The 106,929-nt window shown below is 62.6% G+C and overlaps 4 protein-coding genes across 11 annotated transcripts; 1 reads left to right on the forward strand and 3 right to left on the reverse strand.

Moving 5' to 3' along the window:
- Positions 1-7,727: 7,727 nt before the first annotated feature.
- On the forward strand, positions 7,728-17,406 carry LOC101932811 (uncharacterized). Its single transcript, XM_065576456.1, is given in 22 exon segments — positions 7,728-7,760; positions 8,566-8,592; positions 8,594-8,737; positions 9,053-9,154; positions 9,706-9,756; positions 10,110-10,280; positions 10,430-10,506; positions 11,212-11,319; positions 11,716-11,734; positions 11,791-11,863; positions 11,866-11,894; positions 12,149-12,227; positions 12,364-12,493; positions 12,642-12,802; positions 13,410-14,537; positions 16,378-16,428; positions 16,431-16,496; positions 16,499-16,522; positions 16,525-16,674; positions 16,677-16,821; positions 16,823-16,974; positions 16,977-17,406. Coding segments are annotated over 22 exon segments (3,228 nt in total). The 5' UTR covers positions 7,728-7,742; the 3' UTR covers positions 17,300-17,406.
- Positions 17,407-17,988: 582 nt separating this feature from the next.
- EIF3G (eukaryotic translation initiation factor 3 subunit G) lies at positions 17,989-23,807 on the reverse strand. The gene is given in 13 exon segments (XM_065575627.1): positions 17,989-18,086; positions 18,261-18,367; positions 18,506-18,603; positions 18,606-18,641; positions 18,916-18,969; positions 18,972-19,022; positions 20,782-20,971; positions 21,226-21,330; positions 21,784-21,843; positions 22,306-22,394; positions 22,477-22,626; positions 23,280-23,326; positions 23,648-23,807. Coding segments are annotated over 13 exon segments (1,023 nt in total). The 5' UTR covers positions 23,668-23,807; the 3' UTR covers positions 17,989-18,070.
- Positions 23,808-28,048: 4,241 nt separating this feature from the next.
- DNMT1 (DNA methyltransferase 1) lies at positions 28,049-59,625 on the reverse strand. Of its 4 annotated transcripts, none has more exons than XM_065575630.1 (34): positions 59,508-59,625; positions 54,788-54,830; positions 52,480-52,587; positions 51,828-52,095; positions 50,540-50,612; positions 49,485-49,572; positions 48,886-48,926; positions 47,301-47,352; positions 46,784-46,867; positions 46,592-46,701; positions 46,111-46,229; positions 45,450-45,542; positions 44,747-44,898; positions 43,874-44,061; positions 42,963-43,152; positions 42,290-42,387; positions 41,234-41,381; positions 40,067-40,182; positions 39,414-39,615; positions 38,651-38,784; positions 37,869-38,057; positions 36,430-36,651; positions 35,458-35,650; positions 34,775-34,865; positions 33,845-33,967; positions 32,790-33,072; positions 31,974-32,115; positions 31,565-31,731; positions 31,193-31,370; positions 30,670-30,865; positions 30,133-30,296; positions 29,687-29,803; positions 29,236-29,326; positions 28,049-28,441 (listed from the first exon to the last, which is right to left on the reverse strand). In XM_065575630.1, the coding sequence occupies exons 1-34, from the start codon at positions 59,564-59,566 to the stop codon at positions 28,404-28,406; spliced, it is 4,560 nt and encodes a 1,519-aa protein (XP_065431702.1). In that variant the 5' UTR covers positions 59,567-59,625; the 3' UTR covers positions 28,049-28,403. The 4 variants fall into 4 exon arrangements, with proteins under 4 accessions (XP_065431702.1, XP_065431703.1, XP_065431701.1 ...); XM_065575631.1 differs by having other exon boundaries at positions 33,845-33,973; positions 37,884-38,057; positions 59,508-59,624; XM_065575629.1 differs by having other exon boundaries at positions 33,845-33,973; positions 59,508-59,624.
- Positions 59,626-72,030: 12,405 nt separating this feature from the next.
- On the reverse strand, positions 72,031-93,199 carry S1PR2 (sphingosine-1-phosphate receptor 2). Of its 5 annotated transcripts, none has more exons than XM_005279307.4 (2): positions 92,878-93,199; positions 72,031-75,535 (listed from the first exon to the last, which is right to left on the reverse strand). In XM_005279307.4, the coding sequence occupies exons 1-2, from the start codon at positions 93,088-93,090 to the stop codon at positions 74,414-74,416; spliced, it is 1,335 nt and encodes a 444-aa protein (XP_005279364.3). In that variant the 5' UTR covers positions 93,091-93,199; the 3' UTR covers positions 72,031-74,413. The 5 variants fall into 5 exon arrangements, with proteins under 5 accessions (XP_005279364.3, XP_023968301.2, XP_023968299.2 ...); XM_024112533.3 differs by lacking the exon at positions 92,878-93,199 and adding an exon at positions 83,244-83,399; XM_024112531.3 differs by lacking the exon at positions 92,878-93,199 and adding an exon at positions 83,154-83,286.
- Between the last annotated feature and the right edge of the window lie 13,730 nt (positions 93,200-106,929).

Genomic DNA, 106,929 nt, shown 5'->3' on the forward strand with positions numbered 1-106,929 from the left:
GGGGGGTGGGTTGCAGGGAGTCTCTGAACAAAACGGGGGGGAGGGTGGCTCTGTGACCCCGGGATGTCTAGGTGCCATCTGGCAACAGGCACAGGGGGTGCAGCGGGTTTTACGGGGAGCCCCTGGGCCTGAGGGCGGCATGTGAGGTCTCTCCCGAGAGCCGGGAGCCCCATCATCGTGAGAGGTTTGTGTGGGGACTCGGTTAAGAGCGGTGGCAAACAGCAGATTCCAGCCCTGGGGACGTTTGTGGCCTGCGGGGAGGTGAGCCTCAGGGCTGACTGGGTCCGCGTGGGGAGCGTGGCAGCCCCGGGCAGGCAGCATTATTGTCCGGCCTGCGGCGGGGAGGTGGGGGGAATTGGCAAATACAGGAATCCCCAGGTGGTCTCTGAAGATGGGGGCTCCTGGGACCAAAGCCAGGAAGCGAGAGGAGAGGGGACAAGATTTTACCCGTCCCTGTGGAGACGCTGACAGCAGGGGGCCGTGAGGGGCCTCCCCACCCTGGGTACCCCAGAAAGCATGACAGGCACCCAGGATCTGACTGGAGCAGGGATGCCAGGATCCCTGGCGCGCGCTGTGACGGAGCAGGGCGGATTTGACCTGGGAATGGAGCCTGGGAGTTACATTGAGTTACCTGAGCTGTAACCTGAGCCAGGAAGGGGGGTGGGAGAAGTGACACCTGCCCGGGAGAGGAACAAAGGAGAGGAGGAGCAGAGGGGAGGGGGGAGGGAGCTGCTGGAGGGTTTTGGGACGTCTTCAGTTTTGGGCTGGGAGGTGCAACGCAGGGAACCCCAAGCTGGGGTCTAAGCTCCCTGCGCTCCCCAAGAGGACCTGATTGGCTGCCAGGTTTGAGCCCCTGGGCTGGTGCTCTCGGGGTGTTCAGTGCCTCCTGAGCGAGACAAGGCCAAGCTGGGGGTTAGCACCCGTGGCCGGGCGACAGCAGGGGCTGCTCTGAGTGCGGGCGTGGCCTGGAGCAGCCCGGGGACCTCAGGGGAAGCCGAGTGTGGTGGGGCTAAGCCCTGGGGGAGATTAGCCAATCCCCTGGGACGGACAGGCGGTGGGGGGGGGCTGGGATGCTGATGAAGGTTGTGCAGCATCTCAGGGCAGACGGCTGGAGCGCGGGGCGTGACCCCTCCGCCCTGGGCGGTCTGGCTGGGAGTGGAGCCCACCCATTCAGCAAAGGGTTAAGCGCCCTGCCAGCAGCACCAAGCTCCTGGGAATGAGGGGAACGGGGTCTCTCCCGGCAGCGGGGCCTGGGGAAGGGGAAGCCCCCCACGGTGCTGTGCCAGAGCTCGGGGTGGGGAGAGCGCGGAGCTGAATCCAGGGCCCCAACCACCTCATTCCAAAGCAGGGAAGGACACAATCTGCTTTTAATTTCCTGGCCTTTGTAGCCCGGCCAAGACACACGCCGGAGAGCCAGGAGCTGGCCCAGCAGAGCGCGAGGCCGGCCGGGGGGGCTGGGATCTGTGCAGGGGAGAGCAGAGCGCCCGTGACGGGGGGCTCCGACAGCGACGCTGACGGCCAGGCAGGCTCCCCACGGCGAGGGGACCCGTGCGCTGGGGATCCCTGGCAACGCCAGGCCCGAAGAGGAGACGGCCAGGGCCTGGCCTCGGCCTAGGACTCCGGACACCTGGGTTCTATCCCTGGCCCAGGAAATCAGCCCCCTCTCGGTGCCTTTGTTCCCCTCCAGCCTGGGTGTGGGGCACGTTAGGGTTCCCACCCGAGGCCCTGCCCCTTCCCCCAAGGCCCCGCCCCCCTCGCTCGCTCTTCTCCCCCTTTTCCCCTCACTGGCTGGATTGTCCGCGCCTCCCCTCGCCCTGCAGTGACCGGCCTTTCGGTGCCTGGTCAGTACATCTGGCCGGACATTAGGGTGGCCAACTTCGTAATCGCACAAAACTGAACACCCCTGCCCTGCCCCCACCCTGCCTGTTCCCTAAGGCCCCTGCCCCCACCCCTGCCCATTTTCTAAGGCCCCGCCTCCAGCCCTGCCCATTCCCTAAGGCCCTGCCTCCAGACCACCCATTCTCTAAAGCCCCGCCCCCAGCCCTGCCCATTCCCCAAGGCCCCGCCCCACCCCTGCTGGTTCTCTAAGGCCCCGCCTCCAGCCCACCCATTCTCTAAGGCCCCGCCCCCAGCCCTGCCCATTTCCCTAAGGCCCCGCCCACCCCTGCCGGTTCTCTAAGGCCCCACCCCCACCCCGCCCATTCTCTAAAGCCCTGCCCCAGCCTGCCCCACCCATTATCTAAGGCCCCACCCCCACCCGCTCTCTAAGGCTCCATACCCGCTTGCTCCATCCCGCACCCTAAGTTTCACCGGGCTGGGGCAGGGGGGTTGGATGCGGGGGTCAGGGCTCCGGCTGGGGCTGTGGGCTCTGGGGTGGGGTTGGGGATGAGGGATTTGGGGTGCAGGAGGGGGCTCCAGGCTGGGCCCGAGGGGCTCGGAGTGTGGGAGGGAGTATGGGCTCTGAGTGGGGGTGTGTGCTTTGGGGTGGGTCCAGGAATGAGAAGTTTGGGGTGCAGGAGGGGCTGGGGTATTGGAGGGAGGTGCAGGCTCCGGGAGGGAGTTTGAGTGCATGAGGGGACTCTAGGCTGGGGCAGAGGGTTGGGGTGCAAGAGGTGGTTTGGAGTGTGGGGTCCCGGTAGCACCTCCCAGAGGCAGCCCCCATGTCCCTGCAGCCCCTAGGCACATGGTGGTCCCCAGCGAATGGAGACAGCAGAGGGGCACTTGGGGGATAGTCAGTGGGCAGGTGGGGATACATGGTGTGATGCAACAGGGAGCGGGTGGATTTGACCTGGGAATGTTGCAGGGGGGTTGCATTGGGGATGGGGGACTTCCCTTGCAGGAAGTTACCTGAGCTGTAACCTGAGCCAGGAGGGGGGTTGGGAGAGGTGACACCTGCCCGGGAGACTGAACAAAGGAGAGGAGGAGCTGGGGGGAGGGGGGAGAGAGCTGCTGGAGGGGTTTTTAGTGTCAGTTTGGTGCTGGGTGGTGCAATGCAGGGAACCCCAAGCTGGGGTCTAAGCTCCCTGAACCCCCCAGAAGGACTTGATTGAGGGGTTCTGGTTGTACCTACACGCTCTGTTTTAGCCTGCGTTCCTACTGTCCAATAAACCTCCCGTTTTACCGGCTGGCTGAGAGTCACGCTGAATCCCAGGAAGAGGGATGCAGGGCCCTGACTCCCCCACATTCTGTGACACATGGGATACCTGTGGGTTAGGTGTGTGGGGTGCAGAGTATGTCTGGAGCACAGGGGGGTGTATGGGGTACAGGGGACACAGGGGGTAGGTGTGTGGGACACAGTGTATGTCTGGGGCACAGGGGGGTGTATGGGATACAGGGGGGACAGGAGGTGAGGTGTGTGGGGCACAGGGGGGTGTATGGGATACAGGGAGTACAGGGGTTAGGTGTGTGGGGCGCAGTGTATGTCTGGGGCACAGGGGGATGTATGGGATACAGGGTGTACAGGGGGTAGGTGTGTGGGGTGCAGTGAATGGGGGGCACAGGGGGCACAGGGTTTTAGGTGTGTAGGGTGCAGAGTATTTGTCGAGCATAGAAGGGCACAGGGGGTGTATGGGATACAGGGGGCACAGGGGGTAGGTGTGTGGGGTGCAGTGTATGTATGGGGCACAGGGGGTGTAGGGGATACAGGGGGCACAGGGGGTAGGTGTGTGGGGCGCAGTGTATGTGTGGGGCACAGGGGGCGCAGTGTATGTGTGGGGCACAGGGGGCAGGTGTGTGGGGCGCAGTGTATGTGTGGGGCACAGGGGGGTGTAGGGGATACAGGGGGCACAGGGGGTAGGTGTGTGGGGCGCAGTGTATGTGTGGGGCACAGGGGGTGTAGGGGATACAGGGGGCACAGGGGGTAGGTGTGTAGGGTGCAGTGTATGTGTGGGGCACAGGGGGGTGTAGGGGATACAGGGGACACATGGGGTAGGTGTGTGGGGCGCAGTGTATGTGTGGGGCACAGGGGGGTGTAGGGGATACAGGGGACACATGGGGTAGGTGTGTGAGGCGCAGTGTATGTGTGGGGCACAGGGGGGTGTATGGGATACAAGGGGTACAGGGGGCAGGTGTGTGGGGCGCAGTGTATGTGTGGGGCACAGGGGGGTGTATGGGCTACAAGGGGCACAGGGGGCAGGTGTATGGGGCACGGGGAGTGTAGGGGATACAGGGGGCACAGGGGGCAGGTGTGTGGGGCACGGGGGGTGTAGGGGATACAAGGGACACAGGGGGTAGGTGTGTGAGGTGCAGTGTATGTGTGGGGCACAGGGGGTGTAGAGGATACAGGGGGCAGGTGTGTGGGGCACGGGGGGTGTAGGGGATACAGGGGGCACAGGGGGTAGGTGTGTGGGGCGCAGTGTATGTGTGGGGCACAGGGGGGTGTAGGGGATACAGGGGGCACAGGGGACAGATGTGTGGGGCGCAGTGTATGTATGGGGCACAGGGGGTGTAGGGGATACAGGGGACACAGGGGGTAGGTGTGTGGGGCGCAGTGTATGTGTGGGGCACAGGGGGTAGGTGTATGGGGTGCAGTGTATGTGTGGGGCACAGGGGGGTGTAGGGGATACAGTGGGCACAGGGGGTAGGTGTGTGGGGCGCAGTGTATGTGTGGGGCACAGGGGGTAGATGTGTGGGGCGCAGTGTATGTGTGGGGCACAGGGGGTGTAGGGGATACAGGGGGTAGGTGTGTGGGGCACAGGGGGGTGTAGGGGATACAGGGGGCACAGGGGACAGGTGTGTGGGGCGCAGTGTATGTGTGGGGCACAGGGGGTGTAGGGGATACAGGGGGCACAGGGGGTAGGTGTGTGGGGCGCAGTGTATGTGTGGGGCACAGGGGGTGTAGGGGATACAGGGGGCACAGGGGGTAGGTGTGTGGGGCGCAGTGTATGTGTGGGGCACAGGGGGTGTAGGGGATACAGGGGGCACAGGGGGTAGGTGTGTGGGGCGCAGTGTATGTGTGGGGCACAGGGGGTGTAGGGGATACAGGGGGCACAGGGGGTAGGTGTGTGGGGCGCAGTGTATGTGTGGGGCACAGGGGGTGTAGGGGATACAGGGGGCACAGGGGGTAAGTGTGTGGGGCGCAGTGTATGTGTGGGGCACAGGGGGTGTAGGGGATACAAGGGGCACAGGGGGTAGGTGTGTGGGGCGCAGTGTATGTGTGGGGCACAGGGGGTGTAGGGGATACAGGGGATAGGTGTGTGGGGCGCAGTGTATGTGTGGGGCACAGGGGGTGTAGGGGATACAGGGGGCACAGGGGACAGGTGTGTGGGGCGCAGTGTATGTGTGGGGCACAGGGGGTGTAGGGGATACAGGGGGCACAGGGGACAGGTGTGTGGGGCGCAGTGTATGTGTGGGGCACAGGGGGTGTAGGGGATACAGGGGGCACAGGGGGTAGGTGTGTGGGGCGCAGTGTATGTGTGGGGCACAGGGGGTGTAGGGGATACAGGGGGCACAGGGGGTAGGTGTGTAGGGTGCAGTGTATGTGTGGGGCACAGGGGGTGTAGGGGATACAGGGGGCACAGGGGGTAGATGTGTGGGGCGCAGTGTATGTGTGGGGCACAGGGGGTGTAGGGGATACAGGGGGTAGGTGTGTGGGGCACAGGGGGGTGTAGGGGATACAGGGGGCACAGGGGACAGGTGTGTGGGGCGCAGTGTATGTGTGGGGCACAGGGGGTGTAGGGGATACAAGGGGCACAGGGGGTAGGTGTGTGGGGCGCAGTGTATGTGTGGGGCACAGGGGGTGTAGGGGATACAGGGGGCACAGGGGGTAGGTGTGTGGGGCGCAGTGTATGTGTGGGGGATACAGGGGGCACAGGGGGTAGGTGTGTGGGGTGCAGTGTATGTGTGGGGCACAGGGGGTGTAGGGGATACAGGGGGCACAGGGGGTAAGTGTGTGGGGCGCAGTGTATGTGTGGGGCACAGGGGGTGTAGGGGATACAAGGGGCACAGGGGGTAGGTGTGTGGGGCGCAGTGTATGTGTGGGGCACAGGGGGTGTAGGGGATACAGGGGATAGGTGTGTGGGGCGCAGTGTATGTGTGGGGCACAGGGGGTGTAGGGGATACAGGGGGCACAGGGGACAGGTGTGTGGGGCGCAGTGTATGTGTGGGGCACAGGGGGTGTAGGGGATACAGGGGGCACAGGGGACAGGTGTGTGGGGCGCAGTGTATGTGTGGGGCACAGGGGGTGTAGGGGATACAGGGGGCAGGTGTGTGGGGCGCAGTGTATGTGTGGGGCACAGGGGGTGTAGGGGATACAGGGGGCACAGGGGACAGGTGTGTGGGGCGCAGTGTATGTGTGGGGCACAGGGGGTGTAGGGGATACAAGGGGCACAGGGGGTAGGTGTGTGGGGCGCAGTGTATGTGTGGGGCACAGGGGGTGTAGGGGATACAGGGGGCACAGGGGGTAGGTGTGTGGGGCGCAGTGTATGTGTGGGGCACAGGGGGTGTAGGGGATACAGGGGGCACAGGGGGTAGGTGTGTGGGGCGCAGTGTATGTGTGGGGCACAGGGGGTGTAGGGGATACAGGGGGCACAGGGGACAGGTGTGTGGGGCGCAGTGTATGTGTGGGGCACAGGGGGTGTAGGGGATACAGGGGGCACAGGGGGTAGGTGTGTGGGGCGCAGTGTATGTGTGGGGCACAGGGGGTGTAGGGGATACAGGGGGCACAGGGGACAGGTGTGTGGGGCGCAGTGTATGTGTGGGGCACAGGGGGTGTAGGGGATACAAGGGGCACAGGGGGTAGGTGTGTGGGGCGCAGTGTATGTGTGGGGCACAGGGGGTGTAGGGGATACAGGGGGCACAGGGGGTAGGTGTGTGGGGCGCAGTGTATGTGTGGGGCACAGGGGGTGTAGGGGATACAGGGGGCACAGGGGACAGGTGTGTGGGGCGCAGTGTATGTGTGGGGCACAGGGGGTGTAGGGGATACAAGGGGCACAGGGGGTAGGTGTGTGGGGCGCAGTGTATGTGTGGGGCACAGGGGGTGTAGGGGATACAGGGGGCACAGGGGACAGGTGTGTGGGGCGCAGTGTATGTGTGGGGCACAGGGGGTGTAGGGGATACAGGGGGCACAGGGGGTAGGTGTGTGGGGCGCAGTGTATGTGTGGGGCACAGGGGGTGTAGGGGATACAGGGGGCACAGGGGACAGGTGTGTGGGGCGCAGTGTATGTGTGGGGCACAGGGGGTGTAGGGGATACAAGGGGCACAGGGGGTAGGTGTGTGGGGCGCAGTGTATGTGTGGGGCACAGGGGGTGTAGGGGATACAGGGGGCACAGGGGGTAGGTGTGTGGGCGCAGTGTATGTGTGGGGCACAGGGGGTGTAGGGGATACAGGGGGCACAGGGGGTAGGTGTGTGGGGCGCAGTGTATGTGTGGGGCACAGGGGGTGTAGGGGATACAGGGGGCACAGGGGACAGGTGTGTGGGGCGCAGTGTATGTGTGGGGCACAGGGGGTGTAGGGGATACAGGGGGCACAGGGGACAGGTGTGTGGGGCGCAGTGTATGTGTGGGGCACAGGGGGTGTAGGGGATACAGGGGGCACGGGGGAGGCGGTGTGTGAGGGTCACGGGGGGTACATGGGGGGTGGGGCACAGGCCGGTCAGCCCCGCCCCCTTCAGCTACCGGAAGTGCCCGGACCCTTTAGAGGGCGGGACCGGCCGGAAGTGTCCGGCGCGCTGGGGCTGCTGCACGGGCTGGGCCGGAAGTGCCGTGTCCACGTGGGGAGGCGGCGGCGGCGGCGGCGGCGGCAGCATGGGGCGCGAGGGCAAGGTGCGGGGGGGTCTGGGCCCGTGGGGGGGAGGGGGTCCCAGGCCGGTGTGATGGTGGGGGAACATGGGGGTGCTGGAGGTGGGGGGGGGCAGGGTGTGGGAGATGGGGGTCCCAGGGGATGTGATGGTGGGGGGAACAGGGGGGTGCTGGAGGTGGGGGGGGCAGGGTGTGGGGGGAGGGGAGATGGGGGTCCCAGGCCGGTGTGATGGTGGGGGAACATGGGGGTGCTGGGGGGGGGGGGGCAGGGTGTGGGGGGAGGGGAGATGGGGGTCCCGGGGGGGTGTGATGGTGGGGGGAACAGGTGGGTGCTGGAGGTGGGGGGGGCAGGGTGTCGGGGGAGGGGAGATGGGGGTCCCAGGGGGGGTGTGATGGTGGGGGAACAGGGGGGTGCTGGAGGTGGGGGGGGCAGGGTGTGGGGGGAGGGGAGATGGGGGTCCCAGGGGGGGGTGTGATGGTGGGGGGAACAGGGGGTGCTGGAGGTGGGGGGGGCAGGGTGTGGGGGGAGGGGAGATGCAGGGGGGGTGTGATGGTGGGGGGAACAGGGGGGTGCTGGAGGTGGGGGGGGCAGGGTGTGGGGGGAGGGGAGATGGGGGTCCCAGGGGGGGTGTGATGGTGGGGGGAACAGGGGGGTGCTGGAGGTGGGGGGGGCAGGGTGTCGGGGAGGGGAGATGGGGTTCCGGGGGGGGTGTGATGGTGGGGGAACAGGGGGTGCTGGACGTGGGGGGGCAGGGTGTGGGGGGAGGGGAGATGGGGGTCCCAGCTGGACGTGGGGGGCGCTGCTGACCCCCTGCCTCCTCCCCCGCAGACCAAGAACCAGAAGCGGGCGCGGGCGGGCCGCCCAGCAGCGGGCCCAGGAGCAGTTCGCCTCCGTCCCTCACTCCTTCGTCTTCCACCGCGGGCGCGTGGGCCGGAGCCTGCAGCAGCTCATCCTGGACGTGCGGCGGGTGATGGAGCCGTTTACAGCCAGCACCCTGCAGGTGAGCCCCCGCGGCCGGCCGGCCGCCCTCCCCACGCCCAGGGGTCCCAGCCCCTGCTGCTGGGTGCCGCAAAGCCGGCGGGTCCACAGAGGCCGGGCTTTGAATTCAATGTCGCGCGGGCAGGACTCCTGGGTTCTGTCCCGGCACCAGGAGGGCCGCGGGGTCTAGTGAGTTAGAGAGGGGTGGGGTGGGAGCCAGGACGCCGGGGTTCTCTCCTGGCTCTGGGCGGGGAGCACAGTCTCTGGGAACACCCCTTTTCAGGCCACAGGCCCCGGGTGAGTGTGGCGGGGTAGCGTGACACTTGCCGTCTTCCAGGTACGGAAGAAGAACTCGCTGAAGGATTTTGTGGCGGTGGCGGGGCCCCTGGGCGTGACGCACTTCCTGGTCTTCACCAAATCCCCCACCAACGTCAACTTTGTAAGTGGTACGATGGGGGCTGGGGGGATTTGGGAGAGCCTGTGGGGCTGGGGGGAATACTCAGTCCCCTGGCTCGTGCCTGGTCAGGCTAGAACAGCTCCCTGGGTTCAGGAAGGGGCAGGCCTCTCCCCATGGCTGGGAGGAGTCTTGCTGGGGCCTTTGCTTGATTGCTTGAGCCTTTTTTCCTGCCACCATCTTCCCCTACAGCCTGGTCCGGAGCACAGGGCCGGCGCTGTCCGGCATTGCCCTGAGCTGGGGTGCAGGGAGGCGTGTGCCTAGCTGGGTGCCTGCCTTTCTAGTCCCAGTGACGTTCCTTCCCCTGGGGTCTCCTAGGGGCTCTGCCTCGATGCAGCTGATGAAGCAAATGTTACTGAGCTCGCTCTGTGATTTCAGTTCCAAAGTAAACGCACTGATGTATCCGCCCCGCTTGGCAGAGCGAGAGGTGCAGACCTGGGCAGCCTGCTCGGCACTGCGCCTGGCACCGCCCTGGTGGGTGGGTGCTGTGGTGCTGACCTTACCCTGACTCCTGTGTGTGTCTGTCTCTCCCGCAGAAACTCGTCCGTCTCCCGGGAGGCCCAACACTGACCTTCAAAGTCACACAGGTGGGCTGGGCTGGGGGTCCGGAGCTGCCCCCACCCCTGTTAGTTTGGGATTAGCACGGGCCAGTTATTCCTGCGTCCTTAACTCCCAGGCCAACTAAACGTGTGTGGGTTGTGGGTGTCCAGGTCTGTCCCTGGCACGGAGGTCTGAGCTGGGCCTGTGTAACTCTGCGGGGGAGAGTAAGGGGGTGCTACCCGCACAGCGATCACGCTGCTGCCCTGGCTCCACCGTGCGCTGCTGAGCACAAGCCGGGGCTGCCAAGGGTGACGCCCCCTCCCCGGCCCAGCTATGCAGCACAGAGCCCCCCCTTGCCTCTCACCAGCGCCCCGACCCCCTGCTCTGCTCCACTCTCCAGTACTCGCTCATCAAGGACGTGGTGTCCTCCCTGAAGCGCCACCGCATGCACGAGCAGCAGTTCACACACCACCCGCTGCTGGTGCTCAACAACTTTGGCCTGCAGCAGATGCACATCAAGCTGATGGCCACCATGTTCCAGAACATGTTCCCCTCCATCAACGTGCACAAGGTGGGTGCGGGGGGGGGGGGGCGCGCGGGGGCCCCCAGCCTGTGCTGCAGGAAGCATGGGGTTCCTTGGGGGCTGGCAGGGGTGGGGGGAAGCCCCGCTGTGGCTGGTGCTCGTCTCTGGTGCTCACGGCCGTGCGGCTCTGCCCCCAGGTCAACCTCAACGCCATCAAGCGGTGCCTGCTGATCAGCTACAACTCGGACTCCCAGCTTCTGGACTTCCGGCACTAGTAAGGGTCTGCGCTGGGGACGGGCGGCGGTCGGGGCTGTGCACCGAGGGAGATGGACTGGGCTGTGTGAGAGGGGAAGGGGGGCTCCGCCTCGGCAGGTGACCCCTACGGCTCTGCCTGGCTGGATGCTGGTGATGAGGGTATAGTCTGCTGATGGCTCGGTGATTTCATCCTCTAGTAAACGCTCTGAGGCATCCAGAGGGAGGGAACCGGGGGGGATCGTAGCCAGACAGACAGACACACGCTAGCAGCTTGCTGTCTTTGAGCAGCTCCTTCTTCCGGCTGTCACCTGAATCCCTGGCGTCTCAGAGCACCAGGCGCAGAACCTGACCCCGACCGGCTCCCTTTGGCACGTCCACACGGGGCTCGGCCCCTTCCCAGGACAAACCCCGTAGGACAAACCCCGTCCCAGCAGCGGGGGAGAGCAGGGTGTGCGGGGGTGGGCTGTGCTTCTTGCTCCGCTGGCTGCACGGCCTGACCGGGAGCAGCTGTGGAGCGCTGGGTTCGAATCACGTCGCAGTTCCCCCGGCGCGGTTTCCACCGTCCGTTCCCTGCCATTGCCAGGCTCGCCCTCGCTGCTAAGCTGGTCAGTCCCGTCTCCCCTCCCTGAGCTGGGTCCTTCTCGGCCCCTCCTGCTCCCAGAGTCCCCCTGCCCACTGAGCTGGGTGACCTGGTGCGTGACCCCTCCCGTCTCCTCTCCCCCAGCAGCCTGAAGGTGGTGCCTGTGGGGGCGAGCAAAGGCCTCAAGAAGCTGCTGCAGGAGAAATTCCCCAACATGAGCCGGCTGGAGGACATCAGTGAGCTGCTGGCCAAGTGAGCGCTGGGCCCGGGGGCTGGGCTGGGCTGGGGAGGTGGCAGTGGAGGGCCAGGATCTGAGACACTGCAGCGCCTGGCGGGTCAGTCCAGCCCTGCCCACCCACTCCCACGGGCAGGTCGCCCTGCGTCGCCCGTTGTCTGTGCCCCTGAGCTTGGGAACCAGGAGCTCGGTGCCTGGGCGCTTGGGAGTTGCCCACGGGGCATGGGCTGGGGAGGGGCCTCTGAGGCTGCACTTGTACAGTGAGCAGAGATTGGCTTAGAGCGGGGGTGGGGGGCTGGGAGCCCGGACTCCTGGGGTCTCTCCCTGGCTCTGGGAGGGGGTGGGGGCTGGTGGTTGGAGCAGGGGTGGGGCTGGGAGCCAGGACTCCTGGGGTCTCTCCCTGGCTCTGGGAGGGGGTGGGGGCTCTGCCAGGTTGTGTCCTGTGACGGGCTGGGGTTTTCCCCGTAGGGACATTAATCCTGTCGGAGAGCGAGGCCGAGCAGGACGGGACCCACAATATCCTGGAGCTGCCCCAGGCATACGCGGGCCGGGGGAACATGAAGGCCAGCAGAGCGCTGTGCGTCTCACCGAGGTGTGTGCAGCCCCCAGGGGCAGGGGGTGGGGCCAGGGGTGGGGGGGGCGGGGCCAGTTGGCACGGTGTGATGACAACAGAGACCTTGATAGCACCATGATCTTCAAAGTAAACGTTCTGATCCGGCCACGGGCTGCGTGGGAGGCCGGGGGGGCTCCACACCCCCCTGCCTGCTCCGCCGGGGCTCCCAGCTGTGACCAGGCAGGGGCCTGGGGCCTGCCCTTGTCTGATGGATTCTGTCGCCTCCCTCGCAGATCGGGCCCCGAATGACCCTGCAGCTCATCAAGGTGGAGGAAGGGTTGAACCAGGGCAACGTACTCTACCACAGCTTCAGTAAGTGCCCGGCCGGCGCCCATCGTCCCCCTCCGGGTCTACCAGGCCCCACGTCACTCCCGTTCTCTGCCCGTGAGTGGCGAGTTCGAATCCACGGGCTCTGTCCCCACTGAGCCCCTCCCCCTTCCCCCCCCAGTTCTCAAGACGGAGGAGGAGCTCCGGGCGGCCCTGGCCAGGAAGGAGGAGCGGCTGCGGCTGAAGGCAGAGCGGCGCCGCAGGCAGGAGGCCGACGTGCAGCGCAAGAAAGGAGCAGCGGAGGCCCACAGGTGAGCAGGAGCCCCCCCCCCCATCCCTGTCCTGTCTGGGGGCAGCAGCAGCTGGCCGGGTTGGTGGTGGGCTTGAGGGAGAGGAGCCTGGTGCATGCTGGGAGTTGTAGTCCCCTCGGGGGCTGACGCTGGTGCTTTGGGGTGGCAGGAAGCAGAGCCTGGCCGGGATCAGGAGGAAGCAGCAGCAAGGGGAGGATGGTGACAGTGGAGCCGAGGATCCTGGGATGCCGGCGGACCAGGACCTGGCCAACCAATCAGACGACGACGCAGAATATTACCGGCAGGAAGTGGGCGAGGAGCCCGACGCAGGTGAGTCGTGACCCCAGACGAGCTGGCCTGGGCCTGCTCCCAGCCCAGGGACGGGGGGGGAGCCGGGGTCCCCGAGTCTCCACGCCGGGTGCCAGCTGATGATGTGAATCTTCCTGAGCGTGTTCTGTGAGTTCAGTTCAAAGTAAACGCACTGATGCACCTGGCAGAGCCCTGTCACGCTGGGTCTAGCCCCCCACCCCGGCTCCGGCGCAGCCCCCGGCAGAGCCTTGTCACGCGGCCTGAGCTGGGTCTAGCTCCCTCCACCCCCCGCGCTGGGTCTAGCCCCCCGCCTGCGCAGTGCCTTGCCCCCCCGCCTGCGCAGTGCCTTGCGGCTGGTGTAGCTGGAATTGAAGCCTAGTTTTGGGGATGGGGGGGGTCCCATCTTCAGCCAGCTCTGCCTTCTGAGCCCCTGGTGCTCGGGGGGGGGGGGGGAATCCCTTGGTGGGTGGTTCTGGTAACGCACCCTGGGGCCATCTCGCAGCCCCGGTGCCCAGTGGGTGGGTGATGGCCCGGTGCCTCATCTCCCTGTCCTATGGGACCCTATTCCCCTACCCACGGGGACCTGCCTGTCCTGGATCGTGACTCTCGGTTCTCCCCCCATCTCTAGATCTGTTCCCCAAAAGCACCAAGAGGAAACACGGGCCCCTGCGCTCCCCCCAGCCCAGCAAGAGACTCAGAACAGCCAGCCGGGGGAGCAGCCTGCCAGCCGCAAGGCGAAGCACAGGAGACCCCCTGGCCAGATGCAGCGGGGCGGGCGCAGCCCCAGGCAGCAGAGGGAGCTTGGGAACTCTCAGAGGCCTGGCCAGCAGAAGGACCCACGGAGCCCTAAGGGCCGCGGGCAGCAGCGAGGAGCACGGAGTCCAAAGCCGAAAGGACCCAGGCATCCGGCGCAGCAGGGAACCAAGCGAGGCCCTAGGCTCAAAGGGCCGGGGAAGCCAGGGCTGCGGAGGAAGCAGGCAGCCCGGGGGGCAGGGGGGCGCCAGAGGCCCCGGGCCCCCAAGAAGGGGCAGCACTAGCCCCCCCCAGGACATCTGCCTTATCATAGACTGGGGGAACGGGGGTGGGGGCTGGCTGTTCAATAGATCACTCTGCATTGCTCTCTGGTCTGTGTGCTGGTGCTGTGTGTGTGGGGGAGGGGGTGCCCTGCCCTGCCCTCCCCTCCCAGCCAGGTCCCGTGCGGCCCCTGCTCAGGCACGGCCAGCGCTGCTGGCTGGGTGCTGCCAGCCTCTGAGCTGCGCTGGGGGGCAGGATGGGATCTCTGGGCGGTTGCCGCCCTTCCCCGATGTGGCGGAAGGCTGGAGGCTGAGGCGCGGGCTGCCAGGGCAGGGTGCTAGGCCCTCCCACCACCCTCGGGCTGGGGGGGAAGGGGTGGAGCAGCGTCTTCAGGCTGCAGCCAGCTGCCAGCAGGAAGGAACACCCTGCTACTGCTTCCCTCTCCAGCCTGCGGCGGGTCCTGCTGCCCCCGGGCGCAGCGCAGTGCCAGGTGAGGGCGGCTGGGGGGCATTTCTGGGCGTTCTCAGGCCAGGGGGCCATGCTGCACTGAATGCTGGGGGGTTGGGTGGGCGACGCCACGGCTTGCCGCTCTCCCGGAGGGGTTGCAGCTGCTGCGGGCCCCTGGAGCAGCATCGCCAGTCCATGGGGTGGGGGGGGATTGTTCTGGCCCTAGAGCTGCCAAGGGCAGAGCGGGTCTGGGGGCGGGGGAGAGCTGAGCCCCCTGTGCTGCGGGGGGGACAGGGTGAGTGACCAGCTGTGGGGAGGTGGGGGGAGCTTGAGCTGGGGGCGGCTGGCAGGGGGAGGAGACACCTCACAGGCTCAGCATCGTGGGGGGCAGCTGTCCCCAGAGCTGTCCTTGCAGCAGGCAGGGGTTGGGGACACCGGCTCCCAGGGGTGGGGGGAGCAGTTGTGGCTCTGGGGCAGGGAGCAGGCCCAGGGAAGCACATGGTGGGGAGAAGGTTCTACCATAAGAGTGGCTCTGCCCTGGGGGGGTGGGGGGCAGTGGTGACTGAGCTGGGCCAGCCCCTCACAGCCAGGCATGGGCAGACCCCCCCGGCTTAAACCCCTGTTGGAAAGGGGCAGTGAAGACCATGGGGCCGGGGCAGCGCTGTTCCCAGTACAGTAACTCCTCACTTACAGTCCTCCCGGTTAACGTTGCTGAGCCGTTAGGGAACGTGCTCGTTTGGCAGCCGCCTGCTTTGTCCACTGCCCGGTGGAGTGAGCTGGTGGGGCTTGGAACCAGGGGGGGCCGGCTCCCCTAAGTCCCCTGGGCAATAGCCAACCAGCAGGCTACCAATTGCCGGCAGTTCCTCCCCCCACTACCCTGTGCTGCTCCTGGGAGCCTCCTGCTTGCTCTAGCCCCTCACTTCCCCCTTTCCCCCTGTAATTTCAGGGTGTCCCTCTCCCTCTTCTGCACCCCGCTTACCCCATTTCCATAGGGGGGGGGACAGAGGGAGCTTCCAGGCAGCAGCAGCAGTCTCCGCAAGCTGCTCTAATTAACAAGGCAGTGGGGTCAGCTACTTAAAGGGGAAATGTGCATCTCCCGCTCTCAGGCCTGGCTACGCTCAAACCTTCAAAGTGCTGCCGCGGGAGCCCTTTGAAGTGCATGTGGTCGCGTTCTCACAGCGCAGCAGGTACTCCACCTCCCCCGGGGGATTAGCTCCCCGCGTACACTGGCGCTGGACAGCGCTGAAACTTGCGGCGCTCGGGGGTGTTTTTCAACACCCCCTGAGCAAGTAGGTTGCAGCGCTGTAAAGCGCCAGTGTAGCCATAGCCTCAGACACGCCCGGTGTCTCGGCGATGCTGCCCTGTAGAGCGAGGCCTACATTAACAACGTGTTAACCTTGAGGGCTCAGCCGAGTGCTAGTTCATCATTTAGCAGCAAGGCATTCCCTGGGAAATATCCCACCCTCTGACTCCACCACCTCAACCAGCTTCACAATCATCGCCGCTCTGTCCCACTATTAAATTGTTTGTTAAAACGTATACTGCATGTGTGTGTGTGTGTATATAAATATATAGTCTTTTGTCTGGTGAAAAAAATTTGCCTAGAACCCAACCCCCCATTTGCATTAATTCTTATGTGGAAATTGGATTTGCTTAACATCGTTTTGCTTAAAGTCGCGTTTTTCAGGAACAGAACTAGGAAGTGAGGAGTTACTGTAGCCAGCTGCAGCCTGGGGGGGTTCCTCGGGAACGTTCACCTGCAGTGGGGGGGGGGGGGGGAAGAACATGATATATGGGGCTGGCCGTGGCCGCTCACTGGGTGCACCATGTGGTCAGTCCCAGCCCCTCTTCAACCTGCACTAGCTGCCCAGAGGTCCTGGCTGGGCCCCTCCAGCAACACCGCGCAGGGAACAGACCTGCCAGCACAGCCTGTTCTCACCAACCAGCGTGTGAAAGTTCCACCCCTCCCTGCCTAGGCGGAGACCCTGCAGCCACCTCAGCATCCGGCCTGCAGGGGTGAGCTCAGCCCCCAGGCGCAGGCAGGGAACCTCTAACCCAGCCCCCCCTTCCTTTGCCCCAGGATGAGTGCTACAGGTGCGGAGGGGCCGGGGGCCTGCAATGTTTCCTTCAGTAAGTTCAGGAGCACATGTGGCCAGCGGTGACGGTGGAGTTCTTCCTGGCCTTCGCCGCAACGCCTTCGCCATCTACCGCTTCGTGGCGCGTGAGCGCACCTGGCACACGGGCATCGTGTATTCCTTCAACTGGCCGTCAGCGACCTGCTCTACGCCTCTCCCTGCCCTTCCTGGCCGCCTACTACTACCCGCCCAAGCACTGGCGCTACGGCCTGGCCCTCTGCAAGCTCGAGCGCTTCCTCTTCAGCTGCAACCTGTACGGCAGCATCTTCTTCCTCACCTGCATCAGCCTGAACCGCTACCTGGCATCGTGCACCCGCTGCTGGTGCACGGCCGGCTGGAGCCGCGCCACGCCAAGCTGCTGAGCGGCGCCGGCTGGCTGCTGGTGGCCGGCCTCTCCGCCCCCACCCTGCACTTCTCGGAGCTGCAGCCCAGGGGGAACTGCAACCGAGTGCCTGGGCAGCGCCACGGACGAGCAACTGCCCCACTACCTGCCCTACAGCCTCTTCCTGGCGGCCTTCGGCTGCGGGCTGCCCTTCCTGCTCACGCTCTTCTCCTACGCGGCCATCCTCCACACCGTCTGCCGCAACCCCCACATCACGTGGCTGGAGAGCGCAAGGTGGGGAGGCTGGTGAGCGTGGGGGTGGCCCTCTACGCTGTCTCCTACCTGCCCTACCACACCCTGCGCAACCTCAACCTGCACCTGCGGCAGCAGTGTCTGCTGGGCAAGGCGCCGCACTACCAGCACGCGCTGTTCGTCCACTCCGCCTACCAGCTCAGCAAAATCCTGGTCACCCTCAACATCTGCGCCCACCCGCTGCTCTACGGCGCCCTGGCCGACAGCATGCGGGGCTGGTGCAGGGCCCCCCGCGGGCAGGACAGGGGCCAGCCCTCAGAGAACACGGAGCTCAAGGCCTGTGGCTGACACCGGGGATGGAACCAGCCTCTTCCACCCCCCCCGCCCCCACTTTGTGCTGCCAGCACACAGGACTGGCTCTCCCCCCCGCAGCCCAGGCCAGACCACGCAGGGGGTACAGCAACTGCTCCGGCTGCCTGCCCCAAACTCTGGGGGGCAGCTCCTCCCTCCTCAGCTAGACGCCAACCCCCCTCTGAGCCCCTCAGCGAGTGGGGCTTGTGACACCCCCGTTACCGCAGCGGGGGCTGGGCTCCTGCGAGATCGGCCATTAAAGCAGAGTCAGCCGGCTGCGGTGTCCTGTCGCTCTCTTACAGCGCCTGGGCCGGCTGCATCCGCAACCCCTGCGCAGGCTGCAAGCGGGAGCAGAGCTCAGAGCCGCCTGGTTCCTGTGCCTGTCACCACGGCCCCCGCAGCGCAGCAGGGCCATGAGCCCCCCATGCGCCGCCGACTCGGCCCCCGCAGCGCAGCAGGGCCGTGAGACCCCCCATGCGCCGCGACTCTGCGCCCGTCACATGGCCCCACGGCGCTGGGACGCTGGAGGCTGAGTCAGCCCCCGCTCCCGCCAGCCGCATTGCGTAACATGGAGCTCGCTGCCGCCAGCCCCCACAACCCCAACTTCCTGCCCGCCTGAGAGATGTGCAGGGGGGCCGGCCCGGCCCGGCGCAGGCGGGGGAGGAAGTGAGACCGCCACACGCCCGGGCTGGGATGAACTTTATTAACAACCAAGTCTCCCAACAGCGTCAGCCATTCCTTGGTGCAGCAGCAGGCAAGGTGCCGGCCTCAGTTGGTGGAGGGTCTGTGTGGGGAAGAGGGGGGTTAGAATGGGAATGAAGCCGGGAATCAGCTCTACCCTCCCCCTCCCCACGCTCCAACCCACCCCCCGCCCCACCATGGGACAGCAGCCAGAGAGCAGCCAAGGGGGGCAGCCACAGGGGACCCCCCCCACATCTGCCCCAGGCCTGGCACTCACTTGGCCCATTCCACGTTGAGGATGAGGTGGTCATAGCCAAAGCCGGAGACACCGGCGATGGCGCGGGCGGCATCCTCGCGCCGGTGGAAGCTGATGAAGGCAAAGCCCTGGGGGAGGAAGCAGGTGGTGAGAGCAGGGTGGGGGCTCACTCCAGTCCCTGGGACCCCCAGAAAGAAGGGGGGGTTGTGGGACAGTGCCTGGCATGGCCTGGTTCTCTCCCCGCCCCCTCCCCCCCAAGGCCTCACCTTGGACTGCCCCGTGGTCTTGTCCTTGGCCAGGTAGATCCTGGAGATGGAGCCGAAGGGGCGGAACAGCTCCTGCAGGTCGGTCTCCCGCGTGTCTCCGACAGGTTGGTGACCCGGATGGTGGCGTTGTCATCGGCTGGCGAGAGAGGGGCGGGTCAGGGCAGCCAGCAGCATAGCGCTGCCAGAGCCCTGGGGATCCCAAGCTGGGTGAGCGGGGAAGAGTCCAGCGCGAGTCACACGCACCCTGCAGGAGGTGCCGTCAGCCCACTGCACGTGGGGAAACCGAGGCACGGAACTGGGGAAGCACCGTGAGTCCAGGCTGCCCTCCAGTCTAGTGGCGATAAGTGGAAAGGGCCGCTGGTCTGCAGCTCAGCCCTGCCCCGTGGTGGGCGCCAGGCCCCGGCACTTACCCCGGCGGTTGGGCTGCATGGACTCCCCGCGGCGGCTGGCTCCGTCACGCAGCTGGGCGGGACGTACTTCCCCGTCTTGCTCTGCTGGGCCTGCACCGGCTCCGGTTCTGGGAGAGCAGGAACACAGGGCTTTGAGCAGTGCCCGGATCCCACCCATCCCCCACCTCCAGGGACCTGCCCTCCCCTCAGCCCCACTGGGGAGTCCCCGCTGCACCCCCTCCCTATAGCCATCACTGGGAGTCCCCGCTGCGCCTGCTCCCCGGGGACCTGCTGCCCCTCAGCCCCCACTGGGGAGCCCCTGCTGCAGCCCCTCCCCATAGCCATCACTGGGGAGCCCCCGCTGCACCCCCTCCCCATAGCCATCACTGGGGAGCCCCCGCTGCGCCCGCTCCCCGGGGACCTGCCTGCACCTCAGCCCCCACTGGGAAGCCCCCGCTGCACCCCTCCCCCCCGGGACCTGCCTTCCCCTCAGCCCCCACTGGGTGGCCCTGCTCTGCGCACACACACACACCCCGTGACCCTAAGAGCCTTTAAGCCAGTTGGCAGAGGAGCAGCCAAACGGTATCTGTAAGCTCTACAATCCCCAGCGACCCGCCGCTGGCTGGTCGGGCTGCATGTGACCAATTGTGCGCACTGAAAAGACGTTCTTAAAATCTCCCACAGAGGCAGCGGCTCGACCTGCCTGCCCGAGGCCAAGGGACGGGCACTGCCCTGTCTGCAGGGACCAGGCTAACCAGCGGAGGAGGAAGTGCCATAGCTCGCTGACAAGCAAAGGACAAAGGACAACAGAAAGACATTTGCATCTAAGGCAACCGAAGTGATCACGCCAGCGGAGAGGGCAAAGGGACCTGAGCTTGGCGCCTGCCCCCAAAGGGGCTTTGCCTGGGTTCACTTTGCAGAGGTTTTCGGGATGATGGAAGGGGACAAGGGGGGCCGCTCAGTATTCACCCTCTGGCTCCGCAGCCCCTGGGTGGCAGGGAACGTTTCCTGGCAGGCACTGGCAGAGCAGGGAGTTTGCTGGAGGCAGGCGGGCCAGGGCAGAGCCTACGCTCCAGCAGACGGGTAACACGGGGCTTCTGGGTCTGGGCTCCCCGAGGAGAGCGGCACGGCGCCGCAGCAGGATTTACGCACCGGGGGCTGGCCGGGGCTCACACGTCAAGCACTGGCAGACGAGATTTGTAAGTGACTCAGAGCGAGACGCCCGGGAAGAGGCAGAGCTGGCCTCAGCTTGGGGGTTTCTGTTGATTTTGGGTGAGGCAGTAGAATGAAAAAGGATAGAAACGAGCAGCAGCAAAACGGCCACGAAGTTGGAGCTGGCCAGAAGGGGCTGCACAGAGGAGGCGGGGCACTGAAAGGAGCGCGGAGAGGGGGAGGCAGGAAACAGCGGCCCACCAGCGACTCATGGCCTGAAAGCAGCAGCAGCCCGGGGGGAAGGAAAGGCAGCCAGGCTAAACGAGGGGGCACAGCTCTCAGGTTTTCCCTATCCCCACAGTGGGCCCTGCACACCCAGGCGGGGGGGGGGTTCGAAGAATCCCTCACCCCTTCGGAGACTGTGAATCGAGCACAGCGAGTCCCCACGCTGGGCGACCCGTTGGGCGCGGACAGGCTTTGAAATACGCGCCTGAGCAGAACCCACCAACGCGCCAGCTGAGTCAGAGCGTGTGTAGGGCGGGCGATTTAACCAAGAGACGGGCAAAGGGGCACAGTCATGCCCCCGCTGCACCCCCCTCCCCCACTGCATCCCCCTCAGCCTCCATTGGGGATCCCTGCTGCTCCCCCCGCCCATCCCCCACTGTACTCCCGGGCTCCCACCTGCCCTGTTCACCCCCCGTGCAGTGACCGTGCCCTGCCCAGGGCCGCCCGCACCTCCTGGAAGCTTCTCCTTCTCGCCCGTGGACAGGCCCAGCTGCTCAGCCAGTTCCTTCTGCATGGGGCCCAGCGTGTCCTTGTAGGGGCAGCGCGTCGTCCAGTGGTCGCCCTTGCAGATCCGGCACGACACGATCTTCTGCCCCTTCAGCTTGTTCATGGGGTCCTCCTCCTCCTGGCAGTTCAGGTCCTGCAGCAGATGGGGCCGCGCCGTCAGCCCCCGGGAGACCTCCCCACTGGGAGTGGGAGCCCCAACCCTCCACTGGGGCTCCCCCATCCCCACTACCCCAAAGCCGGCGAGCCAAGGCTCCCCTCCCCATCCCAGAGTAGCCCAGTTCCACACGCTGGGCAGACAGACCCTGCCTGGTCCCCTTGAGATCCCATTAGCCACCCAGAGACCTACTTTACCCCCGCAGCCCCCCGGTTAGCCCAGCCCCCACTCACCTCCTTGCTGGTGATGAAGGTCATGAAGACGTCATCGCTCACCGTGGTCGTGGCCACATTGGGGCCCGGAGCATCAAACTCAGAGTTGCCGAATTTCTTCCAGTTCTGGGGGAGAGCCAATGATCACAGCAGGTGTTGGGGAGCTGAGGGGATAATGGGGACATGCTCTCCCCCCCCCCCCCACGTTCCTGGGCCTTGCCCCCTCTAGCAGGACATGACACCAAGTGCCCCGCAGGTGTGGGAGCCCCAGCGTGGCCAGCCCCTAGTAGCCCCAGGAAAGCCCCACTGGCTCTGACCCCTTGCCCGGGCTCAGCAGCCCCCGTTGCCCAGCAGAGGGCTAACCCAGCGTGAGGGCAAGGGGCTCCCAGGAGAGCCGTGGGGATGGGAGGAGGGACTGGCAGCGAGATGAGGGAGGAAGCAGAGCCCTGGGGTGAGCTGGCAGGGCTGGGAAGCATTTCCCAGCTCCCTGCACAGACATCTGCTAAGCCACCCCCAAGGCAAACGGCCCGTGCGGATTAACCCCTCGTGGTCCTGCTATCCCAGCGCGAGCCCACTCACCTTCCGCCGTGCCACAGCCTTGGAGGCCTTCCTGGTCTCAATTCGGAAGGTGCGGATGATCTGCAGAGGAACGACAGTGCCAGTTGCTGAGCGCCATGGGGGCAGGCGGGGTCACGGCGTGCCAAGGGGAGCGGTGCTGACGCTGGGCCCGCAACCAGATGCTCCAGTTGGAGACAAGCTTGGCTGCTTCGCTCCGGCTTCCGGCCGCCATCTGCCCCGCCTGCATTCCAATGGGGCTGGGAACACCGCACATGGGGGATTCCTAGTGGGGCCGGTCCTTGCAATTAGGAGAAAGTGGAGGGAAGGGAAAAGCAAACAAAGCCACCCAGTCAGGAGAGCTCCACTGCTCAGGATGTACGGTCCTGCCCCGGGAAGGGGCTATGGGGAGCGATCCAGCCCCAGGACGGGAACAGGCTGGCTTGGACACAGTGGATTTCGCAGCGGGAGCTGGGGAGGATTCCAGCCTGGAGCACGGTGCACCGTGGGGCCCGCTGGCGCCCGCTCCCCAGCCCCACCACTCACCTTCACCTTGCGCCCATCCTCCTCCTCCCGGTACTCGGTGATGGTTTTGATGTTCCCGTTGATGAGCTCTTTTGGGGATGGGAGGGGACCTGCAGAGGGAAGGGGGGAGGCTGGTGAGACAGCTGCGTGACCAGGTGTTCATGGTGTGGGGTTCTGCGCCCCGGCTCTTACCTGCTTTCAGCAGCTCAACGTCTGCGCTAAGGTCCCCGCTCAGGGGGGTGTCCTTCAGCCCCCCGCTCGAGGGAGTGTCCTTCAGCCCCCCGCTCAGGGGAAGGTCTTTCAGGGGGAGGTCCTTCAGCAGCTCGCTGGTGATGCATTTGTCTGGAGAGGGGAAGCAGCTGTTATGCCTCTGCGAGGTCTCAGAGCTGAGCTAACGACGGGGGTGGAGGGCCAGGAATGAAGCCCCCCGGGCTGGGGATCGGAGAGGCTGCACTGCCATCCCGCAGCAGAGCCCCTGGTGCCCCCGAGGGGCTGCACGGGCGGGAATCTCACGTCCCAACAGGCCGTGGGGGCCCCATGGGGAATCGCCGGGTCCCCCCACGAGGGCGGCCCAAGGAGCAGAGCTGCCCTGGGGGGCAGGGGGAAGCCCCCTGCGCAGGCTCTGACCCGGCACTCGTCCCCACAGCATCTCCATGTAACCAGCAACGCGTCTAACCCCCACCACCACACACACACACACACACACACACACACACACACACACACACACACACACACACGGGTTAAACCAATGTTCCCTCTAACTTTTTTACATCCATGTGCAGAATTAATTTTGTTACGTGCACCAGCATGGCGGTGATGTGCGGCAGGGGTGGGGCTGAGGGGTTCAATGTGGGGCGAGGGCTCTGGGGATGAGGGGTTTGGGGTGGGGGCTTCCTGGGGGCTTTGGCAGGGAGACCGGCCTCCCCCCAGCTCTCGCGGCAGCGGGGGGCGGGGGGGGGGGCTGGGCCCCGGGGGGGGCGGGGGCTTCTCACCGTCATCTCCCTCCTCCTCCACCTGGTCGGCCCAGCTGGGCTTCGAGCTGCGGAGACAGAGAGTCAGAGGCCGCCGGCCCCGGGCCCCCCAAATCCCGCCCCCCGCCCCCCCCCATTCCCCCCGCCCCCAAATCCCGCCCCCCCCATTCCCCCCGCCCCCAAATCCCGCCTCCCCGGACCCCCCCATTCCCCCCGCCCCCCGGGGTCCCCCCATTCCCCCCCGCCCCCGGGGCCCCCCCATTCCCCCCGCCCCCAAATCCCGCCCCCCCCGGAGCCCCCCATTCCCCCCGCCCCCAAATCCCGCCCCCCCCATTCCCCCCGCCCCCAAGTCCCGCCCCCCGGGGCCCCCCGAGCCCCGCCCCCCTCACTCGTAGTCCCCCGTCGGCATCGCGGCGACGGTGGCGCCTCACGCAGCAGGACTCGGCCTCGCTGGCTCGCGCAGACCGGAAGCGGAAGGGCGCGCGGAGCAGCGAGTCCCGGGCTAGAGCGTCCCCGGAAGCCGGGCCCAGCGAGCCGCCGGGAGGCCGGAAGGGGAATCGCAGCGCGGCCGCGAGGCGTCACGGGAGTGGCGGGCCCAATGGCGCGCGGTGCATGCTGGGAGCGCTGTGGCCGCGATGCACGGCGGGAGCCGCGGCACCTGCTGGGACATGGAGTCCCATGGCCCCCTAGCTCGGTACCAGGGCGCGCTGCATGCTGGGAGCCGCACCTGGCCCGGGGGGGGGGGGGGGGCGCGCTGCATGCTGGGAGTCGCACTTGGCCGGGGGGGAGGGGGAGCCGCACTGCATGCTGGGAGCACAGCTGGGGGGGGGGCGCACTGCATGCTGGGAGTCGCACCTGGCCGGGGGGGAGGGGGGGGCCGCACTGCATGCTGGGAGCACAGCTGGGGGGGGGGGGGGGGCGCACTGCATGCTGGGAGTCGCACCTGTAGCGTTACCGTATTTCAACACTGAAAAAAGAGGCCACTCCACGGTGGCCCCTCCCCCGCCCCCCTTCCAACCCCTTCCCCAAAGTCCCTGCCCCCCCCTCTGAGCACCCCACATTCCCCCTCCTCCCTCCCGCTCTGATCTTGGTTGGGGGTTTCTAAGTGCTTCCCTGCTCCCCACTCGCCCCGCAGCCTCTGTGCCCCCCGCCTGCCCTGCCCCTGCTCCCCCCTCCCCCGCAGCCCCTGCGCCCCCTACCTGCCCCTGCGCCCCCTTCACCCTGCAGCCTCTGCACCTCCCACCCCCCCGCTCCCGCAGCCTCTGTGCCCCCCGCCTGCCCTGCCCCTGCGCCCCCCTCGCCCTGCAGCCTCTGCACCTCCCACCCCCCCGCTCCCACAGCCTCTGTGCCCCCCGCCTGCCCTGCCCCTGCGCCCCCCTCGCCCTGCAGCCTCTGCACCTCCCACCCCCCCGCTCCCACAGCCTCTGTGCCCCCCGCCTGCCCTGCTCCCCTGCTCCCGCCACAGCCTCTGCACCCCCCGCCTGCCCTGCCCCTGCGCCCCCTTCACCCTGCAGCCTCTGCACCTCCCACCCCCCCCCGCTCCCGCAGCCTCTGCGTCCCCCCCCCCGCTCCCACAGCCTCTGCGACCCCTGCCTGCTCTGCTCCCCTGTCACCCTGCAGCCTCTGCCTGGCGGGGGCTTCGGACGCTCAGTGGCAACCGGGGCAGCGGGGGTCCCTGCAGCCCCGGCACACGCCACACTCCCCGCCCTGCGCCACAGCCTCCTTCCTGCCACCGCCGAGCACGTTCCCCGCTGGAAACAGCTCCCGTGGTGCTGGGTTCCGAGCCACGCAGGGCGCCGGGGCCACAGGAAGGGTCCCCCAGTGGCCGGGGGGTCCCCACCTGCAAGGGAAGCCCGAGCCACTGGCTGGGCCCGGCCTCCCCATGGTCCTGCGGGCTCGGCTGGGGCGCGCGCTCCGGCCGGCTGCAGGGGCAGCAGCGGCCCCTCCACTGCCTTCCCCCCGTCCGAGCTCGCTACAATGTAGCCGGGGCGAATGGGCTGTGCTGCGGACCCGGCAGGTCGTGCTGGGGCCGGGCGGACCCTGGCTTATGCCTCCCTATTTCCCCGGACATGTCCGGCTTTTTGAAAATTCCCCCCGGCCGGGGATTGAGCACCAAAAAGCCGGCCATGTCTGGGGAAATCTAGATGTATGGTAACCCTATGCACCTGGCTGGGGGGGAGGGGGAGCCACACTGCATGCTCTGGGCGGGATCCTGCTGGGGTTGCCAGCTGCATCTGGACTATTCCTGGAGGTTCCATCCCCTGATACTCGTTAATTCCTGGAGAGTCCAGGACAATCCTGGAGGGTTGGCAGCCCTGGATCCAGCCTCAACCATGGGGCGCGTGGCTCTGGTGCCCCCTCGCCAGGGCCATAGGGGCACAGGCTGGGGGTGCTGGAGCCGAGCCCAGGCCCGAGGCAGAGCCTGCGCAACGGGCGTCATTGCACCAGGCCCCGTCGCCCACGAGTTCCCCCAGCGTGGGCAGAAACGTAATCCGAGAACCGCTGGGAACCCGGGGGCAGGGAAATGAGTCAAAGTGAGCAGCTGAGAAACAACTTGGCTTAGAGCCCTGGGGAGCTGCCTCGCTGCAGCCTGGTGCTGCACGTCCACCCCCCCAGGGTACTCGTCTGGTGCAGGGACAGCTCTGCCCAGGCTGAGAACCGGGCTTAGGGGAGCTTCGATCGCTGAGGCAGCGGAGAACCCAGCCAACGCCACACGAGCGGGAGCGCTACATTCTGTCCATTCACTGCAGGAAGCTGGATGAGCATCTCCAACTGTCACTAAGCGTTGAGACACCCCCCCGCCCCTCCCATCTCCTGGGACTCAGGAAGCAAATGGAGTTGCGACCAGCCTCTCCTGGGCCAGGCTAACTTTTCTCTTTACAGCAGAACTGCACCAGGGCCTGGCGTAAGTCATCGTGCTGCAGTCACCGGCCGGTGGGCCCGGCTTTCTGGCACTAGCGAACGTGGCGTGGAAAAGGGCGGGCAGCACCTTTCATTCTGCACAGACGGGGAGTTTGAAAGGGAACTGAAGAGGGATACACCCACTTCCCACTGGATTTGAATCCTTCACGCCCCATAGAGCCCCTGAGAATCCCAGCCTGCGTGGCCTATAGAATTGCCCACACCACACCCATAAGCTACCCAACACCCAGCAGAGTCTGCCCCTCTCTCCCGACCCCATTGGGATCAAGACGTGCATAGAAGCACCCTGCGAGTTCTGGATGAAGCGCTTGCAAGGCCAGAATGGAGTACTGGGATCATCGAGTGAGCCGGAGCCGCCCTGCGCAGGGCATTTCCTCCCGCAGAGCTTTTAGAAAACCAGCCGGTCTTGAGCGAAAAGTGGTCAGTGACAGAGTCCACCCCCACCCTTGGGAAATTGGTCCCGGGGTTAATTACTCACTGTGAAAAATGTACATCTTATTTCCAGTCTGGATTTGCCATGTCCCTTGGAAATAAAAGGAAGCTACATTTCCCTCTGTAGCTAACCAGGCTCTGTAACCCTAGATCCCACTGGGCAGGTTTATTGAAGAGACTCAGACAGACGAGTCTTGTTTGAACGCTCCAGGGATGTTTCTAAATGAGGACGATCCAGGGAGCCCAGCTCCCATGTTCTGAAGCAGTTTAGTGTCCTGTTTCCTTACGGCAGCTATTAAGAAATGCAACACAACCCTATGGATCGTGTGATGTAGCTAGGATACAAGGATTCAATCATCCCAGGACATGGTGGGGTCGGGGCCAGATTCTCAGCAGGTGTAAAGTGGATCGAGTGTAAAGGGAAGCTTTTCAGACTGCTCTGACAGCCGCCTTTGTGGCCAACACAGCAGGGGCGCTCGAGAGCAAAAAGCAGGCGCTGCACAAGCGTCCGGCCGGAACAGACTCAGGCCAGCACGAGGGGGTCGTGCTCCACACGCTCCCCGGTGTCTCTCAGCGCATTGTGCAGGTGAGACGTGGTTTAAGGATGCACAATGCCACGGCAACAGCCGGCTTCAGTTAGCCAAACCCTGTCAGGTTTTCGTTCCTCCCTTTGCGGACGCCGCAGAGCCTCCGGGCGGCAAGTACCAGGTGACTGCTATGTGAGCATGGGACCAACCCCCAAGAGGAGCTAGTCAGACATCAGTCCTGAGAATCCGCCAGACCCGTGGCAAACAGTGCTGGACTTTGCACCTGTTAAACCACATATCCCCTTGACCCCGGGGCCCTTCTCTGTGTCCATGTGGGAGGCCTAACGAGCGCCCAGCTAAGGGCCGACTGTCTCCCTCTCTCGCCCACGTAGACAGCTACACGAGCAAACAGTCCCGCTGGAGTCCCATGGAGCCTTAGAGACATGAACTGGAGACCTACAGCGCCTGGTCTCCCATCTCGCTGCCGAGAGGCTTCCCTCCCTAGTACTCTATGGGGCGTCCTACATAGTCAGTCCCCTTCTCCCAGGAGCAGCACATACTCCCGCGCCGCACAAGTGCAGCAGTGACCTCATCCCCGGGAACGCCGCCCGTCGTGAACCTCAGCGCTGCATGGGGCAGAGGCAGGGTCGCACACAAGCGTGTCGGGAGGAGAGGTGGCAGGTTCCTCGGCCATGCACACTCCAGCCAAGCAGCGGCTTCCAGTCACTACCTAGGCTCTTCTGTGCCTTAACACCCACAGAGCCAAGGTTTCTGTATCCGCAAAAAGAACAGGAGTACTTGTGGCACCTAAGAGACTAACTAATTTGTTAGTCTCTAAAGAGCCAAGGTCGCCTCTCTCTGCACAGCCTCCAATGCCAGGAAGGGGAAGCAGGGGAGACGCCCAGGGTATAATTTATAGGAGAGATTTATTTGAAGAAATATTACAACATATAAAAACTACATAAAGTATTAATTTCCACTTTATACAAGTGGTTGATTATTTTCAATACAATGCATAATAAAAACATCATCCTTAAAATCCAGAATGCACGGTGGGGGCACTGCACAGCCGATCACTAAAATGATTAGTAGTTGATAATTTGACCATCACATACAGCTTCCAAGGTCAGCCAAGGAGACGAACACTGGTCATGAGAACAGCTGAACGGAGACAGACCTCATCATGTCATCAAACAAAACAAACAAAAATCAGTGCATGTTTGGGAGTCCAGGGGCCAGAACGAGGAGATGGGAGATTTACACGCTAGTCCAGAACGTCCATCTTTTCTGGTTTGCTGTGATCTGTGAAGGAACAAGACACACCATTGGCATAGAAGGCAGGCTGCTTGCTGACACTGCATGACAGCAGAGTCCCCGCAACGACCCTGACTCCTTTGTACGATCAGCACAGGCGGGACCAGGAAATGCCCCCCCCCCCCCAAGCTCAGCTCCACATGTGAAGCCAGGCTGAGATTTTCAAGAGTGACTAGCGATTCTGGGGGCCAAACCTGAGACCTCTGAAGGGGTCTGAGCATCAAGACGTGCTTTCCCTCTGGAAAGAAGATGTCTTAACGTGAGCAGCCAAAAATCACCTGAGTTTTGAGAACACGGTTCGGAAGTCTTGTCCAGACAGGTTCGTTCCACGGGGTTTTAGCAGCACGGCAAGGCAGGCGAACCCTGGCTCGCTAGCGGCCCCTCCTCGTTACATGCAGCCAGTTGCTCATCCCCTGACCCTCCCCACTTAGAGCTGCTCTGACGGACGCGAGGGGAGAACAAGCAAGACTTGATCCCGGGAATGAAACGGTCCCCAGAAGGGCAGATTACTAAAGCGCAATTCCAGCTTGGTACCGCGTCAAAGCCCAGCGTGCACTGCACACAAAGGGGGGCAGGAGTTACCAAGTGCCCCGCTGAGATCAGTAGCTGTCCGTTACCGAACTGAAGCTACCATCGATAACAGAGATGCGCCAGCAGAGCGGCTCGTGCGCTGGCTGGTTTGGGCCCGCGGGAGGGCAGCTGCACTGGAGCGTCCAGTAACCATTTCCCGCTTCCCTCAGCGTGAGCGCAGACCAGCTAGGAGTCCACGCGCCCCGAGATACCTGTGGCCTCCTCTTTCACTTTCGCCAACACACATGACTTGATCTCCAGCCCGATGGATTTCGCCAGAGGCGGAGGCACTGCGTTACCGACCTGTGAAGAGAGGCAGGGGAGCCGTGAGCTCTGTGCAGATCCAGGCCACATTATATCGGGTAAGGGCAGCACGGCTTTCACGGCCTCCCCTGCGATCACCCGCCCAATGACCCCATTCTGAGCCAGCCTCTCTCCTTCCTTATCTGGCCATCCTGCTTCCAAACAGGAGCCCAGAGTAGCCTCCGATTCCCCGGCGAAAGGTCTGGCCCTGACCCCATGCGGTCATTCACACTGGCCCCATGCCGACGTGAACAGAGGAGCGGGGATGGAGGACTGGCCCTGCGGCACCACACCCACTGGGTGCAGGGAGAACCGGCTCACCCAGCACCTCGCCCCGCTCCCCAGGGAGCGGCCACCCACCTGTCTATGTTTGTCCAGGACGTTGCCGAAGAGCCGGTAGGTGTCTGGGAAGCCCTGGGATCGCGCACACTCCCGCACGCTCACCACCCGGTGCTGCTCCGGATGCAGCACTCGGCCCTGGGAAAGGGAACAGCTGTGAATTCCCAGCCCCCTAAGGCCAAAGGTTGGTCGGTCGGACGGCAGCAAGAAGGGGTGCTGGAGTAGGTGCTGCGCCGGACCCTGCTGCACCCTCCCCCCCCCCCCCCCCCCCCGAGAAAGAGCCGCTGAGGTTAGCCCCAGCACAAGAGTGGATCTCGCTCACAGGTGATTTAACCCAGAGCGACTGGCTGTGCAGACATCTCCCTGCCCCCCAATAACGCAACCCCCACAGTCATGCCCCTCCCCAAATGGCTGAGCCCCGGCCCACCACAGGGCTTACCCCGCTCGCCGGGGCCGCGCTCACACACCTGTTTGCCCATGGGCTCCGGGTTGGTGACGGTGGTGCTGAAGAAGCCGTCCCACTCTAGCCTGCCATACAGCCCGGCCCAGTGGTTGTGCCGATTGCCGGTGTGGGGCAGGCACCAGGGGATGAGGGTGTTGAACTGTCGGTCTGCCGGGTCACACGGTTTACCTGCGGGAGGGAACAGAGCACAGGGATTTCCTCTGAGCTGGGGGCCAAGGAGCGGACTAGAGGGGAGGATGGCTAGGAAGCTGGGCAGACAGCCTGGTTCCCGTACGTCCCATCCCAGTACCCAGCACAACGGGGCCTAGGAATGAAGCATCACGGAATTGACAGTGTTTAACCTGTGGAACTCATTGCCACAAGATGGATACTGAGAACGAGGACAAGCCGAGCGGATGCAATCTATGCTCATTAGAATGAGGAGGGCTCTCAGACTTCAAGGGAGGAACTAATTAGCAGTCCCCCTCCCCCACTGGACAGTTCCAGTCCCCTCCCCTCGGCGCCCCCCACTGGGTGACGGACCCGCAGCAGCTCCCTGTACCTTCCGCGCAGGAGCAAACCCCCCGCAACGCTCCGGTGCTGCTGCGCCCGTTCTTCTTCTCGTGGTGAGTGTACCGCAGCTTCCGGGTGGTGATGCCGTCCGACAGCCGCACCTCGATGTTGGGCAGGTCGCGCCAGTCTGAGCCCGGGGCCAGGGGGATGTGTCTCATCCGAGCAGCTACCAGCGCGCTCATATCCTGCAAGGCCAAGCCCCAGATCCAGCATTAGCCTTCCCCCGCAGCCCGCCCGATACCGCCCCACAGCCGGATCTCAGCACGCAGGGTACTGCCGGGGACTCAGGGGCAGGACACAGGGCCCTGGGTTCCATGCTCGCCTCTGCCTCAGGTCCCCCATCTGTAAGAAGGGGAAATAACCCCACCCTTGGCTATGGGGCAGGGCTGGTCCCTCGCTCTGTCTGCGCAGGGCCAGGCCCAACAGGGGCTAGATCCCAGTCGGGGCGTAAGGGGGCCCCTGCAGCAGCCCCCGCAAGGCTCAGGTGCTGCTCTCCACAGCGAACCCCTCACCTTGCAGATGTGATCCCTGAGGATGGGCTGATACTGTGAGCCCCTGATCTGCCTCTGGAACCAGGACTGGGGCTCCCCGTTGTAAGAGATCTCGAGTGCCGAGGCGCCGTTCCTGATCTCCGGCAGGTCGGACATGGTGTCCCGGACCGTGATGGTTCGGAAGGGCCCCGAGTACGTTCTAGGAGGAATAAAGGAAGCGGTCACCCAGCTAGTGTCAGCCCCCGTCCCTGTCACTGACCGATCCCCTTCAGACAGGGGAACATCCGGCACGTCTCAGAGCAGCTTGTTCCTCTCCCAGGCGTTTAGAGCCGTCGCCCCAGGACCCCCGTCCACACCCCAGGCCTGGGCGCAGCCTGCCAAAGACGCGCTCACCTGGTGATATTGCTGACAAACTTCTTGTCGTCCACCACGACGCTCAGCTGGCAGGCCCGGGGCGCAAACACGTGCAGGGGCTCAGGGAACATGGGCAGCTTCTCTCCAGGGGCCGCAGCGAGGACGATGGCCCTTCGGCGTGTCTGGGCCACGCCGTACTGACCCGCCTGGACCGAGGGAGAGCGTCCTGAGCAAACGCGAACGTGGGCTTGTGTCCCCAGCACAGACCACGGCGTCCTGAGCCGGAGCGCGGCCGCAGGGGCAAAGGGCTCAGCGGCGTAGCGTTCCAGCCGTGGCGTCCCTGCTGCAATTCTGGCCCCGAGGGGAATGAGTTTGGCAGAGGCGGGCTTGGCCCAGCCGTGGGCACCCTCCCCACACCCCCAGATCCCGGCCGGCGCCTGGCACATACCTGCAGCACCCCGAAGGTGCACTGGTAGCCCATTCGCACAAGGCACCGCAGGGTGAGCTTCAGCACCATGGAGCGCTTGAAGGAGACGAAGTTCCTCACGTTCTCCAGGAGGAAGAACCTGGGTCTGTAGTAGTCACAGTAACTGCACGGGGGGAGAACGAGCGAGATTAGAGACCGGCTCCTGCCGGGCTGGCAGACGGACCCTGGAGCCAGTGCCACAAACTAACCCTCCGCACTGGAGGTTTGGCACAATTCTGGGGACTCTCTCGCCCCAAGCCTCTCTCGGAGGCAGGGCAGCGCAAGTCTCCTGCGGTTTGGGGTGGAGGGGAGTCGAACCGCCTGCCTGGGTCTGCTGAACCCCAGTGCAGTGATCCTCCCTTCCTACCCCGCCAACGGTTCCGTGGCCGTCGGGAGAGTTCTCAGCAGCCCCTTCCCCCCTCCCCCCATCCCGGTGGACAGTTCGGTCGTTAGAGCAGAGGGCTCGGGTTCCTGGGCTCTTTGACCTTGGGGCAAGACACATCCCCCACTCTGTTGTGCCTCAGTTTCCCATGTATGTCTGGCCGTTACCCTAAGGTCAGAGCTCGCCAAGCACAGGTCACGTGAGGCCCTGAGAAGCCTCTGTGGGAGGAGAGGTGGGGCCCAGAGCCCCGCAGCACCTGCAGACCCAGTTTGGATTTCCCTAGCAGGGCATGCCCAGGAGAGCCCACCTGCTCCGACACACGTCCGCAGGGGGCTTCTCAGGTCCGCCAGCGGCACCCAGAGACCAGGGGAGCCAATCAGGGGACAGGCAGCTGGCGGCAAGGCCTGGCCCCTCACCTGAGAAAGGAGACCACCAGGGAGTTCTTGAACTTGGAGTAGGTGCGAGAGTTGAAGCGGTTCATGCCGCTGAAGCCCTGGCAGGGCGGGCCGCCGCACAGCATCTCCACGTCCCCCTTCTGCGGGAGCTTCTGGCCCAGCGAGTTGGTCTTCTCGCCGGACATGACCAGTTTCAGCAGCACGTTGCAGTCCTCGGTGAACACCGTGGTGCCGGGGTTATTCAGGCGGAAGGCCTGGGCGGCCGGCTCCCACATCTCGATGGCCCACAGCGTCTCCGAGATCCCTGGGGACGGAGGGGGAGCCGAGGACGTTAGACCCAGCAGAAGCCCACGGCAGGCACCTCACACCGGTCCCACCCAACGCGGCTCTGTCATTTTCAGGGAGCATGTGTGTGAGTGGGTGGCTGCGAGGTGGTGCCGTCTAGTGAGCGGAGCATTGGACAGGGACTCAGGACACCTGAGTTCTATTCCCGCCTCTGCCACTGACCTTGGGCAAGTCCCTTTCCCTCCCTTGTGCCTCAGTTTCCCCTCCAGCCCCTGGGTCTATCTAGGCTGCGAGCTCTTTGGCCAGGGACTGATTCATACGAGCATCTGTGCAGCACCCAGCAGGAGAGCATGGAGGTTCTGTCTGGAGGCAGGGAAGCAGCCGTGGAACGCCAGGGCCTGCTCGCACCAGAGCAGCCGAGACCGGTGGGTTGCGACCCCCTGGTGGTCGTGGGCGGGTGGGCTGCTGCAATCTACTATAAAGCAAAGCGAATCTTGTGCCCCCCTCCACCCCATCCCTGGTTCACGCTCCAGGATTCTCCGCCAGCCTCTGGCAACACAGGTACATGCCATGGGTGAATTGCTGCGGTTATGGTAAACCTAAGGGGGTGACACACATTTGGCTTTCAAATAAGGGGCTGCCAACCTGCGAAAGCCAAGGAACGGGGGCCCCTCTGGGACTCACCCGTGCCGGGACCTCCAGGCACCACAGTACTAGAAATAATTCACACCAACGAGACGCAAGGACGAAGGGCCCCCCCCAGTGCCCTGGCTCGACACCCCCCTCCTTGCCTGCTTGGTGGAATCCCTCAGACAGGCCCCCGCAGCCCGAGAACACATCCAGAGTGCGCAGTTTGGGCAGCTTCACCTCGGCAGCCTCCTGTTTGCTTTGCTCCAAGGCAGACACCGATTTGCCTTTGCCTGTATGGGGAAAGGAGAGACCGTTTGTGCCGGCACCAGGCTGCCTCTCCAGTCACGGTCAGGAGCAGGCAAGAACTCCGGGTGGGTAAGGGGCTGCTTTCCCAAGGGCAGGCTGGCACCCAAGCAGCATTAGCCCCCCCCAGTCTATTTCCTTGCTAGTGTTTGAAATGCAGATCCTTCCACCATCTGTACAGCACTTAAAACATCAACTCTAAGCCCCCACTGGCTGGACGGGTTTAACCCACTCGAGCGAGAACCTACCCCTAAGTCCACTGCAACAGACGTCTCCACCTTCCCACCATCCCGCCGCCTTTCATCCCCACCCCCAGCCAGGAAGGTACGTTGGCCCTTCCCCCGTTTGCGTGGGTCTTTCACACAGCAACAGGGGAGAGAAGAAACACGAAACCAGCACAACAGCTTGGGCAGATGCCAGGCTGAGCACCTTGGGACAGACAGCGCCCAGCACCATGGGGGTCTGGGCCATAGACGCTACCGTCATACACCTAATAAACAATGTACAGCTCCCAGCACCATGGGGGCCTGGGCCACGACTCTGATACAGGAAACTACTCTAAGCTTTTGGAAGTGGGTTAAGGTTTCACATTGCTGTCCCTTTACAATCCTGCATAAATGTTAGTTCAAACTGGCATTTCCGGAGTCTGGTTCATGTACAATGCGGCTTTCACAACAGGCTAATACCCTGTTTTCCCTGCAAAGTTCTGGGCAAGCTGTGGGATAATATGGAGCAGAAGCAGCTACAAACAAGTTACAAGAGACAAAAGCACCGGGATTTTGCCTTACCTTTGCCTTTGCCTTTCCCCTTGCCTTTATTGCCAGCTCTACGGGCATGGTTCGGAGGGTCTTCAAAGCTCTTGGTTTTTGCATTGTAAGCCTGCAAAGAGAACAGACACAAGGCTCACATGCGCCCTATATGCCGCTGGTGTTTGGGGGACGCTGTCTTCGTGAGGACTACGTTGCTTCATTTAATGTAGGGCAGCGCCAGAATCCACCCACCCCTTTGTCAAACCTGGTGGTCGCGAGCCCCCGTGTGATCCTGTAAGCAGATCGGGCCCTCATCCCCACAGCGAAGCAATCCTCTTTGGGAATGCGACACGCTTCTGGTGGCTCTTGGAGAGAGGGCTCTCTTACGCTTCTCTCTGGACTCCCCTGTGAATAAGCTCCCGCCCTTGCTGGCCGGCTCAGGACAGACGGGGCCGTCCCTTTCAAAAATGCTTGGCAGAATCAAGCAGCGCAGTGTTTGGAAAGCGTCTTTCACCATGGCCAGGGACGCTCATTGTACCCAGCGCCACACTCCCCTAGCAGGTAGAAAGAGTCCCTGAGACTTGTGACGAAGAATGGTTTGGAGCTCGTGCCCCAGAACTCGGATGCCGACGTTTACGATGTGCACGTCAGTTCTAGCAACCCCTCATGTCACCTGCTCGGTTAGCTCCCCCCGCCCCAGTGCATCTCCAAGCAGAGGTTACCTCTAGGAAGTAGAAGCGGTCGGACCCGCTGGCAGAATAGTCCTGAATACATTCCGTCAGGTCCTCTCCGTACTCCACCGTACAGCGGCCCTGCACAGCCTTGAAGTCCAGCGTCACTTCCTCATCGCTCCAGTACAGCAGGTTGATGTCCGAGTGGTAACTTGCTTTCATGGACTTGTGGGTGTTCTCAGGCCTGCAGCAGAAAGGTCACTTTCACTAGGGAGTGTGCTTTGGGGGGGACTGGGAAAGGGACTGCGCTTCCAACCCGGGGGCACACTGCCTGAGTTCCAACATCCACCGTGTTAAGTCTGTCCCCTTGGAGAAGACAGACAGGAACGTTCACCCAAATCTCTCCTACCCCGTTAGCTCGTGCGCATCCTGCTGGAGAACGTTAGATTCGTTCTGATAAACAAAGCAGCTGGTTTGTTATCCCGGCAGGACACACAAGGAGGTGGGAGTAGCTCTTGAAGGATGACCTAGAGTGTGGGCTGAGCAGGGCTGAGAGGAAACCTAGGAACAGTGCAGAGCCTGGCTAGGCCTGAATGGAGCATTGGGTTAGGGTATGTCTACACCGCAGCTGGGAGTGTGCTGCCCACCTCAGACAGACAGACGTGCACCAGCTTTGCTCAGACTAGCATGCTAAAAACAGCAGCATAGCTGGGCGTAGCACAGGCGGCGGCTCGGGCTAGCCACTGGAGTACGTGCCCTGGGAGGTTCGGACTCAGGCAGCCGCCCGCCCAGGCTATCCCTGGCTGCAGGGCTAGCACGTCTGTCTGGCCGAGCTAGGAAGCGCCCTCCTAGCTGAGCGGAGACGGACCCTGTGCGGATACAGCCAGGCCCCAGGGAGAGTTCAGGTTTGTCTACGCAGCACGCTGGCTTTGCTTTGGGGACAGGGCGGAGAAGGCCCCTACTCGTGCCGCTCCTCCCCAAACGGACCTTCCGGAGGCTCTGCCCGAGCCCGGCCCCGCTCACCTGTAGAACTTGTAGAGCCGCAGCTTGATGTCGGCTTCGTTGGGCTTGCCGTTGCTGCGTATGCTGCAGAAGATCTCCTTGATGCGGCCCACGCGGTACGGCTCCGGGGCGTCCTGGTTGCTGCCCTTGATGTACTCGGAGGACTTGCGGTAGTGCTCTGGGTACAGCTCCTCATCCACGGCCTCCTTCTTGGGGCGCTTGGCTGGGCTGGCCAGTTTCATGCTGGGGTTGGGGAGAGCGGAGCAGGGGGTAAGAGGCGCTAACCCTGACGCACGGGACCCACCCTTCAGAGGACAATCCAGCGCAGCCCCCCCGAAGCGATTCTGCTTTCGGAACCAGGGGGCTGTTCCCCCATTAAGGAGCCCCTCTGACGAAGCAGAACGCCTGCCTGCAGCAGGGAGGGACGAGACCTTGTGGGGTCCCCTCTCCCGCGTGTGCAGCCCAGGCATTTGCAGAGGCACGTCAAAGCCCCGATGCTGGCCACAGCGGCTCAGACGCAGCGAGCTCTCTAGCCCCGTGTCCCATCTCTGAGGAGGGTGCAAGACAGAGTCACTTGGGCAGGAAGCTCTTCGGGGCAGGAACTGTGGGGTGTTCGTGCAGGGTCCTGCTCCGTGCTGGGCTCCTAGGCACGACCCAAAGACAACACCCTCCTGTAGGCAGCTGCATGATAGGTCATGGCCTTTATCACGGCTAGTGATTCGGTGCAGCCACTCCCCAGACCGAGGCGGATGCGCATCCGTGAGACTTCTCCTCTGCTGCTGACGAGCTGCGTACCCGTCAGTTTATAGAACCAGTTACCCGAGTTTCAGCCAAACCAGCGACGTGTCTGGCTAGCTAGATTTCCCCCCGCCCCCCAGAGACATTTTATTCCAACTCACCCAGCAGCTGTAGTGGGCTTATATGTCCATACACCAACTAAAGAGCCTCAATCTATGGAGTTTACCCAAGAAAAGATTAAGAGAGGACCTGATCCCAGCCTACAAGTGGGGAAGAGATTAGGACAGCAGAGGGCTCCTTAGCCTAGTAGAAAAAGGCAGAATGAGACCCAGCAGCCAGAAGTTGAATCCAGACAAACGTCAGACTAGAAATCAGGGGCAGAGTTTTTAACAGGGAGGGCCATTAACCAGGGGAACAGCTTGCCTAAGGACAGGGTGGATACTCCATCACATATGCTCTTTAAATCAAGACCACGTGTCTTTCTGTAGAAACTGCTCTAGCCCAAACGGGGGGGAGGATCTCTGTGGTAGATCAGACAGGATGATCATCACAGTCCCTTCTAGACTTAAACATCTAGGAATCCATTTACAACTGGCTTGTTTGGTGCTTAATTTACAGCTGAAGCGCAGACTGGTGTGTTCTCCGTTATGGGAGATACTGAAGACGACTCTGCCATGGGGGCTGTGAATAAACCCTGCCGAGAAGAGACACCCCGTGCCCACCTGGCAAGAACCAACCTAAAGGAGAAAGCCTCCGGCAGCAGGAAGACGCCGTCTCCTATCCTGTACTGCACGCCGTTCTTTGTCGCCAGGCCGTAAAACATCTTCCCATCCACCTCTTCTTGGGGCTCCATGACTTTGAGTATCTCCTTCTGCCTCACCTCGTCCAAGCGAGCGCAGCTCATACAGAACCTGTGGGGAAAGCAGAGGGCTCGGAGCTGGACCATCTGCGGAGATATTGATGGGTGCAGGAACCTCCGCTCTCGGGGCCAGCGACTGCCTCTGTTGTATGCACAGCACCTAACACAATGGGGGCCTGATCCCTGCACAACAAACATCACACCTGCTGGTTTTCACACGTATCCCACACTGGCTTAAACTGCTGTGTATGTGTGTGTGTGTGGGGGGGGGGGGGGGTTGTTTGGGGATTTGGGGAGGGCATGGGGGGGGGGATTTAATCAGCACTCCCATTTGAGCCAAGATAGAAGTTGAAAATACTACTAGATAAAATCATCTCAGTGTGAATTAGCCGACAATATTCTTCCAATAAGCCCCAAGTTACTGTTAGCACAGTGCCCCAGACGGCTGAGCTGAGAAAACGAGAACCAGCCAGTCTGCCCCGATTGGTTTGAAGCTACTCTCCATGCGCCAGCTCTGCCTGCCTTGACCTGGGCAATAACCCGAGTACAAATAAACCTGAGCTAATGCGAGTTACGACTAAACCCATCTTCGGAGAGAAGATGGAGCCTTTCGCTCCCGCCAGCCAGCCAGCCTCACGCACTCACTTGTACTTGTTGTCTTCCGAGGGCTGGAGCTTTGGGGGCGACTCGAACCTGGCGTACTCTTGATCGTACCACATTTGGTAGAAATAGGTTCTGCCGTCGTCTTCCACCATCTTTATCTCCATGTCCAGCCCCCCCTGTGGGGAAAGACAAATCGTAGGGGTCCCACAGCCAGGGGGCGAGCAGCTGGCTGGATCCCGCCGCCGGACAGAACGTTGTTACGTACCCAGAGCGTCACACGTGGGGGAAGGGGGGGAACCTCTGTTCCCCTCGCAAACGTCTCTCAAGGAAGTTACACAAACAGAGCCTGCGTATCATTCCGAGGATGAGAGGCGCCAGGACGCCTGGGTTCTGTTCCCAGCTCTGCCACTGACCTGCTGCGTGACGGCCGGCAAGGCGCTTCCTCTCTCTGTTTCTCTGTTTCCCCTCCCACCATTCATCCGTTTACACAGCAAGCTCCTCAGAAGAGGGAGCATCTCTCACTAGCTGTGCATACAGCACCTCGTGCAATGGGGCCCTGACCTCATCTGGGGCCGCTAGGTGCTACGAGGACACAAGCAATCGAGTCAATTTCGTCGGACGGCTGTTTTCTCCAAGCCCCCACTAGCTCAACGACCAGCCGCACTTAAAGCATTTGCCATTTGCTGCTGCCCCAAGTTAAGCAGACCAGGCCCTGCCCGCCTACGCTGGGCCCCGAACCACACAGAGCTCTCCCGTGGGGCTAGCTTTCCCACCGAGGCCTGCCAAGGAGACTGCAGCCACCCACCTCCAAGGCCCAGTTCTCCGAGGGCGCCTTGTAGACGACGTTCACTTTGCCGTGGATGTAGGACAGCTGCATGTCTTCGCACTCGTCCACCAGGAAGAGCTCCAGCGAGTCCGAGGTCTTCCCCAGGACAGTGTCGATGCCCTGGCAGAACCAGTGGGCATGGAACATTTGCCCACTGCTGTCTTCCCACAGCGCAGTGACTCTGCAAGGGAAGGGCTTGTGTTTGAACACCACCCCCAGGCTGCCGAGGGAAAGACGCTTTCCGCATCGCTGGACAGGCTGAGCGGTGCTGGGGCTAACGAGACCCCAGGCAGAGAGGGTCCAGGGGAGAGCTCTGGACTGGGACTCCGGAGACCCGGGTTCTCTTCTAACTCTGCCACTGCCCTGCTGGATGACGGTGGGCAAGTCACCTCCCTTCTCAGAGCCGGGGTCCCCCCCCCATCTATCATGCTTAGACCGCGCTCCTCCGTACGTACATGCAGGTTCCAGGCTGGGGCCTCCACGACCCACTAACAGCAGAGAGACAGCCCCACGCAGACAGGGATCTCCCAACATCTCTGCAGGACACGTCCCTGTGATCCCTGCACCGGCCCCTTCCCAGAACCCCTCCGGCACACAGACACGTGCACGTTCACCGCTGGACCGCCACAAACCTGGCTAGGTACAGAGGCTTGGAGGGCTCGTCGGGGCTGACGGAAACGCAGTCCCCCACCTCCAGGGTCTCGGAATCGATGCACACCTTCTGGTAATAGTCCTTCTTCCCATCGCGCTGCGGACAAAGGCTGGTTATTAGAACCGGCAGAAACCCCATTACCCAGTGTCTTCTCATTTCTCCCGTGGCTCGTAGCTAGAGCCCCTCCCCTCCCTGCTAGACAGCGCCTGGAACCCATGGGTGAGCTGGTCCCTCTCCGCGCCCTTCCGCAGAGCCTATGAGTTGACAGCCCCGGCTAAGGAGCCGTCGCGCTCTGGCTCCAGCTGCCGCAGCTCCTGTTTTTAGCGATTGGGGTCCCTGGCTCAGTCCTGGTGTGCTGGCCACGAGGGCAGCCGGCACATGCCCGTTCGAGGGAGGTGGAGGGCTTTCATTAGCCCTCGCTCTAGGCAGCCTCACTGCGCATCCCCACTGTGCCTGCAGCAGAGCTCCTCACTGGTGGGGCCGGAGAAGCCGTGAACGCTGACCCGCATCTATTCCCAGAGACGGGGTCCTGGCCCCCGCATTGTAACCACTCCTCGGCTACAGCCCAGCCGTCAGGCAAGCCACCACCCCAGCCTGCAAACAACGGGAGCTCGCCAGGTTCTAGCGAGGCCTTGAGCCCCGCAGAGACAAGGAAAGGTTCAGATTGAGGGTTAACCTTTGACAGGCCCACAAACTCCCACTCAAATCTGCTCCCAATACAGCGCGCTGGCATAACAAACAGGCTAGAGCGCACAAGAGAGGCGCGGCTGAAAAGCCACAATTCCCCCAGGCGGCCCGTACATCTCAAATGCTCCCGCGCTTGTCACAGAGACACGCCACTAGACCTGCGCGGCAGATCGCTGCACGTTCCCTAAGCAGCGTGCAAGTGGCACCTGCCCTTTAGCTGTGCACACCGTTCAGCAGATCCATGTCCACCCAGGAAAGCAGGGGCTGTTCGTGAGCGCTGCGTTAAAAGGCCCAGCAATGGGGCAGCAGCGAGAACCCTGCGGCTTCCCCGCTGGCAGGTTACACAAGCCTAGAGTTACATCCGCTGGGGAGATTTGCTCATGACGTCGATGCCAGACAATGAGCCCTTTTACTTGGGTGGGAATGCGCGTTGCCAGCGAGACGTCTCCTCCGGCCCTACCTTGATTGGTTCCCCCACCCAGGAAATCCTGCTTTTATTCTGTTTCTTCTTCCTTCCCTGTAGCATTTTTTTAGGTGACGGCATTTCGGGGATGTTATCGTCCACCTCCTCGTCTTCATCTGCTTCTCTAACGGCCAGATTGGGGCACCTAGGGTGGGAGCGACAGTCAGTGCATCTGGTGACTGACGGGGCCTTCTCAGGCCACGCGCTCAGTCCTCACCACCCGCCAGGGCAGGTCGGCTCCTTCCACAGGCTCCCAAGTGCTTTGTTCAGCTCATCCCAACACTGGGAGACGCTGCTGCAGCCCCAGATTCCACCCCCGCTCCCCGACCATTATTCCCAGCTACAGCCCATCCCCAACTCTGACATGCTACTGCCTAAGCCATTCTGCAGAATCCTCCGTGCTCAGCCCCTGTGGAGACGGCCAGGTGATCCCATCCCTGCCCCACTCAATCTCTGAAGTGGAAGAGGAGGGAATTTCATTCACTTCTGTTCACGTTTTATGATCACATCACTATCTGGGTCTGGTCTGGCTGGATACAGAAAGGACGTGTCACCGAGATTAGCGTGTGCGTCACGTCCCTCCGCCCCGTCAACAGAGCAGCGGGTTCAACGTTTGAGTGGCCAACGAGTCTCCAGACTTACATTGGGAAAGCTCTCAAACTACCAAGCATTTTGGAAGGGCCATAAACCCTCATGCTTCAGGGCATGAGCTGAGCTCTAGTGACTGGGGGTCAGGAGGGAATTTCCCCCAGGGGCAGGTTACCCCATCGCCGTCTGCTGCAGGGGATCTTGACTATCGTGTGACATGGCCAGTGCTGGCCCTGCTGGAGACAGAGACCAGACTAGATGGGCCCCTCCTCTGATCCTGTCTGGTCATTCCAATCCCGGGTAGTACCGGCTCTTGATTCTTTCCTGCCAGGAGACTGACTCCCCCCTGTACGGTAACGTCCATTGCCCCCAGGAGTAGAGGAACCCCCTGCTCGGCCCCAAGCAGCCACCCCCCAGGCTCTGCCCTGCTCCCAGGTGCTCAGAACCACCTTTCGGGACACTGACCTCCTCTGCAGGCAGGCTTGTTTGCTCCGGCCGCTCCCGCCAAACTTGATCATGTTCTGGCAGGCTTTGCACTTTCCACACTCAGGCTGCTGACAAACCTGCAGGGAAGGGGAGAAAGGCGAAGGCTGAGCGGCTGCGAATGGTGGAGGAGCCGGAGGAGCAAGTCGTCCCCGAGGACGTGGCGCTCGGCTCCCGACCACGGGCGGGAGCAGAGCCTGTGCCAAGACTCACGTTGACTAGACGAGGCTTTGGAGCAGAGAGAGAGCGAGCATCCTCCCGCCGTGGAGCAGCCCTGGCTGGCTTTGGAGGTGCCAACGGGGACCCGGGAGAACCGGGCCAGGAGGGAAATTGCTTGGCCACCCTGAAAACGCAGCAGAGCCGCCCTGGCACAGCACAGCTTCCTTCCTTTCCCCGCACTGCTCTCGCCCTTAGCGTGCTGCCCTTCTTCAGGCTGCAGGGAAATGGACGCATTGTCCCCAGAAAGGAGAACGTCACCCCACGGAGCCTTTCCCCTCTGGGGCACCACGTCCAGCCAGCCACACAGCCCAAGGGGCAGCGGGAAGCCAGCTAGCCTTGCCCATGCCCCAGAGCTGGGCAAGACTGGATCCCAGCATCCAGAGCCCCCAAGCTGGGGGTCAGACGCAGCTCAGCTCCGGCCTAGCCTGCTGGTTACCTCACACACGCCGCAGCGCCGGCGCTTCATGGCGTTCTCCTTGTCTTCCTCTCTCTCGTTCTTCTCGATCTGCTCCGAGAAGAAGGTGTCGAAGATCAGGTACACCAGCTTGGTGGTGGTGGCCTTGGTGGGCCCTTTGTCCTTGTCTATCTTGGTGGGATGCCGAATGGCCTGTCTCCTCGCAGCTCGCCTGGAAGGAACAGCAGCTCAGACACTGCCCGCTGCAGCATGGTCCTGCACTGGTGGCATTACCCCTTCCCACCAGAGACCGGGACGGAAAATTCTGGCTACGTGCAACGCTACTGACCGCTCTCCTCACACACACCCCCGCCCTGCACGCCTCTGCCAGGCACAGCGAGCTGGCACAATACATCCTACAGAACCTCGTGATAAACCGTGTTATAACCGTTGGCTTGGCAGGAAAAGCCCTGTAACAGGCACTGAAACGCACTCATAAGAGAGTCCCCACAATCCAGACTGATGAAGGAAGGATCACGTGGGGAACCAAGGCCCAGAGATGCAGGGACTCACGCTGTGGCCGGGCTGGGAATGGACACCAGGTCTCCTGGATCCCGGCCCAGTGTTCTAACCACCAGACCGCCCTGGCTCCCTGAACAGCAACGCAGAGGGGATTTCTTTGCGCCCGACTAGACTGATTAGGAAGCCAAGTTCAGGAGCATTTCTCATTTCTAATCAAACCCCTTATGGCAACTCACCCCACGCTGGCATATAGATCCCCGAGGGTCTGTCTAGAGCCAGGGAAGTTACCCCGGAATAAGGAAGGGTGTGAATTCAACGTGGCATAGCGCCAGGCAGAGGCAAGGCCCGAGATGCAGTGCCAGTGCCCGTATAACCCCCAGCAGAGCACTGCTGTTTGCAGAACGGGCCAGGGGCAGCTCCCACCAGCCTACCTCTTCCCCAGGGTGACGCCCGCGAGTTTGATCAGGTCTCTCATGCACGGCGTGATGAGGACGGGCGGCTCGTCGCTGTCTCCAGCCTCGTCGTAGCTCTCCACCTGCTCCACCACGAACTGGGCGTGCCGCAGCAGAGAGTCCTCTGTGAAGCGGTTGAAGTTCAGCCCGGCGGGCGGCACCGTTGTCTGGAGAGACGCAGCAGAGGGTCATGGGACATCCCCGCATATAGCACGCCTCACACCACCCGAGGGCACGGACATTTTCACAGGGAGCCAGAGTCTCGGGGGCCCTGGTTCTCAGACGCAGGGGCGCAGGCCACCCAAACTCACCAATAGCGACTGAAAAGGTATGCCTGTCACTCCCTTGGCGAGGCTGAGATTCACCCTCGTGCAGCAACACCGCACGCCCCATCAGCCCTCAGACTAGGCCTCAGCCAGCCTGGTGGGAGAGCTCTGCGGACGAGTGACATTCACCCTCGCCGTATGGCGGAGGAGAGGGTAAGAACCGGAGGCAGAGCTCCACCCTCCGGAGGGGTTAGAAAAGAGGAACAACCTACGATGTGGCTTGAGACAAACCACAAGTAGAATAAAAGTCCATCTCCTCGCCCCTCACCCACACACCGTTCAAGGGGGAGGAGCGGATGGACACATCCTCGTACAGACAGTGTCAAAGACCCAAGAGTTCAGAGTCAGCTAGCCCAGCGGTGCCCATAGCGGGACACGTCCTGGAATCCTTCTCTCATCTCGCCACGCACCCCCTGCCATTTAGCAGCCTGGCCGTGACCCCTCGGCTCCTGTCCACAATTGCCCTGGGGGCTGGGAACCCAGCAGTGAGACCTGTGAGTCAGAGGACGGACACGCCGTGTCTCACCTCAATCTTGTTCAGCAAGTCCTCATAGCTGACGTCGGGATTGTTCTGGAGGAATTCCACCACGATTTTACTCATGTAAATCTTCTCCTGCATTAAGGCGAAGGTGGGCGCGTACTCCTCGCTGGGATCCATGAGGATGTAATCCGCAAAGGCTGAAGCAGAGAGAGATTGCCAGAGACGGTGACTGCAGGGGCTTTACGGAACACGTCGCAGAACAGCCGAGAGGCCCAAGCAAGCTAAGGAACGTGTGACGGGAAAAGCGTAAAGGACTCTCAGGAGCAGAGTCCTGTCGGTCCCCCAAGCGTCTACACACACTTCAATTCAAGACCGGCTTAGTTCTGTTTAGCATCATCCTGTTCCTAACTGGTATCATCCAAAATAAGGGAGCATCCACATGCCCTTTGGCAAGAGTTTAAAAACCCCTCCCCGAGTTACACTGGGGCAGCTGCGTATGGACGAGTCCAGAGAAAAATCAGCATTTTGCGGCTTGTGTAACAGGAGCGACCCCCCAGCATCAGCAATCGATTTGCAGCAACCCGCTCTGGCCGTTATCGAGTGCCTTGGCCCCCCACTCCCCACCCCACTGCAGCTTGCTGCTTCGTAGCCTTCGGGGTACCCGAATCTTTAACCCTCAGAACACAGGGATCCCGCCAGCCCCCCCCGAGGGAGAAGCCCCCTGAAACGCCCCAGTTTGCAGACGTACCCGTAGTGAAGCCGATCAAGGCTCTTTCTCCTCCGTCGAACCCAGTGATCCACCAAGCGTTTATGGGACCCAGTTTCTTGGCTCGGACACCACCTGAGCGGGGAACAGCAAGGATGTTATATATATATACACACACATATATATACACACACATATATATACACACACACACACCCGCAAGGGTTCGGATTCTGTTGCCGAGGGGCCAGATTCTCTGTTGCCGCCCTTGGCACCTGAGCAGGGCGGGTGAGAAACGCCACCAGCTCACAACGGGAGTGTACTGCACACGCTGCAGACCCCCGGAGAACCAGGCCCTCACACGGATTTACTGGCCCAGATCAGAGCACAGCTGCTTTTAAAACACTTGCCATTAACAGGCTGTTGAACTTCAGTTCAGAATCAGCACTGCCATGGGGCCCCCAGCCCCAGCATAACCGAGCTCCTGCAGAATTACCGAACAACGTACTCGGCGGCAGTAACCTAGTGCTAGCGACGTCACCTGAGAGGAGAGGTCGTTCCTCGCACTGCCAAGATCCCACTGAAGGCACAAAGTCTGGGTTTCCCAGGCCTTTGGAGTGATCCTCAGGACACAGCCTGAGAGAGTCCCAGGGTACCAGGCAGGCCAGTGTCTGCCCCCAGCTCTGCGCCGAAAGACACTTACCATCTAGACAAGGGTTGTCGTCGTAGATTGGTTTCACAGCACCGCTGAAGTACAGTTCTATGTTCCTCTCTATGAGACCAGTGTCAAACGGACACAAGTGACCCTTTTTGTCGTAGACGCTGTGCGAGAGAGGAGAAAGGACGTTTCCCGATCGCACGTTGTTCAACACCTCACGGATGTTGCATTTAATACTCAGCTTAAACCAGCATCCAGGGCTCGCTGCAAACAGCTCTGCATTTACACATCCTGTGTCGGACACGCTTCCCTTGACCAGGGCAGGAAGGCTTGCACGCCCGGGAACCGAGCTCCAGGCTACCTGCCTGGGGAAGCAGTCTCACCGCCTAGAGCAGTGCTCAGGGCAGAACCAAGCCTCTCCATGTTGTGCAGAAGAGAGCGACCCCCCTGGACTCTGATTTGCCCCAGGGGTTACAAATGCAGCACTGCCAAATTATTGTTGGTGCAACAGTGCAAGAAACCTCACCTGAAGGAGGTCACTTTGTGCTGGGGCAAATCCTCGTAACTTTCAAACCCATCTTCGTTGGCATCGAAAATGGACAAGCGCTCGTCCGTCAGCATCTCCGGCTCCTCCAGCTGAGAGAGAGAGAGGGGCACGTTGGACCTTCACTCCCAGCAGCACGGCCACGTTTCTAAACCCCAGCAATGAGCCGCTTACCGCATTGTCGGGATCCCCCTGGAAGAACTTGAGATCGGGATCGTCCAGGTACTGTCTGCAGTCGACACACTTGGGAGGCGTGGTCTGCAAGGGAAACATCACGAGACATCAGGAGCTTTCCCCGTTAACAGTTCTGCCATTTACCAGCCTCAGCCCTCCGTAAGTATCACTACGTGTTCCCGTGCTGACGGCCAGTCCTGAATCTACCAGGAATCTGGAGCAGTAAAACAATCACCAGCACCTCACACATTGTCTAGGACCAGGTGTTTAGCAACTTCTCTGACCTGGCCAGGCGTGGCAGGAGGAAGGACTCACTGCACCGACCCAACACACCCATGCCCTCGTTACGTTTTGTTCGTGCTGTAAATGCGGCATTTAAAGATCACGTGGAGGTGTGAGTGACGTGTGCACTGGAGAGTACTTTTTCTTGACTCGCTGCCACTCCGAGCGGTTGAAAAGCTGTCAGCAGTGCTCGGACAGGGCCCAAGCGCTGACGAGAACAGGAGAAACCACTTACTTTAGCAGGCGGTGCGGTTTTAACCTGCGTAGCTTCCTCTTTTATCTCAGACCTGGGCACAAAATACATCAAAACAAGGAATGAAGGCTCAGGACAAAAAAGCCTAGCGAGGCTATTCCACCACCTGCATACCCAGTGCTCTCAGCTGTTCGAGAGACCCGAATACACGCAAACATTTCACTGCCGATGCCCCACAAAACAAATGCGCTCTTCTAGCTGAGGTGGTTTCGTGCTACAGGAAGGCACCGAACTCCTCACACACTATCTGCTCACAGATTCCAGCATCCAGCCCTCGGCCCAAGAAGAAGAAGAGATCAGCTGAAAATACTAAGAGCCCCCTCCCCCACGCCCGCACTCACTGTCACCAGTTTGAAGGGGGCGTCAGACACGCTACCAGACTCTGCTAGGGGGTTTCGGATGGGGGTGAATTGCTTTCCCTCTTTTTGATTAACTCTGCATTTCACCGAGCCTTCCTGCTGGGCTTTCCCGAGCAGGCAAAGGGAGGCACATGCCCAGCTCTGGGCGCGTAAAACTTCCAAAAGGACCTAAGTGTCTCAGGAGCCAGGGGCCTTCTCGACACACTTGTGTCATGCTGCTACAACTACTACTTTGGCTGGGGGTACGTGTGTTGTTTGTTTGTTTGTTTTTAAAATAAAAACAGACCTTAGAGTGGCTGCAGTTACACCAGGAAGTTAATCCAGTACTAGGTCGGGTGTGAATTCAACGAGAAATAGCTCTCCATGTGCATGCTCTTGTTCCAGAATAAGATCACCTTTTTCTGGTTCAGCTTAGTCCACTTGAAAGCAGATTAAACCGGAAAAAGGCACTCTTCTTCTGGAATAAAAGCGTCCACACAGAGAGATGTTCCGGTTAGTTTCCAAGCGCAGGCAAGGCCTTACACAGCGTGAGCGATCCCCGTGCGAGAAAAGCTAGACCAGAATACCGCATTCACGCTGGGGGCGCGCTGTACTGCTTTAACTATAATCCCTCGCTCTTCTTGAGTGTTTTTCATCCACAGATCTCAAAGCGCTTTAGCAAACAGCTCAATCTCATTATCCTCAATATGTAGATAGGGAAATGGAGGCACGGAGAAATACAACTTTTGCGTACAGACAAGCCCGAAGTTCCACTGACTTAACAGGACACCTGGGCACTGCAGAAAACAGTCCCCATGAGGCCCTTTCGGAAAGCCCAGACTTCACATCAACAGCACAGCTGGAAGCACAAAAAAGGAATTCACTGAGCCAGACCCAATCACTCATCTATATTTTCAGACGCTTAATAAATTAGTAAACTACCAGAGGAACATTTTTCTTTCAGACACTAAATTGCTTCCATTTCTTTAACATTGTCTCTGCTTCCCCAGGTTTAGGGTGATGAAGTCGGACACGGACAGGAAAACTCAGCTAGAAATCTTTTTGATTTTTGTTTTGTCTTTTGCCACAACAGAGCCCGTGACAAATTTCTGCAAAGAGTAATACACAAACACACGCGACCGGAAGGGACCTCGAGAGGTCATCTAGTCCACACACACACAAGCCAGAACATTCAAACACCTGATTAAAGAAATTTTAGCTGCTCTTACCCTTCTTTGGTTTCAATTTTAATTCTTTTTTCATCTTGCTCCTTGAAGTAGAGGTGAAAGAAAGAAATGCATGTAAGAGCCCAACAGCTTTACAAACTAAGCAAATTGGAATCGCAATAGAAATACACGAGACAGCTCATGGTGTCCGACCCCGTCAGGTGGTCCAGAGACATCGACACAGAACACGTCACAGGACACCGCCAGTACCACGTCGAATAACTGAGACCACCGACCAGGGAAATAACCCACTTCCTCCCTTCCCTGACAAACCGAGAGACGCACCCCACCCATGTACTCCTTGTCTCCACCAATACTGACTTGGACTCTTAATACATTCCATGGGCGGCCCATTTATCCACTGACGCTTTAAAAACTCCCACACCCCAATCATGTATCTTGTGAACCTTGTAACCGATACTTGCAATCCCCCATAACCCAAGCCCGACCACAGACATACAGTCCCTTCCTTCTTAACTTGTGTACATTTGATTTGAAACATTAACTTTAATAACATTTTTAAATCTGCCTGACTATTCTTCCTGAATAGCCTAACGAGATGTCTGTCAAAGAATTTGTTTTCAAACATGCGCCAGACGTACCTTCTCTTCTAGTTCTTCTTCCTCCTTCTCTGGATTAGTTTCTTGCTTCACTTCTCCGTTCACCTCGTCCGATTTGCGTTTGTTGGATCTGTTGGGTTAAAGGTGAAAACCAACAGAACGATCAAGTCTTTGAAAGGAGCAAATTGCTTTTCAGAGACGGCGATGGAAAAATAGACCCAAACAGCATAGTCTACCTAAAGCAGGTTGAATGGGCTGTCTAAGCAGACCAACAGCAGCGGCTGCTGTTACAACACTGATCGCAGAACCGGCTAAGCCGTTCTGATCCACTCCACCTTGGGTTTATGAACTGTTTGCGTTTTAATAGCATCCAAAATTGGGCCCCCATTGGCCCAAGCTCTACACAAATATAGGAGACAGTCCCGGCCCAAACATACTCACGATCTACACAGACAAGGGGTAGGAGGGGAGAGAGGCAGAGCGGGGAAGTGACTTGGCCAAAGTCACAAGGCAGGCAGTGGAAGAGCCAGGACAGAAGCTCTGCCAAGTCCCAGCTCAGAGACCTACCCACTAGCCCACACCACACCTCGGACCTTCATAGAGAGAACATCAGCTTCCTTCTCACCCTCATAAACGTAACTTAGTCAATCAAAATAAGACATTTATCAGCTAATATTCCCACCACCCAGCCGTGAGCCAGGACCCCAGGGTGTCAGGCACTGCACATTGGGTGGATTAGAGACGTGCCTACGGAGGACTGGGACCCCGCTGTGCTACGATACCCAACAGATTCTCAAGCTGAGGTGTCCCTTTCTGAACTTCAGGTCATTCCCCTGCTGGTTACAGGATGTGCAAGTTAGAGGCTGTTAGACAGTCATGGACCTGCAAATCTTAGGATCCACCCTGTTAGCCCATTGGGAATCTTTCACAAGAACCCGTACCAACTATTCAATGAGCAACCGTGCAAAGAGAACAACCAAGAAGAGGGATGACGCTAATGAACCACTAGCAAAAAAAAACTGTTAGGAGATTTAAAAAATGCGTATCCATCTCAAAACCGACACGAATCACAACCAGGAGCTGCAGGACGTACTGACCCTTTGGAAAACAGAGCTAGGATGGTCGGCTGCCTGCCAGAGCTCCGGGTAACCCTGGAACTGGCTGGGGATTCTGTCAGAAGAAAAAGAGCAATCATTACTTTGCAGGGAGAACCCCCGTTGTCATTCATCGCTAGAGAAGCACATGGTCCACATCACTCAGCACATTCACACACCACCCTGAGGGCCTGATTTCCCTTTAATCCAGTCCAGCCTGTGGGGCAGCAGCAGAGTTGATCCTGACCCACCTTTGCATTCCCCACCTGCTCCACTCCCGGTGTAGATTAGAGCAGCCTCGAGGCTGTTCTAGCTCACGCTTTGCTTCCCATGGCCCCCGGGATGGACAGAAGAGCCACAGGGCTGTGCACTCCAGCCATGCCCCCAACCAGCCCCCTACTCTGGGAACCGGGCAGATACCAGCTCCACACCAACCAGGGAGGACCCTGTGTGCAAGGGGGATACCAGAGGTCTGCTTCCACCCGCTCTGAAGCCAGAGCGGCACAGAAGAGCTCAGCCCAGCTGAGAATTTGGCCATCAACGTCTGACACCTGCCATTCCTGCGCCATGTGCCCGAGCATTCCCCTGTGCCCAGGTGGAGAAAGGAGGCGATGCCACATTCCTTCCGACACATCAAACCTGAGCACAGCTCCTGCCCTCCCCCCATTCTGTAAGTGGCAGGGATCATCGGCTCCGGGGTGCTCCGGCAATACACCACCAGCATTTACATCGGAGCAGTTTGCTGCCCAAGCTCCTGCGCAACTGATTTCTGCTCATTTTGTATTTGCTTTAAGAGTGAACAGAGCAAGACCTGGAGGTTATGAAACCAAACCTTACAGGGCAGTGTGCCTCTTGCCCCAGGAATCTGACTCTCCGCATTGTATCAGGGTACAGCAAATGGGTGAGGTTGCTATCGGATGCCAAGGAGACATTCGTACCCACTTCTGCGCTGCGAGGTGCCTACAACCAAGCAGGCATTTCCACGAGCCCGAGGAAGAGCTCCCAAGGGGCACGGCGAGCATGCAAACCAGCTGGCCACCCTGCCCCGGCAATCACAAAGGGGAGTTCGCTAGCCAAGCCTCCCCAAGGGAAGTGGTGAGCCGGCCGTGCTCAGGTGAAGCACCGAGGAGCGTTGGGTGGGGGGCAGCCCCATCTCAGCTGAGGGTCTAGAAAGGGGTCAGTAAGGCTGCCCAGAAGCAGCAAGGGAACTCCACTGCAAAGCAAGACTCGAGGGGGCAGAACCCCCAGACCCGGCCTCGCTTGCCAGGGCAGCACAAGGCCAGATCATTACTTTTGTTCTCGCCGTTGGATTTGCTCCTCCTGGCTTTGCGGGTTTTTGACATGGTGGCCGATGACGAGGAGGAGGATGCCACGGCTTCCTCCGTCTCCATAGCGCTGTCCTCCTCCCCCTCGTGGCCGGCTCTCTCCGAGTCCTCGTCACTGCCGTAAGCGCCATTCTCGGAGCACCCGTTGGATTTCTGGCTGAGCGCCGCGGCGTCCCCATTCTCCACGGACAGTTCTTTGCTGAGCAAGGCCTTCACCCTGGCCAGGTACCCCTCCTAGGGGAGCAAGGCGCAGTTATAACACCGGACCCCCACAAAGCCCTCCAAGGGCTGAGTCCAACACACCCCTCACCCTGGGTCCCCATAGCTACCCTGGCCACAGGCAGCCCTGCACCTGCTCGGGTGGCAGCAGGCTTCCAAGGTAAGATGAATGCTCCTTGTAGCTATCGGGTGTTTCAGGCTGGCTGCAGGCGCAGACAGACATCGGTTATACTCGGGTCATGTTTTCAGGCTTAGCTACCTTTTCTTAAAAAATGAAATCTGAGATTCTGAGCCATCACTTCACTGCAGAAGCCAGGGCCCCCAGGCGGGACCCTTGAGCGCCTACACCTGGTCCCCCCATTCCCATGTATGCAGGCAGGCGTGTTCACACACACACACCTCCGACAGCTCCTCTCGGTGCAGCCTGGTCTCGAGGTCGCTCAGCTGATTCTGTGCATCTGCTTGTAGGAAGCCATGGACCAGATTCAGCTTCTCCTTCACGCACTCCTGAGGGGACAAGGAGGAGAAGCAGGTGTTACAGGCAACGAGCTTGCGACCAGTCCCCCCAGCCGCACGAGCACCGGGTGCTCCCATGGGCTTTCCTTCTGGGCACACACAGTTTCTGCAAGCCGACGTTCGTGGTGGAGGAGAAAGAACCGGCTTGTTACCGGGGCCTGGGCTGCCTTACTGCCATACGCAGGGAGACGCTCCTTCATTGCAGTAGCAGAGCGCGGCTTTGCTATTTCACAGCAAGATGGCCAGAGGAGATGCTAGGCTGGGCCGGAGCAGGGGCCCAGCTACCCCACTCCAACAGAGGCCAGCACCAGCCGGGTCAGAAGACGGTGCGTGAAGCCTTGGGAGAGACAGTAAGGGGAGGTGGGGGGGGGAAGTTCCCTCCTGACCCCAATAGTTAAGAGGTCCAAGCCTACGCCCTGAAGCAGCAGCATTTATGGCCCTTCCAGAACCCGGGGTTATCATTACTCTTGCTCAGGGGTTATGGCTGCAATATCCCGAATGCAGGGATCGTTACCAATGAGCAGCACAGTCTCTGCTAGGTCACGCCTTTGCTAAATCCACCCAGCCCTGGGGCATGTCGACCCACATCCGAGCCTCCCGGGAACCCTCCTGCGCCCTCCAAGCTTCTCGCCACGCTGGTGGGTTAATGGTGCAGGTTGAGTTTCCAGCCTCCTCTTGCCCAACTCTGGAGTGAAGTCACGAAGCCCAGTTTGTGACATGACAGCGGTTTCTATGGAAACGGACTGATAGAATAAATACAGGATTATGACCTCACTGCAGGAGCATGTGTCTGAGGAGCCGGGGAACAGATGAGCGAGAGGCTCTTACTGACAAGTCTGCAGCGTTCACCTCTCTGGTCCGGCGGTGCAATCTGCCCTTTCCCTTCTCACCAAGTTTTCCTAGCTCCTTATTAAGTCAGATTCCAGAGCCCCCCCCGCCAACGGGGCATGTATTATGCTGATTTTCAGAACAAGGGCAGGGTGAGCAGCACGTCCCAGCAGGGAGGGCACTGGCCTGGGACTCAGGACACCTGGATTCTTTTCCTGGTCCTGCCACCGACCTGCTGGGTGGCCTTGGCCAAGTCTCCCCTTCCCAGCCCTTGTCTATTTAGACTGAGCTCTGCAGGGATGGGACTGGAACCCAGGTCTGCGGGATGCAGGAAGGCCAGCGCCTCCAGGTCACCACCTGGCAGCCACCGTCTGCTTGCGGACAGTACCGCCCAGACCTTGTGGAGATGAAGACTACAGGAAGTACTGCCTCGGAAAGCCAGACTGACAGCTTCCCTTGCAGTACCGATTGGTCCAAGGGGAGTTCCAGGAAGCATCCGTGCAACGAGAGGGACCCTCCCCCCAGCAGCTGTAGGGACAGAGCTGCATCTTGGCTCGCTCTTGGACCCTCGGCTTCCGCCACTGAACTTGGACTCCGGGCCCGGGCCCGACCCCTAGCTTTGGTACTTGGACTCGAACGTCGGCTTTGCCCCCAGGTTTCAGTGCTTGAGCTCTGACCCTGGCTTTTCTCCACAAACGCTGGCTTCCTTCCCACCCCCTGGCATCAGTACTAGGACCCTGACCCTGGGCCCAAACTCCGGCTACCACTCTTAGGCTCCAGCCCCAGTTCTGACCCCTGGTCTCTGGGACCAGCCCTGACCACTAGGCCTGACCAGCCAAGCCCTAGTTCTGACCCAGGGCAGGGACCTTCTCTCACTATGTCTGTGCAGCACCAGGCACAAAGGATCCAACTTCAGATGGGCCTCTGGGACCTTCTGTAATAGTTGCATTGTCTGTCTGTGAGGTTCCGGAAGCTGCCATGCCAGGCCAATGAATCACACTTTTAAGCCAGACTTCAGAACGGACGTGACTCTTGGGCCAAGTATGCAGGATACAGCTGAGAAATCAGCTAAATTCCACTGAAGTCACTTCTGCAAATTAACGCTGCTTGGCAGGCCTGACTAAGAGACATAGGCAAATTCAGGAGGACAGAAACACCTCATGAAATACCCCCTGCGTGGCTGCAGAGCAGGAGTGCTGTTGTATAGAAGGGCACCGGGGAACAGCACCAGAATAAACGGTACCAAAAGCCCCTTTCATGAGAGTCACAACTCAAGACCGTCCATGAAAGCCTGGGTGTCTCTTTGGAAACGCGTCGATCAGCAGAAATGGGTAACGCACCAACAACGGGAAGAGAACCTTACCTTCTCACTCAGCCCATCTTCCTCCTTCTCCAAGTCTTGGAGCCTGCAAGAGAATGGTGACTTGTTATAGTTTCTTTCCCCACATGCGATGCGACGAGGTAACCACGGGGACGTTTCCTTTGAGACCCCAACTAGAAAGGGGGGAAGGGGTGGAGTTTCTATGGCCTCCCAGTGCGGGAAAGGGATGGGAAAGGTCTCTGGCGGAGTGGATGGTGGCACTGAAAGTGCCAGCTCAATGGATACCAGCTTGGGGACAGTTTTCAAAAGCCACTAAGTGACTTCACAGCCCAAGTCCCTTTTTCAAAAGTGACTTGGGAGCCAACGTCTCTTGGAAAGCTGTTAGGGCTCAAAGAGTCTAAGTCGCTTTTGAAACTTTTCCCCTGCCAAACAAAGAGCATCAAATTCTAGGGCTGGGACTGCGATGTCCAACTTCCCTCGGCTTCTGTGAAAATCCCAGCTCAAATGGAAAGGTCCCTTCAGCTACCCATGGAAAAGCAAGTGACTTGCCCCCCAGGACGCTCGCTAATCTCCAATGCAAGGGCTGTCTCATCATCCTCTCTCGCCTTTCTCAGATGTGGCAGACCTGGTTCCAAGCCGCAAGGGCTGCCACAAGCCTCCCATCCAGCGAGTGAGGCCCCCCGACGGACAAGGCGCATGCATCTCAGTCACCGAGATACTCTTCATGTCCCGAACGCTCTGGGAACGCTGCAGCGGAGGGCCATGCACGGATCTCTCACTATTTGTATAGCTGTCCCAATGCTCTGACAACATCGCTGCGCCCCTGACCACAGAGTGACTCGCTGCCAAGGCCTCACCGTATCGCAGCTCTTGCCAAGGACGCCGCAAAACCCAACAGCGAGGGGCAAAGGATCAAAAATCCCTGGCCCATGCTCTAGAAGAGAGCACACCCCGGAGCCCCCGTCCTGGCAGTGCGGATGGCGATGAGACTCGGATAAGGGCCTGGATAGATCAGAACAGATGCAGGATAGCGTCTGGCCCTTGGGGAAAGCTCTCGGTCTGAGCCAGAGCCAAGCTGGGGGATAGAAGAAATCCAGAGCAGAGTGGGGTCCCTCTCGATACGCTGCCCGGAGCCCAGTGACAAGACACGGATTCCCGGAACAACGGTGACTTTCTAGAGGAAGGAGAGCAGCAGTGACTTTGGCCATACTGACCCTACAGGGCATTCCTTCGCACCAGAGACGCCAGAAACAGCCTCCGGTCCCCGGCCCAGCCAGTTCGTCCCAATCTTTAACTGGAGGGCTCAGCACAATGTGTATTTCAGCCCCTACGCTCCTGTTCCATCTCTAGCTGCTGCCAAACAATGCCATTGGCTGTCCGTTCATCAATTAAGAGTTAATTACTTAAGTTAATGACTCATTACAGGCACACACAGAGTTCAAATGAAATGCAATGGAGACACCAGGTCCCTGCCCGGACATGGGAGAGGCTTATCAGGAGCCATTAGCAAAAACAAAGGAAAGACCATTTCCAGGAGAGGTGCCCCAGCATTCCCTCCGCATGCACCAACAGGCCCCGCAGAAGGACACGCAAACAAACCTCTCCGAACTTGGGATGGCTTCGGTCACATACACATGCAAGAACACGACTGGAGGGGGCAGCTATACCAGGGAATGGCATAATTCCCCAACCCCGTTTGGGAACAATCTCGCCTCTTGGAAGCTTCCCAGAGCACCGCCGCCAAGAGCCACTCCCTGGTTACCTGGGGCTGGCACGCGTCCTACAGAATGCCAGCGTTCAGCTACGCAGACGCGGACTTGCAGCGTTTATTCCCAGTTCCGGGCACGTCATGTGGCTGGGTCCCACCGCCACAAGCCAATCCTGTATTTACTGACACTGCAGCCAGCCTGTCTCCCTAACTTCGCCTCCTTTGCACCTACAGCAAAGCTTGGCTGACTCGCAATCCAGGGCCCTCAGGATACTGTTTCAGCTTCAGCACCCCACCCACAGCGTATCCTATGGCCCGGTTTTCTTTCAACTACAGGGACTGTTACTAGACCATGAGTAACTGAGCGCCTGGCAGCTCCTCTCAGTGTCCGCTCTACGGTTTGAGTTGCTAAGAAATGCCACAAAGCCACCTGGCTGTTGCTCCCACTAATGCAGCCTGCACCCCCCCAGCAGAAGGCTTCCACACAGGGGCTTTGAAATCGCCCCGCTAAGCAGCGGTACCAGGAATCAAAGCCATTCATTTCCTCCCCCCAAGCCTCAATAGGCAACGATCCTATTCTTCCTGCAGCTTCTCTTAACTGTAGGGAACCGAGCGACTAGTCCTGATCCCCTTTGCTTCGTTAATCAGTATTTTAAGGAGGGGGGAGTACAGACCATTTGCGCTGTAGGTAAACAGAGGAAAGCATTCAGGCTGTCTACCCTCCATCTTTTCAGTTACGGGGTTGACACCAACATTTCCACTCCCTTCCCGCAGACACTTTGGGAAATTGCTCCCACTAGTGATAGGAAAGGTGGTTTTCAGAGTTGCAGAGCGATGCTCAGTGGCTAAATGAAGCTCTGGCAGCAAACGTGTAACCAGAAGAGTCACAACTGGGCTGGAGCAGCCCCCAAACAATGCACCGAGTGCACCTGGATCGCTCTGTGGTCTGCTGGCGAAGCCATGAGAGCAGCAAACGCAGTCCTCTTAACCGTCTCCTCTTCTACTGAGCACGAGGCACCACAAGAACAACATGCTAAGGGGGAGGCAGAAGCCGAGCGGAACGGACAATAGCAGTGTGGGAGCTGGGTTAAATTCTCACAGGAAGTGCACACACGCCATGTGCCATACACAATCACCACCACGGGCCCTGCTACCGCTCACTGCAGAGGAAAACAGGAGAGTTATGTTCTTCCAGACAGGAGGTCGGGCCGCAAGCAGCTCGACGGAAACAGATTCCCTCTTTTTGCAGCCACCGTTGATGTTAACTGCACATCCCCGGCCTGGTTTGCTAACCAGAACATTGTCCCCCCTCCCACGCCCTCCATTCTGCAACCAGATCCGCACACGAGCAGGGGTGGATTGGACTGCAGGATTGGGGCCCCAGAGAGTGACAAGAGGAAGCAGACTTAAGCGGCCTAGGAGAATTGCAGCAGATCTGACCAGCGTCAAGGGAAGTTATTTATTTATTTTAAAAACGAGCCTCCAATCTGACCCCAGACCCAGAGCAGAACACACCCGCCTGGGTAGCAAATATCCTGCACGCAGGCGGACGCTCCCAAAGGGGAAAACAGACTCTCTGATCTCAGGAAGTAACAACCTGCAATTCCAAACCACTCAGCCCCATGCCTGCTTGTTTTGTGGGGGTGCGGAGAGAGAGCGGGAACATTTTCTGGACTTTCTTTGGTTCCCGTTCCCTTTCCTCTCCCCTAATGGCCTGGGGAAAATAAAAAGGGCTTTATAGGGCCTTGAATATACCAGAGCCAGCAGACTTCTACCCCGTCAGGCTGAACAGCTAACAGGAAACTGTTTCCTGGCGCCAAGGGGCTGCCCCATAGATCAGATCCGCCCCCTGCTGAATCAGGGTCGTGCCAAGACAAAGGCAGTTGCCCAGCGGGTGAGGGGGGTGGTAACGAGGAGGGTTAATTGCAGACGGGCAGGAGGGTACATTTCCTTAGGGAGCAGGGCCGGCAGATTGGCCTGCGCAAAGCAGGAAGCCCCAGTCAGCCCGGAGGCGGAAGGACGGGTGCTGACGGGCAGCTGGGGGGTCACCTCGTCTGGCCCCCTGCACAGCACAGGCAGCTGCCAGCGGCCCCCCAACCACGTGCCCCCCACGTTCTGACCGGATGCGGGGCTCGCCTTCACTTCCTGTCCTAAACAGCTGTGTGCGCGGGGAGGGAGAAAGACAAAGCAGGCTGGTGCCATACAGGGATGGGGTCTAACCCCCCCTTCCTGGACCCACCCTTACAGGCTCTGGGGCTCCCGGCAGGACGGGGCCAGAGCACAGGACGAGGGGGGAGGACCAGATAAAATAACTCCTGAGACCCCCTGAAGTAGCCCAGGGGGACGTGCCACCCCTCGGCCCGATGGTGGGGCCCCATTCGGGGGCGGCACATGCTCCCCCCGTCTCCACCCCCAGGCCAGGGCTCAGCCCTGGGGGCACACACACCTGCCCCCAAACCGGGGTCTGGGCCGCAGGGGGCAAAGCTCAGCAGGGCTCCCCCATGCACTAGCCCAAGGGGGGCCCGAGTTAGGGGGTGCGCCCGCCCCCCCCCAGGCCAGAGCCGGGCTACGGGGGGCACCGCCCCGTTCAGGGGGAGCGGACGTTAATGTGGCTCGGACCGGACGGGGTCTCGGACCGGGGGGAGACCGGAGCGGGGGTCGCACAGGGGGACCGGACGCGGGGGGCTCGGACCGGACGAGGGGCTCGGACCGGGGTCGCACAGGGGGCTCGGCCCGGACAAGACCGGACAAGGGGGCTCGGACCGGACGGGGGGCTCGGACCGGACAAGGGGGCTCGGACCGGACGGGGGGCTCGGACCGGACGGGGGGCTCGGACCGGGGGACCGGACAAGGGGGCTCGGACCGGACAAGGGGCTCGGACCGGACCGGACGGGGGGCTCGGACCGGACGGGACCGGACAAGGGGGCTCGGACCGGACGGGACCGGACGGGGGGCTCGGACCGGACGGGACCGGACGGGGGGCTCGGACCGGACGGGGGGCTCGGACCGGACGGGGGGCTCGGACCGGGGGACCGGACGCGGGCCGGTACTCACCGCCTGCGCAGCTCGGCGGGGAGCGGGGCGGGGGGCAGCGGGGCGGCCCGGGCCGGCATCGGGGGCGGCGGGCGGGAGCCAGGGGCCGGGAGACGATTTCGCGCGGAAACCAGGCACGGGGGGGAGGGGGGAGAGGGCGGGACAAACCATCCGGGAGGGGGGCGGCCGGTACCATTTACGGGGGGTGGGGACATACCATAGGGACTGGGAGGTACCACTTGCAAGGGGCGGTACCATGTATGGGGGGGTGGGACAAACCATGAGGGAGGGGAGCCGAGGTTTGGAAGGCGGGCACCAGAGAGGGCGTACCATGTTCACCCAGGGCCGGGGGTGCAAGTGACTGGTGGGATGTACCATCCTCGGGGTGGGCTGGGACACGTGCTCCCAAGGGAGGGGGGCAAACAGATGGGACGCCCTCGTTTCCTTTCTGGGCGGGGGATGGGAAGTACCATGTGCAGAAGGGAGGTGTGTGACACGGGATGTACTATAGTGAGGGGATATGGAACGTACCATATGGCCCTAGGCCAGTTGGGATGTATCGCTCTTAAATTTGAGATAGTGGGAGGTACCAAGTGCACTTAGGGCAGAGGGTTGACAGTTGGGATGTACCATCCTTTACGGGGGGGGTTGGAATGTGCCATGTGAACTAAGGCAAAGGGGGAGCTGGGATGTACCATCCTAAGGGAGAATGGGGTGGGATGTACCAAGTGAGCAATAGAGGAAGACCTTTGGGACGTACCACGCTGACGGGGGGTGGTGGTCCAGGGTCCCATGTGGTTGCTCGGCAACGGGATGAGGGGGGTTAATGACACCCTGACAGGCGGCCTGGCGGCGCAGGTGGACACGGCATCCGCGGGATCCTGGCTTGCGACACCTCGAGGGGCCTGCCCCCCCCCAAGGGCCTCAGCTGGGGCCAGGGCGGGTGCAAGCTCTGGAACCAGGCTCCTGCTCCATGCACCCAGAATTGGAGACTTCGCCCTTCGCCCGGTCCTGTGCCCACACCATGGCCCTGCCACTGGGCATCAGCACCCGCCTGCGCACACACCGTGACACGAGTGAACTCACACACTGACACACACGGACACACACGCACCATCAAACACACACACACGCACCCCGTAACACAGAGTGAAACTCACACACGGACGCGCACACACACCGTCAAACATGTGCACACACGCACCATCAAACATGCATGCACACACACGCACACAGTGACATAGAGTGAAACTCACACACGAACACACACACACCGTCAAACACTCACGCACACACACGTACACAGTGACACAAAGTGAAACACGCGCACACTCGTGCACATACTGTGACAGAGTGAAACTCACACATGGATGCACACACGCACCGTCAAACACACGCACACAGTGACACAGAGTGAAACTCACACACATGGATGCACACGTGCACACATACAAGTCCTTTAGAGAGACTCATGGTCACACACCCTCACGCGCGCAAGCCTGCGAACCTGTGGCAGGTTTCTGGGGCCAGGGTGGAATTCCCTGAACCCCGTGGCTGGGGCTGAGGCTTCGGCGTCCCCGAACACTAGCTCCATCACAGGACGTACGAACCACAGGTACCAAATCCCAAGCACACCCCTAGGAGGGCGAAGCCAGCAGCCAGGCTGCTTTCACCGGCAGCAGACCCAGCAGGGGCTAATTTTATCCCGCCTATACCCCACGCCCAGCAGCTGCCAGCCAAGGGCAGGAACCACAAACCCCCAGCCCTGGCCCGCCCTCGGAGCTAGCGCAGAGACTGGCTCTGGCTGCAGGGCAGAGGCATTCCTGGGATGCTGGCTGTGTTTGGAGTAGGGAGAATCTGCGCAGCGGGGAGGCGAGTGTCACAACCTGGGCCGGCTCAGTCCACTTTGTTCTGAGGCCTAATCCGGGCCGGACGTGATGCCGAGGCCTCGTGCCCTCATGAGGGGTATGGGGGCCCTGCCCAGGACGGACATTGCCCTGAGGCACAAGAACCACGTTACAGGGGCACAACCCCCCCAGGGTTACCCAGCACGGGCCCCACTCGCAGTGACACTCAGGCCCCTTCAGGCCCCTCCAGCAGCATAACAGGGGCCTCAGCATGGCCAAACCCCCCTTAAGGGTCCCCCTGCACGGCCGGTGTGGAGCTGGCAGAAAGCACCTGCTCCCAGCCCCTGGTGTAGGAGCTGAATGAGGGGCATGGCCCAAGCCCACTGTTCTGTTGCCAATCTCTGCTTCCCAAGGGCCATGGGGACTGAGGCAAGGCCTCAGAGCCCCGCAGCCCTGCCCGAAGCCCGGGAACGGGGTAGCTGAGGGTCAGGCCGGATGTATTTGAACATTTTTCTTTTCCTGTCCTGCTCCAATGCAGCTCGGACGCAGCCACATTTCATAGTCATGGTTACACGTGGCTCTCTCTGGACAAAGCACTAGACGCCAGTCCCAGGGGCGCAGACCCACGGCCCTGCGCAGTCCTTTCCGGAGAGGGTCTGATGTCCCAGGAGGGACTGATGGGCGGTGTCACCCCAGCACAGCTGACTAAGAGGGGACCCATGAGCCTGCTGCGTATTTGTGAACCGGGCGCTGAGTTGCTCCGCGGCCACAGCCGCACCCCGGAGAGTCTCTGATGTTCTAGCGCTGCAGCAAGTGTCCACCTCTGGCAGGGCTCGGGCGGCTGCGGCAGAGGGCAGAGCTCCGTGGGAGGTGGCAGCCGGGGACCCTCTGCCTGAGGCCTTTCACGAGGGGTTGGTTTGCGACGTCTTGTGAACTCCACTCGGCTTTCCCGCCGTCAGCTGGGTTGAACTCGCTGCTGAAGGTGAAACGCCTGGGACCGAAAAGGCTCCCGCGGCTCCCGGCGGTGGTGATGGTCCCGGTGGAGGGGGAGACATTCGTTGTCCACGATTCTCAGGAATTCCCGAAGGGTGGGGGCATCGTGGCGAACAGATGGGGGGGGCGACGTGCGATGTAACGTCTCCCCCCAGACAAACCTGCCCCGTGGCGGGCATGGGCCTGTGGGTGCATGAGCGGGTGGGCGCATCCGTGTGCCAATGGGAGGTTTGCACGTGTGAGGGGCCCTGGTGCCGTGCTCTCTGGCAGGCAGCAGGTGGCGCTCTGCCACCTCTGCATTCACTAGCTGTGGCTATGGGCTCGCCCCCCATCCCCGTCCTTCGAGCCCCAGTGTCGAGCACCCGGCAGGGACCGTGCCGGGGCCGCCCTGGAGCTGTGGCTCTACATTGCCATCAGGGGCTGCTACCGGGGTCTCTCGGTCTCAAGTTTTTATCCTCGAGCGGAGAGCCATGCGCGTTCCTCCGCTGGGCGCTCCAAATCCAGACTGTCTGGGCCTGGCTAGCCCAGTGTCCCATCGCTGACACGGGCCGCGCCGGCTGCTTCCAAGGCAAGTGCATGAAGCCCTGCAGGAGGCAGCCATGGGATAAACTCCCCCTGGAAGAGGTTCCCTCCTGACCCCCGATAGCTAGAGGCTGGGTCACGCCCTGGAGCATGTCTGGGCCTCTGGGAGATGCCTTCGAACCAAGCTCCTGCTGGCCTCTGTGTGGAGGCATTTTTTTGCTCGAGAGTCAAGATTTTGCCCAAGCATCTCAAGGCAAAATGTCACCACCTCCCGCACTGTGGCACTGTGCACTCGTCAGTGGCTCTGCTCCACCCCAGAAGTGGCCGGGTCTCAGTGGTGCCGTGCCTATGCAGGGCACCTCTTCTGCCAGCCGCCCTCCCCTGCCCCGCAAACAGCCCCGTTGACTTCAGGGGGTTATTACTGACCGGCGCACAGACTGGCCGCAGACATGGCCTGGAGCAGCTCTTCTCCCTCATTCTAGTGCTTCTTCTGCCACGGCAGTCCGGGGAGCGAGTGATCTTAGCCCAGCGAGCACAAAGGGTCACGCTCCGCTCTCTGAAGGGTTAAAGAAGAGGCCCAGGGGACTCCCCCAGGGTGACATGGCTGAAGATGGAGGGGAGTGGGGGGGAGGGTCCTGGCCTAGCAGACAGCGGGGAGCAGTAGACGGGATCGATCTGGATTTGTCAGGTTTGACACTGACCCACGGGAGGGTCTCAAGGAGTCGTTCTCACCAGGGCGCTGTCAAACGGGGGCTGTATCCAGCGGGGGCTCAGGCCTGCACCTGGTACTAGCCCATACGTTCATTAACGACGTGGGTAACGGAGTGGAGAGTGGGCTTATCAAATGTGCTGATGACACCCGGGTGGGAGGGGCTGGGAGCACTTGGGAGGCAGGTTTAGGATTCAAAACGAGCGTGACCAATTGGAGAATTGATCTGAAATCAACAAGCTGAAATTCAGTAAAGACCAGTGCAGAGTGCTGCTCTTGGGAAGGGAAACCCAAAGGCACAAGCCCCGCGTGGGGACTGCCAGGCTGGGCGCAGGCCGTGCTGCAAAGGGGCAGAGGGTCACCGGGGGTCACAAGCTGAATGTGAGCCCACCGTGTGCTGACGCTGCCAAGGGGGCTCGGATCAGCCCGGGGCGCAGTAACAGGCCGGGAGTGGCGGATGTGAGACGCGGGAGGTGACTCTCCCGCTCGGGACGGCCCCAGCAGGAGCCCGGTGTCCCGTTCAGGCAAGCTGGGGAGAGCCCGGAGGAGAGCGGCCGGACTGAGCGAAGGTTCAGCCAACCTGCGCTGCGAGGAACGTTACAAACCCGGGGCCTGTTTGCGCCGGAGAGAAGCCTGAGGGGCCCTGAGAACCGGCCTCCCACGCGCAGGGCTGGGGGAGGGGTTGTTCTCCACGCCCACCGGGGCAGGACAAGGGGCAGGGGCTGTATCCGCAGCAGCGGGGTTTCGTTAGAGATCAGGGGAAACCGTCTAACTCTCAGGGCGGTGACGCTCTGGACTGGGCTCCCCACGGCGGTTGTGGGATCCCCGGCACCGGAGGGTTTTAAGAGCAGGTTGGCCAAACGCCTGGGCTAGGTGTAACTTGGCCCTGCCTCAGTGCTGGGAGCTGGACTAGCTGCCCTCCCAAGGGCCCTGCCCGCCCGACTTTCCACAGCCGGCCCCGTGACCCTGGCGACACACACACCACTCGTGTCTGCAGCTTGCTCCCAAGGCCCATGACTAATTTCCAGTCAGAACCTGCGTGTGGGTGTGAGGGATGGAATGACTGGGGGCGGGAGGAGGATCTGAAAAGGCCCCGGTGGGGTCGGCTGGAAGGCAGTAAGTCAATGGGGGTGTCAGATCAGCAGGATTTCAGAAAGATCCCACAGGCCAGCGTCGACACAAGGAACAACGGTGCTTCTCCCGCGCTGGTCAGGGCGCAGCCGGCGTTACTTCCTCCCCGGGGTGTGACTACACGTGCTGTAAACCCACCTCGGCTTGCACAAAGGGGCTATAAAGTGCGTGCGTGTGTGTGTGTGTGGGGGGGCTGGCTATTGTCTGTGCCCCGGGGCAGAGTGTGCTGCTCTGACACCGGGCCCCTGCGTGGCGTCAGGACTCAGGGAGCACAAAGGCGGTTCAGAGCCACCTCCTCCCAGGGTGACTCAGCCCCAGGCCTGTCCCACCTTGGAGCTGCATCTGGGATGAATGTGACCCTGTGGGCTCAGATTTGGGGCGGGAAATCTCACTAGAGCAGCCTTTCCCACAGGAGTCCCAGAACTTCCTGCTTCCCTGGGGCGCAGCCCCAAAAATAGCCTTTCTCAGGCTATTCTGGGAGCTCTGTGCCTTGTCCTGGCCGGATCCGAGAACCCAGAGGAAGAGAGTGAGAAGCCAGAACCCAGCGTCTGCAAACCTCCTGCTCCATGCCCTGGTTCTCTTTCCCTGCCCATGGTCCCATCTGCACTTCCAACAGCTGGCCCCTTCCCCAGTCCTCCCCCGGCCCCCATCACAGCTTGGCCTTCCATTCAGCCGCTTCTCTCTCACTAGCTGCAGCTCTTGGTGTCCAGGCAGCAAACAACCGGGCTCAAGTCAGGAAAGCAGCCAGGCCCATCTGTGCGGTGGTCTCCTGGGGAGTCTGGCCTGCAGATTCGAGGTCTGTGTTTCCAAGTTCATGGGGCTTTGGGGTGACTCCAATGAGCTTCGCCCTTACAGGGCCTGATTTCCACCCCCCTTCTGAGACCAGCTGCGCACCCCAACCCCGCCCTGTGTCCGGGGGGGCTAGCCAGGGATCCTGGGAGCAGGTTCAGGGAACTACGTCCGTTAAACGTCGACCGGGCTCCGGAGCTGAGTGGCGAGAACTGGAATGTGGAGTGGTTTTTAATTTCCTGGAGCTGTGTGCTGACTGCAGCAGGGCGGGGGGGGGGGGGGGGGGTTGCTGTTTAAATTAAGACACTGGGGGGGGGAGGGGTGCATTGCAAAGGCCTCACACTATTAAGCGAGTCCAGACTCCATCCAGCTGCTCTCTGACAGAGCAAGAGGCCCCGACCACTTCCCTCTCCAGCCCCGGAGGAGCTGGCGGGTGGGGGCGGGTGAGGAATTGCTCTGCACTCCTTCTGCTGACGCTCTCGGATGTGGTCGAGGGGTGCGGGGCCGAAGGCTGTTCTGCTAGGCCCATTTCGAGGGCCGGGAGAGAGCCCTGCCCCACGGGCTGGGGGGGGATAACGACGCCTGCCTGGCTCTTTCTGCCTGTACCAGGGACGGGCTCTGGAAGGAGCCGGAGGGCCAGGTGTGCAAAGGGGACCAGGTGCCTGAAGATGCACCTAGGCGCCTGGTGGGGTTTACAATGTACCTAGGTGAGTTAGGCACCTGCACTGAGGCTCTGGGACTAGGGGGGGTCTCTACAGTGCGAGGTGGCGAAAAACCTGTGTAAATGTGGCCCCAAGGGAACTAGAGACCGAAATTCGAGGAACCCCTCAGTTCCTCTGCTAACCCCAGCCTGAACGTGTCCTCGTCTCTTCTCTGTTTCAGAACCGAGCAGCAGCGGGGGGGGGGGGGGGGTGATGGAAGTTAAATGTATGCCCTGCCCCCCAGTCAAAGCTGGAATGCAGCCCTCACAGCCATGACGTGAGCCCCTGGTCTGCGGGGCTGGACAGACAGGACAGCGAAGGAGATGCTCCACGTCCTGGGCAGACACCAGGCTGGTCCCTGTTCTGGTCGCATGAGCCCAGTTTGTGTTTGACTCGGGGTTGAAAAAAAAAAACTACATAGAATATCAAGGTTGAAAGGCACCTCAGGAGGTCATCTAGTCCAACCCCCTGCTCAAAGCAGGGCCAATCCCCAGACAGACTTTTTACCCAAGATCCCTAAACGGCCCCCTCAAGGATTGAACTCACAACCCTGGGTTTAGTAGGCCAATGCTCAAACCACTGAGCTATCCCTCTCCCCTTTGAAGAAAACAAAACTCCAAATCACCAGCAGCCCGGGGCCTGGACAGTGAAGGGCTGAGCGCCTGCTCGGCTCGGCGGAGGGGCTCCAGGGCTGGTGTGAATGGGCTGAGGATAGTTCACACCAGCTAAGCCTCTGGCCTGCACCTTAAAAGCTTTATTAACCGTTCATAGCAGGCGTGAAACAGAGAATTCTTTACCTGCGGAAGTCAGATGTAAACCCCACGCACCAGACTGCCCCGGGCCCCCGCGTCGACTCATAGCGCGAGCGCCGGCGAGTTTCGCTGTCTGTCTCGCCAGGCACTGGCTCCCCGGGCGGCCCAGCTGTGAGACGTGAGGCACTGCACAGCCCCAGAAAAGAGGGACACGATCAGCCAGCCAGGCAGAAAACAGGAAACGTACCGTGCGGCTGCAGAGATCCTGCCGCAGCGGTGGGACCGCGCTGTCACCTCCTCTTCGGGCCGAGCCCTGTGCTGTCCCCAGGGCGAGTGAGCGGGGACCCAGGGGAATGGGGCGAGTTTAGAACAGCTCCTGCCATGACATGGCCCCCAGGCTTTCGCCGCCCCTGGGCCGTGGCGCTTTGCCGAACCCTTGTGAGCTCAGGGAAGCGTTTTGAGTGTTATTAATGCCCCGGCCCCTGGTGATCAGTGTCGCCGCAGCATCGCCTGCACAGATAGGAAGGATACTGGTTCATCAGCAGTGACTGTGTGACCAAAGCGCTCAGCTTCCCTCTCGCTGCAGGGGACGCCCCCCCTCCGAAGGGGTGTCCGCGTCCTGCCACCCCCGGAGAGAAACGCTGGCGAGGCCAGGCCCTCCGCTGCTGAGTCAGCACCGGGCTGCGCTGGTGGGGGGGAACAGCCCTTCCCCGAATGGGCAGGGGCTAGTGGGGAGGGCCCTGGGTTCGGAGTCAGGACACCTGGGTTCTCTAGGCCGAGTTCTACCACGGCCCTGCCCCTCTCTGGGCTTCGTTCCCCTCCCCCCTTGATTCATTGACACTGGGAGGTCTAGGAACAGGGAGCGTCTCACGCTGTGTGTTTGGTCCTGGCCACGGTCTGGGTCTGGACAGTGCCCGGCACAACGTGGCCCCGATCTCACCCTCTGGCTGCTTTCACACAACTCCAGGAACCCTCCGCCCTTTCGCTGACCTCGGGCGCTTGACGCTTGGCTCTGAACTAGAAGGAGGAAACAGCCTTTTGCCAGCGGAGCTCAGCTGCCGACTAGACTGAGGAGGGTGGCCGGGGCTGAATCTCCCAGCAGAGAAAGCGTCGGGTGCTGGGCACGGTGGGAACGCCGACCCAGCCGGCCGAACGCCCGGGCACAGGGGCCGGGCTGCTGCAGTTCCCAGGCTGGAGCAGGCAGGGCCCAGACAGGTCTGGAGCCAGACCCGCCCGGGCCGCCCCTGCAGGCCGGCAGCCGCCCTGGGGACCCTGCCAGCGGATGCGGGGCCCGGCGGCTGTTTATTTAATGTTCAGCGTCAGGAGGCTGAGAGCAGCCGAGACCCAAACCCCAAAGAAAAACATTCCCAGGGCCACAGGCGGGACCAGCGGCTCCTCGCCAGGCTCCCGGGCAGCGGCTGGCCCTCAGGACAGCCTGCCATGGGCAACCGGCCCCCGGGCCCAGCTGGCCACGGGAACCCGGCGCACGGAGCAAGGACGCACGTCCGCTGCTTCTCTGAACGCTGCACTCCCTGGCGCTGCTCCTGGCCCTGCACCACCCCCACGGGCCATCGCCCAGCCCCGCCTCCCTGCCCCCCACCCCTCCTGCTACCTGGCAAGGTCCGACTGGCGTGCTGCCTGGGGTGGGGCCTCCAATGCTCACCCAGAACAGGGAGCCGGGCTCTGGGGGGGACACTTGTTTCTGTCACTCAGCACAGGGGGCCCTGCCTGGGCCACGCCAAGCCTGGGGAGCGAGTCTGGGAGGAAGCGAAAGCAGCAGCTGAAGTCGCAGCTCCAGCCCCAGAGCCCCCCCAGGCTCCAGCCCCAGCAGACAGCAAAGTCCCTCTGCCCTGGGGGGGGGGGGGGGGCCGGCCCCTGCTGCCCGGCCCCATCTGGCACTCAGCGCCCGTGGAAATGCCCCACCCCCGCCAGCACCTGTCGCACCCCTGGCCAAGGGCTCCAGGTGCAGCCGCTAACCCTCGTGCGAAGCAGGTGTGACCGTGTGAATCACAGCCAGCTGGCCTGGCAGGGACAAGCTGCACCTGGCTGTGAACTGCCGGCTCCAGGCCCCTGATGGGGACACCCCTCCCCCCCATGGAAGGCAGGGTCCTGGGGGCAAAGGGGTGCAGCCTGGCTGTGAGCAGAGGTATCGCCAGCCCCCCTTGCCAGGGAGAGACCCCCTGAGCGGGTAATGCCACTGGCCCTGCAGGTGCCGCCCCTCGGTCCCGGGGCCCGGCCCCATCACCCACCCAGCGCCCGTGGAAACGCCCCCTCCCCCAGACAGGGGGCCAGCACCTCGCGCACCCCTAAATCCAGCACGAACCCCTGGGCCAAATCCATCCCTGGGCTGCCAGCAACAGGCCGGAGACCCCCGCCCCTCAGAGACGTCTGCAAGCGAGGCCTGGAGGGGCTGATTGTTTGTGCCATGCTGGGGGCATCTGGGGATCTGAGCCGCTGGCTTCCCCCACCCAGTGCCACGAGCCCCCGGTCCTGGCCAGCAGCTTCCGGGGTCCCTCCCTCCAGGTCACAACCCCAGCCCCTGTCCTGGGTAAATCAGGCGTTGATGGACTGGGAGGGGTGGGGGGCATGAGACCCCAGGGGTTTGACTCCTGCTTCACCCCAGTGGGAGCGAGGGTGGAGCCAGCCCCGCAGATCCTGCCCCGGCTGCTCCACGGAGCTTTCCTGGGGCGTGGAAAACACCGAGCGCCGCACGATTCCTGGCTGGAGCCACCACGGGCCCAGGGACGGGGGGGCTGAGCCTGGCTGGCCTCGTTAACACCCCAGTCCTGAAAGGCCCCCCCGAGACCCCCCAGCCCCTCCCACGCCCCCTTTCCTCTAGCGCCCCAGGGCGGGCGGGGGCGTTTCCCAGGGCAGAGGGCGCGACTGGGCAGCCCGTGCTGCAGCGTTCGGGAGCAGAGGGGGCCTGGGGTCACGCCGAGCCCCGGGCGCTGGGGCCGTCGGCCCAGCTGCGCTTCCCCCGCCTCGCTCCTCGCCCAGCGGGTCCCCGAGGCATCGACAGGAAGCGACGCTCTGTCTGAAACGTCCTGTTCTGAGAAAGCACAGGATGGACTCGGAGCCAGCAGCCCCAGCCGGCCCGGTCACGGCCCCAGCAGCGCAGCCTCCCCTCCCCCCCGTCGGCTGGAGCCAGGAGAGCTCCCAGCTGCGCCGCCGGACGGGACAGGCCAGACCACGCCAGCTGCTCTGCCAGCCCCAGGCCTGGAAAACCTGCCCTGCCCGGAGCCACGGAAACCCAGAGCCACTCACTGCGGCCAAAGGGGCAACTTAACACGGGCTCCCCACCTCGGTGCCCCTCACTCCCGACCTGCAGCCTCTGCTAGCCCAGCCCTGCCCCCCCCCCCCAGCTCTGCCGGTGCCCCTCACTCCCGACCCGCAGCCCCTGCCAGCCCAGCCCTGCCCCCCCAGCTCTGCCGGTGCCCCTCACTCCCGACCTGCAGCCTCTGCTAGCCCAGCCCTGCCCCCCCAGCTCTGCCGGTGCCCCTCACTCCCGACCCGCAGCCCCTGCCAGCCCAGCCCTGCCCCCCCCAGCTCTGCCGGTGCCCCTCACTCCTGACCCACAGCCCCTGCCCCCCCAGCTCTGCTGGTGCCCCTCACTCCCGACCCGCAGCCCCTGCCAGCCCAGCCCTGCCGGTGCCCCTCACTCCCGACCCGCAGCCCCTGCCCCCCCAGCCCTGGCTCCTGCTGTGAGGGGATTTGGGGCCCAGCCTGTCCCCCCAGCTCGCTGCAGCAGCACCTGTTCCCTGGTTCTTACACTGGAAACAGCCTGGGGGATTGGGAGCTATGGGGGGGGCTGGGAGCTCGGCCGGGGGGGGGGGCTGGGAGCTCGGGGGGGCTGGGAGCTATGGGTGGGGTGGGGGGGGGAGCTGGGTTTCAATGACAACCAGAACAACATCTGTCAGCACTGAATCAAAGTGGGAGGGGAAGTGGCCTGACCACAGGTTCCCCATTCCCCCCGCGCCATGGGCAGCCCCTCCAACCAACCTCCCACTCACCCGTGGGACCTGCCCCATCCCCCCTTGGGACATACCCCCACCCACCAATATCATGTGTGACGAAGTGGGACTGTTCTTAATGTTTCCTCTGAGTACTGTGTGGGTGCCTCAGTTTCCCCTATGCATTTCTTAAGTCTCTAGGTGGTGGGATAACGGCCATTACTGGCCGACACTGTGTCTCCTGGCAACTAATGGCCGGGCCCCTCCTCTACAAAGGTGATAGCTAAAGGTGTTGGAGAACAAAGAGATCAGGTGACCTCCTGGCCCGGAAAGGGACAAAGCCCAGAGGAGGAGGGGCTGGAGGGGAAGTCAGTTTGGAGCTAACTGGGGACAAGGAGTGAAGTGCAGACGTGGGTGTCCGGCTCACTGCCCCCCAAAATGGACCCGGCGGAGGGGTCCCGTTCGCTGGACCTACAAGCTCTGTTTTAGACCGTGTTCCTGTCATCTAATAAAGCTCTGTTTTACTGGCTGGCTGAGAGTCACGTCTGACTGCGAAGTGGGGGTGCAGGACCCTCTGGCTTCCCCAGGACCCCGCCTGGGCGGACTCACTGTGGGAAGCGCACGGAGGGGCATATGCTGAATGCTCCAAGGTCAGACCCAGGAAGGTGAAGCCGTGTGAGCTTCTTGCCCTGAAGACAGTCTGCTCCGAGGGAGAGGAGGCTCCCCAAAGTCCTGCCTGGCTTTGTGGGGAGCAGTTCCAGAGCATCGCCCGGGGACTCCGTGACACTCTGGACTCTCCCCAACACCCTGCTGCCCCCAGAACCAATCCCTCCCCCGACCCTCTGCCCCAGGACTCCTCCCCCCGCCCCGGGACTGTCCCCTCCCTTGGGTCCCGGTTCTACGATGCGACATCTCTCCTTGATCCCCGTGAACACGCCCCTCACCCTGAGGTGCTGCTCTCACTGATGGGGTCAGGTTCAGAGCACGGATCCCACAGTGCGTGTGGGCTGGGCTGGCAGCAGGGGGGCAGTGGAAGCAAAGGGGGCAGCGGGCGCGGAGGGGAAGGGGGCAGCGAGTGCGGGAGCCAAGGGGGCAGTGGGGGCCAAGGGGGCTGTGACGCGGGAGGAGGAATCACACGACAAGTGGCCTCTACAGAAGCAACGTTTTAATCCAATCGGCACCAAAGGCCATTTGTACAGAGGTGGCACTTGCGCCCAGACCTGGGGGCTCCTGTAGTGTTTCGCAGGGATGGGGTGTTCCTCCCCGCCCCACACACCCACTGTGCTGCACGTGCACTAAAGAACCAGGTCTTGGCCCCGTGCCGGCCGGTCGGCCCCAGCTCCTGCCAGCGCGCTCACGTGGCACTTGATCCCCCACGGCTGGAGCCCCCCGAGGCCGGAGAAGTGGACAGACAGGGGTGAAAGGGGAAGGCAGAGGTGCTGGAATGGGGGGAGGCGGCCGCAGCCCCTGGCTTGCAGTGGTTTTGATCACCTCACTGGCTCTCAGCCCCGCACTGCACAAACGGTTCCAGCAGCCCTGGGGGACGGGCCTAGGCTGACCAGACAGCAAGTGTGAAACCTCGGGACGGGGGTGGGGGGTAATAGGAGCCTATATAAGAAAAAGCCCCAAATATCGGGACCGTCCCTATAAAACTGGGACATCAGGTCACCCTAGATGGGCCCCAGCAGCCCAGGGCCTGGGGGACCTGCTCAGCGTCCCAGTGGGCACACGCCGGGACACGGGGACGCACAACAGAGACACACTGGCCAGTCCCTGCTGGCACCACGTCCGGAGGGGGCTGGGGCGCAGGCTGTGTCAGGGACAGGGCAGGGGCAGCGGGTTATTTTCAAACAAAACCTTAACACCCCCCTCTCGTTCCCCCCCGCCACGTGCCGGGGGTAGGGCCGCCGTTCCCACGCCCGCCTTCCATTCCCATTCACAAAACCACCCCCCCGTGCTGCACAGACACGTTGCTGCACATCAGGCTGTGACTCATTCTCCCAGGCAGGCAGGGGACACGCCCGCCCAGTGCCCCCCCCCAGCCCCGCCCCGCCCCGCCCCGCCAAGGCACCCAGCAGAGCCCCTGACCGGCAAAGGTCTGTGCCCCTAGGGCCAGGCCTAGCGGGGGGCACGTGAGAGCAACACACCCAGACTGCACCGCACAGCCAGACACACACACTCTGCACACATACAGTGCACCGCACAGACACACTCTGCCTACACACCCTACACACCCAAACTGCACCGCCCAGCCAGACACACACACTCTGCACACATATAGTGCACCGCACAGACACACACTGCCTACATACACACACGCAGTGCACCGCACAGACACACACTGCCTACACACCCTACACACCCAAACTGCACCGCACAGCCAGACACACACACTCTGCACACATACAGTGCACCGCATAGACACACTCTGCCTACACACCCTACACACCCAAACTGCACCGCACAGCCAGACACACACACTCTGCACACATACAGTGCACCGCACAGACACACTCTGCCTACACACCCTACACACCCAAACTGCACCGCACAGCCAGACACACACTGCCTACATACACACACGCAGTGCACCGCACAGACACACTCGCTCTAAGCAGGCGTGGGCCCCTGGAGGGTTCTTGCCCCGTTCCCTGCTCAGCCTGTTCCGATCCCAGCCGGCGGCCGTGCGGCGAGCAGGGCCCGAGGGGACCCCAGACAGACAGGCAGGCGGTACCATAGGGATGAACAGATGGACTGACAGCGACACAGACCTGCTTGCTGAGTGACCGCTCAAGCCCCTGTTGCTCGACAGGGGGACGGAAAGGCACTGATTGCAGGGGGGGAGGGGCCAACAGACAGCCCAGCCGTGCCCCCGGCCCCTGCAGGAACCCATCCCCCCCCAAGTCAGCTGGCAGGGCCGCCCCGGTGGGTTTAAATTGCACGTCCCCTGGGGGAGAGGAGCATCTGGGGGCGGCGCTGGAGCAGGACCCCAGTTCACCCTGCCCACGACAGCGACTGCTCGCCGCACTGAGCCGGGGCCGGGCGCCATGCGGGGGGCACCTGGTGCCTTGATGCTACCAGCTGGTGAGGGGAAATACGTGCAGTGGGGGCTTGGTCCTGACTGTGCCCAGATCCCCTCCGTGCCCCCTGGCCGGCCTTGGTGCAGCAAGCCCCTCGCTGCCGCCCCCTCCTCCTGTACCAGCAGGGCAGGTGGCAGTTCACCCGCACGCAGACCAGGGCGGAGCATCCGCCGGAAAGGCCCCTGGACCCGTGTGCATGGAGCCAGGCAGCCACCGCCCAGCCCCTGGGCGCGCGCCAGGCGGGCGTGGGCGTGTGGGTTGGGCGAGGCCGTGCTGGGAGCAGGCAGGATCCCGGCAGGAGTGGGTGGCGCTCGGGAAGACGGGATCACGCAAACCAGATTGTCAGTACCTGGCAAGTCCCCGCCCGCCTTGCCCCGGCAGACTGCCCACAGGAGAGCCGGCTCCGGGCCGGATCCCTTCGTACCGATCAGCGCCCACTGTCCCTGCAGCGCCTCACACCGAGGTGGTGCATTCCCGCAGGATGGGCGAGGTGGGCAGGTCTTGCTTCTGGGTGCAGCGCTCCAGGGAGCTGGAGCTGCGGAGGGGCACCATGCAGCGCTCGGCCGGCTTGCCGCGCCCCGCCACGCCCCAGCAGCACAGCACCCGCAGGAACTCCTTCCGCATGTCCTTGCTGCGCAGCGTGTAGATCACGGGGTTCATGGCCGAGTTGAGGGCGGCGAAGCCGAAGAAATAGCTCGCCTCGCAGAGCACGGGGCACGCCTTGACGGCGCACGAGGTGTCCAGCAGGAGGATGATGAAGGCCGGCAGCCAGCAGACGATGAAGGCCCCCAGCACGATGGTGACCGTCTTGAGCAGGGCCAGGGTCTGCACGCTGGCGATCTCAGCGTGGCTGGAGCGGACGATGCAGTAGATGCGGCCGTAGAGCACCACGATGGAGAGCAGGATGGCGGTGAAGACGGTGACGACGAAGAGGATGTAGCGCTTGGAGTAGAGCGGCAGGACGGTGGAGCAGTCCTCCAGGCGGCCCATGCAGTTCCAGCCCATGATGGGCAGGCCCCCGATGGCCACCGAGATCACCCAGCAGGCCCCGATCAGCAGCACCATGCGGCAGTTCTTGTCGCTGCTGTACAGCTTCACCTTGGTGATGGCCACGTGCCGCTCGATGGCGATGGCCAGCAGGCTGAAGACCGAGGCCGCCAGCGTGGCAAAGGCCGTGCCCTCCCGCACGAACCACTGCACCGGCGTCAGGCTGAAGGTGCGCTTGCCCGAGAGCAGGACGTTGGCCATGAAGGCCAAGCCGGCCAGCAGGTCGGAGAAGGCCAAGTTGCCGATGAAGATGAACATGGCTGAGTGGAACTTCTTGTTACGGTAGACGGAGACCAACACCAGCAGGTTCTCCAGCACGATGAGGCAGCACAGGATGACAATGGCGATGGAGAAGGCGTCACGCCCCGGGGTCTGCCTCTCTGTCAACCCCTTGGTGTAGTTGTAGTGGTCCCGGATCTTGTCCGGGTTGAAGTAATCCTTGTAAATGCTCCCCATGGCTGCCTGCGCCACCCGGAGCTCAGCGTCACGGGGCGCAGGCCATGGCATCGTCACTGGGGGCGGGTGCACCTGGGGGCAAAGGCAGAGAAGGGGTCAGAGCTGACTGGGGGTGGGGGGCAAAGCGGTTCTGAGACAATGGACCAAGCAGCGAGAGCAAGAACGGCCCTCCTGTATGCCTCCTCCTCCCCATCCACCTCCCATGTCCGTCCATCCGTCCTGCACTGCCGGCAGAGCCATGCCCCAGCTGGGCGCCAGCCGGGGAAAGGTGGCGGTGGACACAGAAACACCTCACCTGTCCAAACTCACGGAGTCCCTCGCCCAAGGAACCTCACCCTGCGGAGGCGAGTCCCACAGCTTAACAGCCCACTGGGTAGCATGAGTTTCCTTCCCCCACGTACAGGGCAGTCCCCCTTCGTCTCACCCCCACAGCTCCTGGTTCTCTCGTGGCTGGCTCACGAGGGACCAGGCACCGTTCTCCTGCTCAGCCACGGCGCGTCTTCTCGCAGCGGCCCTCAGCTGGGACCAGAACGGCAGTCCCGTCACCCCCACGGGACGCCTGTTTGCCTTTGCTACCGGAACTTCCTGTCCCAGCGCGGGTCCCGTCCCCCCCAGCAGGGGCTCCCTATCCAGTTCACATCTGGCAGCCAGCTCTGCGTGGTACCCCGGCCCCGCCTCCCGCAAGCCCCATGCCACTGCAGCAGCCATGCGTGAGTGGGGAGGGGGGCGATGGCGGAGCTGTGCACCCCCCCGTGTCAGTGACGCTCAGCTGGTCGCACGCCCTGCTGCTCCCTTCCCGTAAGGGGCCAGGTTCTCAGCTGGGATCAACGAGAGCTGGGCTGGTGACTGTGACGAAGTGGGGGGTTTTCTTGTTTGGGCACGATCTGGGAGTCCGTGACAGTGACCCGTGACGGGAGGAGACTTTCCGTCCGGGAGGGTCCCTCGTCCAGAGCGCATCAGGCAGGGGAGGGGGGATGGGCTGGGAGTCAGGACACCTGGGTTCTAGTCCCAGCTCCACCATTGACCTTGGGCGGGTCCCTGCCCCTCTCTGAACCTCTTCCCCTCCCCCATCTACTTAGAGTGTGAGCTCTTCAGTGCTCCCCGTGGGTCTGTGCACACCCGGCCCAATGGGGCCCAGATCTCGGCTGGGGTCTGGGCAGAGCCCGAACGGCCAGATTGGGTCAGAGCAAGGGTCCATCCAGCCCAGTGTCCTGTCTCTGAGCAGAGCTGGTGCCAAGTGCCCCAGAGAGAGTGAACAGAACAGGGCAATTATCAAGTGATCCATCCCCTGTCACCCAGTCCCGGCTTCTGGCAAAGAGAGGCCGGGGACACCATCCCTGCTCATCCCGGCTAACAGCCATGGATGGACCTGCCCTCCAGGAACGTAGTTAATACTTTTTTTGAACCCAGTCGTACTTTTGGCCTTCACAACATCCTCTGGCGAGGAGTTCCACAGGCTGACTGCACGTTGTGTGAAGAAATACTTCCTTTGGCTTGTTTTAAACCTGCTGATTATTAATGTCATTGGGCCCCCTGGTTCCTGTGTTATGAGAAGGAGTAAACAACACTTCCTTCTTCACTTTCTCCACCCCAGCCATGATTTTATAGACCTCAATCAGATCCCCTCTCTGTTCCAAGCTGAACAGCCCCCGTCAACAGAGGGAACATTATTTCTTGTAGTGCAATTTCAATTCCATGATTGAATTGGCCTTGTTAGCACTACAAAAAGTAATTTCCCTCTGTTGATATTCAGCCCTTCTTGTCAACTGCTGGAAATGGGTCACATCCACCTTAACTGAATTGGCCTCGTAAGCACTGACCCCCGACTTGGTAAGGCAACTCCCATCTTTTCATGTGCTGTGTATTTATACCTCCCTACTGTATTTTCCACTCCATGCATCCGATGAAGTGGGTTTTAGCCCACGAAAGCTTATGCCCAAATAAATGTGTTAGTCTCTAAGGTGCCACAAGAACTCCTCCTTGTTTTTATCAGGACTGAATCTCATCTACCAGTCACCCAGTTTGGTGAGATCCCTTCTGTAGCTCGTCGCAGTCTGCTTTGGACTTAACTATCTTGAATAATTTTGTATCCTCTGCAAACTTTGCCAACTCACTGTTCACACATTTTTTTCAAATCATTTATGGATATGTTGAACAGCCCTGGTCCCCATACAGACCCCTGGGGGACACCACTATTTACCTCTCCCCACCGTAAAAACTGACCAGTTATTCCTACCCTGTTTCCTATCTTATAACTAGTTACTGATCCAGGAGAGAACCTTCCCTCTTATCTCATGACTGCTCCCTTTGCTTAAGAGCCTTTGCACGAGTGATCCAGTGGATCTAGTGTACCTAGATCAAAGGTTTCTGAAAGTCCAGGTACACTAGATCCACCGGATCCCCCTTGTCCCCATTTATTGACCCCCTCAAAGAATTCTAATAGATTGGCGAGGCGTGACTTCCCACCCAAACTCTTCCCCAACACACTGAGTTACTCATCACTTGGTTCTTTGCTGTAGTTTCAACCAATTGGCCTGGGACTGAAGTCGGACTTACCAGCCTGGAATTGCCAGGATCCCCCCTGGAGCCAAAGTAGCTCTCCTCCAGGCATCTGGTCCAGAGGCTGATTTAAGCCAGAGGTTACACACCACAGCTAGCAGTTCTGCAGTTTCATATTGGAGTTCCTTCAGAACTCTTGGGTGATAACTTGGGCCAAGACTATCACAGGGTTCAAAAAAGAACTAGATCAGTTCATGGAGGGTAGGTCCATCAATGGCTATTAGCCAGGATGGGCAGGGATGATCACTGGATGATTCCCTGTTCTGTTCACTCCCTCTGGCCCAGGGGCACCTGGCATTGGCCACTGGCGGCAGACAGGACACTGGGCTAGATGGACTTTGGTCTGATCCAGTCTGGCCGTTCTTATGTACCTTCTGGTCCTGGTGACTTATTACTATTTCATGTATCAAGTTATTTTAAAACTTCCTCTACTGACACCTCAGTCTGGGGCAGTTCCTCAGATCCGTCACCTAAACCGAATGGCTCAGATGTGAGAGTTTCCCTCACATCCATCTTCTGCAGTGAAGATTGAGGCAAAGAATTCATCTCGCTTCTCTGCAACGGCCCTGGCTTCCTCAAGGGCTCTTTAGCACCTTGATCACCCAGGGGCCGCACTGCCTGTTTGGCAGCTTCCTGCTGCTGATGTACGTTAAAAAATTGCTGTCAGTTTCTGTGTCTTTTGCTAGTTGCTCTTCAAATTCTTTCTTGGCCTGTCTGATTATACTTGGACCACTTGCCTGAGTTCATGCTCTTTGCTATTTTCCTCTGTAGGATTTGACTTCCAATTGTTAAAGGATGCCTCTTTGCCTCTAACTGCCTCTTGTACTCCGTTGTTTCGCCGTGGTGGCATTTATTTGGGCCCCTGACTATTTTTTTATTTGGGCTGTCTCTCTCTCTCTCTCTCTCGTTTGAGTCTCTATTATGGTGTTTTTAAGACGTGTCCATGCAGCTTGCAGGCATTTCACTCTTGTGACTGTTCCTGTTAATTTCCCTTTAACTGGCGCCTTCATGTTTGTGTCGTTCCCCTTTCTGAAGTCAAATGCACCTGCGGTGGGTTTTTGGCATTTCCCCCCCGCAAGGATGTTAAATTTAATTACATCATGGTCGCTATTGCTGAGCAGTTCAGCTACGTTCACCTCTTGGACCAGATCCTGTGCCCCACTTAGGACTAAATCCAGAATTGCCTCTCCCCCCTGCGGGGTCCAGGACGGGCGGCTCCAAGAAGCCGTCATTAATGGGGTCTAGAAATTTTATCTCTGCATCCCGTCCTGAGGCGACGTTCCCTGTCCATACGGGGATAGTTGAAATCCCTTATTATTATTGAGTTTTCTATTTCTGTAGCCCTCTACTCTCCCTGGCATTTCACAATCACCGTCACCCTGCGGGTCAGCTGTACATCCCTACTGCTAGACCCTTATTATTCAAGCAGGGAATTTCTATCCAGAGAGGTTCTATGGTACCGTTAGAGGCAGTTAAGATTTTTACTATATTTGACTCTACGCTTTCACTCACATATAGAGCCACACATAGAATCATAGAATCTCAGGGCTGGAAGGGACCTCAGGAGGTATCTAGTCCAACCCTCTGCTCAAAGCAGGACCAATCCCAACTAAATCATCCCAGCCAGGGCTTTGTCAAGCCTTAAAAACCTCTAAGGAAGGAGATTTCACCACCTCCCTAGGTAACGCATTCCAGTGCTTCATCACCCTCCTAGTGAAAAAGTTTTTCCTAATATCCAACCTAGACCTCCCCCACTGCAACTTGAGACCATTGCTCCTTGTTCTGTCATCTGCCACCACTGAGAACAGCCGAGCTCCATCCTCTTTGGAACCCCCCTTCAGGTAGTTGAAGGCTGCTATCAAATCCCCCCTCATTCTTCTCTTCTGCAGACTAAAATAATCCCAGTTCCCTCAGCCTCTTCTCGTAAGTCATGTGCCCCAGCCCCCTGATCATTTTCGTTGCCCTCTGCTGGACTTTCTCCGATGTGTCCACATCCTTTCTGGAGTGGGAGGACCAAAACTGGGCGTAATACTCCAGACGTGGCCTCACCAGTGTTGAACAGACGGGAATAATCACTTCCCTCGATCTGCTGGCAATGCTCCTACTAATGCAGCCCAATATGCTGTTGGCCTTCTTGGCAACAAGGGCACACTGTTGACTCATATCCAGCTTCTCGTCCACTGTAATCCCCAAGTCCTTTTCTGCAGAACTGCCGCTTAGCCGGTCGGTCCCCAGCCTGTAGCGGTGCATGGATTCTTCGTCCAAGTGCAGGACTCTGCACTTGTCCTTGTTGAACCTCATCAGATTTCTTTTGGCCCAATCCTCCAATTTGTCTAGGTCACTCTGGACCTTATCCCTACCCTCCAGCATATCTACCTCTCCCCCCATCTTATTGTCATCCGTGAACTTGCTGTGGGTGCAATCCATCCCATCATCCAGATCATTAGTGAAGTTGTTGAACAAAACCGTCCCCAGGACCGACCCCTGGGGCACTCCGCTTGATACCGGCTGCCAACTAGACTTGGAGCCCGCTCTGTCATTCCTATTTGTACCTGGTGTTCCCATGTCCCCTGATTATCAGTGTTCCACCGAGAGCCTGTATTTAGAGTTTTAGCACTTGTACACAAGCATCTATCAAATGTGTCAATGTTTCGGTGTCTGCCTTCACCGCTGTAACTGAATGGGACTGGTTTTCGTTTGACTGTTTCTCTTCTCCTACCTGCACTTCATCAACTTCTATCTGCTCCTCGTCACTAGGAAATAGAGAATCCCCTTCAATAAATCCGCCCCTAAGGGATGGCTCTGTCCGAACCATGTGCTGCTCTGCGTCTGTCGGCTTCCCCCAGCTTCGTTTAAAAACTCCTCCACGACCTTTTTAATTTTCCAGGCCACCAATCTGGTTCTGTTTGGTTGAGGTGGAGCCCATCCTACCTCTTTAGGCTCCTCCTTTCCCCAAAGGGCCTACGGGACCTCTCTCCTGTCCTTCTCTCTGTCACTGACACCTACGTGTACCACGACCACCGGCTCCTCCCCAGCACTGCACGGAAGCCTGTCTCCATATCTTGCCGGAGGGGTGTCCTCGGTGCGAGAGGGCACTACCACATCCCTCCTTGGATCATGTCCCGCCGCTCCACCTAGATGTTCTCCTTCCCCAAGACTTTCATCCTCTTCATCAGCCCAGCGGCTCTCAGCTGGCGGGTGGGGACCCAGAAAGTCTCGCCTGTTTACCCCCATCCCCTTTAGCTCCTCCAGTTCAGCCACATCTGGCACAATGGGGGCCCCAGAAACAACGCGTTTCCCAGGGTTTATATGCCCTGAACCCCACTGCACAGAACCGGAACCTTTACCCGGCTATCACAGTTACCATCAATCTCAGTCTGGGCTGCAGCGGATGCTGTGAAGCACTTCTCCCCCACGCTGCAGGATACAGCTCCTGGCGCTTGCGGGGGGGTGGGGGGGTTGCATGGCCTGGTCTACCACAGCACAGAGATGAGTCAGAATGAAATTCTGACCAGGTAATAATAGCTGCACTTTTCAATGCCCTGTACTAAAGCAGAACCACAAAGGAAGGAGGCCGGGGGGGGGGGGGAAAGCCAGGACTCCTGGGTTCTTTTCCTGTCTTTGCCACAGACTCACTGTCACCATGGTCCCCTCTCCCCTGAGCCAGTCAAGGTCTTGCATTCCTCTCTGCCAGTCCCCCGCAATCAGGCCCCAGCCCAGCCATTCCCCCCCGCACGAGAGGCCCACATGGAGAGACCCCAGTGCCCTGCGGGGCAGCCCAGGGACTCCGGCGGGGAGAGGGCTCTGCTGGGGGGCGGGGGGGGGGGGGGCAGAGTCCAGGAGGGGGCACTGGGTGGAGGGGGGAGCCTACATGCAGGACCAGAAGAGTCTCATCTGTGTTCTCAGCCTCCCCACAGCCCTGCCCCACGGAGGGGCTGTCATGACACGGGGAAGGGGGGTGGTTCCTGCCATGCGGTGATGGGGGAGGTTGGCAACCCCCTGACTAAACCGGGGGTGGGGGGGGGAATTTGCCCCAGGAGGTTACAGGTGACCCAGGTGGGGGCCGTTGTCCCCCAGGGATGCACGGGCAGCGCACATGGTCACAGACAGGATGCAGCAGGTCATTTGGCAATGGGGAGGGGGAGCTCTGTCTGCAGGCCCCAGAACTGGTACGGTGCCACCCCCAGCCCCAACCTGGGGGGAGGCTGTTCAGTCTCCTGCCTCCCCGCTGCAGGAATGGCCGGGGGAGCGGGGGGGGTTGTGGGCACCTGTCCCGGGGGAACCGCGGGTTGAGACCCAGCAAACTCGCTTCGCCCAGCGAATGGCCAGATGAGTATGGCTTTGGGCTACGATTCTCCAGATCCTGCTGGGGGGAAAGGCCCCCGCCCCACAGAGCCAGCCAGCCAGCCCCCCAGCTTGGGGGGTCCTTGCCCCATTCCCTGCCCCACAGAGCCAGCCAACCAGCCCCCCAGCCTGGGGCATCCCTGCCCCATTCCCCACCCCACTGAGCCAGCCAGCCCCCTGGCCTGCCCCATTCCCTGCCCCACAGAGCCAGCCAGCCACCCGGCTTAGGGGGTTCCTGCCCCACTGAGCCAGCCAGTCCCCTGGCCTGGGGGGTCCTTGCCCCATTCCCTGCCCCACTGAGTCAGCCAGCCCCCCAGCCTGGGGCGTCCCTGCCCCATTCCCCACCCCACTGAGCCAGCCAGCCCCCTGGTCTGGGGGGTTCCTGCCCCACAGAGCCAGCCAGCCCCCCGGCCTGGGGCGTCCCTGCCCCATTGAGCCAGCCAGCCCCCCGGCCTGGGAGGTCCCTGCCCCACGGAGCCAGCCAGCCCCCCAGCCTGGGGCGTCCCTGCCCCATTCCCTGCCCCACAGAGCCAGCCAGCCCCCCGGCCTGGGGCGTCCCTGCCCCACGGAGCCAGCCAGCCCCCCGGCCTGGGAGGTCCCTGCCCCACGGAGCCAGCCAGCCCCCCGGCTCTCCGACAGGGGTTCCCTGGAGGGGGCAGGCGGAGTCCGGGGCGGCTGCTGCGGGTCCAGCCCCACAGACCCCCGGCAGCGCGCCCCACCGCGGACCCCCGGCCCCGGAGCGCGCCTGGCTCCGGCCGCTGCCCGCCGCGCTCTCCCGGCTACTCACGCTGGGGCGCCGCGCCCCGGCCCCGGGTCTCGGTCCCTCCCGGCCGCGCGGCGGAGACGTGGCCAGGGCGCAGCCGGAGCGATTCGTCACCTCGGTTCCCTCGGGCTGTGGCTGCGCCCCCGGCGGGAGGAGCCACCCGGCCCCGGCCCCGGCCCCCCAGCCTCGGGGGACCCGGCTCTGCGCCCCGCTCCGGCCCGGCCCGGCCCCGTGTGCGCGGCGGGGCGAACCCAGCCCTGCGCGGGGCGCGGCCGCTCGGCGGGCGGGGCGGGGCAGCTAAAACCGGGGGGGGAGATCGGCCCAGGATCCCCCCCAGCCCTGCAGCCAGCTACGCTAGGCTGCCCCCAAGGACCCCAGCACCCCCCGACCCCCCCAGAGACCCCAATACCCCCATCCAGCATCCCCGACCCCCCGAGACCCCAGCACCCCCCTTCCAGCACCCCCCGACCCCCCCCGAGACCCCAGCACCCCCCTTCCAGCACCCCCGACCCCCCCGAGACCCCAGTACCCCCCATCCAGCATCCCCGACCCCCAGAGACCCCAGTACCCCCCCTTCCAGCACCCCTGACCCCCCCAGAGACCCCAGCACCTCTGACCCCCCTGACTCCTCCTGCACCCACCAACCCCCTTCCAGCACCCACCAACCCGCCAGACACCTCCTGCACCCCCGACCTCCTTCCAGCATCCCCCAACACCCCCCAGAGACCCCAGCACCTATTGACCCCCGCCCCAGAGACCCCAGCACCTCCGACCCCCCCAACACCCCAAACCCCCTTCCAGCACCCCCCTCCTGGGACCCCATACTCTCCAGCTCCAAACAACCCCCCAGACACACTCTGGCCCCCCAGAAATATCTGCACCACCTAACCTGCTACCCAGGTTCCCCTGCCACACTAGGGTCCCCAGCACCCAATCCCCAGTAGCCTGCACCCAACATTCCTGGTCTGCCCCCCTCCCCACACCACCAACATGCTCCAGTGCCCCCTCCCCGGGGTCTGGAATGCCACCAGCTTCAATTAGCCAAATCTGTACAAACGGCCTCATTCCATGATTTGCATAGCCGGGTGAGTATGCAAAACCCTGGCGGCTCTGCACCCCCCAGGACCACCCCACCTCCCAGGACACCAGCATCCCCCTTTCTCCAGTGACCCTGCCCTTCCCCCTCCCAGGGCCCCCTCTCCCCCAGGGGCCAACCTGCCCCCGGCCAGGAGGTGTGGGGGAGCACACGCACCCCCCCCTCCCGTTGCCCAGCTGTCAGATGGGGGGTGGGGAGAGGAAATACAGAAGCAAATTCTCCCTTGGAGGTGATGACAGACTAGCCAGGTGCCCAGCGGGGGGAGCGGGTGTTGTCAGGGATGCAGCGACACCGGGGGACCCCTGGGGCAGGAGAGAAGGGGAACCCCCCAATGGGAGAGGCTCGGGCTGTGGGGTGATTTCCTGCTGCACTGGTGCGAAAGGTGCTGGCACCGGCGTGCTGTTAGCAGCTGTACCTGTGTGCACTGGCAGGATCTAGACGCCCCGTGCCAGTATCCTGCTTTCACAGCCAATTGCAGGTTCTCCAGGGCAGGGACCTAGGGTGCCCCCCGGACCGTGCTGCAATTGCCCACTATCGCTTTTGTGGGGGGGAGGGAGGCAGGGTTGCTGGCCCTCCTTGCAGGCTATGGGGCTGCGGAACACAATCAGCCTGGGAAGAACTCGCCTACAGCTCGGTGGGGGCGTGGGGCCGATCTCCCTAGGGAGCAGCCTGTTTTCTCTCTCTCTGGCCTGGATTCTCGCGTGTCCTTGTTCTGAATTCAAAGCAATAAAGTCGTGTTACGCTGCAACCTCCCAGCCCGAGCACAGAGATTTCCCTCTCCTTTCTCTGTGTGCTGTGAACATATCAGGACCATCTCCTCATCACTGATATATGTGCAGCGCCTTGCGCCAGGGGCCTGGCTGTAATAACCCAGAACTGCCCTTTCCAATCCATCCTCCCTTTACTGAGGCTGGGAGCCCTGTGCGGAAGGCCGCACTGGGCAGCTGGGAGACCCGGCGAGGCTGGGACCGGCCCCCGGTCACACAGGGAGCTCACTCGGGTCCCAGGCAAGGGCGCTGTCACCCTGCCTCTGGCTAGACAGGAGGGAAGGGCAGTGCCCAGGACAGTGACGCTGCGCATTGACCCTGCACCCCTTGGCGAGCTCCCTAGCCAGGGAGGTCTCCACAAAAACAACGACAAAGCCGACACCGTCTTTAAGGTGCCACCGAACAGATTTACTTGTGAGGGGTTTTATCCACAGAAGCTTCTGCCCAAATCAATCTGTTCGTCTTTAAGGTGCCACCGGAGTCCTCGTTGTTTTGGGGGATACAGACTATCGCGGCTCCCCCCCGACACTTGGGAGTCTCCTGCCCCCCAAGCGCCCGGCGCAGCAGGTAGAGGCCTTGGCCAGGGCGGACACAGGACAGCCCTGCCGCCCAGACACACGGGACGGGCTGGAGGGGCAGTCAGGGCAGGGCTCAGTGGGAGGTGAGTTGGCCCAGGTGCCAGCCCCTCAGGTGGTTGCTGGATGTGGGGGCTGGAGTATTTCCCAGACATGGGGGCTCCCCCGACTCAGCCCTGTGCAGCCCACGCCCAGGGAGCATGCGAGGAGCCGGCTGGTGTCTCGGTGCAGCCCCCCCGTGTGCCCGGCCCACGCGGCTTTCGGGGCTATCTTTGGTCTGCTTTAGCCTTAATCCCGAGTGCTCGGGGAAGGGGTCGGGCCGCCGGGCCCTGCCCACAGCGTGTGGCTCTCACGCACAGGGGGGCCTTGTTCCCGGGCCAGGCCCTGCAGGCAGCAACTCAGCCGCCGCGCAAATTGGATCAGCTGCTGACGAGTGGCTCGCTTAACGAACTTAGCGCAAGGTTTCACTAGACGGGGGGAGGGCAGCACTGAGCCAGCTGGGCCCGGGGGCAGGGGCGGGGGCAGGCCCCGGCTTCCGGCGCAGTCTGTGCAAAGGGGGGATTTGCGTAATGTCTTGGCTCTGTGGGTGCCGAGCAGGGGGCTGGGGTGGGCGGCCCCCGGTCAGACACCCCCAGGCCCTGGTGTTTCACGGAGCACAGCTCAGCCAATAGCCAGGGACCCCTGGCAGCGGGCATGAGCGGGGCAAGCCGGCGGGTCCAGGGCGTGTGTGGGTCTCTCCGTGTCTGGGAAGCCAGCAGCAGCCGGGAGCCAAGACACTGCGGCGCTGGGGGGATGAAACCGTCCCTCTCTGGGCTTTGCCGGCGTAACCGGGGGAAGGCCAAGGCGGTAACGTGGGTCAGAGGGCAGGGGCAGCACGTCGTGGTCTGCCTGAAAAATGCTCCCCTCCACCCCCCAGCCACAGTTCAGGAAAATGCTGCTCGGCTCCCAGCCAGCCCTGCGAGAGCAGCCTCGTGTCACACGTGTGTGTGAGTGTGTGACACGTGTGTGAGCCCGTGAGTGCGAGTGAGCCCAGTGGCAAGAATACCTGTACATGTGTGTGTGCGTGTCTGAGGGTATGCATGGTGTGCACACGTGGGTGTGACTCCACAAGTGTGCAAGTGACCCAGCGTCCCCTCCCCCCCGCAATGGGGTACATGCAGAGCCCAGGTGTCTGGTTTATCCACCAGCGCCCTGTTCCCAGAGATAAGCACAACCCGGGGGGGGGGGGGGGGGGAATTACCTGCCCCCCCCAGCTGCAAGAGCCCTCCCCATGGCACCTGGGGGCATCCTAGCCCACCACCGGGGTCTCTGGGGTCCCAGCATCGCCAGCAGCAGCGGGACTCAGGGACGGGCAGGCAAGAAGGGACGGGCCTGGCCTACCTGGCTGGGCCCAGCCCAGCTCGGGCCGTCATCTGGAGCCGGGGCCCCACAGAACCTCAGCGAGGCCCCTCTGCCGCTGCAGGCCAGGCCAGAGCCGGGAGCCGGCACTGCCAGGCAGGGCCCTGCCCTCGCTCGGGGTTTCCATGGCAGGGAAGGAAACATCTCGGCCCAGACAAGAGCCTCCCCCCAGGTCTCTCGGGGCGACCGGCTGGCTCCGCAGAACGCGCCGAACGGGTCCAGGGCCCTTCCCTGGGGCCTCGGCTTCTCCAGAGCCGGACGGGGCAGGAAGGGCCTTGGGAGCAACTTAGCAGCGAAGTCACAGCCAGCGGCCTCCTCGCTCATGGGGATCACGGGGCTTGGGACGGCGAAGGTTTCGCAGTGACAGGCAGGTGCCCCTCACTCCCGACCTGCAGCCCCCCGCTAGCCCAGCCTTGACCCCCCAGCTCTGCCGGTGCCCCTCACTCCCGACCTGCAGCCCCCCGCTAGCCCAGCCTTGGCCCCCCCAGCTCTGCCGGTGCCCCTCACTCCCGACCTGCAGCCCCCCGCTAGCCCAGCCTTGGCCCCCCCAGCTCTGCCGGTGCCCCTCACTCCCGACCTGCAGCCCCCCGCTACCCCAGCCTTGGCCCCCCCAGCTCTGCCGGTGCCCCTCACTCCCGACCTGCAGCCCCCCGCTAGCCCAGCCTTGACCACCACCAGCTCTGCCGGTGCCCCTCACTCCTGACCTGCAGCCCCCCGCTACCCCAGCCTTGGCCCCCCCAGCTCTGCCGGTGCCCCTCACTCCCGACCTGCAGCCCCCCGCTAGCCCAGCCTTGACCACCACCAGCTCTGCCGGTGCCCCTCACTCCTGACACGCAGCCCCCGCTACCCTAGCCTTGGCCCCCACAGCTCTGCCGGTGCCCCTCACTCCTGACACGCAGCCCCCGCTACCCTAGCCTTGGCCCCCCAGCTCTGCCGGTGCCCCTCACTCCTGACCCGCAGCCCCCGCTACCCCAGCCTTGGCCCCCCCAGCTCTGCCGGTGCCCCTCACTCCCGACCCGCAGCCCCTGCTACCCCAGCCTTGGCCCCCCAGCTCTGCCGGTGCCCCTCACTCCCGACCCGCAGCCCCTGCTACCCCAGCCTTGGCCCCCCCTACACTCACACTCTGGTAGCTCTTCAGTTACAAATCCAAGCTGTAGGACTAGAATCAACATGACCTAACCCGGAATCTGCCCCACCACCGGGAGACGCCCACTGCCCGGGGGAACGCCCGGCCGCTGCGCCCCTGGAGCGACTCCCAAGGGGCCGTGGGGCTGGAGCTGCCGGACGGCTGGGGAGCTGGTGCCCAGATGTGTGCAGGCAATCGCACGCACACACACGCAAGCACACACACTGAGTCACGCACGCACAGAGCCGGGCGTCTGCAGCGACTCGTGGCGCGGGAGGCTTTGTGAGCCCCCGTCTGCGCTGGGGGCATCTGGCTGGGAATCGTCTCCCAACCGGGCGCCCGGGGGAACCGGAGTCTGATCCAGGCACGTCCCAGCCCCGGGCTTTGGGGCTGGTGAGTCACCGAGGCGGGGGGTGAGCGGGACGAGGAACAGGGGGAAGGGGGCGAGGGAATGCAAGTGTGTCAAGGAGCACACAAGTGTGTCAGCCTGTGAGTGTGAGCATGGCGGGAGGGAGGGCCGTGCCAGCCGGATTGTCTGTGAGAGAGGAGTGTGCGGGAGCACACGAGTGTGCGACAGCCAGGGAGTGTGACCTGGGGAGCCCCGACTGGCCGGGCGTTGCTCTAACTGTCGTGGTGGCCGTTATTCTCTTGCACAACTCGTGTGCTGAGGGGATGGGACAGGATGGGTGAGGAAACTGCCCTGGCAGAGCGGGCCCTGCAGCCTGGCCTGGGGAGCCGGGTGAATGTGAGCACACGCCTCCCGTTGGGTGATGGGCCAACGCACCCACGTGTAACGGCAGCCCCCGTGGGCACACACAGCGCCCGGCCTGCACACGCTGCCAGGCAGCACACCCAGGCACTAACATGCACACCCAGAGAGGCACCCCCCCACCCACATGTGCAGACACACGTCCATAAAATACAGACATGGTGTGTGCGCACCGAGCTGTGCACTCACACACTGACACACCCCATGCACGCAGAGCCATGCATGTGCACAGCCCACACACACACACACACACACACACACACAGATTCCTTGGGCGATTATTTTCCTATTTCCATCTAGTTCCCTTGACGCTCCCAGACAGAGGGGCCGGGAGACGAGCCGATGCCCAGCGCGCTCTCCTGGAAAGCGAAGGCCCCGACGGGGGGCAGATCGAGGGCCTCTCGGACGGGGAACCCCGGGAGCACGGGGAGATCTGGCAGCGGATGCTCCTCCCTCCCCCGCATCCCCCCAGGCAGGAGAATTAGACCATTAACCCCAAGCAACAAAGACAGCCTGTGTGCTGGGCCTGTAATTACAGAGAGAGCATCCGGCTGCCCCAGGACGGACGGGTGCTGGTGCCCAGCCTCCCACTGCCCTTCCCTGCCTGCCCCGGGGCATCGGCCGCTCCCACTCGCAGCCTCTTTCGCCTGCTGGGCGCTGGGGCCCGGCACAGCAAATCTTCCCTGGTGGGCAAAGACGCTGGGGACAGAGCTGTGAAGGGCACCGCTGCTGGGGCCTTGTGCTATGCTGCCCGGGGCCAGCCTGGCTCTGCCCGTGGCCTGGCTGGCGACTGGGGCACTGCGCCATCTCTCCCATCAGCTGCCCATCGCACGACTCCCAGCCCGGCCGTGTCCTGTCCAGAGCTGGCTCCCGGGGGGAGCTGGGCGCTCGGTGCCCCAGCAGCGGCTCATCCTCTGTCCTCACTGGTGCCCTTCCGCCAGCCCTGGCTTGGGTCGGGGCCCCGTGGGGACGCAGCGGGTCAGGCAGCCCCTGTGAGTGGCCGTGCGAGCCCAGCTCTGGCTGCCGTGAGCGAACGGACGGGCAGCAGCACACGGGTGTGCCCACAGCCATCGCCTGGACAAGGCTCAGCTCTAGGGGCCAGCCTGGAGCTGTGGCCCCCAAGAGGGCGTGTGGGAGACCAAGCGGGTGATGTGAAAGAAGAGGGCCGAGGGAGGGCAGCGGGGAAGGACCGTGCCCAGTTCACCAGCCCAGAGACCCGTGCAAGCAGCCCCCAAACGCTGCCCTACGCCAGCCCCTACCCAGCTCTGTGCCAGCCCCTGCGCTAACGCCGGGAGTGGGCAGCTGGAAGCAGAGAGCCGAGGCCCAGCCCCACACCAGCCAGGCGGGTCCCTGCAAGCCTGGGTGGGGGGCGTCCAAGCCGGGGAACAGGCCCAACCCCCACCCCAAGCAGCCCAATCTCTGTGGCCGTCGCGTCCCCAGGCTCTCTGCCCAGGGGGCCGGATCAAGGGCATTTTATCCCCTTTCGTCTCTAGGCCCCGGTCTGAGGCCCCTCAACTCGTCACACAAATGGGCTGGATCGGGGCCAGCCCCCTGAGTGAACAGGCCCGTGGCCGAGCCGGACGGGCTGCAGCATCGATTCCCACGTTAACCGGCTTCGCCCTGCCCCCGAGTCCCATTCACCCCACGGCGCTAACGGCCGGCCCCCCTCCGTCCTCGGCCGCCCCCGCGCGCACTGAAGGGCAGCGTTGTTACCGAGCCGATTGGCGTGAAGGGGCTTCCTGTGCAGCTGGGGGCGGCGCTGCGGGAGGGTGACTTCACCCTGCTGGAAAGCCTCAGCGGCGCGGGGCTGGGGGGAGCCCTGGGGGGGGGGGGGGGGGTTCTGCTCAGACCATCCATCAGGCCTGGCTGAGAACACGGGGCCCGTCACTGGGGGGGGGGGGGCGGGCGGAGCCGACGCAGAGCCAACAGAGCCCCCCCCCAGCCCCCCAGGGGCCAGGATCCTCGCCCCGATCCCGTGTGCTGAGCGTCCCAAGCTGGGTGTGGCCTGACAGAGGCCCCAATACGGAGCTTCGATTTGCTCGGCCCCAAAGGCCCAGCCCCAGCAACACACGTGGCAACCCCCCAAGCCTATAACCCTAGCCCCCGCCCCAGCCTATAGCCCTAGCCCCCCCCCCGCCCCCCGCGGCCACCCCTTCCGCACCCCCAGCCTATAGCCCTAGCCCCCCGCGCGGCCACCCCTTCCGCGTCCCCAGCCTATAACCCTAGCCCCCCCCCCCCCCCCGCGGCCACCCCTTCCGCGCCCCCAGCCTCTAGCCCTAGCCCCTCCCCCCCGCAGCCACCCCTTCCGCGCCCCCAGCCTATGGCCCTGGCCCCCCGCGGCCACCCCTTCCGCGCCCCCCAGCCTATAGCCCTAGCCCCCCCCGCGGCAACCCCTTCCGCACCCCCCAGCCTATAGCCCTAGCCCCCCCGGCAACCCCTTCTGCGCCCCCAGCCTATAGCCCTGGCCCCCCCGGCAACGCCCCCCTGCTTTATTCCCAGTAGCACCAGCTGTTCCAGGTTCCGTCCTGCGCTGACGCCCCCGTGCAGAGACACCCCCCCCGAGCAGCATTCCCAGCTCGGCTGGACCGTCTGGGTCTCTACGTGGGGGCTGGGCCACGTTGGACGCCCATGGCAGGAACCTGGCTGGGCCGGGCACTCGGCGCCCCAGAAAGTCACAGCCAGGCTGGGGCTCGGCTGGGGCAGCCCCCCCAGGCCAAGAGGGGCCCCGACTCGCTGCGTTCGACCCCGGGCGGTTTTCTTGCCCTGTTGCAGCCGACGGGGGCTGGAATTGGCCCACTTGCGGCTTTCCCAATGGACCAGCCCCAGAGCCCATGGCAGCGACTGGAAACCCCCGGATCCGGCCCTTAGCCCCCCGCAGCCAGAGGGGCCAGGAGAGAGAGCTCAGAGCCACGCTCTGGGTCCAGCAGAGCCTGGGGAGGGACCGGGGGGCAGGACGGAGTCTGGGGGATGGGGGGGCAGGACGGCGCCTGGGGAGGGACGGGGGGCAGGACGGAGCCTGGGGAGGATAAGGTGGGCAGGACGGCACCAGGGGAGGGCAGGGGGGCAGGATGGAGCCTGGGGGGGGACTAGGGGGGCAGGACGGAGCCCGGGGAGGGGTCCGTAGGAGAGGACCCGCTGCCGGGCTGTTAATGCAGGGGACAGACTACGCGGCCCCAGGGACCTGGCGAGGCGTCCGGGCAGCGCACCTCCCAGGGGGCCACCCCACGGGTGTGATTCAGGGTCCCCACTGAACAGGAACGTCCCAGACAGCAGAGCCCCTCGGCCCCTGACTGGGGAAACTGAGGCCACGTCTTGTGCCCGGTTCCTGACTGAGGGACCACACGCTAACGGGGCCCAGTGGCAGAGGCGACGTGTGTGTGTGTGTGTGTGTGTGTGTGTCACGCAAGATCACGCCCCCCAATCTCTGCCAGGGTTTATACGCCCTGCCCTGAACCCCGCTGTGTACCCCCCAGAACCCTGACAACGTGCCCGCCACTACTGACAGTGAGGGGATCTGACACGCAGGGCCGGCTGAGCGTGGAACACGTGTGTGCATGTTAACACAGGCACACACACAGTCCCGGGAGGGGGGGTCACTCACATTGTCCCTCACACACATCCCCCCCCGGCTTTGCCACCCCAGCAACCGCCTCACTGAGCCCCACACCCTGACACGGGACTCCCCTCCTCTGCCCCCCCCAAAGTCAGCCACCTCTGGGGAGGGTCCTGCAGCTTCGCAGCGGGGCAGGGCGACGCCCCAGAGCGGGGCCAGGGCCAGGGCAGAGGCGGGACAGCCTGGCCTGGACTTGGGCCAAGTTCACACCCAGGATCTGGGAACAGGCCCCGGCCCCGTTTGTCTCCCGGGAGCCCCAGCCAGGGAGCAGGGTGCTCGGGGCTGTACATCCCGCCCGTGGGCCCCCAGCCCCCCGCAGAGGGGACAGTAACCGGCAGAGCGGCGGGGGGCGGGGAGGGGGCGCCCGCCCAGCGCCGAGCCGCCCGGGGCAGCGGGTCCCTTACCGGCTGCGGGTCCTGCCCCGACCCCGGGCTCCGCTCGGCTCCGGCTCCGGCTCCGGCTCCTCCGCCGCTTGTGACACGTGCGGCGGGGGCGGGCGGCGGGGGCGGAGCCGTATCGCATCGCCCCGCTCCCCGGCGGCGGGGGCCCGGGCAGGGACCGCCCCGGGCCGGGACCCCCGCGATCAGCCCGCCTCGCCGCCCCACGCAGGGGCTCATTGGTTGTCTGAGCGGGGCCGAGGGAGCCCGGACACCTGGGTTCCGCCCCGCCGGTGGGGGCGGGGGGAGGGAGAGAAGGGAAATCCCCGAGTCCCTCCCGGCTGCATCGCTCCGGCGGCTGAAGGGGATGGTGATGGGTCCCTCCCCCAGTGTTCAGGCTGTGAGCTACCCCGACGGGGCCGCCTCCGCTGGGTCTGGGCAGCACCCGAGGCCCTGATCCCGGCCGGGGTCTGGGCAGCGCCTGGCGCGAGGGGGCCCTGATCTCGGCTGGGGTCTGGGCAGCGCCCGGCGGGACGGGGCCCTGATCTCGGCTGGGGTCTGGGCAGCGCCCGGCCCAACGGGGGCCTGATCTCAGTCGAGGTCTGGGTAGCGCCCGGAGTGACGGGGGCCTGATCTCGGCTGGGGTCTGGGCAGCGCCCGGCGCGACGGGGCCCTGATCTCGGCTGGGGTCTGGGTAGCGCCCGGAGTGATGGGGCCTGATCTCGGCCAGGGTCTGGACAGCGCCTGGCCCAACGGGGGCCTGATCTCGGTTGGGGTCTGGGCAGCGCCTGGCATGACGGGGCCCTGATCTCGGTTGGGGTCTGGGCAGCGCCCGGCCTGACGGGGCCCTGATCTCAGTCAAGACATCTTGCTGCTACATGTACAAATAAGAATAATGCTGCCTGGGGGTGGCTAAATCAGTGGAAATAAATATTCCCTGGCCAGGATACTGAAGCTTTGGCGCCAGGGAGCAGAGCGTTTGGAGGGGGTGGGAGTGGGGGAGCTTTATGGGAGATTTAAAACCGACCGTACTGCTGAGGACAGCCAGCGTCCGGGGGCAACGTGGGTTTCATGGCCGTGTGGCGTTGGTGTGGAGGGAGAAAAGGGACGAGGGGAAAGGCTTGGCCATAGGTGGCTGCTCAAGCCATTCCCCGGCGCTCGGCGTCTCTGGCTTTGAACCCAGAAAGGGGATGTGGGTTCCAGGGGCTTGGTCGCGGGGGAAGCAGAACGTCACTGAAACGCTGCGTCCTCCGTGACGCGTTCGCCCACATCTGCCCGGCTGGAAAATCACAGCAGGATTTTCTGTGAACTCTACCAGGGCTCCGGAGGGAGCAGCGGGTACAGAGCCGACTTGGCAGCCCGTGGCGTGGCCCTAGCTCTGATAACTGGGGCGGGGGACCCATCGAAGGAGCTGGGTGGGAGGAAATTAACAGCATTGTTCTTGGCCAATGTAAGCGCCGAAACCTGCCCCAGCGCGCGGGTGACTGGCGTGTGCCCGGGGCTGGGGGGAGGGTAACCTGCCGGGAAGGGACCTGCCTCTCACCCTGTGGCTCTGTCCCCAGCAGCTGGGAAAGGTGGCTCCACCCAGGGGACTCAGGGCCTGGGATCTGACTCTGCCCTGGCAGCCCAGCTCCCGGGGGCTGAGAGCCGGGCAGGGTGAGCTCCCGGGCAATGCCCAGCTCCCGGGGGCTGAGAGCCGGGCAGGGTGAGCTCCCGGGCAATGCCCAGCTCCCGGGGGCTGAGAGCCGGGCAGGGTGAGCTCCCGGGCAATGCCCAGCTCCCGGGGGCTGAGAGAGCCGGGCAGGGTGAGCTCCCCGGGCAATGCCCAGCTCCCGGGGGTTGAGAGAGCCGGGCAGGGTGAGCTCCCGGGCAATGCCCAGCTCCCGGGGGCTGAGAGAGCCGGGCAGGGTGAGCTCCCGGGCACATGTCCAGGTCCTGGGGGCTGAGAGAGCCGGGCAGGGTGAGCTCCCGGGCAATGCCCAGCTCCCGGGGGCTGAGAGCCGGGCAGGGTGAGCTCCCCGGGCACATGCCCAGCTCCCGGGGGCGGGGGACCAATGGGAGCTACAGAGGTACGAGTCGGGCCTCTTCCCATCCCCCCAGTCACTGGGGCGCAGGCGTCTCCCTTGGGCCTGTCAGAGCCGTTCCTCTGGGCGTTGGGATCCGTCCTCCCAAAGCGCCGGTCTGGGGTCTCCTGAGGCTGGGTCCCTCCCGCCGGGCCCCATCCCAGAGTTCATGGGGACCCCAGATTGGCCTAGCTCAGGAGCCGCCCCTGCCCCCCCCCCCGGGACTCTCCTGGGGGTGTCAGCTGTTCCTGTTCGCCTGCCCGCCGGGGAGGGGGAGGGGGCTGAGTCTGCCATGGCTGGTGTTATCCAGGCCCCTGTTTTGCTGTGGGGTCTGTGCTCGCTCCCCTCCCCCACACCGCCTCCCTTCGCATCAGCCGCTGACCTCGGCTCTGTTTGGCGTCTTGGCCCCCAGCCTGGCTGGGACGGGAACTACCCCCCGTAACTGGCAGGTTTATCCTTCTGGGCTCGCAGCAGAGCGGGGCTTCGGCTGTGACCTGTCACTGTCCCCCCACTCCCATCGCAGACACCCCAGTGAGCGTCCGTGGGGTGCGCAGAGCCCCCGGGTGCCAGCCCAGAGCCCCCCAGGGGCAGGGGGCCTAAGGTGGCCTGTGCAGCCATAGGGAGTCCGTCTCCCTCCTGGTTTGTCTGTCCATCCGTCTGCTGCGGCAGGGAAGGGTTAACCCCGCACCCACACACCCACTCTCACTGCCTTGGCAGCCCTGGCCTGGAGGTGGGGGGTGGGCGTGGAAACGAAGGGGCTTCCCAGGCGTCTGGCAGAGGGATTGGGGGGGGAGGGGAGCTGCCGCGGCTGCTGGGTCAGCACATGTGCCTTCAATCAGCCAAAGGGGGACAGAAAGTCCCTGGCGCGGCTGGGTCCTGATGACTCTCCGGCTGGGCTGCTCCACACCCTCGCCGGGCCGGAGCCCCCCACAGCCAGCAGGAGACGTCTGTGCGCCCCAGGGCCCCAAACATGGGCCAGACGGAGCCCCAGCCCTTTCCCTGGGGGGCAGGAGCCCATCGCCACCCACGCTGGGGGACGGAGCCTGGCATCAGGGTCGGCGCCTCACCAAGGGGGCTGCAGAAACCTGCCCTTACACTTCCCCAGGGGTGGGAGGCAAGGCCAGCCCCCCCCTCCCCCCGCATGGCAGGGGGGCAGGGCCAGGCCCCCCCTCCCCCCGCATGGCAGGGGGGCAGGGCCAGGCCTCCCCTCCCCCCGCATGGCAGGGGAAATGCCCAGGCAGAGGATTCCTGCCAGGAGCCAGCGACAGACATCTGGGTCCATGCCCTGGCTGCTTTCCCGCTCGCTAGGCGCCTCTGTGTGCCCATGTCCTGTAGAGTCTGGGTTGCTGTGGGATGGGTAGGTACGAGGGAGTGCAGAGAGCAGGGAGAGGGCTGGGCTGGGCCTTTGGAGACCAGGACTCAATACCCAGCTCTGCCCCCACTCCCTGTGTCTCTCTGCACAACGGTGTTAATAACGCCTCGTCTAGTCACACCACTCCTCACTCCTGGTCTGGGCGGCACCTGGAGCAGTGGGGCCCGGATCTCAATGGGAATCTGGGCAGCGCCCGGCGCGACGGGGCCCCAATCTCAGTCCGGGTCTGGGCAGCGCCTGGTGCGACGGGGCCCCAATCTCGGACCGGGTCTGGGCAGCGCCCGGCATGACAGGGCACCAATCTCGGACCGGGTCTGGTCAGGGCCCAGCATGACGGGGCCCCGGTCTCAGTCCGGGTCTGAGCAGTGCCCGGCATGACGGGGCCTGGTCTCGGTCTGGGTCTGGGCAGCGCCCAGCGCGACAGGGCCTGGTCTCGGTCTGGGTCTGGGCAGGGCCCAGCATGACGGGGCCTGGTCTCGGTCTGGGTCTGGGCAGCGCCCGGCATGACAGGGCCTGGTCTCGGTCTGGGTCTGGGCAGGGCCCAGCATGACGGGGCCTGGTCTCGGTGTGGGTCTGGGCAGCGCCCAGCGCGACAGGGCCTGGTCTCGGTCTGGGTCTGGGCAGCGCCCAGCGCGACAGGGCCTGGTCTCGGTCTGGGTCTGGGCAGGGCCCAGCATGACGGGGCCCCAGTCTCAGTCCGGGTCTGGGCAGCACCCGGCATGATGGGGCCCCGGTCTCGGTCTGGGTCTGGGCAGGGCCCAGCATGACGGGGCCTGGTCTCGGTCTGGGTCTGGGCAGCGCCCAGCGCGACAGGGCCTGGTCTCGGTCGGGACCTCAAGGTGCTCCCCTGACAGACAAAGATAAAGCAGCTCTCGGCCGGATGGGGTTTGACAGCCTGTGAACACAGCAGCAAGGTTGAGCGCTCTACCTCCCCCCCAACCCACAGATCTGTGTGTGGAGCCTCTGACCCAGCGGGCGCTGCAGTTTGGGGTTTTCTGTTTAGATGGGGAACGTGACAATCTCGGGCTGTTTTCTAGGTGGGAGCCGTTTCATTGCACCATGTTCATGAGTTCCTCTTTCCCTGAACGGCACTAGACAGGTGGCTTCCGTTCCCAGCCACCCCCCTTAGGAGCTGCCTCTGCTACCTTCACTCGACAGCTGCTCCGGCCCCCCCAGCGCCGCGGCCCTGAGTGACACCCAGGGGAGCCGGAGCCTTAGCCCCACAACCTCCCGTGGGTAGGGCCCTACTCGCGTCCAACCGGCGGGGGGATAGAGCCTGTGCCTGTGGGCTCTCGTCTGGCCGACCGGCTTGGCAGCCTGAGCGAACATCACCCCTGGGGGGCGCGCACACACATACACACTGGCTCCGCGGCGCCCGACGGGGCCCGGCCACGCTGGCTAACACCCGCAGAGGCCTGGGCGCCCTGGACTGGGCCCGTGGCCAGTGCGCAGAGCACAGACGCCTTCCCACGCACGTGTATCTGCAACGGACCCAGCGGGTCCAGCACCAAAGTCCAGCATGCGGCGTCAGACTCTGGCCAGGGTCCGAGCTGGGCCCCGGGCCTGCAGCAGGAGCCCCGTACTTTTGCTGCTGAACTTTACGCACCGAAGTCTGGATGTTGCGGTTTATTTACCTGCGTGTTTGCCTTTGCCGTTAACCCCTCGCGCGCTGCACGGCACCCGTCCTCCGGGAAGCGCAAGGAGCTGGGTGCAGCGCCAAGGGGCCGCCGGGCGCCGTCAGTGCTGGGGCCGTTTGGGGATCTGTAGCTTGGTAAAGAGAGAGAGTGTGCACTCCTGTGAGCACACGGGGCTGTGGGTTTGTGTATGTGCAGCGCACGGGTACGTGTGCGCAGGTGGTTTGCTCACACGTGTGCGTATGCACGTGGGTGCGCAGCTGCCGCTGTATGTGTGTCGACAGCCGTTACACACGCAGGTGTGCACTAGACTGGACGTGCGCTGCCCCCTGCCTGAACTCGGCCTGACCTCCCGGAGTCAGGGGAAGACACCTCCCTCGGGAGGACATGCCCCCTGCGGGGGGGGAGGGGAATCGGCTCCGGCAGCAGCTGCTCGCCTCTTTCCAGGAAGCGGGGGCTGCTGTGCGGGCGGTTTCCGGCCGGGGGTGGGGGGCTTTGATCCTGCCCCGGCTCTGTGGGCGTCAGGTGTTTGTCTGGCACCAGAGCTCCCGGGCGGGAAAGGCTGAGTCAGCTACCAAGCAACGCCGTCATGGGGAGTTTGACGAGGTCGCGGGCTCCGTAATACCCCCCCCCCCCCGTGGACAGGTGGGCGCTGCCAAGGGCTTTCCGGGCCTGCGTTCGTTAGGCCGCGGGCCCCAGGCAGTAACTAGCGTTCCCCTTGTTATGGGGGGTGTCACGGAGTTTTGGGGAACTCAGGGCCCTGCACCCCCGGCTTCCTGCGATTCACCATGACTCTCAGCCAGCCAGTAAAGCAGAAGGTTTATTTGGATGACAGGAATACAGTCCAAGACAGGTCTTGCAGGCACAGACAACAGGGCCCCCCTCAGTTAGGTCCAGCTTGGGGTCCCAGGGCATGCCAGCCCACCCCCCTTGGGGGGTCAGAGCCATCTCTGCCTCCCAGCCATCTCTCCAGCCTGCTTCCAGCCTGCTTCCAGCACTCTGCCCTCAGCGACCCCTCCCACAGCCTTTGTTCAGTTTCCCGGGCCCCGGAGTCATCTGACCTCCAACCCCCTCCTGGGTTCTCATGTTACAAGCTCAGGTATGTTCCCTTGGGCCGGCTCCCATCCCCCGATGCAGACCATCCTAGTCACACTCCCCTGTCAGCATTCACACACCACAGTAAGAACAGTCCCAGTTCGTCACATCTCTCCCCCCTTCGAGACCGAACTGAGCAGGGTCACTTTAGCCAGTGACCCGGGGAAGTTCGAACCTACCCCCGTTCCCATGGATGCCCCCGCATCCCTCCAGTTCCTTGGTGAGAATTACACCAGGCCCCTTCCGTTCCACGCCCCCCCTTAGGTCGGGGGTGCTTGATGGCACTCGCAGTTCGCATGTGGGAAGGTTTATGCGGCCTGTGCCCTTTTCCCACCCCCATACCTCTGGGGTTTCAACTGGGCTGTGGTTTTCTTCCAGCGCTCCAGTCTGGAGGTCTGTGCTTTGGGCTTTCTTGGTTTAGAGCCGCCCTTTTAACCTTGGCCACCCTCTGGAAAGGATTCTTTATGCTGGGCAAGGGTCCTAAAGCTCTTTTCCCCTTGTCCCAGGCCTTCCTCCCCCTCTGACAGGGGTTACAGGATCCGCAGTACTGTCGGACAGTAACAAAGACCCCAGGCCAGTAAAAGCTCCGTAGCAGCCTCTGCTGGGTACGCCAGGTTCCCTGGTGCCCTGAGCGGGGAATGTCATGGGCCCGGCACAGCAGCTGGCGGCGATACTTCTGGGGTACCACCAGCTGCCTCCTGATCCCCCCTGACTCCATTTTTCCTGGGGGAGCCCATTCTCGGTACAGGAACCCCTTCTCCCACAGGAACCTTTTCCGGCCACCTCGTTCCATGGTCTGTACCGCATTGAGGTCGGCCAGGTCCCTTATCTTCCGCAAGGAGGGGTCTCTCTGTAACTCAGCCTGGAACTCAGCAGCTGGGACAGGGATGGCCACCTGCTCTTTCTCGCCCGCTGGGTCCGAAGCTGCAGCCTCCCTGAGCCGCGTCCCTGGGCGTTCCCTCCCCACCAGGTTAGGGTCCTGCGCCTCAGGCAAGGCACCCCCCCCAAGGCCAGGGCGCAGGGCCCCTCGCCGGCTCTGACTGCGGGTCACAACCAGTGCCTTTTGGGGGTTGCTTGGCCAGTTTTCCAGGTCCCCCCCCATCAATACCTCAGTGGGCAGATACGGGTGTACCCCCACATCCTTGGGGCCCTCCTTGGCCCCCCCACTTCAGGTGTACCCTTGCCACGGGCACTTTGACTGGTGTTCCGCCCACCCCCGTCAGGGTCAGGTAGGAGTTGGGCACCACCTGATCTGGGGCCACCACCTCGGGCCGGGCCAGCGTCACCTCTGCGCCCGTATCCCAGTATCCATTGACCTTCCTCCCATCCACCTCCAGGGGAACAAGGTACTCTCTCCGGAGGGACAGCCCCGCGCCCACCGTATAAACCAAAAACCCTGAGTCTGGGGCATCCAGCCCCCTAGAGGAGCTGGCCTGGGGCCCTTCTCTCTCTTGAGCAGTTGATAAGCTGCCAGCCCCTCTTGCGTGGGAAGCCTGCCCCTCGTCCGTCTGGGCCTCTACCAAGTTAACCCTATGCGGGTTCGGTCTGCTCAGTCTGTCCTTGAGCTTGGGGCACTGGGCCCGAACGTGGCCTCTTCGGCCGCAGTAATAGCAGCTCATGTCCTGTGGGTCCCCTCGAGTCGGTCGGTTGTCCCTGACGCTGGGCATTCCCCGTGGGAGGGGATTCCCCATATTCCCTCTTTGGGAGGTCCCAGGGTGACTCTCTCTCTGCATCACGGCGGGCCTGTTCCTTTGGGGCTCCTCCCTGCCACCCCCTGACCGGCTCTTTACAAACTCATCAGCCAGCTGCCCGGCGTGTCGCGGGTTCTCTGGCTTTCTGTCCACCAACCACAGCCTCAGGTCGGATGGGCACCGCTCATACAGTTGCTCCAGTACCAGCAGTTTAATCAGGTCCTCCTTCGTCTGGGCCCCACCAGCCCACTTGCTGGCGTATCTTTCCATGCGGACGGCTAGTTGCAGATATGAGATCTCAGGGGTTTTATCTTGACTCCGGAACCTTCCCCGGTACATCTCAGGAGTCAGCCCAAACTCATGTAGCAGGGCCTTTTTGAATAGTTCGTAGTCCCCTTTCTCTGCCTCTCCCAGTTGGCGGTACAATGCCACGGATTTGGGGTCCAGTAAGGGGGTAAGGACCCGGAGTCTGTCCGCGGGATCCACCCGGTGCAGCTCGCAGGCCGTCTCAAAGGCCTCCAGGAAGTCATCCATGTCCTCCCCCTCCTTGTATGGGGCCATGATGCACTTATCAAAGCTCCGTGCAGTCCTGGGTCCCCCCTCACTCACCGCAACCGGGGGTTCGCTGCCCCTCAGTCTCGCCAGTTCCAGGTCATGCTGACGCTGTCTCTCTTCATGCTGTCTCTGTCTCTCATTCTCCTCCCGTTCATGCTGTCTCTGTCTCTCTTCACGCTGATGCTGTCTCTCTTTCTCCTCCCGTTCATGCTGTCTCTGTTGTTCACGATCCTCCAGCTCCCTCAGTTTTAGCTCTTTCTCCCATTCCAGCCAATTCCGCTCCCCGGATGCCGAACGTCGCCGGGAGGATCCTCTGCCGGCCGGCGGGCTTCGCCGGGGGGACCCCCTGCTGGCCGGGGGGGTCACAGCGCCTTCGGTATTTGCTGGGCTCCTCCCCACCCTTCCCCTAGGCATAGGAAGGAGGGGTCTCGGGAAGCCCTCAGCAGCCGGCTGACCACTCCCAGCTGGGACAGACTCTGGTGCCTGCGCTGCATTTGCCAGGCTGCTTCCCTGAGACACAGGGATCAGTTCATTCGCGCGATCTTCCGCCTCCAGCTGGGCAATGAGCTGTTCTTTGGTGAGCCTCCCAATGCGCAGCCGCCTCTGCTTGCACAGCTCCACCAGGTCGCTCTTAAGCCGCTTGGCATACATCTTCCTGCTGGCCACTCACCGGCCTGTGTGCTCACAGCTCCCCACAGTTCCCAGGGGGACCCCTAGTGTGCCAGCCCTTCTCGAGGTCACCACCTCTCTGCCAGGGTCGAGCTGCAGACTCCTCCGCCCCTGGGACCACTCGCTGCGATCCCCCCAGGGGACCCTGTTACTGCAAAAGTCCTTCTCGCTGGTCACACACTCCCAGGGGTAATAACCGTCTCTCTCCCACTCTTCAGCGTGCCTGGTCCCCGTCAATCCCCCTTCGTTTTACTGCTCCCCAGTCACTTACTGCAGGAAGCGCCGTCCACGGGGTGCAGTAGATCCCACCGCTGCCACCAGTTGTCACGGAGTTTTGGGGAACTCAGGGCCCTGCACCCCCGGCTTCCTGCGATTCACCATGACTCTCAGCCAGCCAGTAAAGCAGAAGGTTTATTTGGATGACAGGAATACAGTCCAAGACAGGTCTTGCAGGCACAGACAACAGGGCCCCCCTCAGTTAGGTCCAGCTTGGGGTCCCAGGGCATGCCAGCCCACCCCCCTTGGGGGGTCAGAGCCATCTCTGCCTCCCAGCCATCTCTCCAGCCTCCTTCCAGCCTGCTTCCAGGACTCTGCCTTCAGCGACCCCTCCCACAGCCTTTGTTCAGTTTCCCGGGCCCCGGAGTCATCTGACCTCCAACCCCCTCCTGGGTTCTCATGTTACAAGCTCAGGTATGTTCCCTTGGGCCGGCTCCCATCCCCCGATGCAGACCATCCTAGTCACACTCCCCTGTCAGCATTCACACACCCCAGCAAGAACAGTCCCAGTTCGTCACAGGGGGTCCTCCCCGTCAGGGTCAGAGCTGGAACCCACGGGTCCTGCCCCCCCCCCCGCTCTAACCACTAGACCCCACTTCCCTCGCAGAGCTGGGATAGAACCCACGAGTCCTGGCTCCCAGCCCCCCCTGCTCTAACTACTAGACCCCACTCCCCTCCCAGAGCTGGGATAGAACCCAGGAGTCCTGGCTCCCAGCCCCCCCTGCTCTAACCCACCAGCCCCCACTTCCCTCCCAGAGCTGGGATAGAACCCAGGAGTCCTGGCTCCCAGCCCCCCCGCTCTAACCCACCAGCCCCCACTCCCCTCCCAGAGCTGGGGAGAGAACCCAGGAGTCCTGGCTCCCAGCCCCCCCTGCTCTAACCCACCAGCCCCCCGTCCCCTCCCAGAGCTGGGGAGAGAACCCAGGAGTCCTGGCTCCCAGCCCCCCCTGCTCTAACCCACCAGCCCCCCGTCCCCTCCCAGAGCTGGGGAGAGAACCCAGGAGTCCTGGCTCCCAGCCCCCCCTGCTCTAACCCACCAGCCCCCCGTCCCCTCCCAGAGCTGGGGAGAGAACCCAGGAGTCCTGGCTCCCAGCCCCCCCTGCTCTAACCCACCAGCCCCCCGTCCCCTCTCAGAGCCGGGGAGAGAACCCAGGAGTCCTGGCTCCCAGCCCCTCTCCCTTCTCTTCAGAGCTGCCTGCACGTTAGCTACTGGGAGCAGGGGACCTGGTGGGAGTAGGTCTGTGGCCCTCCCGTGTCTCCCGCTGAGGGCAGCCGTGCAGGGCAGCCGCTGCGCTGGACGAGCCTGGGAAGCAGCCGTGCATGGGGCTCGCTCGCGGTGAGAGCGGTTAGCAGCGGGCAGGAAGGAAACAGCAGCACCTCTGAAGGTGCGATGCACAGACAGTGCTGCAGCCAGTGGGGCAGGAGGGGACGTACATGGGGGCCTGTGAGTGCAGAGGGCTGGGAGCGTGTGCAGGGGGTTGTGTGTGTGTCAGGGTTGTGTGGTGGGGCTGTGTGAGTGCAGAGGGCTGGGAGCGTGTGCAGGGGGTTGTGTGTGTGTCAGGGTTGTGTGGTGGGGCTGTGTGAGTGCAGAGGGCTGGGAGCGTGTGCAGGGGGTTGTGTGTGTGTCAGGGTTGTGTGGTGGGGCTGTGTGAGCGCGCAGGGGGCTGGGGGGTTGCTAGGCTCTGTGGGTGGCTCTGTGGGTGGGTCAGCGTACGACACCCCAGCAGGCCTGCACAATTCGTAAAGCGGCGAGGGCCATATTAGTCCAAAGAAAACAGCTGAGGGCCAAACCCCGCCGAACCCCCCCCCCAGCGCCGCCTGCCCTGTGGAAATAAGCCCTCCTTCCCCAGCGCCGCCCTGCTGAAACAGCAGTATTTAATATGTTATAGCGGGCCCCTGAGGTAGTATAATTAAGGTAAAAGAAAACTGTCTTTTTGCTAGAAGTAGAATAAGATCTTCCCCCCACTCTGTAATCACTTGCCCTGTTGAATGAATGAGGAAGACAAGTGCCTCCAGACAGCTGCAACCTTTTGAGAAGGGATGGGAGCCAGACCAGAGCAGTAGAACAGGTCAGCCACCGACTTGCCGCTCACCTCCTCAGCCCCCCGGCTGGCTCGCCTGCCCCTTGCCTACTCACCCCCCACGGGCCACACAGTGAGCCCACGCGGGCCGCGGGCAGCCCCCGGGCCACATGTCGTGCAGGCCTGACTTAGAGGCAACCCTACAATAACATGGGCCCCGCTGGCTCTTTACCCCTCCCTTCCCCGCGGGGCCAGAACTCCCCTCCCCACAGGAGAACTCAGGCCCTGCTGAGACTGGAACCAGCCTGGATGACCCAGGAGGCAAATATTGACAGAGGTGGGGGGGGGAGCGGGGCCGGGCATGGCTGGAATGTCTGTGGGGGGGCATTCCCGGAGACGGGTGCCTACGCCCAGGGATCCCAATGGTCTGGCCCCTGGGTTGCAGGCGGGAATCCAGGCGCCGGCCCCCTGAGCTTTGGGGCTGGAGTCCCAGGAACAGGGGCTGCTTTAGGGTCGGATTTATTGACCCCGGTGGCAAACCCGACACAGGGCGAGATCTGGCCCCGGGGAGTACGGCCGAGCTGAGGGGCCTCGGGGTGCCCCAGGCTGCATTTTGGGGTCCCCCAATGCACATCCCCAAATGCCCCGGTGGTCGCAGGCTCCTGGGTGTTCTCCACTGAGAGCCGCAGCCCCATTCCCCAGAGCAGGAGCAGGCCCCGGAGGGAAGCAAACAGCTGGGACCTGAGCCCCCTCCCAGGGCGCCGTGGTGAGGCAGCTGGGATCCTGGGACCTCCCTGTGCCCCCCTCGTTACCAGCCTGATGCACAGGGGTGTGGGCCGGATGCCAGAGACCCCCTCCCTCCAGGCTGCAGCTCCCCGTTCTTCCCTTGTCCAGTTAGCCTGTGTGACGAACTGGGACTGTTCTTAATGGGGTCTTTGAATGCTGAGTGGGGAGTGTTGGCTGGGAAGGTTGCGGGGAGTGGGGGCGGGAGGGTTTGGCTGGGACGGTCTGCATTGGGGATGGGAGAGTGGCCTTGAGGGTCGATACCTGAGCAGGTAACATGAGAACCAGGAGGGGGCTGGGGCCAGGTGACACCTCTGCCAGGGAACTGGACAAAGTCTGGGGGAGGGGCCGGGGGGAGGCGAAGTGAGACCTGGAGGGAGTTTCAGTTTGGAGCTGGCTGGGGGAATGGAGGGGAGCCCAGATGGGGCTCTGGCCTCCCAACGGGGCTCTGGCCTCCCTGAACTCCCAAGATGGACCTAACTGAGGGGGTCCTGTTATCTGTACCTGCAAGACCTGTCTTGGGCTGTGTTCCTGTTGTCTAAATAAACCTTCTGCTTTAGTGGCTGGCTCAGAGTCATGGTGAATCGCAGGAAGCCGGGGGTGCAGGGCCTTGTGTCCCCCACTCTCCATGACAGCCTGTGAGCTCTTCAAGGCAGGGATGAGCTCTCATTGGGGTCTGGGCGGCGCCCGGCACGATGGGGCCCTGATCTCGGTTGGGGTCTGGGCAGCGCCTGGCCCGACGAGGTCCTGATCTCAGTTGGGGTCTGTGCAGTGCCCGGCACGACGGGGCCCTGATCTCGGCTGGGGTCTGGGCAGCGCCTGGCCCGACGAGGTCCTGATCTCGGCTGGGGTCTGTGCAGTGCCCGGCACGACGGGGCCCTGATCTCGGCTGGGGTCTGGGCAGCACCCGGCACGACAGGTTCCCCGGGGTCTCACTCAGGGCCCGTCCGCACTACCATCGTGAGTCACAGATCTTGCAGGGAGCCCCTGCTGGGGCCAGCCGAGAAGCCCCAGGGATGCCCCAGACAGCAGGTCCCTGCAGGAATCTCGCCGCCGAGCATGTGGCCCGGGCTGTGTTGCCCTCCTCAGGCAGTGTGGGGAGATAATGAAGGGGTTGGGTTTTGCAGCTGACCACAGCTGGAAACCCGCGGCCCCAGCTGTGCCAGCCCAGATGTTGCTCTGCGAGCAGCAGGAAGTTATTCATTGTGCGCCAGTGCCCCTGCCCTGCCCTCCCTCGCCAGCCAGGGTGAGAGCTCCAGGCTCAGTGCAGCACCCCCCACACGCCAGACCCCCAGGGCCGCGGCCGGGGCGCAGCCAGGGAGGTTTCCAGACAGTCGTTCACGCGGGACCCAGGGGGTTCATGAACTGGTGACAGGCCACCAGGCATCTGGGTTCACCTCCAGTGCCCGGCCCCATCACAAAACCAGCCCACAACTGGCAGTCTGCTCTGAGGGGGACTTTGGAGACCAGTAGAACAGGGGCTGCGGGTCGGGATTGAGGGGCACCGCCGAGCTGTTGGGGGGAGGGGTGAACCCAGGGCGCTTCAGAGCTGGTGTCCGCGGCCTCGATTGCCCAGGACAGGGTTGGGGGGAGGGGAACGCCGCTGGGTGTGTGGGGACGAGCCTGGGGGGGCGGTCCCGTTCCCCTCTCCCTTGCTGGGGCATTTCCCTTCCCGCCTTCACCCCCAGCACGGCCAGGCGCCGCCGCCTCCCGGGCTGGGGTACGGCTCCCTCCCTGCCAGGTGGGTCCAGGAACAGGCGGGGGGCCAGCGCCGGCCACATCCTGCCAGGGACAGGACCACGGGGCTGAACCTGCCGCCGGGGGCCTGACCTGGGGAACCACCCACAGCCAGTGCTGCCGAGCCTGGAGGAGCAGTGGGGATCGGTCCGGGGGGGGGGGTGCTTGGGCTGCCAGGCTCCC

The sequence above is a fragment of the Chrysemys picta genome, chromosome 22, assembly GCF_011386835.1.
Source record: "Chrysemys picta bellii isolate R12L10 chromosome 22, ASM1138683v2, whole genome shotgun sequence".
Lineage (NCBI taxonomy): Eukaryota > Metazoa > Chordata > Testudines > Emydidae > Chrysemys > Chrysemys picta.

Coding starts and splice junctions, on each gene's coding strand:
- DNMT1 (XM_065575629.1), bottom strand. CDS start 59,566: ATGCCGGCCCGGGCCGCCCCGCTGCCCCCCGCCCCGCTCCCCGCCGAG. Junction 49,573..50,539: donor CTAGCTCTGTTTTCCAAAGG/GTCAGTACGTCC, acceptor TTAACCCAACAG/ATCCAACAAACGCAAATCGG. Junction 44,062..44,746: donor ACTTGCTGAACAAGATTGAG/GTGAGACACGGC, acceptor GCGTCTCTCCAG/ACAACGGTGCCGCCCGCCGG.
- S1PR2 (XM_005279307.4), bottom strand. CDS start 93,090: ATGAGCCCCTGCGTGGGGCGGCGAGGCGGGCTGATCGCGGGGGTCCCG. Junction 75,536..92,877: donor CGGGGCAGGACCCGCAGCCG/GTAAGGGACCCG, acceptor CTTTGCCCCCAG/GTGCACCCGCCCCCAGTGAC.